The 144,179-nt window shown below is 34.7% G+C and overlaps 8 protein-coding genes and 1 non-coding gene across 10 annotated transcripts; 4 read left to right on the top strand and 5 right to left on the bottom strand.

Moving 5' to 3' along the window:
- Positions 1 to 4,677: 4,677 nt before the first annotated feature.
- LOC125058991 lies at positions 4,678 to 4,796 on the top strand. The gene has a single exon (XR_007118591.1). It is a non-coding gene; the product is annotated as a 5S ribosomal RNA (ribosomal RNA).
- Positions 4,797 to 6,900: 2,104 nt separating this feature from the next.
- LOC125058559 (glutenin, high molecular weight subunit 12-like) lies at positions 6,901 to 17,199 on the top strand. The gene is made up of 6 exons (XM_047662656.1): positions 6,901 to 7,023; positions 7,874 to 8,189; positions 10,425 to 10,495; positions 11,576 to 11,708; positions 13,901 to 13,989; positions 17,013 to 17,199. Exons 1-6 carry the CDS (start codon positions 7,009 to 7,011, stop codon positions 17,124 to 17,126), a joined length of 738 nt encoding a protein of 245 aa, XP_047518612.1. The 5' UTR covers positions 6,901 to 7,008; the 3' UTR covers positions 17,127 to 17,199.
- A 4,432-nt stretch (positions 17,200 to 21,631) lies between these two features.
- LOC125058817 lies at positions 21,632 to 25,709 on the top strand. 2 transcript variants are annotated; one of them, XM_047662966.1, is made up of 2 exons: positions 21,632 to 21,966; positions 23,142 to 24,322. In XM_047662966.1, exons 1-2 carry the CDS (start codon positions 21,855 to 21,857, stop codon positions 24,173 to 24,175), a joined length of 1,146 nt encoding a protein of 381 aa, XP_047518922.1. In that variant the 5' UTR covers positions 21,632 to 21,854; the 3' UTR covers positions 24,176 to 24,322. The 2 variants fall into 2 exon arrangements, with proteins under 2 accessions (XP_047518922.1, XP_047518921.1); XM_047662965.1 differs by lacking the exon at positions 23,142 to 24,322 and adding an exon at positions 24,390 to 25,709 and having other exon boundaries at positions 21,659 to 21,966.
- Positions 25,710 to 28,319: 2,610 nt separating this feature from the next.
- Positions 28,320 to 58,277, bottom strand: LOC125058816 (transcription elongation regulator 1-like). The gene is made up of 13 exons (XM_047662964.1): positions 58,131 to 58,277; positions 57,183 to 57,312; positions 56,332 to 56,564; positions 55,301 to 55,419; positions 54,363 to 54,513; positions 48,575 to 48,767; positions 46,848 to 46,963; positions 34,252 to 34,461; positions 33,311 to 33,433; positions 32,344 to 32,508; positions 31,013 to 31,182; positions 29,862 to 29,995; positions 28,320 to 28,407 (listed from the first exon to the last, which is right to left on the bottom strand). Exons 3-12 carry the CDS (start codon positions 56,500 to 56,502, stop codon positions 29,866 to 29,868), a joined length of 1,548 nt encoding a protein of 515 aa, XP_047518920.1. The 5' UTR covers positions 56,503 to 56,564; positions 57,183 to 57,312; positions 58,131 to 58,277; the 3' UTR covers positions 28,320 to 28,407; positions 29,862 to 29,865.
- A 2,172-nt stretch (positions 58,278 to 60,449) lies between these two features.
- On the bottom strand, positions 60,450 to 74,780 carry LOC125058815 (basic salivary proline-rich protein 2-like). The gene is made up of 10 exons (XM_047662963.1): positions 74,463 to 74,780; positions 73,046 to 73,382; positions 72,624 to 72,777; positions 71,963 to 72,160; positions 65,155 to 65,253; positions 64,537 to 64,731; positions 63,599 to 63,705; positions 62,553 to 62,688; positions 61,634 to 61,708; positions 60,450 to 60,670 (listed from the first exon to the last, which is right to left on the bottom strand). Exons 1-10 carry the CDS (start codon positions 74,633 to 74,635, stop codon positions 60,450 to 60,452), a joined length of 1,695 nt encoding a protein of 564 aa, XP_047518919.1. The 5' UTR covers positions 74,636 to 74,780.
- A 13,961-nt stretch (positions 74,781 to 88,741) lies between these two features.
- Positions 88,742 to 90,852, bottom strand: LOC125058876. The gene is made up of 3 exons (XM_047663019.1): positions 90,827 to 90,852; positions 89,896 to 90,726; positions 88,742 to 89,789 (listed from the first exon to the last, which is right to left on the bottom strand). Exons 2-3 carry the CDS (start codon positions 90,069 to 90,071, stop codon positions 88,742 to 88,744), a joined length of 1,224 nt encoding a protein of 407 aa, XP_047518975.1. The 5' UTR covers positions 90,072 to 90,726; positions 90,827 to 90,852.
- Positions 90,853 to 92,985: 2,133 nt separating this feature from the next.
- LOC125058928 (cytoplasmic dynein 2 intermediate chain 2-like) lies at positions 92,986 to 104,177 on the bottom strand. Its single transcript, XM_047663070.1, has 6 exons — positions 103,662 to 104,177; positions 101,562 to 101,736; positions 99,250 to 99,389; positions 96,685 to 97,074; positions 95,426 to 95,607; positions 92,986 to 93,125 (listed from the first exon to the last, which is right to left on the bottom strand). Exons 1-6 carry the CDS (start codon positions 104,115 to 104,117, stop codon positions 93,026 to 93,028), a joined length of 1,443 nt encoding a protein of 480 aa, XP_047519026.1. The 5' UTR covers positions 104,118 to 104,177; the 3' UTR covers positions 92,986 to 93,025.
- A 4,668-nt stretch (positions 104,178 to 108,845) lies between these two features.
- Positions 108,846 to 128,478, bottom strand: LOC125058327 (galectin-5-like). The gene is made up of 8 exons (XM_047662394.1): positions 128,241 to 128,478; positions 126,813 to 126,901; positions 125,803 to 126,010; positions 121,828 to 121,968; positions 120,820 to 120,895; positions 112,268 to 112,299; positions 110,498 to 110,647; positions 108,846 to 109,782 (listed from the first exon to the last, which is right to left on the bottom strand). Exons 1-8 carry the CDS (start codon positions 128,265 to 128,267, stop codon positions 109,726 to 109,728), a joined length of 780 nt encoding a protein of 259 aa, XP_047518350.1. The 5' UTR covers positions 128,268 to 128,478; the 3' UTR covers positions 108,846 to 109,725.
- A 270-nt stretch (positions 128,479 to 128,748) lies between these two features.
- On the top strand, positions 128,749 to 136,112 carry LOC125058556 (dnaJ homolog subfamily B member 12). Its single transcript, XM_047662654.1, has 6 exons — positions 128,749 to 129,224; positions 129,961 to 130,070; positions 131,772 to 131,946; positions 132,908 to 133,110; positions 133,866 to 133,953; positions 134,928 to 136,112. Exons 1-6 carry the CDS (start codon positions 128,894 to 128,896, stop codon positions 135,074 to 135,076), a joined length of 1,056 nt encoding a protein of 351 aa, XP_047518610.1. The 5' UTR covers positions 128,749 to 128,893; the 3' UTR covers positions 135,077 to 136,112.
- The last annotated feature ends 8,067 nt before the right edge of the window (positions 136,113 to 144,179 follow it).

Raw genomic sequence — 144,179 nt, 5'->3', positions numbered from 1 at the left:
GTTTTTCAATCAATAATTGATTGTGAAACCAAATCATTTAGTATTCAACAAACATATAAAAATATTTAAATGATTTCTGTTAATATTTAAGAACAATATAATCATGTTTTACAAAGGTAAAGGTAAAACAGCGAAAAAGAAATCAAACGAAACTTTACTAGTGTTTACAAGTCGGAATTTAAACCGAATGCTCTATAATGGGGGCCCCAAGACTGTAGCCCTGGTTGCCCTCCCCTAAATCCGGCCCTGAACACATACTAAAAACCGATAAAAACAAAAATCAATCGCTTATTGTTAACCTAAGTGCCTTACTCACGTGAAATAATGAGTTTAGGACTTATCTTTCCGGCATGTTAAGATAAAACAAGCTCAGAGTGTATATTTAAATACAAAAGATACAATATCGCTACTGTGACCTCACTCACACTAAAGATGTCGATAGTGTCGGAGACAGTGTTTTTTTTATTTTTTTAATTAATAGGAGGCAAACGGGCAGGAGGCTCACCTGATGTTAACATCATCATGGTGAGCCATCACTTAAGTGATACCGCCGCCCATGGACACTCACTGCCTCGCTCGGCTCGCAAGTGCGTTGCCGGCCTTTCAATAATTGGTACGCTCTTTCTCCTTGGTCCGGACACATTGTACTTTAATAATTAAAAAAATATTTTAAAGCATTGTTTTGTTAGGAGAATAATGCTTTAATTTAATTTTTAAATTTCCTTAAAGAAGTATGTAAATAAAATATGCCAATAAAAGTCTGTATTTCATTTCATAATTAGAATATTAACGAATGTGATTATATAAATGATTTTATTTAATCGCTATAAACTGTTTAAATCCAATCCTCGGCATTGAATGTAAAAAATTGCGTAAAATGTACCTTTATTACACTCAAAAGAACGTTCATTGTTATCAGTAACATGTTTTAAAAACGTTCTCATTTAAAATGTAATCAACGAAAAAATCGCATTACTTTTGTTGCCATGTAAACGTGTCTTTATCTAACCTTGAGGAAGGGTGGAAAGTTATAGCGACATTAAGTCAATGCGTGTACGCATATGGAAGCCGTAATTTATTTTTATGACTTTGTACTGAGATATTCAGACAACAACACAAACGGCTGATAAAAGTATAAGCCGGCTGCACAAATATTGCATGTTCTCGGACATTTTCAGCAGCTTCATAGAGACCTTGCATAAGTCGTTTTAACAACCTTCCATTGTTTACTATTTATTACGCTTTGTAATATTCCTACCTAAGACTAAGCGCACACGGGTTACTTTTGTTACAATAAAGTTTTTGTTATTGTCACGTCATGTTTCTAAAGTGGAGTGCGCTTACGAAGGGTGACAGTGGCAAAAATTTTGTTGAAGTTATACTTCTTTTTAGTTAGGGAAAAATGATGACAGTAAATTTTTACGATGCGCGTTACACCGTCACAAAAAACCGACACCCTGAATGCATAGTCAACATTCTAAAATAAAAACTGTTGATTACTTTAATTATGTAGAAATATTTTTTATGTGATATTGAAATAAATTTTAATTCACTAGATAATGCGTTATAATAAAACTTTCAATGTACCTTTACCTCAAACATACCTTTTTTCTATAAGTAGATATGATATGTACGATACAGATAATTAAAGAATTGACTTTGACTAATAATGTAAAATTTCTTAAGACAAATTTGCGCGCCATTATGTGTGGCAGAATATGCGAACTAACGATTGTACCACTTTACACATTTTTGTACCATATTCTTGCAATAAATAAAATTATTAATTATTATTCTATTGTTAGTGTCGATTTTTCTATAAACGTATAATAATTCGAAAGATAAATTTTTTGAAAGATTTTTAGCTTGTTACGCCATAGAAGTATAACTTCTAACGCGTGTACATAAGTACACACACATGTTTTTTAATCGAAGCGTCATTTGCCGATATAGATTTCGAAGAGACGGTCGTTGTCTGTTGAGTCATCAGTCTCAGAAGGAAAAAAAAATGCAAAAAGAATACTGGTGCACCCCTCTTTGGAGGAACAACTTATCTCTTCCCTTGCTTTAATTTTCAAATTATATCAAGAGTCGCTCAGTTCTTTATCATAGAGTCGAAAAGAGACCAGCACCTCTTTTCTACTACTTCAATAATGATGTCATTAACAATATCGTCTTCTCGGATATTTTTTTTTTGTGTAGACGATGACGTCATTTTGCGTGCACCAAAGTCAAGAATCGGAAGGGAAATTCGAACGAACGACGCTGAGAGACAAAGCACTGCTATGAAAAGCGTATTTCGTGGTGTAAGTTACGTCATGGGCTTGTTAGCTGGTCGGCGTACATAAATGCCACCCAGTTGTCACGTCGTAACAGGCGCGCATATCCATACATATTCGCAGACTTGTTATGAAGAAACAGTCACGGTGACAAAAGTAACCCGTGCGCGCTAGCCCTAATTGCTATTTATGTATTTACTATTCTATGTTAGCGGACGCTTGGCGGACCAATGCGACGTCATCGATACAAAAGTATCGTTATTTCATACAGAAATCTTACTTTTTCGAAAATATTGTTAGTCCGGTCAATTTAGACCAAAAAATGAGAGTGAAGTTACATAAAGTCCCAACAAGCTGAATTTCAGTAAAATTGTTCAAAACATAATTATAAACAATGTCTAGAAGTTCCCCGTCATTCCCGTGTAAGGAAAAAAAATAATTCAAGGGCAAAGGTCAAAAAAAGAGCTTTTCGCGATTTTCAGCAAAACGGTAAGTTTTATCATAAAATTACCTCCGACTAACATTGTAGATCATACAATTATCTATAAAAATGTTTCAATAGGTACTTTTTTTCTTACGAGCCACCGTTTCTGAGATATAACGATTCAAAAAGTTATAAAAGTTGTTATCGTCATAATATGCACACGTTTTCACGCCACCTATGAGGTAGTGTTCTTAGCGCGTTTTTTTTAACGTGGTTTCCCTAGCTGATAACCAAGCCACAATATGTATCGTTCAAGGATATATATTTTTTGCATTTCCTGAGAATATTTACTATATATATATATATATATATATATATAACATCGGAAAGTAGAGATTTAAACATTCAGAAAGCACACCAACTTGAAAATTAGGGTTCTTTTTCGATATCAATTCAAAATAAGGTGAAAAAATAAAAATTTCAAATCAAATAAATTACATCGTATTTAGGACATAAAAAGGTAACTTTTCACCAAATTCAGTGGATTTTTTTAAAGATTTTCTTGATAATAATCACATAAATTTTGAGGTTATGTGAAAAAAGTGTAAACACAAAAGTTTTAGATCTTTTTATTATCTAAAACTATGCCATTTGACTTTTTTCCATAGGACTTTTAGTATTGCGGGAAATCGAGATAAACCGTTTTATACCCTTAAACCTCCCCCCTCCCCCTACCCCTTCCCGACCTCAGATCGCCCGTAAATTATTTTTCCTTTCATTTTTATAATATTCGCCTCCTTTTCCAATGGTTTTCATCCTACTATTTGCTTTTTATTTATTTGCTATATTATTTGCTATTTATTTTTTTGCTTTTTATTATTTTTAACCTTTATCCTGGTATATAATAATAATAATAATAATAATAATTTTATTAATCAGACAAATACAGTCCATTGATAATGTAGGGTTCTAATGGCGAATGAATTTTCGAAATCGGTCCAGTTGTTTTGGAGTTTTCAAAGAAACAATCAAATATTTCCTGTTTGTAATATTTGTATACCAGTACATACGTGAAGGACGCGCCGATTCCGTAACTTTCCACGACATGTTCGCCAAATTGTCGCATCGTCACAATCATTTTAAATTACTTCCTCTGAAATTATTCTGTTCTTAAACGAAAACAAAATGATTACTATTGTTATTTTATACATTAAATGAATTAACAATATCAATTCAACATCTCTTGGTCCTTAAAGGAAATAGCAAAAAGGTTAGTTGACATCACAGGAGACCGAAGAGCTGGCAGCTACCTCGGATAAAGAAGTCTTCGGAACCTTTTAATAATATATTGGACTCTTTTTAATAATATATGTTAGTTATTGTGTTTTATTTTTGTTATTTTTTTCGTATTTATAAGCTAGTTTAAATTATAAATTATATGATTTTTAATAGTTAATGTTATGGAGACTTAAAAAATTAAAAAAATTATGTTAAATTTATGATGTCTTATTTTGCTTGTATTTTTTTAGGCGTACACATTGTTTTCAGTTCGGACGTCGAGGTGATACGGATGGTATTTTGTATTCTGCCTCGACGTCCGATGATGAAACTATGCAGAACATCCGAACATCACCTCTGAACTCTCCATGGTAAATGTGGTAGAAGATTCAGAGTGACCCCACATCTTTACGCAACGCCAAGGGATCAAGCCGCTCGGAAAGGGCAAAGAAAGGGCGTTGAAAGAATAGGGTGGAAAAATTTGCATATTTAGTAAGTCTGAGAATCGGCTACTAACTATCTTTCAAATCCCTAAGTGATAAGGGATGTCCACCCCAAATTTGTATTTTATTTTTGGAACGAAGTTCCTTATCGCGCGTTGCGAAAGTGGGCTAGACGGAAAAAAATTAAGACAGAAAGTTGTAACGACACTTTTTTGCTATAGTTGTTCTATTTTATATTTTCGACATAACTATCGCCAACGTCCATACCACGTTGAATACACCGGTTCTCGTCCGATCACCGAAGTTAAGCAACGTCGGGCGAGGTCAGTACTTGGATGGGTGACCGCCTGGGAACACCTCGTGATGTTGGCTTTTTTTCGTAGCGATAAGAAATGAAAATTATTTTTGGAATCACTTAACTAAATTAGTCCTAGTAAACGTACACCAGAATCTCTGGACGATAATAATTGCGGGGTCACTAGTTTCCTTGCAAAATACAATACCTTTAAAGAATATTCATTATAATAAATTAAAAAATAATACATTTTCTTCGTTATATAACAAGTTTTTCTTATAAATAGCTGTATTTCAAAAACCGTAATTTGTAATAATAAAAGCTGTATTCACTTGGCTTAGGCCCGTGTGAATTCAATTAATCCTGAGTTGAGTTGATCCTGAGTAAACAGTTACTAAACTTAATCATAATTAATAAATAATAATTAAAATTTGATAAAAAGTTTGGTTCCTGGTGTCTAATGTTGGGAGCATTCCCTCGGTGTATTGCGATAGTTGTTCGTTGAGCGAGAAAAGCACCAGCTCTGCGGTCACCGGTACTATCTATCAGGCGCAAACTTTTAGAGCCTTTTATATCCAAAATGTAGAAGGAAGGAGATTGATACAAGAATTGGGAAGCATGGAAATGTTACTGGGGGCTTAGCGAAATCATGAAAAACACAGAAATAAAAATAAATGTCAAATCAAAGGTGTATAACACTTGCATACTTCCAGTATTAACATACGGCTGCCAAACTTGGGCACTCACTACAATGCAAACCAGGCAACTGAAGACATGCCAGACGGCGATGGAAAGAAGCATGCTAAATATCAGGAAGTCCGATAGAATCAATAATAAAATCATAAGAAACCACACGAAGATTGAAGACGTCACAACGAGGATACGAAGATTGAAATGGAAATGGGCTGGTCACATAATAAGAGGTATAGAAAAGTGGAACAAAAAGATCATATATTGGTACCCATGAAATAAGAAAAGAAAACGAGGTAGACAGTTTCGAAGGTGGGAAGACGAAATATAATCCGTAACTGGGAAAATTTGGACCAGGAAAGCTCAGAACAGGTCAGAGTGGAAAGAAATGGAGGAGGCCTTTGCCAAAGTTGGGCAAACAGATGGGTTGCCGGTGTGGTCGGGTGACTCACTAGTGATAATAGTTTAAGTTTAAAATTATGTAAAATTTTCTATCTGAATAAAGGCTTTTATTATTATTATCATTTCCAAAATGTACAATTAAATTATATTAATACAATAGTTTTTATGAACCCCATATTTGTTTTTTTTTTGGTGGGGAAATACGTTACGCATTCCCTCCCACGGCGTGGTTGTCTCGTGGTGAAGCATTTTGTGGGACTCGCTGCTGTGCCTACCCACTAAAACCCCACGGCGCCACCAGCAACCCGAGGCAGGTACCAACGTAGCCTTGGCTGCAACCCTCCACGCGATCAACCGTTGAAATCACGGTCCTCTATGTATGAATGATGTGGAATGGACCTTGGCACAGCAAGGGCCAATCACAACGGCCGATTCGCCCTGATTTGTATAGATCCCCCTCCAGGGATACAATGCTTGCAGGGATGCGTCAGTATCATAGCAAAACCTCTTCCAAAGTTCCCTTTCTTCAGCTTGCGCCACATTTATTTAATTAAATTTCTTTCTTCAATTTCAATACGAATTAATATTAGAAAATAATAATAAATATAATATTAATAAACATTTATTTATTTAATTATTCAAATGTAAACTGAACTTTATTGACTGTAATGACTTCTTTTCCAGTCTTTGATTATTTAATTGTAATTAATTATTTGTAAGAAATTAGAAAACTATTTTTAATAATGCCAAAGAAGTATAACTTCTTACGAGCGTACATAAGTACACGCACCCTTTTTTTATAGAACAGGGGGCCGTTTGACCCAGGAGGCTCACCTGATGTTAAGTGATACCGCCGCCCATGGACACCCTCAATGCCAGAGGGCTCGCGAGTGCGTTGCCGGCCTTTTAAGAATTGGTACGCTCTTTTCTTGAAGGTACCCTGCAATTTTTATAGTATGGTGATAACTGAGAAACCAGCAGGTATTCAAAAAATCTATTTTTCTTTATCAAAGAAGAAACATTATAAAACAGACACAAATAATTCTACCTGTCCAGGAATTATTTCGACCGAATTTATTTTGTTATCATTGGAATATTCTTCTGTCTGTGACTGTCAATCAGATATTTCAATTTTGACATCTGTACAGTAATGTAAATAAAAAATTGTAAATTTTTTGTTTAAAATGGAATTGTATAATGGGTAATGCATTAGTAAGTTAATAATTTCTTTAACAGTAACTTCATAAGTTCCACAAGATTACGGGAAACATTTCTGTTTCGAACATAAAAACGGTCTTTATTATGAGTTAATTAAACAACCCGTCGGACGCTTTAAAAGCTAATAAAAATATTATATATTCATAATTTAGATAAACAAACAAACACTAATTCACTACTTCAAATGGTTCATATATAACCTAACAAATAACACTAAGAAGGGATGACCAATGTCAATGTTGTGTGGTTGGCTTGCAGTATAAATCAAATAGAGATTGTAGCCACCTGTCTATCTATGGCTCAAATCACTGCGATACCGTACTAGGGCGGACATCGACAAGTATGGTCAGAGCCCTGCTGGCGGTGTGTTCGCACCCTGCTGATGCAGGACGGCACTGGGGCGAGCGTAAAGCCCTTGGTGAGGTGGCGGCTTCGGGCGCGACTGGTCTCAATCGTTATCTTGCTTCATACGTTGTGAGGGGCGTCGTGCAGATTCGTGGCTCGCAGTCCAGGTCCTCCGTCGGCGAGATGACCTGCTGATGAGCTGCGTTATCTGTCTATGCCTCGGTGTCTCATCCGGTGGTGTGTCCCCTAAGTTATTCCAACGAAGAATACAGCTTATTAGCCACGGGGGGTCCGGCCGAGCTACACTCCCCATAACAGCCCGGGCTGAGCTGTCAAGGCCCTCAATAGCGAGATTCCATAAAAAAAGCCCTTGGGGTTTCAGGTCAGTCAGTGGTACGGGTCCCTCGCTTTAGGTTGGAGGAATGGTTTAGCATCCTTCCTCTACATGATGTTTGAAGTATCGGTACAGAATAATTATGGATAATGTTTTTTTTTACAGCCACGACCGCCACAGGGCCACCCGCGTTTTGGTGGACAGGAACAAAGCCCGTTTGGACAGTCTCCATTTGGGCAAGGACAGTCTCCATTCGGGCAGAGTCCATTTGGGCAAGGACAGTCTCCATTTGGGCAGAGTCCATTTGGGCAAGGACAGTCTCCATTCGGGCAGAGTCCATTCGGGCAAGGACAGACTCCATTCGGGCAAGGACAGTCTCCATTCGAGCAGACTCCATTCGGGCAAGGACAGACTCCATTCGGGCAGGGGCAGACTCCATTTGGCTCACCAGATGCGAGACAGCAATCGCCTGTTGGGCAAGGTAGGAAAATTAAAAAGGTCCCGTTAGTTATTTATCACCTCGTACCTAGTCTTGCCATAAATACTGAAACAAAGAAAAAAAATTGCATGCAATCAAAAACTACTTTTAATAATGCCAAATAAGTATAACTTCTTCCGCGCGTACATAAGTACACGCACCCTTTTTTTTAAATTATCAGTAAAGAAATGAGCACTACGTCTCTTATAGGCTACAAGTCCTAAGTCATCATTTAAAATACGCGACATGGATCTAGGTACAATCTTTTTCTCCCGAGATAAATCCTGTCCCAAGGCAGATCTTTTTCTGTCACAAACAGAGAAAGTCTCATATTAATAATCCGGTACACAAATTTTTGATTAATACCAAGCGTATGGAGAGTTTTAAAAATTGCATTTGGCTCCATACCTCGCTGTGATTGCATACTTTGTGTAATGCAATCATCACAGCGATTCGGTTCTCTTTATCATCCCACTCCATTTTAAAATTGCAAAACTACACTGTATTGGCGCCAAAATGAGAAAACTCAATGAGCAATCATATAAAAAATATGATAGATATTAAAAAAATTAAAAATAAATTAAAATGTAGTATTTTGTTTATTTTTAATTGTAACAGTATTTATGGCCGGACTAAGTATAGACATAACATTTTTTAGTAACGAAACACACAAAATAATAGTAATGATAATCAAAAATGTGTGCGTGTACTAGGTGTACACACGTAAGAAGTGGAACTTCTTTATGACCTTATTTTTCGAAAAATTATCTACTATAAGCAACTTTACAGAAATTGGTTAATTAAAGTTAAATTACTTAGATAAAGTTTAACAAAAGGCTTTTATTATTACAGACACGAATACAAATACAATTATTTAATTTTAACTTATTGCTGTACTACTATGTAGTACTAAGATTATTACAGAATTTCATTAATTGTAATAGAATTAATTAGTATTACTATCATTGTTACCGTTATTATATTTTTTTGTTACTAATGGCTTCGAATCTCTTCGGATCAACCGTGGTAGGGACAAGAAAAAGATGGCGCGTAACCGAAAAATGTGACAAATGTGTGTAAATTTTTTTCCAACGCCGATAAAGAAGTTTGACTTCAAAAAGCAACATGGCGCGTAACCTGCTACAAAATTTCTCCCATACGTCGATAAAGAAGTTTCATTTCAAAAGATGGCGCGTAACGGAAAAATGTTACAATAAATTTTTTTCCAACCCCGATAAAGAAGTTTCACTTCAAAAAGAAAAATAACAAAAGTATGGAAAAAAAGATAGAGCAAGTCTGTAATTATTATCAATAATTAACACAATTATAATGGATATGTCATACGTGTTTTCTCGTTGATTCGTAATATAAATAACTATTAATAATGTATGTATAAATTACAAAAACGTATAAATTATTATTTTTAATCGTAATTCTTTGATAAAGATCAAACGCGAAAATAACCTGATGTTTAATCGTGACTTTGGTAATTATATTTACTATTTATTTTTTTGTTATTGTATATATGTCACAGCCTACAAGCTTAATAAGCCGTTCAATTAACAGCCTAGCCTGTTAACTAAAAAGCGCAGTTTAACTAGTGGCCTGAAAGATATTGTTAAATAAATGTTAATTGATATGTAACATTGCAATGTTGTTGAGAGTGCCTGCGTCTGGCTATACTCTCGGGGCGTAACTGTTTATACGCCACGCTTATAAATCTAAGAAAGTCTGAGTGACCAAAATTTACAGCCTTGGCCCATCAAATGTACATGTCAACGTAAAATTGTAAAAACCGTTAGATTGTAATCTATCTCGCGAGATTGTAAACTGTCGAAAAATTGTGAACTCAACGTACTGCTTACAATTTAACGTATTAGATTAGGTAGATTATAATCTATCGAAGTGAAATCGTCAAATTGTGAAACGGTACGCACCTCGCGCGCTGATTGGTCGGGTTTATAGTAGACCGTTATATGTCCATAGAGTTAGGAATGAAACAAGGGTATCGGTCAAATAAAATGAATGCACTTCAAAAATTAGTATTTATAGTATACGTTAGTACTTATACGTTAAATTGTAAGCAGTACCTTTAGTTCACAATCTTTCGACAGTTTATAATCTCGCGAGATAGATTACAATCTAACGTTATTTACAATTTTACGTTAACATACACATGGATCATCCCGTTTGCCTATATAAAAAAAGTAATTTGACGAAATTTTTTTTTTCGTACAGATCCTCAAGGACAAATCACCGGTCCACAAAACATTGCAAATGTATCTCCACCGCCATATCAACAGGGGATGGTAAGGAATGTTATCTTAAGCTTAGGTTTCCTAGAAAAGCGGTGCCGTTATCTAACGGCCGTAATGTAACGTTGGGTGACGTCACCCATACGTTGTCTATAAATAACATCGGAGTAGGTTTTCTAGAGAACGTTGAGTGTCACCGTAACGTCAAATAGCGGTGCTGTCATTCGCATGACGGTGATAAACATTAGTTCAACGTTTTTCGCGTGTAGCGGTGCCCATATTTAATTAATACAATGAGTGGAAACGTGACTTAGACGAGCGAAAATGATTGTTTTTTGCATTATGTTAAAAAGTAAAGACGGCCGTTATTAACAACCGTAACATGACGGGCGTTAGTTAACGGCACCGCTTTTCTAGGAAACCTAAGCTTTACTAATATTTTTAAGGCGAAAGTTTGTAAGTATGGATGGATGTTACTCTTTTACCTAAAAACTACTCCATGGATTTTAATGAAACTTTTCAATAATATAGTATATACATCAGAATAACACATAGACAATTTATAAAGATATTGTGTGAATTGTCCAAACTAAAGTAAAAAAATCTACCATCTGCAAGCTACTCTGGCGTGCGCTGTCAAAACTGCTAGAGGTACACATATGTAATGTATGATGGAAATGTTTATCTTAAATATATATATATATATATCTTTTGTGTAAGCCATTATAACCAAAATAGTGGTAAATCACTTCGGGTATTTAAAATATGTTTTTCACGCTACATCATTTGGACAAATATTATTTTACGCGCAGACGAAGTCGCGGGCACCAGGTATATTATAAATGATTATTTAAATGATGTTGTTTTTTTAATATCTTTTATAAATCTAGCTTCTTTGTACAGTATTTACAATATTCCTATCACTATCACCGGTGGTTAGATTATTTACTATTATTTTGATTAAAATGAAAGTTTCCATTGATTGATCTAGATCAATAAGTTTTTTATTCTATTATTATTTTGTCATCTTAAAGGAATAAGAAAATTTAAATACATATGATATTTTTGCTAGCGTTGCGCTGCGAAATAAAAAAAAAGTTTTAAGGCAAGAATTAATTTTTATTTGTCTTGCAGTACCCACCGAACTATCAACAAGCACCTCCTGGTTACCAGTATCCTATGCAGGGACAGCCCGGGTACCCAGGGGCACCAGGATATCCGGCCCAGGGTTACCCCGGACATCCTGGACATGGATCGGGATATCCAGGTAACTCGCTCAGTTAGAGTTGAGAATCGGTTAGCCCTTAGTACATTTGTAGATCGATTTTTAAGCATGTTCATTCTTAAGCGAAATTAGACATAGACATTACATTTATCACTAACAAAACACACATATAAAATAACAATAATATAAAAAGGAATGAAAGATAATATTTTTTTTCTTTTAAAGAACAAGATTTGTGTAATTTTTTTTTTATATAATAGGGGGGCAAGCGAGCCAAAAAGGGCAGTCTACGCAGCCCATAGACACCCATTTTTAGTGGGTGCGTTGCCGGCCTTTAGGGAAGAGTAAACTCGTGTGTGTGCTGTGGTTGTAATTGGCCCTGGCTCAGCATTATGCTAAGGAGCAGATTGTTCCTCAAGTATGTTGTAGAGAGCAATTGATGTGTATGTGTGTAAAATTTGTGAAGTCATATATTCTTGTATATTTTAAGCATACATGTTGATTTAGGATTAATTAAATATTAATTACTTAAAAGTATCAGATTATGTGTTTACGAGTTGTAAAAGAGGTAAAAAGTAAGTTAAATGTTACACGCGGCGTACTTTTTGTTTTCTTGGCTGGACACGTATTTTTTTTTAAAGACAATTCACACCAATTGACCTAGTCCCATGCTAAGCTGGTGAAGCTTGTGTTATGGGTACTAGGCAACGGATATAAATACATATTATAGATAGATAGACATATAAATACATATTTAAACACCCAAGACCTAAGCACAACACCAAATGCTCATCACATCGATGTTCGTCTCAGCCGGGGATCGAACCCGGGACCCATGGATTCGCAGTCAGGGGTACTAACCACTAGACAAATGAGTCGTCGTATTTACATGAAATCTGACCTAAACCTTGAAAAATTATACACTTAAACCTTCATTGGGAATCATACTATCTATTAGTAAAAACTGTACAAAAATCCGTTCGGTAATTTTTGAGTAAATCGCGTTAATATCAGATATGCATTCGCACGAGTAGAAGTGACCCGTAAACACTTTTCTATTGGTGACTGCAATATATTCCGTGAACAATAAACAACTACATACCTAAACCTTCCTTAGGAATCAGATCTATTGATGTTAACTATATAAAAATCCGTTCAATAGTTGTTGAGTAAAGTGCGTTCATAGCATAGCACCGGTAACAGCGATCCAACCTTGAACAATTATATACCTTTCTTATGAATCATCATGAGGCGAAGTACTTGTTTTTATATAATACTAGCGGACCCGACAGTGTTCTGTACACAGGTATTAAATAATAAAAAAAACATCGTATTGACTTCTAAACGATTCTCGATTCCACTTGAACACCAACAAGAAAAATCTTCAGAATCATTTTTAGTGCTTCAATTAAAAACATACAGTCAATTACAACCTCTGTATCTATATAATATATTTGATAGAAAAACATTATATTAATAGGTTTATGTTTTAATTTTTTTTTGTATATTATAAATGTTTCTTACCGTTTAAACCTTCTTCTAACTTTCACAAATATTTCAAGATCATAATGAGCCAAATCCAGCCATTCTCGAGTTTTAGCGAGACAAAAACATTTCATTTTAATAATTATATATAGATAGGCATGTAAAATTAGCATTTGGTTGTATACGGAAATGCGATGATTTCGTATTTCACGGCCGCGTAATGGTACTAAGTAACAAACAACCTTGATTAAATGAAATAACATCTTTTTTTTTTTAATTTATTCATATAGGTAACCAAGTACACTAATAAACAGGAAAGATGTTAAATTGATTCTAAATTTACTTTGTCTGGGCCTCACGTTTCTGTTTCATCATCATTTGTCAATCTAATAGGCCAGCCCTGCGATTCTGTAACTCACTTTTCGAACTCACACAGCGGTTTTCACATCGGCGGTCGCTCTGAAAAGTGAGTTACAGAATCGCAGGGCTGTAGGTGATCAGTCTCCTGTGTCCACGCCGTCGACTTTTTGGGTCTAAGGCAAGCGGTTTCCTCACTTCCTTCCAGCGGTTCGAGCATATGTTAAATGCGCATATAGAAAGAAAGTCCATTGGTGCACAGCCGGGGCTCGAAACTACGACCTCAGGGATGTCGCACGTTGGAGCCTTTACGCCAACGATCACCTCTTTATAATATTAGTATTATAATATATTTTACTACGAAAAATGATACATAGTTCGTTTCTCCACAGCATCACCACCAACACCTGGTATCGCAGATATGGCGTGCTGTGCATCATGCATGGCTTGTCTCAGCTGTCTCCTCTGTTCGTGCTGTCAGGTACACGCAATTTTTGGAGATTATTGACCCCCCCCCCAGCCCCGTGTAACGCGCCGTAACGTTTTTCTGAACCCAATAGTAAAACGTTTTGTGACCACCCAGTGACTCTTTATACCTAACAGTCACCATTACGTGGTGTAAAGTACTGGAAAGTTGAAATTAATATTAAGAATAACGCGTAATTCAATGCCCGCCCCGCATCGTAACGTTTTACAAAAGGACCCCCCCCCCAAAATTCGTTACGTAATAGTTGAACGCTTCCTAATTGGTTACTAGTATGATGATGTTCACAAATGTATTGAAACTAAAATATCTCTAAAGTCCAAGTTTCAGCAAAATCGGCACAGTATGAAATATCCACGAATTTCTGGTCTAATAAAAAAACAGACGTGATACAACTCACATAGACGCAGATTTCTGTATGTTTTTCTTCAGATTTTTGTTGTTAATAGGCAAGTGGGTGATCTGTGTCTAACAAGGTTTCAGATTGTTCCTTCACAGTACAGATATCGGCAAACTTCTTGAGCATTAAACAAGGGAGTGAGGGAAAGTCGGGACACAAACGACAATTGATTCCCCCTCCCAGTGATACCTAAAAATCGCTTCTTCGCATGTTCAAGATGTTTGCCGGTATCTGTACAGTTGAGTATTGTGCGTACAGTTCAAATACGCACAACACTCAAATCAGCTCATTTGCACGCAAGTTGGAAGCGCAAGCGCATGCGCTTGTCTATAGAGGGGAGTGTGAAGTATTATCTTGTAAAAATGAGTGCTAAGTTGGATACAGAGAAAACAATAGTATAATATTAAAAGAACTTTATTTCTCATTATAAAAAGAATTTATTTCTTTACATGAGAAACTTAATATATACGAACGAGATTCACGTCGCCATCAGCCGTCCCAATTATAGTCTAGGCTCATTCTAATATATATGTTAACGTAAAATTGTAAAAACCGTTAGATTGTAATCTATCGGTTATCGGTTATCGGTATTCGGTAGATTGTACTACACTAACTTAGTTATCATTCAAACTTCTTTGGTCAATTACAGATTATTTTTACTTCCCAACAATTTCATATAACTACCGAATAATAATACGTTAAATTGCAAGCAGTATGTTGAGTTGACAATCTTTCGACAGTTTACAATCTCGCGAGATAGATTATAATCTAACGGTTTTTACAATTTTACGGTGACATATATATTTAATGCCCTTTTGAATTGGTTAAACGCGCTACTATTACAAATTTTAGACGGTAATTGATTAAATAATTGCACACCATAATATACTTCTTCAAATAATTTGTACGCTGCTTCGGCAAGATAAGCAAACTCGCTCGTGTGTTTAATTTTTTAAATTTACGTATATATTTTATTTAATACTAGCGACCCGCCCCGTCCCTTCGTAAGGATGCAATGCTGATACTAAATTCAAAGTGCTATAGAGTATAGGGAGAACCGCGGCCTCCGACGCGCTGCGTCCTGCAATTATTAAATTTGTAATATCTTCGAAAATATTCATTTAAATCATATGCTGTAAAGGGATATATAGAATCTATATTAAATCAATAATGTATTGAAGGTATTTAATTGGATAAGGACTAATGCTGTATTGGTTAAAATCACTTCGAAAATTAGCCATTATTTGTCGTAAAAAGTGAATGACAAAAAATTTTTATTGTGGGATATCCATGAGAGATAGACATATACCATCGCTGAGTTTTCTGTAGACCTTTTCAATGTACACATTGAAAAGGTCTACAGAAAACTCAGTCTTACAAGACTTAGAACATTATTTTGATAAATCTCGTAGGGTTCGCAATGTAAGCGGAAAAAATGTAATTATTTACGATTTACGATATCACATTAGAAACCTCAAAAATAACAGTATTTCTCCACTATTTAATGGATGTTATTATACATATAAACCTTCCTCTTCAATCACTCTATCTATTAAAAAAACCGCATCAAAATCCGTTGCGTAGTTTTAAAGATTTAAGCATACACAGGGACAGAGAAAGCGACTTTGTTTTATACTATGTAGTGATTTACCACAGTACGTCTTCTACTCATGATAAACATTGTATCATGAGTAGAAGTAAGTGAAGTGACTTGCATGCAAGCTGCATGTTGAACAAAATCGTGTTTCCAATTCAAGTCACTTGCACACAAGTGTGACGTCATGCATGCAAGTATAGGTCGGTTATCGAAAGCTGGCGCGTTCACAGTACTCACACTAATGCAATTATATGTTAAATATACAGTATGTTTAAAAATATTACTATTTTGTCAAGCTATATATTTTAGTCTACTCTGGTTTTAGTAAGGTTGGGTGGGTTGTAAATAAATAAAAATGTGTCAAATACATATAAATATTATGTGCATACGAGGGTGGATCCAAAAGTTCTAAGCCCGACCAAGAACGTATAAGAGTAGTTTGTGTAAATAATTATTCATTTTTCGACATAAGCTCCATCTAGCTCAACACACTTCACTTTTACTTCACTAACTATTCTTTCAATACTCCTCTTAGAAACCCCAGTCGCATCTGGTGTCAAATTAAATATAAAATTTTTTCATTAAACTGTTTTTATTAAGATGCTTAAAATAATTAAAAACATTGTGCATCATTTCACGAGCTTGCCCTGGTAATGTTTGAAAAAAGATCAACATGTATAAAATAATAATAATATCAAACAGTAAATATCAACATAAACAGTAGCAAAAGAAAAACAATAACTGTCTCTTTTATACTCATAAGCTTGACCGAGCGCGAGAGAGACGGACAGTCTTTTCATGATGTATTTGTGATTGTATTTCAGTTTGACATCACGTCTCGCCCTTATTCACAGACACTACACAAGCACAAAGTGTAAATGTGTTGAAGCCGCCAGCTTTAGATAACATACCTATACTTGCATAATGAAAACGCGGCTTTACATACTTTCCTTTCAAATTGAACGGCGCGATACCGTGAAGTAGGAGATTTTCATACACCTGAAAGAATTTTTATTTTTTCAGAATCTGATGGGGGGTGGTATGGGTCACAATGGCGACCACTATAACGATGAAAATCAAGGTGAAGAACACGCTGATGTGGAGCCACCACATACAACGCATGATGATGAGAGATGAAACGCAGAAATTCAAGACTTAAACTGTTTTTTTTATTGTGTGTTTGAAAAGTATTTTCTTGATTTGGCGTTTTCTTTACTTCGCTGACGGCCATATTGGTGATGCTTTGACGCATGTCTGACACGAACTGTCAAATTAAAAACGTTTCCGTGATACGGCTGTCATAATTCACACCAACGTAAGCAAACTCTCTGGCACGGTTTGTGCATTAGCCAGCGTCAAGTATGAGATTTTTATCATTCGTGCTTTTTGCCTTAGAAATTCGATCATGTCCTTCATGTACGGGTTAGGCACTCGCCCGGTACCGCACAACCCTCCCAAAGGCCGAGAACAAATTTAAATTAAATTAAAACTTGCCCTCGAACCGGGAATCGAACCCGGTACCCCTCACCTAGCTGCCACTTAATAAGACCGCTAGGCTATGAGGCCCCTCATAATCAAACTTGGCAAAACAAGACATGTAATTTTTTTTTTTAATAGAAAAGCAATACGTCACTGTAGAATGATAACCTCGAATGTCAAAAAAACATTTATTTTTTATTATTAGACTCTTATAGCATTTAACTAGTGAAATAATGAATTAATGACTTATTTATGTTATTAATAAATTAGTCCTTTTTGACATCCAAAACTATGGACAAAAACACCATGATATTTTAACGAACATTGACGATATTAAACATATTTTTCGTTTCCTGTAATGTTTGGTTCTCTAGACTGGTTCTCTTGCTGTGGCTAAGATTTTTGTTAAGTAAACTATTCAAGGGGGACGGCAGGAGAACATGCGTTTTGGTGGTTATGTCATTAAATTGTAGCTTATGTGAAACGTTGGTACTTTCAACACAGCGCCATCTGTTAGAATTGTGACTATCAAATAATAAACAAATAATTTGCAATAGAATAATATTGCGGGTATAACTTAAGATGTAAGCTATCCTATCTTTTAAGTTAGATCAAACTGCACACAGTGTGCAAATTTGATTGAAATCGGTTAAGTTTAGGAGTCCATAGCGGACAAACAACGTGACACTTAATTTATATATATTAAGATTATTATTTTTAATTAAGACATATTATAAGATTGCAATATCTTAAACATTACTTTCATCATCTAGCACTGAAGATGATATCAACTGAAACTCAAAATAACTTTATTCATATATTTAGCCAAGTACACTTATACTTATACGTCAACAGTCATGTTAAATTGATTCTAAATTTACATTTACTATCAAGTCGCATCGCATTTACATTTACTATCTGTTCGCAAGTCAAGGGCGTAGACAGTGCAAGAAACTCTCCGACACACTTTTTAATCGCCAAGTTTTGAGTCATACAAATTGTTGTTGACTCAAATCAATCCCAAGGATTAGGATCATTTAATTAATCAAATTTATAAAAAGCGTTATTGATTAATTTTCGTTTAACGAGGGCTTTGAATTTATTTAGTGATAATTCTCTAATTTCGCTTGGGAGTTTGTTGTAAAACGAATACAATTTCCATATAAGGAGTGGTTTATCTTCTGAAACCTGGTTGGTCGTACGCTTAGATTAATGCTGTTTCGAGTATTATACAGGTGAAAGTAACTAAGTGGGCACATTTCGGTTTAAAGAAGTTTATTCTCATTCAAAACATACATCTATACTTATACTTATATACTTATAATATTATAAAGAGGAAAGGTTTGATTTTTTGTTTGTTTGAAATGAATAGGCTCCGAAACTACTGGACCGATTTCAAAATTTCTTTCACCGTTGTCAAGCTACACTATTCCCGAGTGACATAGGCTATGTTTCATTTTCAAAAAATTAGGGATGCTTACTAAAACTTGAATAATCTAACCCAAGGTGTAAAGAAATAAACAAAAAACTTCCTTCAATCGTGTGCGCTGCGAAAACTATTAATGATAGAACAAAATGATGTATTACAATTTTTCAGGACACATCACTATCTATAAAAAATGTCGCGACAGCATGTGTCTATCTTTTATAGTTACGTCACAATAAGCGTCCTTTTATTAATTTTTTTAAAAATTAAGACTCCGTTTGCAATGTTTTCTTTTAGCACTTAATACTTATTTTCTTCTATTGTATCTTATGACAATGACCTGATTGTACGTGTTCCGGTCCAGTGGTGGAGAGGCTGGTTATCTGTCACTCAGGACTCCTGTTAGAGAGACCAGTCTCTCACATACACTTCTCATGTTATCATCTTAGTTTAATCATAATAACCTTGTATATGTGAGAGAAGAAATAAAGATTATTATTATTATCGTTTACAATGCTGAAAATTGAGCGTACCTAACGTGCCATTCTTTAGATAGTGTACCTTAAGGACCGATCTGGTCGCCAAACTCCAAAAAAGTACATTTTTTTTTCCATATTTCGTCATCGTTTTTTCAAATGGAATGAAAAAAATATATGGTGGAGTTGAGTAGTTTATGTATCCATTTTGAAAGATCGATACAAGATTTAAATAACTTCGCTTGATACAAAAAAAATCCAAACATAGCCAAATTTTGACACTATGAATTCATTTTATGAGGAAAATGTATATAGAACATGATTTTGAAATTTACACGATATATTTTATAGCAAGCCAGGTAATCCATTTCAGAAATATTGATAAAATTACATTAATTTAATGTTTTACATTACTAATTGTTATTACGGGCTGCGCCTCAGTGCTCCAGCTCTCCACTGCGCCCCGCAGTCCATCCCGAGACACTGACACAGCAATTCGTGCTGGGATAGAGCCTTAAGGAAACCTTTTCGGTACTCTTTTTCAAAATTAAAATATTTTTGGAAACAAACGCCGACCACACCACATCGTACACAACGCAAACTCCAAGCAACCAAAAAGACGCACTTTCTTCGCCCAACGCTTTTTCTCTTTCCGAGGTCCTTTCATTGTTCATAAAAACAAAATTTTCACGAACATTTCAAAACTCACATTACAAACATTCATAAAAATCTCAAAAAACATCTTGTCAACCTGTCCTATGCTGATACAGAAAATATTCTTAAGCCGGCTACACACGTAACGATATATCGCAGATAAAGCGATCGTTCCTAGTGTCTCCTTACGCCTCCAATATCAGCGTCAATTGTCAGTTCTCCGCAGAAGCTTACGCAAGAAACATATCATCCAGGATGGAAAAAGATGACGTATAGCGATATTTATTTTAATTATTTTAATATAATAATATATTAGGCTACTAACTAAGCTATTGCATAGTTTTTTCGCGGCGACCGAATCAAGAAATTCCATAACGAAAAGTAAAACCTTACACACCAACCTAATATAGGTGCGGCCAACACGCGTTAGAGCAGGACAGAACGCAAACTGCATCTCACATCCTTCTGGCGTTATCGGTGATGTAGCACAAGTGCGTTAGAGTGGGACAGAGCGCATACTGCGTATTCAAATCTCCCAGGCGAGATCGGTGACGTAGCGTAAGCGCGGCCGGTGCAGCTGGTACGCGTTAGAGTGAGACAGACTATTTAGGCGTGTAACTCTAAGTCTGGTAGATTGAATTACTATCAAAGAAAAAAAAATATTGGTTGTTTGTAAAGTAGGTTTACGATCGAGATGTTTACGTGATAACGTCTTATTGGTGATATAAGTTTTTGGGAAGTAAGGAATTAATGAAGATAACAATTTTTTCAAATTTTAAATTACATCTATCGTTTTATTCACACTTTTGATGATACATTTCGGGTGTAAAATGACAAGTTTACTTATTCGACTATGATATACATTTTTCTTCATACATTCACGGAATGACTGGCAGCGCTCGAGATGAGACGGGAGATCGGTCCGTCTCTCTCTCGTTATACCTGCGATCGCGCTCGTGAGGTTTTGGTGTGACACAAGTTTCTGAACATGTCACCCGACTAAAACGATTTTAAAGACGTTATCATGTCAAAAATACTGCATAAATAAAAAAATGCTATGCAATAGCTTTACCGCGGCAGTCCCCAAGTGCCACACGTTTTTTGTAATTTATTAATCTCTTTTTTATAGGTAGTTTTAATATTATTGAATGAGCGAGCGTTATCCACTCGCTATTTATCACGCGACGATACAACTGTACAAACGTAATCGACAATGATTTATCTAATAGAAATTGCAACAGCCATCAATGAACGATAATCTACAAGGATTTTTCATAAACACGATCGCTAAATCTGCGTAAATCGGTTTCCACAGATAAATCGTTACGTGTTTAGCCGGCATTATTGTGCAAAAGTTATAAATTAAAAAAATATAAATTGTGTCACGTAGAGTTAAGATGTCAAAAGAAGAGACTGGCTGCCCACAACACAGGGAATATAAATAAAATATATATTCTTTTTTATCTGTAAAATATTTTAAGTAAAATAAAACCTTTAAAATTGAAATATATTAAAACGCAATTTAGTTAAAACGTAGCAATTAATTTATGTAATCCTTTTAAAAGACAATAAATCACTAGAATGTTCCTTGATTATGTACACCGCGCTTAAATACGGCCACATAACAAACCTCCTTGCATGTGGGCAAATCGAATATTCGAAAAAGAAAATCAAAAAGAAGAATATGAAAAAAAATAGAATTCGATTTTCTCACAACTGCTTCTGTTCCGACACGGCTAGCTTGACCCTCTACCATGGCCTAAATCTTCAAGTACTACAATAGCAATATTTTCTAAATTCTCAAGTAAATAATTTAAATAACCGGAAACAATGGCTCTAATGCTTAGAAAATCAGTTTTACCCAAAAACATTTCTTTACTGAAATGTATGAAGGGGCGGCCCATTGCATCGGCCAGCTTCAAGAAAAACCCAGCTGTTCTATGTGAGTATAATATATAAGTAATTAGATGCGTCATTCACTAAATTTATGTAATTTAATTCATTATTTTAGTATAACAAATTTTGAATCATTTCAATCATATACGTAGGTATAAATTAGATTAAGATTAAATATTGCAGCTTTATTTTAATTTCGAGCAGAGGAATTAGCTAGAAAATTTGTGCTGTCAGTTTTGACAAGTAACGTTTTTCATTTTTTCTGGGCGTTTCTGGTAGTTGCCGCTGGTGACTTTCGTGTTATTTCGGAGAACGGTGGCCACTGTCTAGGACTTCCAGGCTATAATACTCGACTGAAGCCGTTCGTTCTTCGAATAGCACTGATCACCAGCGGTTGTAGTCGATGAGTATTATATTCTGGATGTCTTTTCAGCGGCGGCTCGCGGCGCGAAAACAAACCGGGCGTGTGATGCGAGGTTGTGGCTATGCAATGGCGATCAGATGTCCATACGATACTTCAGTGATAAGAAGGATAAAGATGCACCAGCTTGTGGCTGCCCTTGTCCGTGCGGGCCGTGTGGACCCTGCGGACCGTGTGGACCCTGCGGGCCGTGTGGACCCTGCGGACCTTGTGGACCCTGCGGACCCTGTCGCTGCCCCTGTCCCTGTGGACCGTGTGGGCCGTGTGGACCTTGTGGACCTTGTGGACCGTGTGGGCCGTGCGGGCCGTGTGGACCTTGCGGGCCATGTGGACCATGTCGCTGCCCAGGACCCTGTGGACCCTGCGGCCCTTGCGGACCTTGCGGACCTTGCGGACCCTGCGGTCCTTGTGGGCCCTGCGGACCCTGCTGCCCCTGCCCATGTCCAAGGCCTGGCCCAGTCAAGAAATGTGAAGGTGGAGTGTGCCCTATGTGTGGGTCTCAAGCCATAGCTGTCGCAGCTTCGACACCACCAGTCCAGCCGGTCACTCCCAGTCAAACGCCACAGGGCCAAGCTAAAGATGACAAAAAAGTGTGCCAACCAAGAATGCCAACTTCTATTAAAGTGAACTGATTATAAATATTTCATAACATCTATGTATTTTTTGTTACACCTATTAAATTCTATATCTAATAGTGATTCGTTTTCTTTGTAATTACTTTCATTATCATAGTATTTGATTATTAAAAGAAATTCATTTTTCGCGTTAAGCCAATAGGTACAAGATAAAATACGTTACAGCCGCAGCACTAAAGTTACCACGGAGATTACGGCACAAGTCCTATACTATGGGTCAAGCTAAGGTGAAGAGGTATAGCAGGTTTCCTTCGCTGCAGAGCATCGCCGCTGGTAGGAAGACGAGGACTATTCGACATACCTTATCCAGCCCTACTCTTGCGTTTAGCCCTAACAAGATATTCGTGCCCATTAGGGGTTTCAGTACCTCTCATATAAGTTCCCTGAAACCCAATAGTTCTCTAAATACGTTGCCTGTTTGCCGTCAACAATTAAATGGCACGTACACTTCGCTTCGGTCGTATGCAGCCAATGCCGGGTGCCCCTGTCCATTCCCATGTGGACCCTGTGGTTGTAAAGGTGGCTGCAGTTGTCTACCTCCACCATGCAACACCCCACCCAAGTGCATCCAATACATGACGGGTTATTACTACTATCCTTATGGTACATGGTTTTGCGGACCTTACCACGTTAGTGGAACATGTGTACCGGTTCCAAAGCCTGGCTGTGTGCCTTGCGGTAAATGCTGCCCTTGCGCATGCATCTGCCCTGCAGGGGCCGTCTTTAACCCTTCTGGAATGGGTCAGCAGTCCAACCAAAACCCGGGCTCGCTTAGAGAAGCACCGAAACGAGGTGGTGTGTCTAGATTGTTCCCCACCATCCAAAAACCTTCAGGCTACAATCCTAGAAATCCCATCCCACCAATCGTGTCTTCTATAGTTTATAGCCCCTGTACGTCGCCAGAGGCAAATATGAAAGTAAGCCCCATCCCACAGGAAGATATTTGTATCCCCGATATTTATGTTCCGCCTGAAACATCACAGTGGAGTATAACATCATTCGGAAATAAGCGATCGCTAAGTTCCATTTTTCATAGAAGATTCCGCCAGAAACAGCCAAGCCCTCAGCTCGATAGACCAAGGTTTCTTTCTAGTAAAGAGACTAGGGACAGACCGAACATAAAACCTCATGCGTTTAACTATTCGTCTATACCTCAATATAAAAATCCATTCCCACGCCCATACGAAGATATTGTCTAACAAGAAAGCAATACATAATTGAGATTTACACATTAGAAAAATATTTGACATGTAAACACCAAATATTTCCCGTATTTTTTGAATATTCCCACCCCTTTAGGCCTACGTTGTGATTAAAGTTTATGCCAAATAAATAAATATACACAATTCTTCGTTTTATTTATATGAAAACTCCTGTAGGCGTACAACACTACAAATAAAATCATCCTTTCAGCTAACAACGCTTGGAAGAAAGTCATCCGAGGATACTCCCGGAAACAATTTGAACGCCCAGAGCCAAGTGTAAGGAACATGAAGCTAAACCCGAATACCACGAGGCCGTCCTTTGTACCGCGCAGAAGTATATCATCACCATGCATATCAACTAGAATTCCGGAACGCTTTTCGACCTTAAGACATTCCCGATCCATGACGATCCAAGCCAGGTTGTTCCAATACCGATGCTATTCTCGGTTCTGCGGTGTGCAGGCCTTAAACGCTGCTGGAACGTGCAGCTGCCTCCCACCACCTTGCGATTGCCCACCCAAGTGCATCCAATACATGACTGGCTATTACTACTATCCGTACGGCACTTGGTTTTGCGGGCCTTATCATGTGACTGGGACCTGCGCTCCATGTGGCGGCCCCGTGACACCTGGTGGGCCGTGTGGACCCGGTGGTCCATGTCCCGGAACTCCGTGTGGCCTTCCCGGCATCACTCCTTGTAAATGCGGCCCATGTCTACCGTGCTGCGGGTGCGTTTTAGAAAGTGGTACAAGTAATTACACAATGTCGCATCCGCACTGCGTACCATTTGCGTCTGGCGTTCCTGGACCATTTCAAGGAACAGTAGACATGTATGGACAGTTTGGGTCCGGCTTGAGCAGTGGTGGATCGTCAGGTTATAATACCAGTGGTTTCCATGATCCAATGAATGTATTTGCATCACACGGAGTACCTGGTGGTTTCCACAACGGGCCGATGGATTTTTCAGGACAATACAACCCTTACTCTCCGTATCAGGGGTCTTACCCACAGCAGACGTTTGATCCTAACATGCCGTTTTATCCATCGCAACATAACGCTAACCAGAGCTGTGGGCCGTGCTACAATGTTCCAATTCAGCCAGTTGAAGTAGAGCCGTTCATGATGCCCGAAAACATACCTAAGCCTGAATTTTACACGCAACAGCAACCGCAACCAGCACCAGAAGTGAAGCAGAAGACGAAATGCAATGCTTTTCCATTATACCCTAAACCAGAGGAGAGAAAAGACTCGAAAGGAACCTCGCCCGCTGCTGAATGTCTGACATCAGCAGCCTACTCTTATCGGACTAATCCTTTGCCAAAATCGCCCAAGTTTCAAATCCCAACACCGTATAGGACTAGATTTGAAAAACCCAGACCATAAGTCGATATTTAAACTTAGGATAAAATATTTAAAATTCTAGTAACGTAAATATTGACTTTATATGGTGAACGACTAAGTGAAATTAGTACACAACTTAGTTGTAAAATTGACCATATTAATATTAAAATAAAACGTTCAACATTTATTACTTTTAATGAGTTAACCAATCCTCCAGCATGAAATAAAATAATATATATGGAATGTAAGATACAGGTATTACTTATTAAATTTGAATCGATAGACATCTACTCATCGGCAAAGACAGAGGGTGTAGGCCGAGAGAAAAAGCCGGAGTAAAAAACTCTCGGTACTCTTTTAAAATAGCAAAACATCAAACACTTATTTTAAAACAAATATCGCAAATATAAGTAGCCTGTCTAGCACTAGTCCCAGGCCCTTAAATCAACTAGATAATTGTTAACTTTATAGTAAGCCTTTTTACACAGCTTTTCTTTAAGGTATTTCTTAAATTTATTAATAGGCAGAGATAAGAACCTCTGGGGTTTTATTAAAGAAAACTTTAGATAGTCTAGTACGGGGAAATTACAGCATGCGTTATAAGATCTTGAAGCTGTTATTCTAAATACTGGTACAAAACATCTTTTGAACATCTACAGAATGTCTCGTTGCAAATACGATAGGTATACTATTTTTTTAAAAAGTCAAACACTCCAAATATCTTTATTTATATAGGTAAACAAGTACACTTATGAACGTCAGAAAAGAAGTATAATTATTGTAAATTTACATTTACTACAGGTCAAGGGTGTAGAGCGGGCAAGAAGAACTGGCAAGAAATTTTCCGCCACTTTTAATCGCCAAGTTTTGAGTCATACAAATTGTTTGAACTGGAGCAAATCAAACCCAAGGATTAGAACAATTTAAAAATTTATCAATATTATAAAAAGCTTTATTGATTAATTTACGTTTAACGAGAGCTTTGAATTTATTTAGTGATAATTATCTAATTTCGATTGGGAGTTTGTTGTAAAAAGGTTTTAGACGACTCATTGGTCTAGTGGTTAGTACCCCTGACAGCGAATCCATGGGTCCCGACTCCCGGGTTCGATCCCCGGCTGAGACTAACATCGATATGATGAGCATTTGGTGTTGTGCTTAGGTCTTGGGTGTTTAAAATATGTATTTATATCTATAATATGCATGTATATCCGTTGCCTAGTACCCATAACACAAGCTTCACTAGCTTAGCATGGGACTAGGTCAATTGGTGTGAATTGTCTTTAAAAAAAAAATCTTCTGGAGCCTGGTTGGTCGTACACTCAAATTAGTGGTGAAAGTCACCATTTGTTTTAAAATCATTAATATTTTTTTGGACATACAAGAAGGCTTCAAGAATATATTGACCAGATAGTGTCATAATATTTAATTCTTTAAACTTATTACGCCCCTTGGGGAAACACAACAAATACCCCGAACAGCCCGCTTCTGCAGCACAAATATGGATTGAACCTCTGCAGCAGCACCCCATAGTAGAATACCGTACCGTGCTGTGCGGCACCACATGCAAATTTTTTTATATTTTTGCTCTGAAACCACCGCAATATCTGTATCAAATCTAAATTTATAAAACAAAGTCGTGTTAGTTACACCACTTATAACTCAAGATCAGCTGGACCGATGATCTCTTTTTTGGTGGATCTTCTCCGCTCCGAAAAGCAGAATAAGTAATAAAATATTGGATAAGTTATCCAATTGAAATAAATTAAATAATTTTACGAATGCAAACAGCATGTGGTGCCATCTGTTGACAAAATTACGCATATAAAAGAAACCTACCACTGTTCTTGCGTGGGATTGCAAAACAAAAAATGTATATCAGAAAGTGCTTTAACATGCAGTATAATATTGGCGCTAGAGAGAAGAGGCCTATTGTGTAAAACTGTCATTCTTTCGCAATGGCAAGCAATAAAACATTTCTGTATTTGCAAAAAAGTTGTATAAATGATACCTTAGTGAAATCCTAAATTAAGTTTAACTAAAGTTAACATGATATTAGACTGTTAGGCGGAACGTTAGTAAGTCATCATTCTCAATTATGTAGGAATATAAAAAGGCAAATGAAAATAATAATAGCAAATAATTGACATTGCGAGGATGCTAAAACAACTCGGCGAGAGATCGCTTTGGTGTGCTGAAAATGTCCACCGAGTCAATCATCTATAATTTACCTATTCTTTTATTGATAATTGTCTTTAATGCTCGTGCATATGCACACAAAATTTCAGTACTAAGCTCGTGCATATGCACACAAAATGACAGTAATATGCTCATGCATATGCACATAAAATTTCAGTTTTTTTTTTTTCACACCAATTGACCTAGTCCCATGCTAAGCTGGTGAAGTTTGTGTTATGGGTACTAGGCAACGGATATACATACATATTATATATAGATATACATATAAATACATATTTAAACACCCAAGACCTAAGAACAACACCAAATGCTCATCACATCGATGTTCGCCTCAGCCGGGGATCGAACCCGGGACCCATGGATTCGCAGTCAGTGGTACTAACCACTAGACCAATGAGTCGTCTAATATGCTCGTGCATATGCACACAAAATTTCAGTAAAATCGGTTGAGCCGTTTCGGAGGAGTATGGGAACGAACATTGTGACACGATAATTTTATATATTAGATACAAATCTAAGGGCGTGTCTTGTAACACCAGTTTTACCAATCAAATGCTGCGATTATTATAAGGAATTCGGGATAAATAAAAAACAAATAAACCACAAAATTCATTTATTCAATACAGTCATTACATTCACTAGCGACATCTATTCACAGCAACTATGTTCACCGCCGCGAGATGGCGCTGAAACAAAAAATATAATCTTGCTTTAATTAAATGGAATAGAAGCCTGGTTATCCATATTATAGGTACACACACACACACACACATACAGTCACACCTAGCTTGGAAATTAGTTTTCCAATACCAACTTAATTGTAATAAAAAAAAACAAATTAATAAATATAGTATTAAAAAACACGCTTTTAAAGCACATCAAACTAAAAAGTGAGGAATAATTCCTAATTTAGGCTGAAAATGGTAATGAACAAAAAATACTGGTATTATTGTGAAAAAGCGTGGGTTGCTCGATAGACGAAAAATATGGCACAGAGAGTTTTTTAAACTATATTAATTTTTTTCATTTTTTTTTCGGATTATTGCATTGTCATCGATCTTTGACAGGTGCGCAAAGTTTGAATTAAATCTGTCCGTTAAAAGAAGGAGTCGGTTACATACATACATACAGGTGAAGCTAATATAAAGCGTGTATACCAAGTCATTAGATATTTTCAGCTTTTCATTATTTATATAAACTTCGTGACGTTAAAATAAAAGCAAATAGCATGGATGCATCGGGCGGCCTTATCGCTAGTAAGGGATCTCTTCCAGGCAAACAAAAAATAAACTAAAAAAAGTGCGTGCATACAAAGTACACATGTCAGAAGTGAAACTTGAAAATTAATTATTACTAAGGTAAAAGCCCCAATAGATGATCATGTACCAGTATATGATCACTCCATGTATTTGTATATCTATATTCACACTGTTTACACACTGTATACGTGCTAATTATAATATAAATAAATAAATAATCTGCGATTACTGCACAAGACGTTATGCGACAGAATTGCCATCTAAAGTTCTAATATGTAACTAAACGAATACATCAACCAATAGCGTGTATTTTTTCTCGATCTCCCTTACTCTCTCTCTCAATCTTTGGGAGCGTTCAAGTATTACGTAACGTATTTTTTCCTTTTGTAAAACGTTACGATGCGGGGCGGGTTTAAATTATGCGTTATTGTTAATATTTTTTTCGACTTTACACCACATAATGGTTAACTTTTAGGTATAAAGAGTCACTAGGTGGTCACGAAACGTTTTACGAACCCACGAAACCTGGGTACTGAATAACGTTACGGCGAGTTACATGGGGGGGGGGGGGGGTCCCAATAATCTCCAAAAATAGCGTTACGTAATACTTGAACGCTCCCTTTCTCACTATAGCTCTCTCCCACCTCTCGCTCCATGGCTATTTGCTTCATGCTACGTTCGCCCTTCTCACACTCCCTTTTCTTCGACAAAAACGCTGCACATCTTCGTGACGCTAATGTTATTAATGCTTTTCATCCGTAAAAATTTTACTCTCATGCGTCTAAAGAAGTTTCACTTCAAAAATAGTCTTAGGTTCAAATCTCGGTAGAATTTTTTTTAAGAAGTTTTTAATAAGAATATTTTTTTTTTAAGAAATTTACCAGGTCAGGGCTTAGCTCTCCGCGTAGGCTCAGTGGCTGTCGGCGGCGGCGGCGGACCTTTCTTCTCAAGTTCTTCTAAATAACTCATTATAATTTGGTCCCTTTCATCTGGTATGTGCTCCAATGCCGAATACCTGGAAATAAAATTGTTAGTCAGGTCTTAAATACAAATCTAGATCCATAAATAATATTAAAACTTATCACTTTAATATATTTATTAAAAAAACATTATTTTACATTAAAGCTATGATATATCGGAAATCTATACTAATATTATGAAAGATTTGATTTTTTGTTTGTTTGAAATGAATAGGCTCCGAAACTACTGGACCGATTTCAAAAATTCTTTCACCGTTGGCAAGCTACACTATTCCCGAGTGACATAGGCTGTTTTATTTTCAATAAAATTAAAATACACAGTTTTCTAGAAAAATCACGTTTCTATCAAATCCGTCACTTTACCGACTGATTTATTTTAAATTTAAAACGCATGGATTTTTTTTTATAGAACAGGGGGCAAAGGGCCATCTGATGTTAAGTGATATATGCACATGGACACTCTTAAAACCAGAGGGCTCGCGAGTGCGTTACCAGCCTTTTAAGAATTGGTAAAAATGTAGCCGTAATATTTAGTCAATGTAGTATCCAAATATGATAAAAAGTGGATTTTGTTTTTTTTTACACGCTTTATATTAGCTTCACCTGTATGTATGTATGTAACCGACTCCTTCGGACTCGATTTTGACCCACTTTAAACGGACAGATTTAATTAAAACTTTGTACACTTATAAAGAATCAGCGACAATATAATAATTTCATAGGTTTATCTCGGAAAAAACGATGATTTTTTTTTTAAGTCCACAAAGCAATACGATTAAATTGAGACAACACGTATTGCTGCTTTAGTTTAAAAAATAAATAATAGTTTAAAAAAACTAAAAAACACGGTTTTAAGGCACATCAAACTAAAAAGTGAAAAATAATTCCTAATTAAGGTATTATTGTGAAAAAGGGTGGGTTGCCCGAGCATAGAGCGCCCCACGCTTTTGATTGATGTGCTTTAAAAGCGTGTTTTATAGTTTTTTTAAACTATATTTATTTAAAATTCGACATTGTTCTACGATCATGAGTTTTCTGGTATCAAATATTACCTGGCGTCGATTTTAAGCGACTCATGTATCTGGGCCATGGCAGCCTGACTCTCTTTGGTCGCGGCCAGACTCCGGTGCGTAATCGATCTGGTCTCTTGGAGCAACTGGCGGAGGGCAGTTTTGGCCGCGATCTGCTTGTCGCGTTGGAAATCGCGGAATTCGCGCTCCATCTGGAAAAATTACAATATTTTCGATATTTTAGGGGCTGTTCAAGTATTACATAAGCAGATTCTGCAATTTATCCCTCCCTTCCTCTTGTCAGCAAAAGTAAGCAAAGTTCTCAAAAGTAATAGTACATAAACGTATCAATTTTTTGTAGGAATCCTCGAATTTCAGTTTAAGCATAGACAATGTGTGGGTATTATTTGTAAAAAAGTAAATAATTACTGTTGACGTAATCACCAAATATAAAAATCAAAGACCACCTATAGTGTATACGTAATATTACTAACTGCTAACTTCAAAGAATTTAAATAAATCGTAAAGAAATTAATTCATACAATTTTTACAAAAAATATATATGTCAGGGAATGAATTTTTGGATATTATTGACACCCCCCCCATGTAACGCGCCGTAACGTTTTTCGGTATTCCAATAGTAAAACGTTTCGTGACCACCTAGTGACTCTTTATACCTAAAAGTTACCATTATGTGGTGTAGTACTGGAAAGTCGAAAATAATATTAACAATAACGCGTAATTCAATCCCCGCCCCTCATCGTAACGTTTCACAAAAGGACCCCCCGTAACAATCGTTACGTAATACTTTAACGCTCCCCTATCAGGAGATGTTCTGATCGAGTCAATTGATCGTTGATTTTAATAGTTGCTTTGGTTAATAATTGAGATTTCTTCTATTACTTTTAAGAATCATAACTGTGTTTTGTTATTATTTAATTGTTTCATACTTTGGAATCATTACTATTAGTTTATTATTATTTAACGAAATAAAAGTACGAATATTGTTAGAGCATTGAATTGTTAAGCTATATTGGCCTAGTGGCTTCAGCGTGCGACTCTTATACCTGAGGTCGTAGGCTCGATCCCCGGCTGTGCACCAATGGACTTTCTTTCTATGTGCGCATTTAACATTCTCTCTAGGAAAAACATCCTGGGGAAACCGGTTTGCCTTATGCAAGTAGATCAGCCACACGCCGTCGACTTTGGGTCTAAGGCAACCCGTTTTCCTCACGATGTTTTCCTTCAACGTTCAAGCGAGCCAACACTGCTCAATCAAATTTTTATCAAAAATCAAAGCTAAAATATTTCATATTGAGGGTAGTTTCAAAATGTGGGTACTTCGACAATTCACAATAAAGAAAATGTAATACCTGTGCAGCATTCCTATAAGTAGGAGCGGCCGTTTGCTGTGCAATGAGTTTCCGTACATCCCTCCAGTGGGCGGTGCAACCCACACCCAACTCCTCCAAAAGCGATCGCAATTTGTCGCGCCGTTTCAGAGACACGGCCGTCGTGTGCTGATTGAAAAGACGTTCCTGTAACAGTACATAATTATGACACTTTAACGATAGAACTTAGTGACTAAATACGACTCCGGAATGTCAAAAATGTATTGGATTGGATAGAGCTTAGTGGCTAAGTTCGATTCTGGAATGTCAAAAATGTATTGGATTGGAGAGAGCTTAGTGGCTAAGTTCGATTCCGGAATGTCAAAAATGTATTGGATTGGAGAGAGCTAAGTGGCTAAGTTCGATTCCGGAATGTCAAAAATGTATTGGATTGGATAGAGCTTAGTGGCTAAGTACGACTCTGGAATGTCAAAAATATATTGCATATCAAAGTCATACTTAGCGCTAAGTAGTCTGAAACGTAGGATAAGAGTTCTTAGTTCGGATGTAGTGGGTACCCCCGACTATGAACTAAACTATTATATGTGATTTTTTTACCTTTTTGAGGGTACTGTAGGCTCGTTTTCCCCTTATACTATAAAAAAATGCGGTGACGGATAAAAGACTGAATGTCTTGCATCTCACTCTGTCAGGCACATGAGACTGATGACCTACTCGTATCAAGAAAAAATTAAAAAAAATGACGCAAGCACACTTTATTTTAATTAAACAACATAATATATTAATAGCAATAAAACATAAAAAGACCATAAACAGAGCAATGGCGTGACTTTTAGCTGCCATTTTCATTATGCCACTTAGAAATCGGATACGCCAAAGTCAAATCACTTGAAAACCGTTAATGTAAAAGACATTATTTAAAAATATAGACTGAAAAAATAAATACAAATTCAATTATTTGTAGAATACATTAAATAAAATATTTTACCTTATCCTCCTTCGAGAGGTCGTCGGCTAAACTATATCTGTGGTCTTTCTTCAACTGTTTCTTCGCTTCCCGCCACGTCAGGTCCGCGTTTCTTACCAAATCCGCTAACAGGGCGTTGAAATGCTGAAATTCATTTCAACATTTATATATTATTTAGCCAAACAATAATACTACGTAACGAAAGTGACTTTTACAATACATATACGATAGTACAATCTCTGCATTTCCTGTCAATTTATCAGTTGTCAAAGTGACAACTGACATTGACAATGTCATTATACCACTGACAATTATCTTTCGTAATCATTTATGTAGATTATTAGTACACGTTAACATTGTCAGCTGTCAAATTTGAAGCACATCTCGCAGCGCAGGCGCACATTATGCCAAGTTCAATAACCTCTAAGCCAAGAAGTTTATATATGCGTTTTAAACTACGTATGTGAGAATTTCAATAATATAGTATTATAAATAAAATAAACAAAAAATATTTCACAGAAATTAATGTGGGTGATATTATACGTTTTTTCTACATAAGTAGGCATGAGGAAAATTTTTTTTCGGAACGTCACAAAGATGTGCAGAGTTTTTGTCGAAGAAAAGGGAGAGACCGATTGAGAGAGAGAGTGAGAAGGAATTACCTTATAGAAATGCTATTTTTAAAATTAAAATTTCGTAAAGAGAATTTATGAAATAGTATTAGCATTTTATATTTTATGCAAAATCATTTATTGAAATCTCAAATGACGAATTGTTAATTAAAATGCCACGTGTTTCATCATCGAAGAAATAAATTTAAAAAATTAAATACAATTTGTATTAATTTTCGACACATAATATTTTGAGGACAATTAAATTCATTAAACTCCTAACATATCTACCTTTTTCCCCATGTTACATAAAAACTCTACCCTCACCATGCATTGACCTCAGTGACATACCTGCATAGCTTCGTCTCTCTTGTGGTACTCCCTCTCCTTGTCCCGATCGCGGAGACTGGTGGCAAGCGCCTTCTGCACCTGCTTCTCTCTCTCCTTGATGGACGCCTGCGCTCTCGCCTCTCTCTCCCTCTCCTTGGCCTCGTCGTCCTCCTTCTTCTCCTCTTCTACCGGCTCACTCTCCTGCTTTGGTTCTTCTAGACTGGAATCTTGCTGTTAAGTGGGGAAGCCATTTAAAATGTGTTTAACTGTAAATCATTTTTGAATCTTGCGACGTTAGGGGCCTCATAACCTCTATCGGTCTTATGTGGCAGCTAGGTGAGGGGTACCGGGGTTCGATTCCCGGTTCGAGGGCAAGTTTTAATTTAATTTAAATTTGTTCTCGGCCATTGGGAGGGTTGTGCGGTACCGGGCGAGTGCCTAAACCGTACATGGAGGACACGGTCGAATTTCTAAAGATAAGCACGAATTATAAAAAAATCCTATACTTGACGCTGGCTAATGCACAAATCGTGCCAGAGCCATAAAAAAAAAATAATCTATAAGATACAATGAAAATACATTGTAAATGTTTTATAGTCTGTGACGGCACAATCTACATATTAAACCTACTTGTGTGGACACGTTAGCATCGTCTCACCTCACTTGGTCAAGCAAAAAAGCTGGCGCGGCCGTAGAGTAGGCGGAAAATAATAAATCGCTCAAATATAAGAGTATTTCATTCAACTTCCATTTGGAGTAGATGTTAACGTAAAATTGTAAACACCGTTCGATTGTAATGTATCTCGCGAGATTATAAACTGTCGAAAGATTGTGAACCTCAGCGTACTGCTTACAATTTAACGTATTATTATTCGGTAGATTGTACTACACTAACTTAGTTATCATTCAAAGTTCTTTGGTCAATTACAGATTAATTTTACTTTCCAACAATTTCATATAACTACCGAATAATAATACGTTAATTTGTAAGCAGTTCGTTGAGGTTCACAATCTTTCGACAGTTTACAATCTCGCGAGATAGATTACAATCTAACGGTTTTTACAATTTTACGGTGACATAGAGACTGTTGGGCCGTGGGATTGGGTGTTGGCACCTGGTAGATAGTACCGGTGAGCCCAGAGCTGGTGCTTTCCTAGCTCAACGAATAAGTATTACAACAGCGAGGAAATGCAGCCAGCGTTAAAGGAACACTGCCACAGGGAATTTTAAATTTGTTTTAACTGTATATTTATTAATTTTAAATTATTACTATATAGTTTAAGAAAATTTTAAATACTGTATATTTTTGTGTGATGAAAATAAAAACATGGTACCGTGTTTGTTAACATAATTCTCTACCCCACATTTAGTGTCAGTAAACTTAATGTTCCTGTGGACAAAACTCTTATTTAAACCTAGAAAGAATCGTTTCCCGCGCTTATGCTTTTTTTTAAAAAAAAAAAGAGTAAAATTGTAAAAAAAATCAATTAAAAAAACCCAAATAAATTCTTATCCTTTATTACCAAATACAAATAGACTTATAATACAGAAAATATTGAAAAACTGCTCAATCAATCAATTATTTACACGAATCTATTTTAATTACCTCCAGTCCCAGTAACCGTGTCCCGCCCCCCCCCCCGTCCCCCGTCAAAAAGACGTTGCGCTTACTGAATGCTGTCTATCGACTATCTACCGACACCATCGACATCTTTATATGTTCACAGTAGCGATATTGTATATCTTATGTATTTAATACAATATATATATTTCTTCCATTTCTTTTTCTCGACATCATATTAATACTGTAAAGATAGTGTACCTATTTATATTTTGTGAATAAATAAACATTACATTACAAATTGGAGATGACTTAGTGGATGAAGCTTAACATTCTATACCGCTGAAAGGAAACATCGTGAGTAGAGGAATTGATTGACAGCAGTTTTTCATTATTCAATACAACCGAATAAGCTCAATTTTAGTAAGATTATATATACACGAAATCGGTTACATAAGTCCGTTAAAAACTCTTGAACAGGACATTCTCGTCTGTTTCATAGAACAGCCTCCTGTGCCTGACATGCCAATATGCCAACGACATCAAGAGTAGTGTTGCCCAAAATCGGTCTTGGTCTTGCAGTCTTGTCTTGTTCTTGCGTTTTTGCAAGACCAAGACCAATAACGCCTTATTATAGCAAGACCAATACCAAGACTGAACCCCGCAAGACTTGAGCAAGACAATACTTAAGCCTGCAAGACTCTTGCGTCTTGCAGTTAAGACAAAATGAGATTTGGGCGTTAATAAGTAGGTATTTTACGGTAGGTTTCAATCCCGATTTTGAGAAACGTTCCCCAGTATCAAAACCGTAGGTATCACATATCATAACACTAAACTAAGGGCTGCAGTTGTATTTGCAGTTGGCAACGTGCCGCTCGTCTGAAAGCACCCTGAAACGTATTGTATTGATTAGGTAGGTAAGTACTTATTATATTTCAACAATTTATTAAGTAGGTAGTGTGTTAATACTCACAAATCTGTTCCCACCATCCCATGTGATAAAATTTACCTAGAATAACTTTCTAGCAAAGTTCATACCTTGTATCTACCTATAATAATATGTTATGCTTGTTTATGTCTAATGTGCAGATCTAACGTTAGTACTCGTAGGTTGGTATGTGCTAACAAAATTAAATAAAAATCATGTAGGTGTGAAACTTATGTTTCAAAGTTTATATTATTCTTCTATTTAGCAAAATTTAAAAGTAACAGCGAGTTGAGTAGGTCTAGTAACAGTTTCTACGGCAACCAATATTATGGTACAGACGCCAGCACATCAAGCTACTACAATCTATCAAATTTCTTCAACAGATTTTCAAGTTTATCGCTAAAGAATTAAGGTTCAAAGTTGATTGGGGAAATGTGACGTTCTGCGAATAAACTGTTGGTCGGTCGGTGTATTATATACCTACTTATTTGATAATTTACCGACAAAGACGCCGCGGTTTGCAACAAGTGTATCACAGCATTTGACACTGTTTGAGCGCCGCATTCGCCGACAAAGAGTACGGACAGAGGCACACAAATTTTTACCTATTTTGGTAGGGTTGGTACAGGAGTATAAAATTAAATGACCTTGAACATGTCCCAGCAGTAGGTAGGTATAAATTGAATGCTCTGAGTTTCTTTTATTTAAATACATTCTCACACTGGTTTGAATTCGAACACTACAGCGTTAAAAGCTGTCGGGCGAGATGATAATTAATAACTAAGTAGGTATTGCATTTATTGAATTGCGAATATTTTGATTTCGAAATAATCATTGTTAATATCGGTAAATGATAGATAGTAAGTGATACCTAGGTACTAAAATGTGAGCAGCAAGATTGAAAAGTGTATATGCCATATCAGTGCTTTCAATAAGTTTATTTTAAAAAAGCTCTCTAGTAAGATTTAGAGTTTACCCTTCAATTACACACAACAAATTATTGAAAAACAAAAATATATTTAGACTGAGTACTTCGGAAATTAGTAGAAAAAATATTCTATCGTGGATACCTAGTTATTAAAAAGTGGATAAACATTGTGTTTACTTAATTTTATTTTTCTGTGCTAATGCCAACATTGACAACCCCACCAAAATAGGTAAAAATTTAGTCCGCTTCTAGACTTTGTGTTGCCGCCGCGCCGTCGCTTTCATGTCAAAGGTCGCCGCCACTGCCCATGTTCTAAAGAATAAAATAAGTTTCCGGGTGCTCAGAACGGACGCAAATAGATTATTTTGTCCTCGCAAGGAAGAATGTAGTCGTAAGGATTTTATAAAAAATTTAAGTAATAAAATATATGTACCTAGTTTATATTATTATTACCTATTATACCTTTTTAAAGGACATTGCACTGCAAAATTGGAATTGGGTGATTTTAACAAACTTGAAACGTGGAAAAGCTCCAAATATGAGCGATGTCATATTGCTTTACGCATTTTGTTTTAAAATCACACACTTCCAAAAATCGAGATTTGCAGTGTCGGTTTATCAACTTCTATCGTACCTACTCTAGTAGCGACTATTGTCTTCAGCGATGATTTACTAAATAAATAAAAATAATCGTCGTGTAGGTACGACGATTATTTTTCTAAGGAATACAATTTTGTTGTAGTAGGTACCTACATCGTTTCTTACTTACACATACTTTAACGACAGTACCTACGTAGCAAAGCGCGCCAGTCACGAGTACGACAAATTGCCTACAAAATGTACCTACGCACACTGTAATGAAATCTGCTAATCACAACACACTGCCTGTAGCCTGCCTGCTATTATTGGTTGATGAACATTGTACATTGGCGAATGCTCCAGGATAGCCCGCAAGCCCCCACAAATAGCAATAGTCTAATAGGTATTTGTAAGTCTCGCGAGACTTGCGAGACTCTTGCTGCAAGATCAAGACCAAGACCAAGACCAGGTGTATTGACGCAAGACAATACCAAGACTGGCCTAAGTCTCGTCTTGGTCTTGCATTTGGGCAACACTAATCAAGAGAATCACACCCCAATTGCAGCTTCTTTACTCTGTTAGAACACGTCTAAACTAAATTACTTGTATTACTATGTAATCATCCAGTTCAAACAATTTGTATGACTCAATACTTGGCGATTAAAAAGAGTGATGGAAAATTTCTTGTCAGTTCTTCTTGCCCGCTCTACGCCCTTGACTTAACTGGTAGTAAATGTAAATTTACAATTAATTTAACTTCTTTCTGACGATTCATAAGTGTACTTGTTTACCTACATGAATAAATATATTTTGAGTTTGAGTTTATGAAATACCATATCTTTGGCGGCTGTTGGCTGGACTTTGCCTGTGCATTATATAATTATTATTTAATATACTTTAAAGCTACTAATATAATATTACGACAATATTGTAATACAACAATAATCATATGATATCTGCTTGCATAAATTATTATTAAGGAGGAATATATGAATTTTATTTATATTTAAAAAGTGATTAGTCATTTCTACGCCAATTTGGGCCATCGCTTGCGAATCGGCAGCATATATTATTTCTGTGTTTATCGATGACTGAAATAGATACTAGAATAATAGATTATAATCGTTATTGAAGTTGCAGAGTTACGGCGCCGACCCATGACTCTAGATAGATAGAAATTAAATTTGATGGAAACTATTCAACCGAGTCTAACGAACTTATTAATATCTATATATCGATGTCTATGTAACACATACCTCAAGGCGTAGATAGAGTATAGAACTAGATGAGCTTCTAAAATAACAATAATAACTAAAGAGAGGCATTAACGTGAAATACTTCAGTGCGAGCGGAACAGAGTATCAGTTTTTCTGTCTTTATTTGTTTACCACCGAGCCCTTGGTGGTAAACAAGTTTTCACCGCTTACTGATAAATCTGTGAAACACATGTCAAACCCATATTTTAAGACTTTATCCTTATAAGAGGTGTATTTAAAGTGTCAGTCATTGTGAATTGTTGCATAATTGGCTGTAAGTAGCTTATTTTGTCACGACTCAGTAACTTTGTTCAAGAATTATTCATTTGAATGTGTATTTTGGTCAATAATAAGCAATCTTCAATGAATTAAAACTGTAAATACGACATATGTCGATCATTCGCTATCTCACACGCTGTACGCTGATGCCTGGTCTATACCATAGTCTGTCTACGCCACAAGGCCTTGAATTCAATGTCAACTGTCAAAACCATAATTAGTTTATGGCACACGAAGCTTGCCTTATAAAACCGACAAGACATGTCTGTAAATTTCTTCGGTTAAGGGACTTAAAATATAAAAAAATTAAAACAATTTTTCGACTTATATTTAATAAGCAAAGTATATATAATAAATCATATTTTAAATATGTTTACCAAATAATAAAATACTTAATTGTGCAAACTTTTAAAGTCAAATCCAACAAAATAAATAACCAATCTTACACAGCAAACCGTATTTCGCTTAATTGCGATTTGCCAACGATCACGTCATGACCCGTTAGACCAATCACAGACATTCGAAACGCAACATCGTCTTCACGGATCGCAGTTCATTTTTCCATACAAATTTCTCGATAATTTTCGTATAATTCAATTCGATTTGAATGTAAGATTGGTAAGTCTTTTATAACGTAGACTAAAGATGTTTTTTATCTTAGGGAGCGTTCAAGTATTACGTAACGCAATTTTTTGATATTATTGACCCCCCCCCCCATGTAACTCGCCGTAACGTTTTTCAGTACCCAAGTACAGTAATGTACCCAAGTATAATAAAACGTTTTGTGACCACCTAGTGACTCTTTAGTTACTATTAAGTATTATGTGGTGTAAGTCGAAAAAAATATTAACAATAACGCGTAATTTAATCCCCGCCCCGCATCGTAACGTTTCACAAAGGGAGCCCCCCCCCCCCCCCCCCCCAAATACGTTACGTAATACTTGAACGCTCCCTTATAATGTGCTTACGAAATTATAAATACCAATAAAAATATTCAATAAAAAAACATGGTAACATCTTCAGTCCACGCTGTACAAGGCCGTTACAATGAGAGACTCCAAGGTTCGGAAACGAGACTTAATTCGAACTGTCACTCTCGACTGTCAAAAATATATTGAATTTTGACATTTATTTATTTACAGCAAGTATGCCCAAATTGTAACTAAAAATATTATAAAACTATTATACAATTAAGTGATTTTATAATTACCCGAAAACTTTGACATAGTGGAGTTCAGTTCCCGCTCGTTTCTGAATATCACCTTGATGTTAATCCAACTCTTTCATCTGTCAAATAGGATGACAGATGAGAGAATTGGTTCGCACCGAGTCTTGTGTTTGAATATAAAAAAAAACCGTAATATTCTAGAATAAACAAATCTAAAAAGTGGCTTCAACATTTGACATCTGACGTTAGCGCGTTATTAGGTTAACTTATTCTGTGGATAGCTGCCATACTCCAATAGCGACTTAGGGAGCGTTCAAGTATTACGTAACGAATTTTGGGAGGGGGGGGGTCCTTTTATCAAACGTTACGATGCGGGGCGGGGATTAAATTACGCGTTATTGTTAATATTTTTTTCGACTTACAGCACATAATAGTAACTAAATAGTCACTAGGTGGTCACGAAACGTTTTACTATACTTGGGTACATTACTGTACTTGGGTACTGAAAAACGTTACGGCGAGTTACATGGGGGGGGGTCAATAATCTCCAAAAATTGCGTTACGTAATGCTTGAACGCTCCCTTATACGGGTCTTTTACCGATACTGATAATTGCATACAAAAACATCTGTATCGTTTTTTAACCGGCGTTGAACCATGAACCCTTGCATATATAAGTAACAAATACCTCATCTTCTTCAGTTATTCCAACTTTCGACAACTCCTAACTCACTATTTGGCTTCCAAGTTACAAGTTTTCCATACAAAAATTAAAAGTACAGTGGAATCTCTATACCTCGAATGTCAAGGGAAATGCAAAAAAAAACAAAACTTAACAATAAGATACATATGATTAAAGTGCGCGATTTTTAAGTGTCTTAAGTTTGGTAGTAATATTTTTTGAAATTATTCTTTAGGCGCGTTATGAAAAATTTATGAAAGTGAAATTTTACGATGCGCGCGCACCGTGACACAAAATTAACAGAATGAAGTTGCCCACGCAAGATGCTACGGCATTGGACATAATTTAAAAACAACATTCGAATAATTATGTAAGAGAATAATAATAAATATTTATTTATTTAATTTTTCAAATGTAAACTGAACTTTATTGATTACTGACTCCTTTTCCAGTCTTTGATTATTTAATTGTAATTAATTTTTTGCATGCAATCAAAAACTATTTTTAATAATGCCAAAGAAGTATAACTTCTTACGCGCATACATAAGTACACGCACTCTTTTTACATATTAATGAAGTAAACTGTACACTACAAAATGAAAAGCTGTGTTACTTAGAAAGTTTAATGAATGTATTCATACATTGCACGAGTGTAATACCAAAACAATAGATTAGAAGACCCGAAACCGAGCAGTTTGGATTTCAATGCTATTATTTAGGGGAATTCCAAGTAAGACGTCACTATTTTATTCGACTGATGACTTCTACTTAAAGTAGTTCGTGTTATAGAGATTCTACTGTACTGGTAGTCAACCTCTCAGAATAAAAAGGCGGACAGTTCTTAACAATACACACCTTAATACTTAACTAAATTCTTATGTAGAAATTCTACTAAGATATAAAGAACATGTCGAATTTTTAGTAGATAAAAAATATTGCACCCTTTTACCTGAAGCACTTTTTCGTCTGTATTATTATTAAACCAGTGTATTAATAGTTAAAATATGTAGTATTAATATATTAAGGTAAAAAATACTCTTTGAATATTGCAACACCTTTAATAATTGTTAATTAAATTTACGTATTCACACGTTTTTGATATTATTCGTTTCATAGGAATTTATTTTCCTAAATTCAACGTGTATATACCACGACAGAATTTAACATTTAATTTGAACTATACTATACTCCGACGATGGCAACACTGCCAAAAAAATTTTTTACTTATCTTAATACAACTTCTACATAAAAGTACTTATAATCTATATTTATATACAAAAAGACATTTTGGTCGAACGCTAATGTGTTTTATTTACAATTGTACACATGTATTGTCCAATTAACTGTCACTATCACTGTAAACTGTCATTTCTTTTAATTGTCAATCAAAGTCATCAAAGGATTTTGATCCTTGAAAGGTATCATCATTACTATTATTGCGACTTTAGGCCAAGCGCACAAGGTCTAAAATCAGTATTCTTATTTCAAAGTGTTCCACGGATCAAGTATATCGATCCTATCTTTTTAAATATTATTGCAACCATGGCGTAAATATAAAGCATATAACATAAGGGTAAATAACTAAGCACCAGGCATATAACATTTCAGATAAAATTATTGAGTTGTAACTTTTATTGGGAACAGAATTCGAAGGACCAAATAATTGCAATAACGCCAAAATTATAAATTTTCACAAACCATGCATATTAATGGCATGCAGAATTATAATTTTTACGATATGTGGCCGAGACAATTCTTTCGAAAACCTTCACACAATTTTGAAGAGAAATTTCACAATAACTATAAAATCACTTCACTGATTCGCACTTATGCGTTCTTGTTTAAGCGTCCATCGCGTCAGCGTTTTTCAAACGAGCGTTTGAACACATTGAGCAAACACTATTCTTTCTCCGACTTCCGTTTCCTCTTATCAGTCTTCTCTTTCTTCTTCCCCTTCTCCGGTTCCGGCGACTTGAAGTCAGCTCGTCTCTTTTTCGGGGGCGAAAGTATTTTCGTGGGTGACTTTTGTGGGGTGTCCGTCGTCTTTTTCGAGGACCTGAGCACTTTCGGCGAGACATTGTCGGAGGATGTTTCGCTGTTATCCGACAGTTTGCACGTATTGGACGACGGCTCAGATTTGGTGTCATCCTCGCCGGGGATGCCGAGAATTTCCGCCCATTGGTCGGGTGGTGGCGTGGGCTGTTTCTTTTCGTCTTCGGTCGGTGGGTCGGATTTCTGTGGGACAAACGGAGCGAGTGAGTGCAGAGAACATAGGAGCGAGCCTGCATCGGACACTTGACGGGAATCGTACGTTCGAAGCTAGTGGCGAGCCATTTAAGTTATTTAAAATTTTTCAAATAAAACGGTATGATATTGCCTTCGGTCACATCAAGCAAGTTGGCCACATGTGTCCGACGAACACGCACAAACGCCTGTCATATTCTGCGGGTGTCCGATACGCTTATTGGCTGAACGGCGAAAATTGTTTGCCACGGTTTTACCCCGAAAACTAGAACTTAAACGAACATTGCACCAAACATGGTAAACAATTTTCGAAACCGTAGCCGTCCGTCCTAGTCTCTCACCATCGCTCCATTTGTCCGTTCGTCTGCAATATCGCAGGCCTACTGTCCACAACCGTAGCTGCCATTAAGTTTTCCAGGAATGTTTCGGGTCCGCGTTGTTTCAATTCCGGATTCAGTTCAGTACGAAATCCGAAATGAATATGGACAGTAGACTACACTGTGTGCGCAGGGGCCTGCAACCCCCGCAGATTATGACAGCCAACAAACACTAAACCGGTTCGCGTACAAGTGTCCGTGACGGAATCGCTGATACCACTTATAAATAGAATTTGAAGAGCATTTGATGAAATTCAGAACTAGACCCATTGAGGTATGGTCCCCAAACATTTACGCTTTTTATTACATGCCATAACCCTTCCAGCTCTACCTAGTTTATGAATCTATAACTAACTAGCTGATCCGGCAAACGTCGTTTTGCCATGTTTATCATGTATAATAAAAAATAGGGGTTGATCGTAGAGGGGTGAAAATTAGGGGTTGTATGTATTTTTTAATGCTGTATCATAAAAAAATTTTTTATCTAAAACTTAAAAAAAAAATTAGGGGTGGACTACCCTTAACATTTAGGGGGATGAAAAATAGATGTTGTCCGATTCTCAGTTATACCCAATATGCACACAAAATTTCATGAGAATCGGTCAAGCCGTTTCGGAGGAGTTCAACCACAAACACCGCGACACGAGAATTTTATATATTAGATATAGATTAAGTTGTATTGGTACATCATATCAAACATGATTTGTATAACAGTTTATCGACAGATAGGATATCTCCATCTCTGTTTTATAGGTAATAAAAAAAGAGACTCGTCAAGAAGAATCACTTTCGTTTTTTATTTTCGTTCGTTGGAGTTTAATTTTCATTACCGATCATCAAAGCGAAAGATTTTTTATTAAATTTTAATTTAATAGGGCCTCCCGTGATTCTTGTATTACGTGCAAGAAAGTGTACAAAGTAGTTTAAACCTGACACAAACAAATAATATAATTAAAAAATAATACTTGTGTTGTGTTTTGCAAAAAAAAAAACTGAATTCTTATTAAGTCTTTTGTTTCATGCCTGTTGTACTTTTTTATTGTAATATGCAATTAATTAATAAGCGTAATATATTATATTTTCTTGTGTAAGTGAATGTTGTAATGTTCTTAATGAGAAAGAAATCGTAAACCGTAATATGCATAGTAGTATACAATACTGCAACTTAGTAAACAGTCAAAATTTCATCAAAAAAGGTCCACATTTCTGGATATATTTCTGTATAATATAGCCAAATAAATAATATAGTTCACTTTAGTTTGTTTCCGTTAAGTTTTTAATATTTTTGAAGTGAAAACTTCTTTAGCGTCGTTGGGATTTGAAAGTCAGTGAAACGAAAAAAGAGACAGACACATAAATTCATAAGAGTTAACGTAGGAAAAAATGAGATAGAAAGCACTGTATACACTTTAAATTTGTATGTATTTAAATCATTCTGAATTGAAACAAAACATAGATGTGCAAAAAAATTAAATAAGAGATTAATTTAAATTAGTTATAAAATTAGATGAAATTTATCAATTTGATTTAGATATTATTAATTATATAAAAAAATTTAATCATTGTACTACATTACATTTCTCTCATTATCTTGTGAATTGCACACATGTTTTTTTTATTGTGTGTTTAGAAGCAGGACTTAGCTATCGTAAAAATCCACACATTTTACGAAAGTCCGGTTTTAAAGTGTTTCTGGTTCTTACCCTTATTCTATCTATGTTGAACATATATATATATAGGGTATGTTTGTTAAATCTCCGGTATTCCAATAATAAAGCCACTTAGTTGTTCACCGATCGTTAAAACAATTTAACATAATTGAACAAAAACAACTAGCTACTAGTTAGTTTTATAGAAATACTAGCCGTTTCGCGCCCGCTTTGCTGGACGAATTAAAATAAATTTTATGTTTCATTATTTATATTTTTTTTCATATTTTTATTATTCTTCTTTTTAACTTCCCGCTAAGAAAATTGTAAAAAAATATTTCGAAAATCGAGTTTTTAACAGATGTTGACGTTTAGAGGTTCTAGGAAGCCTCTTTTGTTTTTATTAGCGGGAAAAATTTTCATAAAAGTAAAACAGAAATAAAAAAATGGAATTAAAAAAATAAATAGCCATAAACCATCTAGGAAAAATTTCGCATCGAATGGTGGTAGTTTCATGTCGATACGATCAGTGGTTTAGGCGTGAAAGAGCCTCAAAAGAACACCATTTTCTTTTTATATATATAGATTAATCAAAATCTAATCTGTCAAACGCTTTGTTTCACATATTTGACAACAAAAAAGGCACACAGCCTTGAGTGTCAATAAATTAAAAAAAAATATGCCTCATTAGACAAATAACAACAAATTAAATTTCGCTTTAAAAACAATGAAAAGTAGCAAAAACGATTTTTAAACCAATTTTTAACCAAGTTCAAAGATAACATAAGTGTCACTATAGCTATTATACTTTAATATGTTTAATAAAGTAATTTAATTTAATTTTTTTTAATAATCTTTATCAAATTAAATTATACAACTATCGTATTGGCCATTAGCTGTTAGGATAACATAAATAATAGTATAGGAGTGTTTTTATAAATAAATAACTAAAAAACTTCCACTCACCTCTCCCTTATCCTTCTTCTTCTCTTTCTTGGAGTCCTTGTCCTTATCCTTCTCTTTCTCCTTCTCCTTGTCGCGATCTTTGTCCTTCTTGTCCTTTCGGCTGCCGCGTTCGCGTTCTGAAATAATATATTTATACTAACTGCTGATTCCACGATACGTTTTTCTGGCTTATATATTTTATAAGACGTATTAAGACATAATTTTTTTAGGATAAAAAAAATATAATAATGTAAAAGTATATGGCGACTAATCGTAGAATTGTATATTATATATGCCAAAGAATGGATTGTTTATTGTGATATATTTTTTAGTTCCTCGTAATTATGCATATTTTAAAATATTTTTCAAGCCATGTTTCATAACGTTTTTTAGATTAAAATACTCAAAAAAATACTGAAATAATATCGTTTTTGCCTCGCATTATTAAATTTGTATTTGCATTTTTGACATATTTTGAAAAAAAAAAAGGTAAAAACATGATAACTCAAAAATGGTTTTATGCAGTTAGGTCGTTGAAATTATTGTCACCACCATCACCTCTAATCGGAATAATAGCAAAATATAATACCTATACTCTGATTTTTAATTCCGTAGAATTCCGACATTTCATAAGTGTTGCTACTAAAAAAGTTCTCCACCGAAAAAGGGACATATTTTACTTATTTGAGGGCATTAAAAAAATGCTCTGTATTTTTTGGTTTACCTACAAAAAGGTAAATCTAAATATCACGATATATCGAATTAACTTTAATTTATTTATTTTATTACTTAGCTGGCATCACTGCCTACTAATTCCAGGTTTAGTAAACCTTTTTAAAAATAAATGTTATCTTTACTAGTGCGTTTTTACTGTTTGTGATAAAAAGGGAATCACTTGCCGCTAAACCACTTTTATGTGGAGCATTAACTATCAATAAAATGTATATATAGACTCAGATGTTCAGACTCGTATTGAAATTAGAAAATGTGCCCGGCCAAAAAGGTTTGCCATCACTGACATGTCAAAAAATGATAGCTGTCAGAATTCTACGGAATTAAAAATCAGAGTAATATATGTAAGGAAAACATAATATACATATTTTCCTATACAAACTCTTTTTATATTTTATTTTTCTTCTTTGCCGTCTGATCGACGATGTTTAATTTGTCACTTTACATAATTAAGATGTGAGATGTTTTAATTTTTTTCATTATATTATTTTATTTTATAAAACCTAGAATATAGGCTTTAAATGTTGTTTCTTTTGTATTCACAGAGAAACGCAGTTGCGGTTTATTTATTCCCAGTACTCGTACAAGCAATTGATACCATTATATATATATAATACATACTAGCAGACTCGGCCAAGCGTTGCTGTGGCTAAGGTTTTTGTTATATTACATAGTAGTAAACTATTCAAGGGAAACGGTAGGAGAACGTATGTGAAAGGTAGATAGCTTATGTGAAACGTTGATACTTATAACACAGCGCCATCTGTTAGAATTGTATCAAATAATAAACAAATATTTTGCAATAAAATAATATTGCGACTATAATTTGAGATTTAAACTACCCTATCTTTTAAGTTGGATCAAACTACACACGGTGTGCAAATTTGATTGATATCGGTTCGGTAGTTTAGGAGTCCATTGAGGACAAACATTGTGACACGAGATTTATATATATTAAGATGGTTTATATGCCATTGATATTTCTCGCGTTATTATATGCTGAAAAGAAGACTCACCTTTCTCCTTTCCATCCTTCTTCCTCTCGTCCTTAATCATCTTGCAGTACTCCCTAAAGTGATCCTCTCTCAAGGAGCTACTCTCAACCGCTTTATACCGGACGTCCACATCGATTTTCTTCTTCACTTCGACCCAACGGGCGTGACGGTCCACATTTTTGTCTTTGAGGAGCTGTATGAAATCTTGTTTGGCCTATAATGAGAGAGTTGCTCGATTATTCACTGGCATTCCTCTATATTACGTTCAATGGTTGTGTCTGGTTCATTGGTAGATGGAAATCTTTGTAGCTTGGAATTGGAAACATTTAATATTCAAGGAAATTGGGCAAGGAGGATAAAAATTTTAAAGACCTTTAATGTGAGAGAGTATTTAGGCCATAAGTTTAGTCAAAAATTATAAATAATTTAATTGTTTATTATTATGACATCGTTATAATTTGACATCATGCTTTCTTAGCAAATAAACGATTTATTATTGTTATTATTTATTAAATATGTATTATTTAATTAATTCTTGTCAGCTATATTACTTGTTTGAGAAATTGTTTGTTTTTAAATAACTTGTGTCGACATTCTGTATGTTTAAGCTACATTTAAATACTTTTAAAATTTTATTTGAGTTACAACAGCGAGCCTAATTCCACCAGTTTTATTAAGTATTGTTTAATTAGCGTTTATGTGACAAAAAATGATTTTCAATTGTTTTATCTTGTATATGTCAAGGTATTTTTGTAACATACACTCAAAAACTGGATCAATTTCATTATTTCACCATTAGAATAAGTAAAATATGTGTTTATTCATTATAAGTACATATGTGTAAGATTTTGGAACCTTTTTAAGTAAAAAATACTTGTGTCAGGGGTCCCAGCTCTGCCATTACAAATTAAAGATATTTATATAATATATATATATTAATTTAAGATATATACAAAATATATGACCACCAGTAACCGCCTATCCTATATATTTGGTAAAATTGATCAAATTTGTCATATATTTCACATAAGATAGCTTGTAACATACCGTAGATATATTATGTATGATGTGGTAAACTTGAATAAATAAATAAATACACGAATTATTTTTGTTTTTTTTTGGTTTATAATTTTATTAAAAAACGCACTGCTGTAACAAAAAAGTTACAATTTAATTTTTAGTTCGCTGTCCGGTCAATGCTCGAGTCAAAACTGCATTATATCTACAATATAGTGATTAATTTGCCTATTTTCTTTTTATATAACATTTTTATGCCACACTCTCAATGCCAGAGGGTTCGCGAGTGCGTTGCCGGCCTATTATTGTTGGGTTTAAGGAATTATTAATTAACTATTTAACGTATTTAATTCATATGTACATTACTTAACTGGAATCATTAAACCTCGATATTGACAGAAAACGAGTATATTTCAAATCTGAGGCAATTTTTATGAGAATGTAAAGAAAAGTTTGAAGCCCAATTTTTAAACAATTAAATAAAAATATAATGATTAGGACGTGGGGGATGAAAATAAAATCGCATAGCGCCATCTACCGATAAACCACACACTGTATAAAATACCCTGAAAGAACTTGGATTAGAAGCTGAAAAGAAGATATATATTTTAGTGCCCTGTGGATGAAAATTTTATTAATTTCTGAAAGAAAAATTTCATTAGTTACACAAAAGTAAAGGCTTTTTTCATACACTTTGTTCGTTGACAATTCGACAATACTTATTGAAAATTATTACTATAGAAGCTTAGCGAGACGTGCATACTGTCTTGCGTCAGTAGAGCGACTGACAATTTTGTATGGCATCTTTTAGTTTATGCAAAACAATTAACACGTCTACCCTCTTTTTCACTCTTCAATCCAATGTGTCAAATTTTGACAGAGGAGAGTTTATGTTATTCTTTAAATAATTTTAGTTTTATACTGAGAAAACTTAATTTCTAAAATAATCAAATTAAAACGTTTCTGTACAGCCTTTTAACTCAGACATGTATTGCCATCCAAACGAAACACAATTTCCCCGAAATTCGAACCTTTGAAATGCCACTTGAAAAATGAGGGTACACCATATTTCATAAAAAAATTGAGGGTAATACACATTTTCAGAAAAATATACTAAAATGAGCTTTAGTATTTCGACATCATTTAATCTCTTGGCTAATCTTCTAAGTCAATATTGTGTAGACAGAAGGCAATATAGAAACAACTTCTGTTTCGCCAGATTTCGAACCCAGCACCCTTAGGTAGAGTACACATTATTTTAGGTCCATCAAAATCTATATTAAATTATATTAAACATTTAAATGCCTTCCAAAACGATATAGTAAGAATATTATTACTAAAAGTAATAATATTACAAAGTAAAACAGGTTTTTAACCAAAAATTTAAATACTAGCTAGTTCCAACGATTTCGCCTGCGCTATTTGACCCAAATTCATGTAGTTTTTGATCAGTAACCGACAGTTTCCTTAAAATATACGTATTGTATGTGTATGTGTATATATATATTGAACAAAGTTAAAGCCTTGACTTTTGCACATCTTAAACTACCTAATAACTTAAAACAGCCTTATGGATCATAATTTAACTTAGATTTTAATAATTCTTTATTAAAATCATACAAAGTTAATTTACCAAGAATTACAAATGTTTTCTTAATTATTAAATGCATTTTTAATAGACAATTTTAACCACCATATTCCTAGTAGGTACTGTGTTCGATTCGAGAGAAAAAATTGTCACAAAAAAAGACACGTGAAGTCTGTACTTTATGGGAGGTTAACATTCGTAACAGATATTAATTTGAGCCTATGTTGTTTATATCTGCATGCATTATATATCCCAGAAACAGAACCAAACTTCAACTTCCAATCTAAACCTACAAATTTTCTGCGCTATATTAATAACATTAAAAAACATAACAGAAATGAAATCAAAATTTCGATTAAAATTAATCCACTGGGAATCGAACCCAATTTAAAAATCCATAAAACTGTTTCTACATTTAATTTACAACATCCTTACAAACAATAACTTTGATATAAAACAAAATTCAAAATACACTCCAATCGGTTCAGTAGTTAAAACTATTCGAAAACGAAACGATTTAAACTACACGTTAATATCACCCATCACCGTTCTCTTCGGTTTTGTTTAACAACGAAAACGCGTCGCTTTCCGATAATAAATTATGGGCTTAAAACTATTTCTAACCTTATAAAAGTTTGGTGCAAACCGAGGTGACCACTTGACGTCAAATTTAATACTCATTGATTTAAATACTTGCCACACTACAGTAAATTTGCCCCACTGCGGTAAACTTGCCCCACTACAGTAAATTTTCCCTACTACAATAAACTTGCCCCACTCCAGTAAATTTTCCCCACTACAGTAAACTTGCCCCACTACAGTAAATTTTCCCCACTGCGGTAAACTTGCCACACTACAGTAAACTTGCCCCACTGCAGTAAACTTGCCACACTACAGTAAATTTGCCCCACTGCGGTAAACTTGCCACACTACAGTAAACATGTCGCACTACGGGTATACATGCCCTTCCGTAGACGCATTAAATTGCCCCCTTAACAAAAACATGTAGACTTTCTCTTTATGCTAGTTATTTATGTATTGGACAAAATTCTGTACAGGTAACTAATAAGATAACGTGCGGCCTTATCGCTTTCGAGCGATCTCTTCCAGGCAACAACTAGATTAAGTGCCAACTCAACTAATGAAAAGTAAACAACATTAACCTCAATGGAGTATACTATGACCAACTATACCGTATATAAAATTTCCCGTCTAACACTGTGTTTAAAAATGTACTGTTGGCGCTAATTTAGTAGACTATATATCTATATCTATCTTCATTTGGCCCCACGACAGCAACCTTGCCGCAATATCGCAAGATATTTAAAAATACGTACTAATTTTATTTCGATTTATTTAGTCATCTTAATCATCCCCATTACGGTAAACTTAAACGTGTCAAATTACCTTTCTCACAAAATCCATAGCTAATTATTGCTATGAAAATCTTTGATTAATGCCTATGAAAAACTTAACAAAAAATCTAGTGTTCCACTAGTGCAATCTATATTGAAATCACTATTATTAAAAACATTAATTAACTTGTCCCTCTATTACCAAGTCTATCAATATCGCCACCGTAACGTATACATATTAGCGCGCCACGCTATCTCATACTATAAATATAAATGAATTGCCCCCCTATCTCGACCTCTAATAATAACATCGCTACGATTTGTATGTAACTTGAACTTTGAATATTATCGAAGTCAACTTTCCCCCACTATCACAAACTAACATCTTGCCCCTCTAACATAAACTCTATAGACAAGATGCCCCACCGTCCCTATCAACATCAAATGGCCACCACCGGCACGCGCCGCGCGTCCTCCTTCCGCAGTCAGCCACGCGCCCTCTACAAAAGAATTGTCGCTCGTATTGGATTCGGTGCCAACTGGACCTAGGTGCCAAGTCAACCACGAGGTGCCAACTCGACTGCTACTATCGCCTTACGACTGTGTTATCGTGACGATGCCGTCTTATTTATTATTTCGATGGGCAATATCACGAAACACGACCGTGTGTATAATAAATAGGACATTACAAGTGAAAATTAAATTTTAAAAGCGATTTGGAAATTACTCTTTTTACGTTTTTCCAAACCACAGAGGACAAAAAATATCTACAATATAGTTTCGTAATTTAAAAACAAAATTAAAAATTGTATAAAAACTATATTATAGACGGTAAAAATGCAGTCTTAAAAAATATTTCAAAAATTTCATAATCATACATAAATTTAAATAATAACAATTGAATAAAAAGAAACATTCGCATAGCAGACTTGTAGGTGGGATTCGAACCCACTACAGCTGAATTACACGGGAGTCGAACCCACGATCTTTCGAACGTATCCAAAAATGCCTGAAAATAAATGTTTAAATCTGAAAAAAATGGATCACAATTGAAATTCGCAAAATTCCGGCGAAAATTCCAATAATTAAAACAAATTTATAAGTAGCAATATGTATGAAAAGCAATAGAAGAATAGTAAAATTCAACAAGAAGACTTCAGAGAGTGTTAGAACTAAGAAACGTTCCACATGCCCGGGTTCTATACCCACAAAGTAATCGTAGTTTCTACGAGGCGTTTTTTGAAGACAGTATAATATCTACGATTCGTTTCCTTGGCTACAAGTCTCACCGGATATTGAGTGATACCGCCCATGGACAGTGTTCTCGCGAGTGCGTCACCGTTGCTAGCATCTTATCCAATTTATCTTTGAAATCCTAACCTCCAAATGGGGCAAACATATATACTTTTATAAATTTGTGTACAAAAAAAGTATTGTTTCGACGGAAATCAAACTCAGAACTAATCTATAATAGGTATGAAATTATTTTGTCAAAATTTCTTATCTACTATTATAAATGTTACACTTTCCCCTTCCCAGGGGGGGGGGCTGTTAAGCCTCGCGAGGGGGGGGGGGATTAAGCCCCATCCGGGGCATATGCCCCCTTCGTGATTTGTATGATGAATGATCGCACCCTGCTAATACACTGCAGTACAGGGGCTGCAGCATACGAGAAATATTATCGTGGTCGCATTAATAGTATAATTACATTCAAACGTCAGCGCGTTTTAGAACACACACAGCGCCATCTACATTAGAATTGAGTAAACACTGGCTTAAAAGATCTCTCTAAAGCCTTCAAACAGCACTTCAAGTGACAGGTCGCAATTCATCCGTCCCGCTCACTCACCTGTTCCCTGCGTTTCTCTTTCTCTTCCTTCTCTTTCTTGCGCAGTTCAGCAATGTGCTCGTTGAAGTAGGTCTCACGCTCGCGCAGTTTCTCGATAGCGCGGAACCGTTCATCCCGACAGTACTTCGTTGAGAACTCGGTGAATGATGACCTGCAAATTATGATTATACATTTTTTTAAATTGCCGAATAAAAAAAAGTTTCCACATATTTTTAATGAAAAATTATACGTAAAAATTATATCTCAAAAACTACTGAATCAATGTTGATGAAACCTGGACTGACCTAATTTGCAAAATACTTAATTAAAATAAATTACAATATCCGAAAAGTTCTAGTCATTAAAAACTTTAGGACACGTGTTTAGAAACTCAGAGTTCAAGTATTACGTCACGCAATTTTTGGAGAATATTGGACCCCCCCCCCCCCCCCCGTGTAACGCGCCGTAACGTTTTTCTGTACCCAAGTGTAGTAAAACGTTTTGTGTCACCTAGTGACTCTTTATACCTAACATTCACCATTATGTGGTGTAAAGTACTGGAAAGTCGAAAATAATATTAACAATAACGCGTAATTTAATCCCCGCCCCGCATCGTAACGTTTTACAAAAGTAACCCCCCCTCCCCAAATTCGTTACGTAATACTTGAACGCTCCCATAGACATACACAAAAATCTAATACCAACAATTTCACATACATACAGAACAAACTGTTAATTGTAAAGTCTCTCTCAAACGACTGGACCGATTTTGATGAAATTTTTTGTGTGTGTTCAAGGGGATCTGGGAATGGTTTAGATTCACAAATCAGCCCGCCAGATGGCGCTGCAGTCGGTACTTTCATACTTTGCTTCACTAATCGCTTGAAATATCATGCAGGACAACGTCTGTCGGGTCCACTAGTAAACTAATAAAGGTTTTTAGGACGTTTTTTACTTACTTTGAGTGTAATTTGGCCTCTTCCATGAGAAGTTTGAAAGTCTGCTTTTTCAGCAGTAGTTTGTTGCGTTTCTCTTTTCTTTCTTCTTCAGCTCTATCGCGCACGTACTTGTTGAACACCTGCAAAAATTACAGTTTATAAATCCTTCTAAATAAGCCTTGTCGAAAAAATATTTTATCATATTTAAATAGTCAGTTGCAAGGTATGTTTTCCGTACGTATGCGTACCAATACTTGAAAGGCCGGCAACGCACTTGTGAGCCTTCTGGCATTGTGAGTGTCCATGGGCGACGGTATCACTTAACATCAGGTGAGCCTCCTGCCCGTTTGCCTCCTATTACATAAAAATGTAATCAGTGCTCAAAACCTCTACTAGCACTATTTTTTGCGTTAAATAATGAAGTGTTCATAGTAGTTATCAAGTGAAATTGTCATCAAAAGTTCCTTTACATTTTTTATTGATAATATTTAAAAAAGGTTAATTAAAAAAAAAAATTTTGAACACTACTGTGTAGTGAAGATACGAAAAGAAATGAATGCAACTCTTTTCATCTCTTTCTTTTTTTTTTAATAGAGTATGTATAATTAATATTTAAAAATATTTTTTTTTTTAATAATTTGCATGTAGTACATTTTTTTTATTTTTTTCAATGAATATTTTTAATCAGGGTAGTATTATATATGTATCACTATAACCTTCTTTTTTACTAAAGATACTTTAGTGTCACATAAATAATTATTGATTAAAAACAACCTAACGTTTGCATATTCTATGGGCTTCATACTTTCGATTGGTATAGAATTTATCTAATAATCATACCGGTGAAATGTTTAAAAAATTTTTTTTTTTAAATATTAATTAAACATACTCTGGACTGAAATTTGCTAGGCAACCCATATGGATTATATTTATTGACATATTAAATTAAATATAAAATACGTATCATTAAATAAGCATCTCATCGCCAAGCTGTGAAGCCGCTCGGAAAGTGACCGGTCGTCGGCTGATGAAAAGAGACAGAAGACACACACCTGTCGCCTCTCCTTAGACTCGAGCAGCAGGTAGCGGTCGTCGAAGACGATCTTGTGAAGCTCCTTCTCCCAGGGGCTGAAGGCCGACACGTCCGACTCCCGCAGCAGCTGCAGGAAGGAGGCCACTCGATCCTCGAACGGCAACACCACCCGCTTCCTGGCCGCAAGCATCTCCGCCTCCACCGCTGCGTCCGCGTTCGCGTCGATGGCCTTTTTCGTCGTCACGCCCACCACTGTCACAACACAATATTAATATGTTTTCTACTACTACAGGTAAATCACAGAACAGATTTTTATATTTTTTTTACTTATGTCACTTTAATGACGTTGTGGTTTATGACATTTTCCTTTGAATAATTGTAATGTAAAGGGAGGGCAAAACTTGCTGAGTTTCTTGCCCGTTCTTCTCAGAACAAGGCCTCCTGGTAGTTTTGCGAACGGATGGCGTAGTCTTGCTCTTTCGTGAATTTTGTAAACGTTGTTGACATTCATAAGCATGCTCTAAGAAGCATCTAAATTGAATAAACGTATTTTGATTTTGATTTTTTGACAGGATTTCGTGCTTTTAAACCGATTTCAAAAAAGGTGGTTTCGTACTTTTAAACAGTTTCATCTGTATACATAATTGTGATTGATCTTAATTAATTAATTAAAATTATATATAAATAAAGATTTTTAATCAATTTAAATTCCATTTAGGTAACAAGTATCATCAAAATCGGTTTAGTAGTTTTTGACATATCCACGCGTCAATGGCAAATGCTCAATTATAGTCAGTTGGTTAAATTTTCTTTTAATTATTTACTTCGCCTGACTACTTAACCTGTGTATTTAATAAGCCAACAACTCACAATCGACTTTCTTGACCCGTTTCGGGCCGTCGCTCTCAGAGTCGCTGTCCGAGTCGATTCCACGTTTGAGATCGCCGTTAGAACCTTTCGAGGGAGTCGTTTCCTTCTTCTGTTGTTGCTGTTGTTGTTGCTAAAGACATACATACAAATGAGCTAGCTGACAATGGGGGTTGCTATAAATGAGGGTTGCTATAAATGGGGATTGCTATAAATGGGGGTTGCTATAAATTGGGGTGCGATAAATGGGGGTTGCTATAAATGGGGCATGCTATAAATGGGGGTTGCTATAAATGGTGGTTGCTATAAATGGGGATTGCTATAAATGGGGATTGCTATAAATGGGGGTTGCTATAAATGGGAGTTGCTATAAATTGAGTTTGCTATAAATTGGGGTTTGAAACAGCAAAGGTACGCAAAACTAATTTATATGGACTTGACAAAACATTATTTCACACTACAGAAATAAATCTAGAGAAATTTCTGCGTTATAGGGGGATTTCCCGCGTTACATGGGGGACGGAAATCGCGTTAAGCTTAGGTTTCCTAGAAAAGCGGTGCCGTTATCTAACGGCCGTAATGTAGCGTTGGGTGACGTCACCCATACGTTGTCTATAAATATCTACATCGGAGTAGGTTTTCTAGAGAACGTTGAGTGTCACCGCAACGTCAAATGCTGTCATTTGCATGACGGTGATAAACATTAGTTCGACGTTTACCGCGTGTAGCGGTGCCCATATGTTAAAAAGCAAAGAACGGCCGTTATTATCAACCATAAAATAACGGCCGTTAGTTAACGGCACCGCTTTTCTAGGAAACCTAAGCTTTATAGGGGTGATTACGTATATTATTTTGTATGCCTTTTTTATAATAAAAATGTCATATTGAGAAAATATTATTATTTTTTTTTTAAATAATGGCAACCCACTAGAGAATTGAATATCATCAAACCTGTTGTACAAGATGCGGAGGCTGGGCAACTGCAGCATCAACGTCCTTCCTGCCAAGCAGTTGAGCTGGGCGTTCCCATACAGAGAGACGGGCCGTTGGATTGTAGAAGAAAACGCGACCATCGCCAGTCCATACAACGCACCTGCAAAATTCATTTACAAAACATTATTTATTGATCACATTGAAGAACCAATTCATTTGCCGACTCTCAATCTCGATCTTCTTGGGAGCATTCAAGTATTACGTCACGCAATTTTTGGAGATGATTGACAAAAAGAACCTCTTAGGGGGCCTCATAGCCTAGCGGTCTTATTAAGTGGCAGCTAGGTGAGGGGTACCGGGTTCGATTCCCGGTTCGAGGGCAAGTTTTAATTTAATTTAAATTTGTTCTCGGCCTTTGGGATGGTTGTGCGGTACCGGGCGAGTTCCTACACTGTACATGGAGGACATAAAAAATCCTATACTTCACGCTGGCTACTGGACAAATCGTGCCAGAGCCATTAAAAAAAAATAAAGGGTGCGTGTACTTATGTACGCGCTTAAGAAGTTATACTTCTTTGGCATTATTAAAAAGTTTTTGATTGCATGCAAATAATTAATTACAATTAAATAATCAAAGACTGAAAAAGGAGTCATTATAGTCAATTAAGTTCAGTTTATTTGAAAAATTAAATAAATAATTATTTATTATTATTCTCTTACATTAAGTGTAACATAAATTCTATTTAGTTAAAAGTATATATTATTATATATTTAGAACATCTCTACCAAACACTAAGATGTATGTTGTAGCTTTGGCAGTATTGCACAATATAAAATTAATAAATTTCTTTGAAAAAATAATTAAAACTCCTTTATTTGTTTAAAAGGTAAATGACAAATGTCATTATGGTCATTGAAAATTCTTGGCATAGCTGCTAACTTCACGCATATTCTATTTCTTTTTACTTGTAGATTGTCTTATTCCTATCTCGCTCACGCACGCTATAATCACACTCCCAATTTTGTGTCACAGGTGCGCGCGCATTGTAAAATTTCATTCTCATAAATTTTTCATAACGCGCCTAAAGAAGTATAACTTCAAAAAGAACCTCTTAGGTAAAAATTGCGTGACGTAATACTTTTCCAACACAATGTACACTTATGATCGTCAATAGAAATACATATGAAATGCTTCTAATTTTACATTTACTGCCAGTTCTCAAATCAAGGACGTAGAACGGAAGGGAAGAACTGGCAACAAGCTCTGCCACTCTTTTTAATCGCCAACTTTATTGTTTTACACAATGTTTGTAAGGAGCTGCAACCATTGCACCATGTTCCACTTGACATCTTAAGTAATTAACAATAATAAAATAAATAAAAACAAAGATTTTTCCTCTATCAGCAATAGGCATGGTGAAATAGGAGCACTTACGCCATTCAAAGACATTCCAAATTCAAACTGCTCTATAGGACAATCATAGAGCCTGGACAAAATCAAATTAGTAATAGAATTTGTTACACTTAATGTAAGAGAATAATAATAAATATTTATTTATTTAATTTTTCAAATGTAAACTGAACTTTATTGACTATAATAACTCCTTTTCCAGTCTTTGATTATTTAATTGTAATTAATTATTTGCATGCAATCAAAAACTATTTTTAATAATGCCAAAGAAGTATAACTTCTTACGCGCGTACATAAGTACACGCACCCTTTTTTTTTAAATTATTATACTACAATAAGTAATTATTATATTTTATGTCTCACACTGTTTTATTGTGTTTTTTCTATTATTATTACTCTTTAAGGTAAATATTCTACGGTTTCGATATTTGTAAATATGTGAGGAACATGTATGCTAACTTTTTTAGTATAGTAGTTTATTCTAAGAGTACATTGTCGTCACATATAATTATTTTACTAATTAAAACAAAATATTGTGCACCTAATTTAAAAAGAGTAAGCTTGGAGTTTCTTGCCCATTCTTCTCCACACGAAACTACCTTTTGGAAGGGGCAACTAGAATCTTTTTTTTTTTTATGGCTCTGGCACGGTTTGTGCATTAGCCAGCGTCAAGTATAGGATTTTTTATAATTCGTGCTTGTCTTTAAAAGTTCGACCGTGTTTTCCATGTACGGTTTTTAGGCACTTTCCCGGTACCGCACAACCCTCCCAAAGGGAATCGAACCCGGTACCCCTCACCTAGCTGCCACTTAATAAGACCGCTAGGCTATGAGGCCCCCCAACTAGAATCTTCTTTATATTTTATTTGACGTTCAAAGGTGCCATTTTAGGTGGTCTAATTGAAATAAATGATTTGACTTTGAAACTTACCAAGGAGTCCCCGTGATAGGCGTGCTAGTAACCGGCCTGGTCTTATCCGGTTTCGCCTTCTCCTTCTCCACCTTCTCTTTTTCCGCCTTCTCCCTCTCTTCTCTCTCCCTCTCCGCTTTTTCCCGGTCTATCCGCTCGCGTTCTGTTCTCTCCTTCTCCTCTACGACGGTCGCTTCGGCCGCTGCGGCCGCGTCCGCATGTTCGTCAACATCTATAACTGATATTATTAAATATTCTTTATTAGAAGAAATATATGACAGTATCAATGATCAAGTTTTATTATAGAACAGGGGGCAAACGGGCAGGAGGCTCACCTGATGGTAAGTGATAGCACTGCTCATTCACACTCTCAATGCCAGAGGGCTCGCGAGTGCGTTGCCGGCTTTAAATACACTCACACGAGTGATACACTCGCCCATTGACACACACTACCAGAGAGTTTATTGAATGCTCTTTCTTGAAGGACTTACTAAGGACTACTTTAATAGATCTTTGATTAATATAATGATTAGTAATTATTAACTTTTTACACATACTACCCCCACATTGTCTATGCTTGAAAACGAAATGCATTTTCGAGGATTGGTACAAAAAATTAATGTTTATGTACTATTATTTTTGAGAGCTTTGCTTACTTTTGCTGACAATAGGAGAGGGGGGGGGAGAGGCAGTAAATTTACTTACGTAATACTTTTGTTTTATTTTGTGGTTGTATGTTTAATTATTTCCTTTGATAGATTTCTTATGTTCTAATGTAATTGATGTGTATGCGTGATAAATTTGTGATGTCATATTTTCTTATATGTTTTAGGCATACACATTGTTTTTAAAATGTATAAATAAATAAATAAAAGATGGATGGATGTTTCAAGGAATAAATTAGACTCAATTATTATTAATTAAAATAAACAAATTAATAACTAATTAGTATTTTTACTATAGTAATATTCAATAGACAGTATGTGAGTCGACTAAAACCATATTCTAGAGCCAGAAGACCGGCAGTAGCTCTAGACAGAAGATGAGTAGATGCTTCCAATGGGAAGACACTCTACATGACAGCACCACAGAAAAAATTCGCTCATAGCCTTAGGGCTGATTGCAAATAACCACAGAAAAAAAATTCCCAAAGTAAGATGGCTAGCAGTTCCTTGTTTTAAAAAGTATAAAGACCACTCACCACCATCCAAAATGATTGGTTCATTTAGGTTTTCCAATCTTTCCCCTTTTTCGACTGCAATTTTCGCCTTTAACTCTGTAACAAACAAGGTCTAAAATCATTTAAAGCTCCGGCTTACTATATTTTTTTATTGTCTTTTATTTCATAGATCTAGTTTTGATTTTATTCCTTATACTCTCAAAAATTATAATGCAAATAAATCAGTTTAAAGGTACAAAACGGTTTATCTCGAGTAATATATATATATATGTAAGGAAAACATATTTTCCTATACAAACTCTTTTTATAATTTATTTTTCTTCTTTGCCGTCTGATCGACGTTTTAATTTTTTTATTTTATTATTTTATTTTATAAAACCTAGAATATAGGCTTTAAATGTTGTTTTATAATGGTATTAATCACTTATACGAGTACTGGGAATTAATAAGGCGCAACTGCGTTTCTCTGTGAATACAAAAGATTTATTTACAAAAGAAATATCTATTAATTTACATTTAAAACAAAAATATATATTTACAAATTATTCACTCACCTGTGAATATAAAAGAAACAACATTTAAAGCCTATATTTTAGGTTTTATAAAATAATGTAATGAATAAAAATTAAAACATCTTACATCTATTATGTCAAGTGACAAATTAAACATCGTCGATCAGACAGCAAAGAAGAAAAATAAAATATAAAAAGAGTTTGTATAGAAAAATATATTATGTTTTCCTTACATATATATATTACAATAGTAAGTAGTAGTGTTGAAAATGAAGCTTTGTTCATCCAATGAAGAGCTTAGGAAAGTTCAAAAAAATGCAACAGAATATACCCAATTTTTTTTAAATTAACTATTATTCCAAACAAATATCCAGGATATAATAAAAATTAAACCTAATTAAACATCCTGTATAAGACCAAAAACTCACCGTCTAGCCTCTGCAAGGGCTCCGGCTTGATCCAAACACTATGAGCTCTGCCGGCGTGGTGGTAATACATTCTGCCATCAGGAGCCACGTGGGACGTCCATTCCGCGGCAGCTGCTTCCAATTCCGGAGGTATCACCTGGAAGATATTTACACATAATTACTTTCTGGCAGCTTTTTAAAAGAAAAAGACAATTGTAATATAGTGGAATCTCGATAACTCGAATGTCGACTCGACGAGTTTTCGACTTAACAACTGCGAGATAGATTTAACTACTGAAGTTTACTAACGCCCGAACCCAATAATTGAAATCAATCTGGGATCAGAACGTGACAGTCGATCGATCTCCTATCTGCATTCCAATAACCAAACCCTACGAAGACAATCCATTTTTGGCGACGGATAAATTGCTCTTTGTCGATCCATTTTACCGAGTTTTCACTCATAAACCAAATAAAGTAAATAAAACCGTACAAATAACATTAAAAAATACATGTGTGTGTTTAAAACATAACAAACAGTTTATTTAATTATTTAAAAAACTGGTGTAAGTTAAAATAATTAACTATTGAATTCAAGCTTTCGTCAACTGTCATTTTCATACAAAGGTCTATCCACAGACACCGATACGATCTCCCATGGATAGCTTGTATCGACAGATGGCTATTACAATCCGTCGATTGTTTATTGGCACACATGGTGGTGATTATGATGGTGGATTATGGATTGAGATAGGTTATTAGGTTCGGGCGTAAGTGTAATATTCGATTTGTAGACTCAACTGTGGAGTAAACTACACATTTTTTTTAATACTTTATATAATAATATAGACAATTTGCTTTATAGTACAAAAAAAAATGAAAATATTTAATTTTAAAAGTATTTTTTACAATAACCAACTTGAAAACATAATTAACCTAAATATAGGTATTTAGGTAAAAATACCCCTCCAGAATCGTATGGATACCTAACAAACTACTGAACCGCTTTTGATGAAACTTGGACTGTTCTAAGCTGGAATGTACTCATCAGCTCATGCAATACTTACAGTAGCCTCTTTCTTGGGAGGTGGAGTGGATCCATCCAGCATTATTGGTGATTCATTGTCTCCAGACATTGAATTACTCATTTGGTTTGCTCCCATTGGAGTTTGTCCTGGAAACATTTATTAAACTTTAAAAAATACCAATTAAGGTTATTCAATATGTTTTTGAAGTGAAGCTTCTTTATGAGGGTAAATTTTTACGGAACGTCACGAAGACGTGCAGCGTTTTTGTCGAAGAAAAGAGAGAGAGCGATTGAGTGAGTGAGAGAGAGTGAGAAGGGCGAATTACCTTATAGAAATTCTATTTTTAAAATTAAAATTTCGTAAAGAGAATTTATTAAATATTAGTATTTTATAATTTATGCAAAATAATTTATTGAAATCTCAAATGACGAATTGTTAATTAAAATTCCACGTGTTTTAATGATCGAAGGAATTAAATTTAATTTATAAATTGTATTACTTTCGACACTTAATACATATTTTAATGACAATTAAATATATTAAATTCCTAACACATCTTCTTTTTTCCCTCGCTCAAAGTCTCGGAAAATTATTTGTACTTCTTGTTTTTATAGAACAGGGCAAACGGGCAGGAGGCTCTACTGATGTAAAGTGATACCGCCGCCCATGGACACTCTCAATGCCAAAGAGCTCGCAAGTGCGTTGTCGGCCTTTTAAAAATTGGTACACTCTCTTCTTGAAATACCCTAAGTTAGATGTACTACTATGTATTTTACAATAAAAGCTATTATTATTATTTATATTTTACCCCAAAACAAAGAGGTATGTTAGAAGTTTGCGGCGTGTGTCTATGGTTTCAATATGTTATTTTGGACGTATTCTGTAGTCTTTGTACATTTTGTCTACTATATTTTTTGTCCAGCCATTCTTCATACAACCAAATAAACTATAATAAATAAGTCTTTGAATAATATTACCATTATTATCGGGACCCGGGAAGCCCGGTTGTGCCACCATTGGCGGTGGACCCCATCCCCAAGGATTCCAAGTCCCACCACCAGGCCCTCCCATATTAGGTGGAGGACCCATATTGGGTCCGCCCATAGGCGGGCCTGACCCCATATTCGCTCCCATTGAAGGCCCACTGGAGGATGTGGTCACAGGAGCTATGGCTGAAAAGCATGAATAATTTTTTTTTTTTAATTTAATGATATGTTGCAATTGTTTTAGTTCAGAGTAGGATAAATAACAAAAAATTAATTATCTAATTCAAATCAATAATATAAAATCAAATTTTTGTTGCAGTTAGAAAAAACATCAATTTACTCAAGAAAAATTCCACGAAATCTAGTTTTTAATCCGTTCAAAAATATTTATTTATCTATTTCTTAACAATTATTTTTAATTTTATTTACTATATACTTTTACACATGACTTCATTATTAACACTGCTAATAATAACTTTGACTAATACACATTTAAAACATACTTTGTTCTTTAAAAAAAAAATTATCTCTCATTCTTTTCTTTTTTTTTATTATTGTTATTTTGTATATTTCTGTGAAATTGTGTTTAAAATACTTTAAAATCTTTACCATTAGGCATCTGGTTATTTTGAAGGGATTCACCGGGTGGTAGTTCGTCCATATCCATTGTAGACTGGTCAGACTGATCCATCTTCATTTGGTTGTTACCTTGAATAATATTTAGTAATAGTTATTAAACAGCAGTGTTGGACATCCTTGAGATCATAGGTTCGATCCCCGGCTGTGCACCAACGGACTTTCTAAGTGCGCATTTAACATTCGCTCGATCGTTGACGGAAAGCTTAGTGAGCTTGCCTTAGACTCAAAAAGTCGACGGCGTGTGTCAGGCACAGGAGGCTGATCACCTAGTTGCCTATTAAATTGAAAAATGATCACGAAACAGATACAGAAATCTGAGGCCCAGACCTAAAAAGGTTGCAGTGCCACCGATTTTTTTTTAAACCGTCTACGAAATCATTTAAAACAACATACCGGTTATATTGATCACAATCAAATGTCCCGGCTGAATTCTATTGTATTAAGTACTATAAGCAGAAATTGCAGTAGGTAGTTTCGATACCCAGCCGCCTTTTATAAAAGAAAGGCCTCAATGTGCGGGGGGCTCATTTGTTGCTCGGACGTAAACGAGTAAGGTGGTTGGTATCGAGGCCGCATACTGTGAGTTCGTTTTATGTTATTTTTATTCGGTGGTTTCTGTGTACTAGTTTTAAGGTTAACGGTTGTTTTTAAAATACCCAAAGTCGTGTTGTATTGATTGTATAAGATTAATTTTAAGGTAGATTTAGTGTGATTTCGAATATACCGTGTTTTGTTCTTTAATGAAGTTATTTTTGGTTAAATCACTTCCTAGGTTATTTCGAATTGTTTTTTTTTATATTTGATTATTACTCCTGGTTGCTAAAATCAGAAGTGGGATAGGATTTCGCTCACAAATAAGCCTTGTAAACAACCGTTAATTTTAGAATAAGTTGCCATGTGCTTCCCGTGAACGGTCAATTAGGACGAAGCCGCCTCGCTCTGATATTAAGCGTAGCCGTCGAAAGCGGTCTGTGCGAAACAATAGACAGTGTTCAAGTCATGATGGAGTGTGTTCATATTCGCGTCGCAGCAGGACTCGTTCTCATTCGTGTCACAATAGTGTCGTGACGGGTCGCATTCACATCGCGTCAGGTTACGTTCGCGTCGTGTTAGGTCGCATTCGCGCCATGGTAGGTTAACCATTGGGACGACTATGATTGCTTCTCTCGTGTGACTAATTGCCTAAGAAGTGACGCAAAAGCCTGGTTAAACGAGTGGGCTACTAACGAGCGTTCATGGCCAAATTTCGTTAAAGAGTTTAGGTTCTTGTGTCCGCAAAAGGTGAACTACGCGCAAATTCTCCACGAAGTTATTAACTCGACGTCAGAAAAGTTTTTGTCATACGCAGAATACGCGCGTTGTTCGTTGTTGCGTTTACGCCTTGTAAAAGGATTAAGTGAAGAGCTTATGGTTCAAATCGTGATTTTTGGTATTAGTGATGTACAAGTGCGCGCGAGCAACTAACGCCGACTTAACGACAGAAAATCTGGTCTCATTTTTAGCCACGTATGTTAAGTCTATCCGCAAATTCGATAATCGTTACCCTGATAGCCTGAAATTGTTCAATTCTAGCTAAGCACTTAATGTTTTTATTTTTTAATATCATCTGCGGTAGTAAACTACTTTCCTGGTCCACGCAGACCGATTAACTGTTCTTTGAAGGGAATAGGTGACAAAGAGTTTGTCGCTCGACAAATATATGACTTTGACTATCGAACTACGTAATATCTCGCTTGAAGTTGATTTTCTCATTGTACCCGCGTTGTATATGAATTCGCCGTTCATAATAGGGACAGACGTTCTCAATCGTGATGGCGTCACGTTTATTCGCACGAAACGTGAACAATACCTAACTCACACACCAGATAGGGTACTAGTAGTGAATGCTGTGAATGCCAACCAATTTGACAGCATAAATACGCCTCTCGAAGGTGCGGAGTTTGCTCCGGTACAGCAACTACAGCGGTGACTACGGAGGCTGGTAGTGTGCTTATGTACATTGACGACGTTCTTATTGTAAGTATGTCTAATGACGACGGTATTTCTCTATTACGCGATGTTTTGAAGACTGACAGAAGCTGGATTCTCTGTCAATTTGCGAAAGTGTTCTTTCCTCACAACTAAAATAGAGAACTTGGGTCGTGTTATCAGTTATGGTCAGGTTAGGCCGAGTCTGCATAAAATTAAAGCGTTGGTTAATTCACCTACTCCAACTAACGTTAAGCAGGTACGTCAATTTTAAGGTTTAGCTGGATACTTCCGGCGTTAAATTGAAGGCTACGGGACAAAAACCGCATGTATATCGCGTCTCACTAAGAAAGACGTCAAATTTGAATGGGAACCCGAACAAGATCAAGTCAAACAAGAGCTCTTAAAGCAATTAACCAGCGAGCCTATAGGTACTTGCGATTTTTGACCCGAGCCTTCCCACTGAACTAAACACCTAGCGTCTAGCAGTGCAGGATATGGTGCCGAGCTTATGCAGGCCCACACTGATGGTAATAAACGGGTAATAGCCTATTTTAGTAGGGTTACCCAGGGTTTGGAGCCCAAGTACCATTCATATGAATTAGAAACGTTGGCGGTCGTCGAGGCTCTGCAACATTTTCGGCATTACCTGGTTGGTATAAATTTTAAGATAATCACCGATTGCAATGCCTTGAAGGCCACCGAACGTAAGAAGGATCTTCTTCCACGAGTTGCCCGCTGGTGGGTATATTTACCAGATTGTAATTTTACTTTTGATTATAGAAAGGGGGCTTTAATGCAACAAGCTACGTGTTGAAGTAGGCAACAAAGGTTCCCAGTGGTCCGACGTGCTGTGGAGGATACCTACAGCTCACTTTGGAGGAACATCTCCACGCAAAGTACCATGCAGACTTCACCACTGCAGTTACTGGTCGGTATCGATATGTGATCTGTGGAGTTACTGGTCATCAGATCGTTAGTGTGAGATGTGGCAATTACTAACTCTAATCCCAATCGGGAGGCTCTCTTAACTCTTCGCAGGTGGCGAGCTTCCGAACTGCTTGCAACCGGTCGATGGTGCCGGGATGCCTGCGTTAGCGGGAGTGGACGGTGGCCTCACGCCTTTGCTGTCGGAGACTTTGTGTTTGTGAGCAAGACTGCACAAATCACCGGTGAACTGGACCCCAGCATGCGTGGGCCTTACAAGGTTATTCGCGCGCTACCGTGCCACCGCTACGAGTTAGAGCTACTACCTGGTTCCTGATGTTGTGGCAAGGCGAGTGGACGCCGGATGCGTGCACAGTTTCCTTCGAGACTTTACTTTGTGGTGCTAATATGTTTAGACCACTTTGAGAACATGCAAAGGTATGGGTCTCTGTTTCATATTTTTGTGGTGCTAATGTGTTTAGGCCACATAGAGAACATGTAAAGGTATGGGTCTCTGTTTCAAATTTTTGTGGTGGTAATGTGTTTAGGCCACTTAGAGAACATGCAAAATGTATGGGTCTCTGTTTTAACAAATTGTCGCTTAGGAGAGCACTAGGAGCCACTGTCGTTGCGACAGTGTATTGCAAATATACTGAGTTTTATCTTTATTCGTGTTAAGTCTGAAGCTATATAATTCTGTAATATTTGCTTTTTGATAGACCTTATCTATGTGCGCTTGAGTGCACGCATGCGCGCATGGTACTGGTAATGGAGAAATAGAGAAATATGTCATTTTTCGTCCCTACAATCCAAGATATACGCTTCAGGCTATGACACGAAGCTATGTAGATTACTACAAGTTCCCTTACAGAGACTGCGCTAGACAATTATGAGCAGGTTGCAAGTGATGCTGCGGTCGAGGACGCTGCACTGTCAGGACCGGCCATCTTAGCAAAAAATTCCCAACCAGCAAACCGGACGGAGTGTCAGGTTATAAAAGAGGAGTGGAACAGCGGATTGGGGGTATTCTACGTTTGGCTCAGATGTGACGGACGTTTCGGTTGTGTATAGCGGTTATTTTCTGTATTAGTTTCGGTCTTTAGTTGTGTTAATTATTATTTTTGGTCAATTATTATTTTAGTGTTGTAGTTAGTTAAATCATTTTGTAAGGAATGGAACTTCAATCAAATCAATAACATAGAACGGCCCTTGAACTGGGCGCAGATGGCTAAATCAGCTGACTCCGAGACCGCCGATCTCATACGTAAGCTCGGAGAAGGTAATTTAGACCCTAGACGATACGTATGTCAAAACGATGTGCTCTATTATCGTTGATCACCCGTTGGTGAGGAGCCGCGTTTGCTTTGTTATATACGTAATAGTCACAGGCTTAGCTTACTGAGGGTATTCCATAACGAGCATGAACATATCGGGGTTCACAACACTTATGACCTAATTTTAAAACACTTTTGGTTTCCCGGTTTAATGCAATTTGTTCGTAAATATACGACCCACTGGGTCTGGGTGCATTTCTAAGAAACGTATCCCAAGAGCCCCACGTCAACCCATTACATCATGGGAAAAGTATGGTGCCCTGAGAGTTGTGCCGCATTTTTCGAAAGCAAGTTTCAACCCTGTTACTAATATGTTATTTCCTTATGTTAAAGATGCGCGCGTGATATGTTGCCTTGCGTGCGAGTGTGAGGCAACTGTGTGCCTTGCTGGTTGAAACGGACTGCCAATGTGGTGCGGTCATGGTGTGTTCCTGAGGCCAGCAACCTTGAGAAGCGGGCCTCGGCAGACGTGCATCCTGTGCGCGTGGCGGGCGCTGTCCCGGAAGATGTGTTCTTTGAATACATATCAGGCGCAGTCCTGGCAGCCTTAGGGCTGGTGCTCTTTTGAGAGTGTTACGGGCGCTGTCCCGGTTGGTGTGTTCTTTGAACGCACTTCAGGCGCAGTCCTGGCAGCCTTAGTGCTGGTGCTCTTTTGAGAGTGTTACGGGCGCTGTCCCGGGTGGTGTGTTCTTTGAACTCACTTCAGGCGCAGTCCTGGTTTACGTTGCTAACGGGGGAACTTGTACAAGTTCAAGTATGAGAATGTGTGAGATGTCTAGCGAGATGATGTATGCATACTTTTGAAAGTGAAGTGTTTTAGCTAAAGTTGTGGAAGTGTGCTTTTGTATCAGGGCCTTGAATGAGTGATGAATGACAGACTAGGCACAACGTAATGTTGATGTTAATTAACTAACAGAATAATTGTTGCACAGATTGCGATGACGAATACCTCGATGACTTAGCCTTCAGCTGCGTGTGCTAGTCCTGCTGTTTCCTCAAGAACACTCGAACCACATATGGGTGAACATGGTGACCAAGATACCGTCATGCCTTCCACCAGTTCTTCCAAAGAAGAGATCAACAGTGCATCCGAGGACGGTGCACAGTCAGGAGAGGCCGTATAAGCAGAAATTGCAGTAGGTAGTTTCGATACCCAGCCGCCTTTTATAAAAGAAAGGCCTCAATGTGCGGGGGGCTCATTTGTTGCTCGGACGTAAACGAGTAAGGTGGTTGGTATCGAGGCCGCATACTGTGAGTTCGTTTTATGTTATTTTTATTCGGTGGTTTCTGTGTACTAGTTTTAAGGTTAACGGTTGTTTTTAAAATACCCAAAGTCGTGTTGTATTGATTGTATAAGATTAATTTTAAGGTAGATTTAGTGTGATTTCGAATATACCGTGTTTTGTTCTTTAATGAAGTTATTTTTGGTTAAATCACTTCCTAGGTTATTTCGAATTGTTTTTTTTTATATTTGATTATTACTCCTGGTTGCTAAAAGTACCATATAACAACGAAATCAACAACTATTGGTTTTTATAACCAAATATGAGTAGTCCCTTCGATGTACAGATTTTGACTGTAGTTATATTTCATTAGGATCCAGGTTTTGAGTTCATAATACGAACAGTTACATTTGTAGCAGAGCAGTATTAGACTAGTAGCTAATGTCTTTCAACACATAGATCAAGCATTTGAATTATGGCTGTATATATAAAAATAAGTCGGGTTTTCCTTCCTGACGCTATAACTCCAGAACGCACGAACCGATTTCCACGGTTTTGCATTCGTTGGAAAGGTCTCGGGCTCCGTGAGGTTTATAGCAAAGAAAATTCAGGAAAAATTTCAACAGAAAAGCGGGATCACCAAACTAAATGTTACATAAAACGAAGCCATCTGTTGGCGAAACGGAGTTCGCCGAGTTTGCTAGTGGCTGTATATATATGCACAACTAACACCATTAAAACAGTAGAAAACCGACCTGTGTAAGACATCTATGTGTCAGGCACTGCAGGCTGATCACCCACCATTACAGCACCACCAATTATTATTATTAAGATAGACCAGTCAAAGTATGAGCATCACTCGGCAAGTAAAATTTCCATTACACTTTCAAAGTCAACATTTGTTCATTATTTATTTATGTAGGTAACATATTTAACAGTTAAGAGTGTAACATATAATTAAATAACTCAAATTGTTAACAAAACTATTCCTAAATCAATGAACATATTTTTAGGACCTCTGGTAACTTAATAACAAAATAATCGGAAACTTCACTTATATGATGACAAACAAACTTACATCGCTGTATATTATTAAAGGTTAGTGATATTATTAATAAAGACAACATTTTAAATTCTTTCTTGGGTATAATCAATTTTAAGTACCTAGTTTAAAAACAAAAAGAATAAACAGGGGCCTTAGTCAAGACGCCTTAACGGTATTGAACATGGGAGTTCCTGTCGAAAAGATTTCAAACAAATTTAGTTTTTGACTTTCTACATACACTGTCAAGGCACCTTGACTAAGGACCCTGGCATGAAACTTACCATCTTTTGCCCATGGTGGTGGATGTGTCATATACGGTGGGGCAGAATTGGGTGTGGAAGCACCTCCTTGGGGCCCCATTCCAGGGGGCATCATGCCTCCCATCATGCCATTGGGCATCATTCCCATAGGTCCACCCATTGGTCCTCCCATTGGGTTATTCATGCCCATGGTTTGTTGGTTCATGCCTGGCATTTGGCCTAAAATATGTTTAAAAAAATGGTCTCAGTGTATATATTTTAGTTTGGTGTTATGTTATATTACTTTGAATTTGATTCTTTCAATTAGATTTGCTTAGTAAACTACTGTCATATTAGACTAATTTCAAATTTAAATACCATTTAAATCAACAGCTAGTTAATGTATATTACACCATATTATTATGTTAATGAATATTTAAATGATGCGCTTCTTTCATGTAAATATTCATTAACATAATAATATGGTGTATGTAAAACAGGAATGAAACACAGTTTCATAAACAGCAGAAACAAAAATTTTATAAATGATTTGAAATAAATAAATCTGTTTGGTTAAGATAAGCTCCATGTACTGCAATCATAAACTATGATTTAATTGAACCTTCTAGATTACACATATTGAATGACCCACAACAACATTTATTAAAAAAAAAAATTAACTATTGATTGATTAAACACTCACCTGCTGAGACCATAGCTTCCATTTCAGCCTGTGTTATGACCTTGCAAGTCGGACTCTCTTGTGGCCTTGTCCAAGTTGTTTCTCTAGTGCGTTGGTGATAGTAATATGATTTGCCCTCATCGGACTTAGTTTCTACCCATATTTCTGGTGGAGGCTATGAAAAATTACAATTCAATTTCATGAGATGATTTTGTATAACCTAGAGAGTAAATGAGTTTTCAAGCATTATCCAATTTTAATGAGGCCAATAAGTTGACATAGTCTTTTTGTATGATATAATGTTAAATAATAGAATCTTGATCTTGAGAATAAAAAACAATCATTGCTTAAAAAATCATGAAAAATTAACAAATATAAAGAAAAGTGCAACTTCATAAACTTTACTTAATTAATGTATAGTAAACAAATTTAAACTAGCTCACCATATTTGGTGGTGGCATTCCTGGAGGTCCAAAAGGTGGTGGTTGTCCCATCATATTAGGTGGAGGACCCATTGGCCCACCTGGTGGCATCATTCCAGGTGGGGGTGGGCCAAATGGAGGTGGTCCCATCATTCCAGGTGGTGGTGGTCCCATAGGCCCCCAGTTATTATCAAAATTAGGCCCTCCATTAGGACCAAATCTGGGACCACCACGGCCACGGAAAAATCCACGGCCTCTCATTGGAGGTCCACCAGGTCCATAACCCCTACCTCTAAAGCGCATGGGAGGAGGTCCATTCATCCAGCCCGGTGGTGGCATGCCGCGACCACCACGGCCTCTGTAATAAATAGTTTGCTGATGATCTAGACCTTATTGGCTTAAAAATTTAAAAGACAAACAAATAAATTCATTGTATATTTAAGAAAAATCTAAACAGTGTTATATAGCTAAAGGGTTACAGAGTAGTTGTTATATGCCATATGGAAAGAAACAATTTTTTTTAAATAAGGCAAACCATAATAATAATATTCCAGTTGGTGTCAAAATTGAATGACACCATTTTCTGCACATCATTTTTGACTATACATACATCAGATACAATGGAAAAGTTTAATTCGCAGTGCCAAAGCAGTATCATTATATTAAATTCTGTGTGCAGTCACTATGCTGTATGTCAGTTGCCTTGCAATTATTAAACTATTTTTGGGTATTATTGATGCTATAAGAATTTGTCCATGATCTTTATAAATATGTTTTGTAATTTTGGAAATTCAACATTTTTTGTATAGAAAAATCTATCTATGGCATCTTGAGTGCAATTAAGTATTGAACCCAGAAAATCTTTTCAAAATGCTACTAGAAACATCATACTTCTAATTTTTAAGTGTAATGAAAATAAAATATAATTTAAATCATAACAATATTATATTAGTTTTGTGGATCCCTAAAATGTCAATATTAGGTAATAAAAGGAAGCAGAATACCAAAGAATTCTATTATAAACTTAATAATAATTATGCTACTACTGGAATGGGGGCATAATTATTAATAAGTTATTGAGAACAATGAAGAGTAGTAGCCAATGTAAAAAACAAAAGATTTGCAATGTATTTGAGGTATGTTTTACTAAATTTAAATGGGAATATAATATAAATATTGATACTAGATTAGTTCCATGCTGTAAATGCGACTTAGCCTTATAATTTTAAAGTATATACTTGTATAAATAATTCTATGCTGGACGGAAATAGTCGGCAAAATTGTCCTTCCTCGTATTGATTTAACAATTTATATACACACAGACGCCTAAAATGTTTGTTCATGTTCTCAAGGCTACGGAGAGCATTGACATTTTGTATATAATTTCATTATGGCATTTATTATATGCCGTGTAGAGGGTTGAAGTTTAAAAAAATACCTGAAATTGCCGCGGCCACGAGGACCTCCACGAAATCCCCCATCTTCTTCTTCGTAAGATTCATCATAACCAAACTCATAATCACTTTTCACAGTATCACTATCATTTCCATCGTTTCTATTAGTGTCACTCGCGACTGAGTCCTGTGTGTCCATATTATACTCCTCTTCCATCTTTATAAATTATTGTTCCTAAACTAAACTACACAGCATATTACACGAATTTCGCGTTATTAAATAATAAACCGCACTTTTGCATTTGCAATGGCGGAAACAACATTGGATCAAAATGGCGGTGGCTTCTACGACTAGTGATGTGCGCAATACTTTTTTGAAAACCATAGATCAGTGTAGAGTACAGTTTTACTGGCATTTTCCAAATTTGGGTCAAATGTTTTAAATGAGATATAATAATAAAGATATACATTTATATAATTATAAATGAATAAATTTATAAAATTTAATGTCAAGATATAGGTAATACGTAATTTTTTAGCAGCCAGCGAAGCTACAAAAATGTACTCACTGCTCGAGATAGATCATAGACCATCCATGATCCATTCCATGTGCGCGACCGTAATTTATATATACGTGTATTACAGAGAGGTAGGCATATATAGAAAACACAATATTACGTTAAATTTGTAAATATGTATTGTCAAAAACATTTTGTTCTAAACGTTAATAGTTGTAAGTAATATTTTGATTTTTATATTTGTGTAACTCAATACGTTAATATAGTACTCTCGTATCATTTAATTTTATATGTTTTTTGATAGTACGCCCAATTTTAACCAAGAAGATGTGTCATAAAAAGTAGGTGTCATCAAAAATTAAAGATTTTCAACTTTTTAATTATTTTATTGATGCTAGTGAACAGTTGTTTACGATATCTGTGGTATGGTGTTTTAAATGATATATTTGAACCTGTGGAGCCTCTGTTTTGGCGCGTGCGCGATGACGTTTGAATTCTAGCGCCATTCTTACATTACTGATTGTAATTTGTACTGACCACGGAATTAACTATATCCCGGGTGTTTTTAGTGATGCATAAACATGTCGAAAATCAAGAATAGTAAATGACAACTAAATAATAATAAAACTTTATTCATGGTAGAAATATCGTTGTTACTACATTTGATCTAACGCTAGTCCCCACACTAGGGAGCCCGTGTTGTGGGTAACTAGATTTCAATTATTCCGTTGTAAATTGTGCATGTTTATTTCACGTGATTGGAGTTTATAGGATTTTATAGGTTGTGTACTATGCGCCTAGGTATTTTCATTTAAACATTCGAATAATTATTTTTAAATACACACACCAAAGAGTTACCAAATAACGTATTCTTAAATCGTATTGGAATTATAATAAATCGATATATGTATTTAGATTTAATATTAAATGTTTTTGATATTTGACTAAACTGGTCCTAGATGATGTTTGGCTCTCAAAAACTACAGTGTAAACTCTTTATAACGAATTTTAAGAAACCAAGCACTTTTTTTTCGTTATAGAGGAGTTTCGTTATAGGAAGAAAAGAGAAAAAACACCAAATTTAACCAATTACAATAATTTATATATATACATATATATATATAATAGATAGGTGACAATGGTGCGTTTAGTAACTGAGACCAAAATTTCTTAGAGACAATTTAATCTAAGAATAATGGGTTAACACGTGTTAATGCAATTAACAATAACAAAGGCGAGACGGCTGTTTATGACCTCAGGTGCCTTTTAGAAATTCCGGCACTACTATAGGTTGGTTTTGTAATCCGATTATAAAAACAATTACACTTAAGTTTGTTATTGATGTCTAAATATGAAAATATTTCTTCGTAATAGAGGCTATTGCGTGATAAAGAATGGGTTTTGTGTTAAACCAACCAAATTATATATTTATTACGTTATAGAGAGCGCCTGGTTAGAGCGACGTTATAAAGAGTTTACACTGTATGTTGTAAGCTCTATCTGTTTACGAGTGGGTTATATGACTATATACCTAGATAAATATTAAATAAGGATATCTATATATAGCGATTGTATGTTGACGAGATTGTCCATAAATAAATCAGAAAGACATTAGACATTTTCGTAGTACATAAATATTGTTTATTATCTATTTCATGGCTCTCTTATTCCAAACAGTACCATTCCCAATAAACATTATTATAACTTCAAATAAAAAATACTCCTTAGTTTATTAGTAGTATGGATTCCCGGGCACTGCCTCACCCACTGCTTCGGTAAAAAAAGCTGTTTCGGAGGCAGCGCCCGCCTAAAAAAAAAAAAAAAAAAAAAAAGTTTGTACTCTAACCCCACTAAACAGGACGTGCGGAGTCGAATGCACTCACTCCTGAACTGATAGCTCTAACCGTTCCAGAGATAGCTTTCCCAAAACCTTGCTAATTACTTACTAATCACCACCTTATCAGTTACTATTTCCTGCACGAAATCCCCACTCATTATCTAATTACTTAATGACTCAGTACGAATGCATCGTTATCTACTTTCCTACATTCACTAACCCGATCTATGGCTCTAAAAGAAAAATAGAATAATATAATATAATAAACTATATCTAACCTAACCTAACCTACGGGTCTAAGCAAACAACAATAAATATACCTACATTAACACCATTATCTATAATAAAATTAGATGTAAGGGTTACATATTTAAATAAAACATTTTTATTCCAGGTATTATTCTTTTATTTATATGTCCATTATATTTCTATACAAATTTACTAGCACCGTATCATTGTTCTCTGAGTCACACGTAAAATTTCTAAGGAAGTCTTCTAATCTCATCCCTCTGAACTTGTAATATATGTATACCAAACAGTACTCTCCGCACACCGCCGATAGGTAATCCTGAACCGTAAGGTTATTGTATCTCCACATGCAACAATTCCTCCTTAAAAATCCTTCTATTGCTTCAATAGGTTTACGTCCAAACGAATCAAAGTATTCCCCAACTCTTTCGACGTTTATATGAATAGCCACCCAATGAGACCCCGGCTGTGAATCAGGGTCAAGATTGCATATGATAAGTGCTGGCACCTGAGCATACATCGGCAATCGATTTGAAGGATATACGTTGCTCTGGAGGCTGGGATGTATTCTACGAAGACTCATTTGCACTTCTAGTGTGTTCATACTTTAATACGCGTTTACTCCCCTACTCTTTCACTCTTTTACTGACTACATTTATTACTATCAATTCATATTTATACCAATGTATTTAAACACACATAATATGATCTCAACATAAGTAATGAGTCTCTTTGTAAAAAAAGTAATGAAGGTAAATAAAAACCATGTCATATTCGATTACATTATATTTTATTATTCTTAATATCATAATAATTACATAAGTGATTGCTTAACTACTATAATCCACACATACATTTCTGTTCTTATCTATTTCTATAATATTTGAAAACTCTGCGTAAACTACACAGTTAATTGTTTCAGTCAATGCGCTCTCGAATCTTACTTCCATTCTTACACTACCATGGCGTACAAGATTCCAATGCACATTAGAGTTAGCCGACAAGTCAGGTGTTAAATCAAAAGCTAGTAAACAGTATCCATTTGAATATTGTTCCCTCGATATTCCATTACCTTCGTTAAGAAAATGTATACCGGTGCCTGAGTACAGGGTGTGGTATGCGCTAGTAAATACATCGTTTGGAAATGATGGTTGTAACGATTTTGAAGGTATCTGTTGACCATCTATATATAGGCTAAATGAGCAAATACCAAAATTTTCAAAGTTGAAAGGATTTTTAACATAACTACCGTTGAATGCTGTATTATTCACAAAACCTATAATACATCTCTTAGGAACCTGTCCTAAAAATATATTGTCCAGTGTTTTACCCTGCACACCAGCTGGTATGGTCAGGACTTTCACTTCACCTCTTGTAATAGGATATTTAGCCGTAGTAGTGGCAAGAACCTTTTGATGAGCTATTAGTATTGATGGATTAATTTTTGCTCTGCGTATTATTAAAGTTGCATCTGTTATACAGACTTTGTACTTATTATCTGCATTCTGTGACATGAGGTTAAATGTTTCTCTCGATCTAACTAATTTTATAGATAATTCGACCCCGTTCATGAGGAATTTATCTTGATTGAATATATCCCCATGTAAATGCCCAATCATTTCAACATCCTTTCCATCCTTTGAAAGTAGTTGTCTTTTGTAAAAGCCCTTGTTTGCCTCATTAGTTTCATTCATTTTACCAGCTGTATCCTCGTACCACAAACCACATGTCAAATGTGATTGTTTGGCGGATGATGAATAATTTAATAGAGTTTCTATGAAAGCGCGATATGCATAAGTATTATTTGGGGGTGACACAAGTTTTTGGTTTAGGTAAACATCCAATTGGTTAAATAAAGAATGTAACCAATTATTGACTGGTGCCACTACATTAGCTGCATTAACTGCAGAACCGTCTTGATTTTTAATTTGAGCCTTGAGATGGAGTAGTGTATGCGAAAGGTCTATGTAGTCATCTCCTGTACCAGGTACTTGGAATTCGATAGGTCCATCATCACTTAATGAAGAAATTGGTTTGTAATGTATCCAGTGTCCATATTCGATACTTGTTTGTGTGGAAGGAAGAGCAAACAGATCCAATTCAGATTTAACGCACTCACATGAATGATTATGAATAAATGACATTATGATTAGTTTGAAAATATATCCTTGGAAATATTAATATTTTTGTTCCTTGTTTTCTTTGAAGCGCCTTTCACTTTGAGGGGTGAAACTCGAATGAGCTCATTACAATATTTTCGTCTCTTATTAACACCCGATCCAGTCATAAGTTTATCAATTTTGGTATCAACTTTGCGTTTAAGGTTAGAACTAGCCTCTTTCAATCGATTTTTAATGGATTCTTTAATAGGACGACTAGCTACAACATCTGACAAAAGCCCAATACCGCTGTTAAGTGCTTCTTTTCCAATCACCTTAGCACCACTAGTGAGTAAAGGTAGCACACTTCGAAATAACCCCCCAAGAAAACTTCCGATACCATGACCACGTTGATGTAAGGCTCCTTTGTAGATTACATTTATACCAGACCCAGCTTGTTGCGAATAATAATGTTCATAAGGACATATAAAAGTTTCTTGAGGTGTATACATTTTAAAAAGGAAATATAGATTATATTTTTTTAAAATGAAGTTTCACACACGATGTACCGTATTGAAATGGTACCGCATTTCCCGTGGTTGTTCTTATATCTATCTCAATAACATCAAATTCTCTTCTCATTACCGGTAAATAATGTGGTGGTGAAAATATATGCATTTTATTTGAACCATATATGTATTTAGCAGGATCTAAGGGTATAATTCTCAATAGGGGTGTCATGACATCACCAACAATTTGTGGTTCTATAATATCGCAATACACAAATAATTGTGATGGTAACCCCAAATGTAGATTAGCAGGGCGTTTACCGATATTATGATTTACTAAATTGGTATCTGGCTCAAATCCAAGTTGAAAGCTCAAATTAGGTGATAGAGATAGTGAAATTATTGATGGATCCTTTACTGCAACAGAGACAAACTTTGACACGGTGTCCTGACGAAAACTAACTTTCTCTTTCGAATTTAAAGCAATAAGAATATTTTGTATATTATCATAGTTGGTGGCTGGTATATGGTTCTTATACATTAGTGTGGTCTCTTCATTATTGATGGTAGTTTTTTTACTTATGTATATGATATTTTCATGTTCTTGCACGGAGAACATAGTAGAGGGATATTGAAACTCAACTATACCTACCATCCATTCTCCTTCTAATGTAATGGCTTTAGGTAGTTTTGTAGAAAAATTTGATGTCATATTTCCCGGGAAATATTGTGTGGAACTATTGCTGAGTAAAGTTAAATAGAAACTTTCCTTCATTGTAGATTTTTAATATTCGACAGTAAGACCCAAGAATTAAATTTGTTAGGATATCCTTTCCATTTAACTAATACTTCCTTTCTAATACCGCTTTTACGTGATCTGATGATTTTATCAATTTTATATTCGGAAGTGGGGGAAAAAGTTATTTTTTGTAATTCTTTTTCATAAAAAGTTCCTGTTATTGATTCATTTTCTAAGTCGTTTAAAGTGTATACAACCCACGGGGAACGATCTATAATCGAAGTAATGATAAAAATTTCATTACTCCAATTACTTTCATAACCTTTTTGAAAAACATGTTTGTATTTTGTAATTCTTACATAGTCACCAACGTTAAACTTAGGTACTTTGTTTAAACTTGAAATATAAGTCTTTTCATCATAATATAAATTCCGCCAAACTTCCATAATGTTTTCCATTTTAACATCACATGGTCTCATCTTGATACTAGAGTGCACACTGTGATTATAAGAACTAACCAAATCTTGTAAAATATCTATATAGCGATAAGTATTCTTATGTGTAAAATAACGCCACATTTTCATTTTCAATGTTCTCTGAAATCGTTCTACTATACTTGCCTTTATATCTGGATTATTTGTAGTGTAATAATTTATATTTTTACGTTTTAAATAAGTTTGGACATCCTTAGATACAAATTCCGTACCCTTGTCTGATTGAATATGTCTAGGAACAGTTTTAGCTTCATCAAAGATGCTAGTAAAACACGTTTTTATTGTGCATGAATCCTTCTTTTTCATTGCTCTAACATAAGCATACTTACTAAAGGCGTCAATAACACACAAAATATATTTGGGTCATACACAAAACGAGTCAGAATTTTGTGAAAAAAAAACATAGTCAGAACTTTTACGAAATCAGTCTTATTTATTACCTTATAATCATAGCATTTAAATGACAATATAAAACAAGATCGTTTTTCAGTTTTGACTGAAATATTAAACTTTTAATTTTTTTTGTGACCACTGAAGGGACATACTTCCACAGAATAGAACAAAAACAAAAACAATCGTTACGTTAGTCTTAAAAAGTTATTCATATAAACAATACAAAGTAAAAAAAGGATTTTAAAAGATATCATCATCACTCGAATCAAAAAATGAACGGCCTTTACATTTCTTTTGTGGTGCATTTGAGTCGTCAGAGTCACTGTATTCTGGGAATGCACGGACTCTGGATTTTTTGGGTGTTACTTTTGGTGGTGTAATTGAGTTTTCCAAGTCACTTACATCAAGGGTTGGACAGAACCTGAATTTATTAGCAGTTACTGAGTCATCAGAGTGTGTATTAATTAAATTTGGCTTTTGTGGGGTTAATGGTTGACGGGTTGGGCTTGGTGATGATTCCAATGATGGTGTATTAAACAAGGGTTCAAGCAGAGTTGGGGTTGTCGGTCCAGTGGCTGTAGAGGCTGATGTAGTGTTATTAGTGGTTGCTGGACTGGGGGTTGAAGAAGATGTAAAATTCTGTAGAAGTTGTGTTTCTATAAAATTACACGAAATGCCCTCAACCTCTATTTGTCCAATTTCAAAATGGGTACATTCAATATGGGCTGCACATAATAAGCAGCTCAATCGTCTGCAACGTATAATGTTAGGTGCTTTTGCACTCCATGCAACCTGATGAATCTTGAAGGTCCCTTTAAAAGGACGAAGTTTGACGTTTGCAATTTCTTGTATATTAGATTAGATACTTCATTATCAATACGAATAATTTCAATGCCTTTACAGTTACCTTTTAAACATGAAATAAAACTATCAATGTTCGATATATCTTGGCCATTTGTAACTGCATTATCGCATGTCCGTTTTATGCATCCACCTACCCCATCAGGAGCACCTTTGCCATGTCCTGCCTCGCTGAAATGCCAGTTAATGATTTCTGCTTTTGAAATTTTGCTAAGATAGTTTGCTATTAAATGAAACATTGTTTTATTACGATACTGGGTAGTAGGCCCATCACTGAGTACATGCAGCTGCTTCAAATCTGGTGTAAGTAACTTTATTCTTTGAATAACAGGTTTTAAATGTGCACAAATGAACACGGGATCGTGTCTTAAGTTTTCTAATACAGTGCAAAGACATGTGGTTTGTGTAAGGTTTGTTGGTGGCTGATTATTTGACGAGTAGTACACACATGTATGAAGTGAAAGTTGTGCTTTTAGATCCGCCAAAATGGGCTGATTGAATTTCTGATCCATATTTGCAGCAATAATTTTCTGAAAAATCAATATGAAGTAAGCCATCTGTTGGCGTTAAGTTTTGTTTGATTGATCGAATAACTCTGTGTTGGTTTTATTTGCAAGATGTTGAAAATATGTAGGTAATTTTGTCTTAAATATATTAACGAGTAATTGATGAGTAGTTTTAACGGATTCTTTAATAGTTTTTTGGCATAGCTTATCTTTTCCTTTAATGACTTCTAACACTTTTTAGTGATCCATCTTTGGTAAATAATTGTATCATTGCCATTGATCACATTAAAATTTACTGTATTCTCAGAGCATTGCAAACACGTCCTTTCCAGGCAAGAAACACTGAGAGTGTTGTTACAGCAGAAAGCCCTGGCAACATCAGTAGCGGTAGAATAACGTATTATCTTAGCTTGGCTTAAAGCACGAGCAATAAAATCATTATTTTACAAATTAAGAATACACTATCGTTACTTTCCAAATAAATATTGCTCTTTTCTGTGGACAATGTCTCTCGTGTGGACTTCTCAGTCCACAGAAAAGATGTCCACAGGAAGGACTTTTATTAAAAAAGTAAGCATTGCTCGATCAGTTTTGACGTTATACAAACAATTTAAAACATTTCGAAACCACTCCTAATAAGAAACGATGGCTGCATGCTAATCGGTAAATTCATTAATTACTTACTAATATACACCAGGAACAGGAAAGACTCACTGATCTTTGATGAAAACTCAGTAAAATTTATAAAAACTGTTGTAATAAACTACGAGCGCTCAGTCACTCAATCCAAACTGGCAAACGCCAGCCGTGTATTGTGGCCAGTACAAAAAAATAATTGTGAAATAGTATTTTGAGTTAGCTCGATAAAATCGATTGAATTTTAGGTCTACAGAAAAGACGTGATTTTGCATAACCAACTGTTTATTGCTAATTGTGTAGGTTTAGCTAGATATATATTTAATAACTTGGTAACATTTTAACATTCAGTATACATATTATCGATAATTAATATTTATTATGAGATAACACTTGTTAATTCAGAACAGCATTTGTCAAAATGTGCTTACCACGTTCACGAACAGTCCACAGAAGGGGACATTTTAATACTTTTCTTTTTTTTTCAACAAATTAGTAACTAAATAATTCCATATTTAGCAAACGTAAATGAAGGAATATTTGTGAATAATATATCAAAATATATATCAGCATAAAAAAAGTATTATTTTTAAACAATCCTCAACCTGAACTAGCCCATGAGTTTGACCCATTTATATCCATCATTATATTCTATGTAAGTTCTTAAATCACTTAAATCAGCTTGCCACAATTCATTAATATTTGATAAAATATATTTATTACGTGGGAATTTTTTTATAACCGGTTTATGTAATGTATATGTTTCTTGAGACTGCAACCATTTTGAAACGTCACTTTTTGAGATTTTTCCATTCATTGCCTTTGTTAACTTATTGACACTGCTGTAACCAGCTGGATGTGAAATATCATAATAGATGCGATGTAACTCTAATACGGGGTCCATTTCTCCCAATCACTTTTGTTTCTCAATTTATTGATGTGTTTAGATTGTGTTGGAGTTGGGGAAACCTCAGTTTGTGATTCTTGAATCAATGTTTTATCTTTACTATTAAGGTCAGATATATATTTGATTCTTTTCAGATTACCAATGTATGTTAGCGGTGTATTTATATCATTTAAAAACTTGGCGAATATTTCCCAACCGATTGGATCAGATCTCTTCGAGGGTCGTAAGATGTCATTCACTAAATCTATAATATTACTCCCTGGTATTTCTTGTCCACTAATAAAAACTGTTCCATTTTTATTCCATTGCAATTGATCTGTTTTATTTACTATTGTATCCATCAATAATTCACCCCTCCTCATATAAGTTTTAGGAATTAATTTTAATATTTCTTTTGGTTGTAACCCATATGCGATGTCTTCACCCGTTGGGAGTTGTTTAACATTTAGCATTTTTTCATTTTCACTAGTAGTTATATTATTGATGTTCCGGTTTTCATTAGTATTATCATTTATTACCTTTTCAGTTATTGTTATTTCTTGAGGTTGACGTTCTTCCATGGAGTAATGTAAGTATCTTTGTAAAATTTGTAGATAAAGCGCCCATTTTTCGCGATCATCCAATTTACTTGATATAATTTTTTCCATTTCTAAATCCAATCTACTTTGCGGTGTTGCTTTATTTTCATTCTGATGTTTAAGTTTATCAATAAAGTCTTGCTCAACAAGAAGCATTTTTTTTGTGTTCATTGTGATTTATTAAAACAACTTACAAGGGTACTTAGAATTGTACCTAAAATTATGGGAAGAAAGGACCCTCCTTTTTGTATTAATATATTTTTCCTGAATTCAAAACTTTTTCCTTTACTGATCAGATTACGTAAGAGATTTTTAATTTTTTTTAATTTTGTTTTTGTATTCTCTTTTAAAGGTACTTTTCCTTGTAAAACATTGTGAATACATTCACATATACAGTTAATTTCTTGATTATTACAAGACTTCAGTAATATCCTACGATGTTTGGGTTTTAATTTATGTAAAGCTGATAACAATTCCTTATGCGTTGTTATTCGTTGATACATGGTTCATTACTGACTTAGAGTGGCTGATTACAAAGATACTTATACCTTTTCATAGGAACATATATTGTACAAAAATTACTAGATTCAAATATTTTAGATTTTATGCGGCGAGCATCATCAGTGTTTTGTTTCAAATCAATCATTAAATAACCATGAGCTTCTTTAGTAGCATCGGTATATGAATCTTCAATAAACTTCGTGTCTTCCGGTGAAACTTGTCTAGCTAGAAATCGTATTTGAGTTTTGTCACGGGGATTTTTAAAATAAATAATATAACTTGAATTAAGTGAAATGTCGCGCTGTCCTCTTCCTTGATGAAATAAGTTTTGGGTTATGTAAAAAACACTCAAATTTCTATGGTGACTACCTTTTGTAAATATATCAACAACTCGACCATCAGATTCCCTCATTAAGTCATCTATTATAATCAAATGTGGATTTTTACCATCAAACATATGCAATTCCGGTAGTCCTTGGTGGTAATTTACTCCAGGTATATTATATAGCGGCTGCATTTCATCATAACACCATGTTATTTCTAAAAAAATCTCATTACATATACTACTTTTATGCTTAATGAAATTTGCAACAAAGTTAGATTTTCCACATCCACTAGGTCCTGCTACGATGGCAGCAAAGGGATGAATAAAATGAATCATTATTTTTTGACTTCTGTCTTCTTCAGGGAAAGGAATAAAACTAAGTTGATATTTTAAAAACAATTTATTTATATGAAATATACAAAAAATGTAAGTGTTATATCACAATATTAATGTACAGTACACGTTTATACATTATACATGTACAAAACAAATTTATTTTACATAAAAATTTACAATTTGTTATATTTACAATACTTAATTACATACTATTGATTTGGTAATGACCTATAGGTAACGTATCGATTTTGTTTGGTAAAATGTACCGCTTTGTGTCATTAAAAGATAAACACACCTTATTTATTTCCTGTGTAAAAATTGTATGTTTTAATGATCTAAACCGATACATTTTACAATGCTGTACGTTTTTATTAAACAAACATGACTTATAATTATCCAACGTTAATTTTTTAGTGACACATTTGTTAACACCCTTCGCCTTAGTAATAATTTTATCATCTACCTGTAATGCATACATTTTTGATCGCAAACCCACAAATTCTGTAAAGATTTTACCACAATTTTCATCTTTGAAATAACCTAATTTTTTCTTATTTACTTGAGGAAAATTAAAAACATTGTTTGGATTATAATCTGATGTATCGAAATGTGTACAAATGTCTGGCTTTATATCATTATAAAAGTTACTAGTAAATATTTGATAAATGAGACTGTCAGTATCTGTATACAGTAGTTTCAGATTTGAAGTAAATTTCTCTTTCATGTAATTATAGTGGAAATCATACATCAGCGTTTTAGATATATCTAATATACAAAATCCGAGATAAATAGGTTTATTATAAATTAATTTAATTTTGTTTAATTGAATTGCAACAAGACTATCAGAAAATATTGAAACACTGTGAAAATGTGGTTGAGCAATTAGATCCCCAGCCCCCAATACTTTGCCCCTATTTTCCCAGTGGGTTAACAGTTTAACGTTAACTCGTTTCTCAATATTTTCCATAGTCTTACCAAAAACTGCGTTGTTCATGAGTTTATAGAAATCTTTCTCAAAATCAGAATTAGCTCGAGTTCTTAATTGTGTATTAAGGTCTATATAGTTCTTTAACCATGGACTCTGCTTAAATTTTAATATTCTATAAACTTTTAATAATTTTAAACCCATTTTCAAACATTGAATTAAATTTCGATAATGAATAATATATTTGGATTTATTTTTTAAGTTTGGAATCAATCTAATTTCCTTAGCGTCCCCAACTGGTATATTTTCTGGACAAAGAGGTAAATCTGAATGTTTATCATGTAAATCCACCGGATACTCCAGATCTACCTCTAAGATAAAACCTATATCTGATGAACAACTAACATTAAAATCCGTATCAGCACTAACCCACTCAAAACCACCTGTAGGTAGATATTGTGACATTGCCCAACCATATAGATTATTGGCATCGAAATACATTAAGAATGACTCTTTATCCTTCGCATTATAGTCAGACATGTAAACATTATTTGCTTTTGCATAGCGAGTGCTACATTGCGAAACACCACCACGAATTCCTGATTTAATAAAAGCAATCATATCTATATCAGAAAGTAATTCAATCTCTGTTTTAGTATGTTTTAACATAGCATCCCAACTTAATCCAGGTGCTGTATAGTAATGAGCCGGGTCTAAATCGTACGTTTTAATGCAAACACGCCTAAAATTTTCAAAAATATCTGCTAACAATAAAACATCAGTTTTTAAATAAAGATTTGAATAATCCAACATATTTTTACAATTGAAATGATTCCAAACATCTTTGGCATGGTTGTAATCTTCATTAGAAATAATGGAATCTGTGAGACTACTGTAAAAGTGTGGAAGATCTGGAAGTTGATTGTAGTTTAATGTATCAAAATCTTTAATAAATTCATATGGAAATACACCTTTTTTAGTCAGCCGTTTAAAGTCTTCTGAATTGGGAAAGCATTTTGATAATTCATTAAAATTATTTTTTGTTAAATTTTTTGCTAAAGTATCTAAGCTACTGGGTAAAAATTTTAGGGAATCCACAAAACGTAAAGTTACATTACTGTTATTGATTTTAAGAACCTTTGAAAATGATATGTATTTTTCTTTGTTTTGTGGGAGAACTTCTACCTGACCTTCATCAAAGTTTAAGGCATGTACGATAAAATGTGCATCATAATGGCTTAAATTGTGCAAGAAGACTGGTATAGTGTAAGGTACTCTAAATTTTTCTGAACAAACTTTATGTATGACCCCAACAAATTCCCCAGTAAACCAATCGTGGTAAATCATTGAATTCCCACACAAAATTTTATTACAAATATAACAATGAATAGATTTGCTAACTATATCTTGCTGAATTGGTGATATTTTATTAGCAACTTTTTGGAAACCAATTTTTTTAACAATTGTTGTCAAATTATCTTTCAGGGTTTCCATAAATTTTAAAGCACAGTTTTCACCAGTATATGTTACATATTTAGACAATTTATCATCGTATGAGCATTTAATGTAGTATCCAAAACTATACACATTATGTTTTTGTACATTTATTGTATGTGATTTTGAAGGATCGTTTGAACATGATGCTAAGGGACTTAAAAAAGCCTCAAAATCCGCATATATAACAAAAGGTAACAACAATTTACGTTGAAATTTATCAAAACTTAATTTATTTTCAGATACAATATCGCCCCACCAATTTTTTTTATTTTTATCTACGCTTGGTATTTGTGTACAAATATGTCTGCAATCATTTTTTTGATGGTTATTTAAACGTTCAGATGTTGAAAAATATTGTAAACAAAAGTCACATAGATATATAGCTTCCTTGGATTTCGAAACTTGACTACTTATTAATCGTGACATATTTTACCCTGTGTCAAATATAGTAAATTTATATGAGTCTGCATTTTATTCTTTGTAAAATACAATGGCCCAACAATACAATGCTTTTTTCTTTGTTCATTATATTCTAACCCAAAAACATTAATGCTTATATTATTAAGACTTTCAATTTTGTGTATATCCTTTAATTTGACTGGAAATTTAATATTACCGAACTTTAATTTATGACTGTATTTGGTGTATGATGATACTCTATCCGAATTTTTATGAATTGGAAATAAAGCAGATAACAGTGCCCACTTAAAACAGGCGTCATCAGTGTTTTTAACATTTATCACAGCTTTTTTTATTTTTATATCATGTGGTAACTCAATAAAGGATTTTCCTCTTAAAGGGTTAAATTGATTTAAATTCATATCCAAATGTAAAATTTTTTTCAGACTCCACCCACTATCCTTTCTCTCGAATGAATTTATATAGTTTATTAGAGATTTCGTGAGAGTTGTATAAAATATATTTAAATCATCACCAATACAAACAATAAAATTCATTGATTGGAAATCAAAAGTGTTGTTAATGTTTTTTGTCTCCTGAACAAAGTCACCATATAAAATGAAATTTATTTTTAAAATTGTATGATCTTCTATAGATTTATTTATTATTGTAAATATTGTATCTTTGACAGATGCAAGAAATAACTCTGGTGTCTCAAACTGTAAATCATTTTGATTTTCTGAAGTTACTCTATAGGTTATTATTCTATTACCGAACGCAGTCTCAATTATCTTAACATTGGGTTTTATTGAATGTTGTTTTTTATTTACATTATTTTTATGTGCATTGCTCCTTAGATGATTAGCGAAATATTTTTTGGAAACATTTCTATTACAAATACAGCAAAATTTCATGTTAAAATTATTACCTTCATTCGATGTTGATTGCTCTTGTGAAGACCGTGAAAGATCCATGTTCGATCCAGATTTTATTCTTTTGATGTCAGCAGAGTTAATATCAACAGCTGCTTTCCTTTTAGTTCCACGACCCATTTGATCAACCCTGTCGAATAAAATTTTATTATATTTAACTGTTAGAATTGCGAATAGAGAAATAAAAAAAAAAAAATTAAATATATATAGAAAATATGATTATTAAATATACTCACAGTTTCCCATCGAATTCATCACATAGCACCATCATTCTTTGATCATAAAATGGGTGATTTAAATCATTTCTTTCTATTTCATCACAAACGTTGAAAAGTTCAATTGTATCAATGGATAAGCTTTCAAATTCATGATCCATTTCATCAAAAAAAACACTAACACATTCTTGAGACATTGTATATATGTATTCGTTTCACAACTGTTTTTTGTCTCACACTTTTAACCTTAATGCGCAAAGGTCTTCAACAAAAAGCACAATGATTGACTTTGTACAATGCAACATAGTATTTATACTAGTGGAAAACTGAAACATTACTTAATTATATAAACATATGGTATTAAAATCTGAAGCATGAAGAAACTAAATGAAACTAATTTTTAAAACTGTAACGTTTTACACTATCTTCCTCGGATATCCCCTTTGTTATATTGTATACAATATCCTTTATCTGAACATCAATGTTGGAATCGTTTTTCATATAATATTTAACACGAATATCTGCATTTTTCCAATGTTGTGCCACTGGGATTTCTTTCAACTTTTTTAAACTATATAATTCCATTTTCACAAGTATGTCAGCGTCCATTCCATCATCTTTATCAGTCGATATATATGAAATGCTTCCCTCCTTCCCTGCACGGCCAACACTTGAAGAAAGTTTAGTTTTTTTCTTCTTCCGGTCAGGTTCTTGAAGAAAAAAGTCATCTAAACGATTGGTCTTCTTATTTTTATTTTCTGTTATGTTTAAAACCTCTTCTTCATCATCAGATAAATTATAATAATTATATGGTCTGAAACATTTATCCACATCTTTCAGGTTGTATGAAGACTGAAATATAACATAAACAAATCAAAATGCGTTTCAAAAAATAAATAGGAATTATTAAAGAATTTACTGAAACCAAATTTATAAAATTTAAATAACTTACCTCCATTGTTGTTTATTATTTCAAACTTTTAACCACTTCACTTTTGTCGAACTTAGAGCACAATACTAAATCTTTCTACAAGTATCGGGTTATATAGACTGGTAATGGATATCATTATCTAGTTACGATATTCAACTCGACTGCATGTTTGAACAAGTATCCATACCTATCAGTAAAATGTGGATAAGAAAAACAAAGGGCACTCTAAATACCCTTTGCAATCTTAATAGTCATTGCATTTTTAAAATATTTTTGAAATAGATAATAACAGAAATGTGTGTATCTAGTAGTTTAGCAACCACATATACGTATAATTATTATAATATTAAGAACAATAAAATATATTTACGAATATGAAAATATAAACGAATAACCTTATCAGGTTTTTATTAACCTTCATTACTTTTGAAGTATATTTTAGGACAGGTTCCTAAGAGATGTATTATAGGTTTTGTGAATAATACAGCATTCAACGGTAGTTATGTTAAAAATCCTTTCAACTTTGAAAATTTTGGTATTTGCTCATTTAGCCTATATATAGATGGTCAACAGATACCTTCAAAATCGTTACAACCATCATTTCCAAACGATGTATTTACTAGCGCATACCACACCCTGTACTCAGGCACCGGTATACATTTTCTTAACGAAGGTAATGGAATATCGAGGGAACAATATTCAAATGGATACTGTTTACTAGCTTTTGATTTAACACCTGACTTGTCGGCTAACTCTAATGTGCATTGGAATCTTGTACGCCATGGTAGTGTAAGAATGGAAGTAAGATTCGAGAGCGCATTGACTGAAACAATTAACTGTGTAGTTTACGCAGAGTTTTCAAATATTATAGAAATAGATAAGAACAGAAATGTATGTGTGGATTATAGTAGTTAAGCAATCACTTATGTAATTATTATGATATTAAGAATAATAAAATATAATGTAATCGAATATGACATGGTTTTTATTTACCTTCATTACTTTTTTTACAAAGAGACTCATTACTTATGTTGAGATCATATTATGTGTGTTTAAATACATTGGTATAAATATGAATTGATAGTAATAAATGTAGTCAGTAAAAGAGTGAAAGAGTAGGGGAGTAAACGCGTATTAAAGTATGAACACACTAGAAGTGCAAATGAGTCTTCGTAGAATACATCCCAGCCTCCAGAGCAACGTATATCCTTCAAATCGATTGCCGATGTATGCTCAGGTGCCAGCACTTATCATATGCAATCTTGACCCTGATTCACAGCCGGGGTCTCATTGGGTGGCTATTCATATAAACGTCGAAAGAGTTGGGGAATACTTTGATTCGTTTGGACGTAAACCTATTGAAGCAATAGAAGGATTTTTAAGGAGGAATTGTTGCATGTGGAGATACAATAACCTTACGGTTCAGGATTACCTATCGGCGGTGTGCGGAGAGTACTGTTTGGTATACATATATTACAAGTTCAGAGGGATGAGATTAGAAGACTTCCTTAGAAATTTTACGTGTGACTCAGAGAACAATGATACGGTGCTAGTAAATTTGTATAGAAATATAATGGACATATAAATAAAAGAATAATACCTGGAATAAAAATGTTTTATTTAAATATGTAACCCTTACATCTAATTTTATTATAGATAATGGTGTTAATGTAGGTATATTTATTGTTGTTTGCTTAGACCCGTAGGTTAGGTTAGGTTAGATATAGTTTATTATATTATATTATTCTATTTTTCTTTTATAGCCATAGATCGGGTTAGTGAATGTAGGAAAGTAGATAACGATGCATTCGTACTGAGTCATTAAGTAATTAGATAATGAGTGGGGATTTCGTGCAGGAAATAGTAACTGATAAGGTGGTGATTAGTAAGTAATTAGCAAGGTTTTGGGAAAGCTATCTCTGGAACGGTTAGAGCTATCAGTTCAGGAGTGAGTGCATTCGACTCCGCACGTCCTGTTTAGTGGGGTTAGAGTACAAACTTTTTTTTTTTTTTTTTTAGGCGGGCGCTGCCTCCGAAACAGCTTTTTTTACCGAAGCAGTGGGTGAGGCAGTGCCCGGGAATCCATACTACTTTTATTTAAGATTCGATTCCAGTTGATGAAAGAGACACAGAAATACCGTCCCTATTTTAGATTACGGAGGGAAATAAAACAATAAAAAGTATAAAAAATAAAATTTATTAAATAACAATAGTATTAAATTAAAAGTCTAGATCATCTCCCGTCAGCCGAATGCGTCGTGTTGGGAGTTCCCAAATGCGCAAGCGACCTTCCGCGTCTCCTGAAGCAATGCGACAAGTCCTGAAAATTCGAAAATACAAAAATATTGAAACACTAGTAGACTCGGCCAAGCGTTGCTGTGGCTAAGATTTTTGTTATATTACATAGTAGTAAACTATTCAAGAGAAACGGCAGGAGAACACCAATCCACCATGCTTTTGGTGGTTATGCCATTAAATTGTAGCTTATGTGAAACGTTGGTAATTATTTTGATAAGGATCAATACCTAGGTACGAATAAAGAGCCTTTTCCAGTGGTATTTTAATAAAAAAAATTAATAAAAGGACGATGGTTGTGACGTAACTATAAAAGATAGAGACATGCTGTCGCGACATTTTTTATAGAAAGTGATGTGTCCTGAAAAATTAAAATACATAATAGTTTTCGCACGCGATTGAAAGAAGTTTTAGTAGTAGTGTTGTTTATTTTTTTACACCTTGGGTTAGATTATTCAAGTTTTAGTAAGCATCCCTATTTTTTTTGAAAATGAAACATAGCCTATGTCACTCGGGAATAGTGGAGCTTGCCAACGGTGAAAGAATTTGAATTGAAATCGGTCCAGTAGTTTCGGAGCCTATTCATTTCAAACAAACAAAAAATCAAATCTTTCCTCTTTATAATATTATTAGTATTAGTCTAGATAGATATCTTATAATTAGCGTTTGAAAGCACTTGACCATACTGATTTAGGAAGTAGGAGATTAAGAGGAAATCTCATTGAAATCTATAAAATCCTCACTGGCCACTATAATGTTCCAGGAATTGAGAAGCTCTTTATTTTAAGTGAAAATACACATTTAGGGGTAGTTCTTTAAAACTTAAGACAATTTCCCTAAAGAACTTTCTCCCTAACCGAGTAGTGGCTGACTGGAATAGGCTTCCGGAAAGTGTAATCAGTGCACCACCTTTGAACTCCTTTAAAAATAGATTGGATAGTTACTCCAAATCTCAAAATACACGCGCATCAGCTTATTAAGCTGCTAGTCTGTTTCTATACATAATAATAATATCAAAATCATCGTCGCGTTCAGAATAATCTTTAGACAAACATACATAAACTTTCAAAATGAAGCCTAGAACCTTTTAAGTCTGGACCTAACATTTCTGTATCTATATCTATAATAGGCAAATGTGTCGACTTTTTACGATGTTTTCTTTCACCGTACGAGCGTGTGTTAAGCCTTTTTGAAGTAGGTAAAATATATTGTATAGTATTGAAATTACACCATTCTTTCGCCATAATATCATAGTCATTTAAGTCGGTTTCCTCATGATGTTTTCCTTCATCCGAGCTAATGTTAAATGCCCACATAGAAAGAAAGTCCATTGGTGCACAGCCGGGGATCGACCTCAAGGATGCGCAGGGAGTCGCACGCTGAAGCCACTAGGCCAACACTGCTCTTAATATTAGTAAAATATCTATTATCTAGTCTTAATATTAAAAAAAATATTGGTTGTTTGTAAAGTAGGTTTACGATCGAGATGTTTACGTGATAACGTCTTATTGGTGATATAAGTTTTTGGGAAGTAAGGAATTAATGAAGATAACAATTTTTTCAAATTTTAAATTACATCTATCGTTTTATTCACACTTTTGATGATAAATTTCGGGTGTAAAATGACAAGTTTACTTATTCGACTATGATATACATTTTTCTTCATACATTCACGAAATGACTGGCAGCGCTCGAGATGAGACGGGAGATCGGTCCGTCTCTCTCTCGTTATACCTGCGATCGCGCTCGTGAGGTTTTGGTGTGACACAAGTTTCTGAACATGTCACCCGACTAAAACGATTTTAAAGACGTTATCACGTCAAATATAAAAACTGTGCATTGATTATTGAAGTGAAACTTCTTTAGAATCGTTGTGATTTCAAACCGGATGCAATGGAAAAAGCGACAGTAAAAAGAGACAGACACAAATTAATAGGATTTGGCGTGGGAGAGAGTGAGAAAGCGACAGTAAAAAGAGACAGACGCATAAATTCGTAGGATTTGGCATGGGAGAGAATGAGATGGGAAGCATTGTGCAGTGTATAAACTTTAAATTAACGTGTCATTGATTATTTCTGAATTAAAAAACATAGATGTGCAAAAAATTCAACAAGTAATAATCATCGAATTTCAATTTTTATTTTAGTTTTTACCAAATTATCAATATTAATAATATCAATATTTGATATTAAACTTATAAATTAAAATTTAACATAATCCTGCATTTAATTAGTGAAAAGTCTAATTTACATATTATTAATTATAAAAACTATGTGTTTGAAGGTTTCACTTCTACCACGTTTTTTTTTGTTGCAATGTTCTTACCCAATCTGACTAACAGCCACGCAAGTGACGCACGTGTTACCGGTAAATCCCTCAACCGGTACCGGTTTTCCAGCTGACACATTGTACACTTTGATCTCCCCCTCTTCGGCTTGACCAAGCACCACACATGGTATTGTGGGGAGCCAGGCCATACACGAGATTGGCCAGTCCAGGCACAGAACCTTCAAAGTTCAATTGTTTCTGAATATCATATGTTTATAACCTGACACTTATCGACAAGACATATATACACATATCTGACAAAGGGGGGGGGAGATAAACTGCAGTAAATAAACTAACAAAATGTACGTCATTAGTATAATTTGTTAGTATGTTATGTATAAACATGTATTTTAGTAAAAAAAAAAAAATTGGAATTATTATTAACCATGCCATGACCAAGACTGTCGAATCTTTCCCGACAAAGCCGGAATGCAATAAATCGGTTGACCGATTTTGATGAGTTTTTAAGTGGAATCCAGAATAGTTCCGATTATTTACAATTAGATGAATTTTTGACTGTTTTTTAAGTTTGAAATTTTGTATTAAATATATCTATACAGGACGTATGTCCGGTCTGTTAGTTGCTATTTAAAAATAGTTGAAATAAATAATATAATAGAAAAAAAAGTTTTAAGTATCACACGCTGAACCATAAGGGCTCATGCCCACGAGACGGTTTTAACACGCCCCGATTTTTTGCCGGCGCCGGGTAGAAACCGTCCGAGCTTGCACACAAGACGGTTTCACCGCACAGAGCGGAGACGCAGCGAGCACCGTGCCCGGTTGCGGAGTTAGCCAGCGCCGTGTGGTTGGCGTCATAGTGTCCCATACAAGACTTACGATGGTACGTCGACCCGGCTTAGGTGCGAAACACACAGAAAAGGCATAAGGTGAAGGCGAGGCGCAGGCATCTTGCCGCTTCAAAACGCGTCAATACAAAATGTACGTAAGCTGCACGTTGTTAATTATACGCAAGCGGCGTGGCACAGGCACGTCGTTTCGTCGCCTGTTGCGCAAAGCGAGCGCAACTTCGTCATCTGAAGAGGAAGACGTGCTATCACGATAAAGTCAGCCTGCGTAATGACTCTTTGTGCCGTCTCTTCGCCTCTATGATATAATTTAAGTCGCATCCGTGCCTTATCTATTCCACGCCGGCTCTGCGCCTGCGCCGCACCTTCACCTTACGCCTTTTCTGTATGTTTCGCGCCTAAGCCCGGCGAAAAACCGTCTCGTGGGCATGAGCCGTAATTATATACCTTTATCGGAGCATTCTGCATCACATCATACACCCTCAACTCGGAATCAATAGCTATAGAGACAAAAATATTCGGCTTCTGGACACCAAACGCGACGTCCAGCACACAGGTGCCGTGCCCCTCCAACACTTCATATACAGGATCAATATGTTCATGGATTTTGCATAGAAACAGCCTCCCACACTTTGCCCCAACGACGAAAATATCGTCGGGTACTTTGTCAGAACTCGCGCGCAGCGGGTAGAACTTCACAAAGTCGAAGCACGTGATGTCAGGGACGACTTTTCGTGTTGAATTGATTTGGTAGGATGTTATATTTTCGAATACTTTCTGATTTGCGTTCACCTGCCACACGTTCAACGTTCCGTCGCTTCCAGATGAGAATAGCACCTGGAATGGAAGATGATAAACCACTCCTTATATGGAAATTGTATTCGTTTTTACAACAATAATTCTCTAATTTCGCTTGGGAGCGAAATTAGAGAATTATCAGTAAATAAATTCAAAGCTCTCGTTAAACGTAAATTAATCAATAAAGCTTTTTATACTATTGACGAATATTTAAATGATCCTAATTCTTGGGATTGATTTGCTCCAGTTCAAACTATTTGTATGACTCAAAACTTGGCGATTAAAAAGAACGGCGGAAAGTTTTTTGCCCGCTATACGCTCTTGACTTGCGAACTGGTAGGAAATGTTAATTTACAATTTTAATTAAACTTATTTTCTGACGTTCATAGTTCTACTTATTACCTATATGAATATAGTTATTTTGAGTTTGAGTTTGAAATACTAATTTACTCTATAGGGATATTTTTATTTGCACCACCTATTATTATTATTAGTACGTATTATATAATAAAGTAGTGCTATAACCTTATATAATATAATCCTGAGGTCTGGGCCTCAGATTTCTGTATCCGTTGCCTAATTTATTTTTCTTAATAAACAAGTAGGTGATCAGCTTTCTGTGCCTGACACATGCTGTCGACTTTTTGGCTTCAATACCGATGTTCTCTCTTCACCGTGCGAGGGTTAAATTCGCACATAGACAGAAAGACAATGGTGCACAGCTGGGATTGAACCTATGACCTCAGGGATAAGAGTTGCACGCTGAATTGTTACGCTCTTTTCTTGAAGGACATACTTCAGTAGACAGCTTCCACATAATGGTTGTGGAAACTGTTGTGGAACGGATGTCGATTGACACGGCTAGAATTTCGTATTCTGCCTCTTGGTTCGACGATGAAACTCAGCTGCTTTTTTTTGCTGCACATCCGAATAACTTCTCTGAACTCTTATGCCCACCTTTCACTGCGAGCGGAACGGACCTATTACGGACTCCGCTATATTCGTAACGAATCATCGTATGTATAAAAAAAGAAAAAAAAAAGTGTGTGTGTACAAAGTACACATGTCAGAAGTGAAACTTCAGTGGCAAACTAATCTTGAGTGTTGTTCATATTTATACAAATCTAAAAGTTTAGATTTCCGATACTTAGAGGGACGGAAAAAGGAAGATATGTTAGGAATTTAATGAATTTTATTGTCATTAAAATATTAAGTGTCGAATAATAAATAATAAATAATAGATAATAAATAATAAATAATAAATAATAAATAATAAATAATAAATAATAAATAATAAATAATAAATAATAAATAATAAATAATAAATAATAAATAATAAATAATAAATAATAAATAATAAATAATAAATAATAAATAATAAATAATAAATAATAAATAATAAATAATAAATAATAAATAATAAATAATAAATAATAAATAATAAATAATAAATAATAAATAATAAATAATAAATAATAAATAATAAATAATAAATAATAAATAATAAATAATAAATAATAAATAATAAATAATAAATAATAAATAATAAATAATAAATAATAAATAATAAATAATAAATAATAAATAATAAATAATAAATAATAAATAATAAATAATAAATAATAAATAATAAATAATAAATAATAAATAATAAATAATAAATAATAAATAATAAATAATAAATAATAAATAATAAATAATAAATAATAAATAATAAATAATAAATAATAAATAATAAATAATAAATAATAAATAATAAATAATAAATAATAAATAATAAATAATAAATAATAAATAATAAATAATAAATAATAAATAATAAATAATAATAAATAATAAATAATAAATAAAAAAAATCCAACGCCGATAAAGAAGTTGTTTAAAGAAGTTGAAGTGACTTCAAAAAGGAACATGGCGCGTAACCGAAAAACGTGACGCGTAACGAAAAAATGTTACACTAAATTTTTTTCCAACCCCGATAAAGAAGTTTCACTTCAATTATTTATTTTCATTTCCGTGGGAAACTCACTCAACTCGCTAACCTCGTGTGTGACTCTTTCTCTTTCTTCCGCTCCGCTTTGGTGGAAGCACATGTATGAAAACGATAAATCAATCATAGGAGAGTCCGTAATGGGTCCGTTCTGCTCGCAGTGAAAGGCGGGCATTAATAAGCCTAGCACTGCTCATAGTTAAATAATATAATGAATAAAAAACCTGATCAGCTGCCCCTCGTCTCTTCCCCTTATTGTGGATCTGCATGATGAGGTATACGTTTGCGAGTGGAGCGTCTGCCCACTGCAAAGCCGACACACGTCGGGATCCATGGCAACCAGATGGTGAAGCAAGTTGGGTACCTGTGTTTATTTTTATATGTTCCTCATTTTGGATATATAGTATGTATATTACGAAGACAGGTGGTATGAAATGTTTCCTTGATCTTTCTAATTTATGTTTTAGGGTCGATTCAACAGGGGCTCTAGAGTCTGCTAATGAACGTAGATACTGGATTTTTTTGCAAACTTTTTATATGACAACACTAAAGTTAGTACGGTCAAAATGTCTTGATATTTTTTTATTTTAAATAAGTTCATATTAGTTTTAGTAATTTAGATAATGTTATTGTTCTTTTACAGATAGTCTTGAGATTATTAGCCAACGGTTATGAATTTAAGAAAAACAAAAACGAACGTTCATTATTAATTGAACGTTATGATATAGCTGCATGGAGACATCGCTTTTTGCGTACCATTGCATCGAAACGTGCAGAAGGCAAGCCAATAATCTACTTAGATGAAACTTATGTCCACAAAACCGTAATGATTGCAAGCATCCACTAGTAAAATAAAAATGAATGTCAAAGTATCAAAGTGAGTTGTTCTAACTTTCCTTTTTACTTTAGGGCTGCCATGCTGATATTTTTTAAATTTGCCGCGCTTTTTCAGTATCAACTTTCAATAGCCAGACTCTATCACATACTAGAAATTTATTGCCCTAACAGGCGACTCTAGATTGACAAGAGTGCACAATAAGTGAATATAATTTACAGACGAAACAAAAAAGTTTTTTCTAATAACAATAATACAACATTCTTTGCAAATACAGAAATGTTTTATTGCTTGCCATTGCGAAAGAAGAATGACACTTTTACACATTAGGCCTCTTCTCTCTAGCGCCAAAATTGCGATACTGCATGTCAAAGCACTTTCTGATATACAACATTTTTTGATGAGGTAACACATGTCTTCGATTAAGATCAAAGCTTGGTTATGCATCTCCTCACTTTCACATTCACTTCAAAATCTTAATTTCTTGAACTGACACGAATTCGATATAAAATGATATGTGATTTTAGAAAAAAATATTTTACACCCGCTACTATAATATTGTTACGAATTCGCTTTGCGTTGACTAAAATGTTTCCACAAGTTAGAGACATTTTCAGCAAGCTGAAATATAAGAGTCGTTTTATGACAGGCTCTATTACATATTAGAATATTGTAATAAGCTTATTTACCATTGTATAGTTACCCTCGTTTTCAGGCAGTTTCAGAACATGTAGTCGAGCGATACAGTTTTCAGGAAGAAAAGTGCAGTGTGTGTGATGTGCGCGTAATTGAACTAGTGACCGTATTTTGTGTGTGATAATTAGTGTGTTTCTGTGCGTAATTTGTGGCTTTTCAGTGTAAACAAATTCCTCGTAGATTTATTTAAAAATAAACCCTTGAAGAGATCTACGGCGTTTTCTATCCGATCCCCTAGCTCGTAACAATATTTGACGACTCATTGGTCTAGTGGTTAGTACAGTACCCCTGACTGCGAATCCATGGGTCCCGGGTTCGATCCCCGGCTGAGACGAACATCGATGTGATGAGCATTTGGTGTTGTGCTTAGGTCTTCGGTGTTCAATTATGTATATTTTATATGTCTATCTATCTATAATATGTACGTATATCCGTTGCCTAGTACCCATAACACAAGCTTCACTAGCTTAGTATGGGACTAGGTCAATTGGTGAGAATTGTCTTTAAAAAAAAATGTCTGCGTGTACTAGGTGTACACACGTAAGAAGTGAAACTTCTTTATGACCTTATTTTTCGAAAAATGATCTACTATATGCAACTTTACAGAAATTCGTTAAATAAAGTTAAATTAGATAAAGTTTAACAAAAGGCTTTTATTATCATAGACATGATTACAAATAATATACAATTATTTCATTTTAACTTATTACTGTACTACTATGTAGTACTAAGATTATTACAGAATTTCATTAATTGTAATAGAATTATTAGTATACTATCATTGTTATCGTTATTATATATTTTTGTTACAAATGGCTTCGAATCTCTTCGGATCAACCGTGGTAGGGACAAGAAAAAGATGGCGCGTAACCGAAAAATGTGACAAATGTGTGTAAATTTTTTTCCAACGTCGATAAAGAAGTTTGACTTCAAAAAATTGTATTACAGTAATAAACAAATGAACTTATTATAATTTTTTGATTGATTGTGTGCTTAAATAAATACCTTCCTCCATGTTTCCATTCATTAAATTGCATAATACAACTTCGCCAGACGTAGTCCCATACGCGAGCAACGCGGCGACAGATGGGTGATATTTGACAATTGTCACGCAGTTCTTTTCAGATATATCTAAGCTGTGCACAAATTTCTCTCCGCCAGCTCTCTTCAATGTGAAAACCTATAACCATTTAAAAACCTTAAAATACTTCTTTTTTTTTTTTAATTATTAATCATACAATCAGTCTTTGCGACTATAAGTAGATACGTTGAGAGCTTATTAACGTGTAAGGGCCGATTTACATTATCTTAGTGTTTAGGAGAGTGCTTTAGTACAACTTGAAAGGCAAGTTCTTTAGTGCTTTAGTGCGTTGCGAGTGAACGTTTACATTTCTTCCAGTAGAGGATCATTACAGCGCCACAATGAACGCGCAACGACGTCGGCAAATACGCTCTATTCTACGCAAAATACTAACTGTAGTTATGGAACAAATAGAAGACGAGATTTTATTCGAAATAAATAAACTAAATATAAATAATAAACAAAATAGCTTCTTTTAAGGCAGTGTATGCCGTATGCTTAGCCGGTTTGTTTTTGTATAAATTGTTTTTAACGTTCCACAAACATTCGTGAACAACATATTCAGACACAAATTTGATAGTTGTATCTTCCGACCATTTAGTCATCTATAAAAATCAAAAAACACGCACGCGTTTCACGGCACTTATGCACTCTCCTAAAGATTTGACTAAATTACGTGTTTACACACAACGAGGGAAGATCTCGGGGGGTGCGCGGGCGCGGAAGGGGTATCACTTGAAACAAAAATAAAAAGCGATTCTATTTTGATTCAACTTGAAAGTCAAGTAGAACCGTACTATAGCAAGTAGCGTTTACTAAAGCAAGTAGCGTTTACATGTTTCAACTAAAGTACTATCCTAAAGCACTCTCCTAAACACTAAGATAATGTAAATCGGCCTTTAGGCCGCTACTCTCAGCGGAGCCTGCCTGTTCTTATTTAAACTCAGTGTGTTGGGTTGTCCTGATCAAAAATGTCTCGCCGCTTTTTTTGTCGTCGAGTAGTTTCTGGTATAGTTAGCTGTCCTGCTAGCTGATTGGGGTGCTTTTGAAGTCTTAGTTTGTAGTTATACCCATGTGTGATTAAATACTAGTTTTGGAAAAAAAATCATACATTTTTGATGTGAAACATCTATAGCCGCACGTAAAACCGATTTCTGGCGTGGCGACGCATGCCGTGGCGACGCGTCGCCACGCTTTATGATGGTAGGTATATATATACAGTCTATATGCAGTAGTGTGTACGGTGTGTGTATTTCGAAGTCACTGATTAAACGAATTAAGTAGTCACGATTTGAAATAAATTCGTAAACTTTTGTATTTAATGAAAATAAATGTTTATTCAATAAATAAATAAATAAATTTATTTATTTATTTTATTATTATGACATATTTAGCTCCTATCACAATCTGTTCTTTTCTGCATATTACTTTTACAAAATAATGTCGATGTTTCACATCTGCCAGGCGTCCCGTGACGGCTCACATTTTTTAATTTTTATGTAATAATGTATGGAGGCAAACGAGCAGGAGGCTAACCTGATGTAAAGTGATACCACAGGGCTTGCGAGTGCGTTGCCGGCCTTTCAGGAATTGGTACGTTCTTTTTTTGAAGGACCCTAAGTCGAATTGGTTCGGAACTACTTCAGCTTGCAAGCAGCGCGGCATGAAACATAATTAATATTAATTTGATAATGTATTTTAATAATAATTTGTGTAAAATAAAAGTAAATAAATCCGTGGCACTACAACCTTTTTAGTTCTGGGCCTTACATTTTTGTATATGTTTCATGATCATTTGTCAATCTTATAGGCAAGTAGGTTATCAGCCACCTGTGCCTGACACCGTTGACTTTTTGGGTCTAACACAATCCGATTTACTCACATAGTTTTCCTTCAGTATTCGAGCGATTGATAAATACGCACATAGAAATAAAGTCCATTGGTCGAACCTACGACCTAAGGGATGAGAGTCGCATGCTGAAGCCACTAGGCCAACACTGCTCAAGTAAGTCAAGATGGTTTACCTTAATCAAACCTGTATTCTGACACCAAGTCTCATGCTGCAACTTTCCGATGGAAACGGCCAACGAATTCCCGGCACTGCTCCAGGTTACACCTAAAACTGCTGTCTGATGATCGCCAGCTCCAATGCCATCGAGGAGCTTCAGTTCTTGGAACAACTTGGCGTTAAGGACCTCCTCATCATCGGAATCTGAGGAGAAGTCCCTCTCTGTCTGGTCAAGCTGATCCATCATAGCTGGTACCACCTTTCGAAGGAATTCGTTAAGACCGGCCGGTTCTTTTATTGGGGTTACCACTTCGGAGGCAGTACATCCAATGTCGTGATTGAGGGTTGTTTGACAACCGACACCAGACGCGGAAAAATTTGTTTGGGTCCCGCTTTGAGTTCCTGAACGTTTCGCTTGAGGTATGCTGTCAAAGCCAACAGCTTCGCTGTCATAACCACTTAATCCAGACATTTTCTTAACGAAATAATGGAACTGCGAAATCTATGCGTCGTTGTTTTGTTATTAGTGACTGGCGTTGCCATAGCAACGGTCAAAATAGTGACATAGACAGCCTTAATGACCATCCACACACTCTACGCGCAAGCACGAGAGTGTGGACGGCGCCTCGCCGTCTCTCCGCTTTTGGGGTGCGAGTCAAAGTCATTTATTCATATAGGTAACACATTAAGAACGTTAAAAAATTATATATATATGAAATACTTTCTGCCAGTTCTCAAATCAAGGGCGTACAACGGAAGAGAAGAACTGGCAATAAACTCTCCGCCACTCTTTTTAATCGCCAAGTTTTTTATTTTACACAACGTTTGTAACGAGCTGCAACCATTACACCATGTTCCTCATGACATCTTAAGTAATAAATAATAAAATAAATTAAAAACAAAGATTTGTCCTCTATCCGTAGGAGGCATGGTGAATTAGGGGCACGCACTTACATTATCATGGGAACAACACGCAAACACATAGTCGAAATAACTAACATCACCGCATACACGAATTCAAGTACGACCAGTCACCACAAGTAGCACCCGTTCACGAGTATGACGCATGGCCAGCCATCGGCTCTCAGTTAAAGGACGCGAGCGGGCGAGGCGAGAGCATCAACCACAATCTCAATCTTGCTTACTTTGTTGTTAACTACTGTTGGGACACGCGCGTTTTCTTATCATGATGGAGTGGAGTAATCATTAGTGTATGGCTTTTATAGAATTTTATCAATGAATAAAAGAAGACAGAACAGAAGTTCAAAACTAAAAATGGTTGTCTGTGAAGTCAGTTTACAGACGACAGTTTAACGTGACAAATCATTGATGAAATTATTGCATACTTAAGTCTTCTAACGGAAGATAGCGCATGGATGCGGCGCAAGCGTACAATGAGCGTAACAGGACAATGAGTCATGCTTTATCGTGCAGCCGGCGTTCATCGATTAATTACCTAGACGTTTATACGTCGAAATACATCATTAATGCCGACTATTAGCCTCTAAAAAACTTAAATTGTTATACCGGCATGTTATGATATTTATTTTTTGTATTTGTTATATAAACGCAAGACATTCAAATTAAGGACATCTTGTCGTACACGTTGCGAGGAACTAAATAAAGCGTGAGTGTGGTGCATTCGTGGCGAAGGCGTCTAGCGAGAGTCTGGACCCAGCTTTAGGTAGAAAAGTCTAATCCTTAACCATAAACAGCCCTCTCCGGCTTCGCACGTGTATAAAGGATTTTTTTTTAAACACCTAAGTCTGCTTTTGAACAACATAACAAACAGTTTGGCATGTTTGATGCCGCAACCAACAGTGCCACATATTGGTATGTTATCTAAAGCTGGCGGCTTCAACACATTTACACTTTGTGCTTGTGTAGTGTCTGTGAATAAGCGCGAGGCGTGATGTCACACTGAATATGCATCATGAAAAGACTATCCGTCTCTCTCGCGCTCGGTCAAGCTTATGAGTATAAAAGAGACAGTTATTGTTTTGCAACTGTTTATGTTGATCTTTACTGTACCGACCTATACTAGTCTTGGCCGGTAAGAGCGTCGCTGTCATGGATATTAGTATTGCCAGTAAAGTTTTACGAGAGGATAAAAATTCGTTACTATAATACAAAAAGGATGGTAAAATAAAACACTTATCGAACAAATAATATATATTAAAATACAATAAACGACATTTTATCAATTATTTATACATAAGCTAGTGCTAAAGATAACCGCACACGTGATTCATATATTTTAAATTCTTTTTAAATAAAACCTCCTTAGCTTATGCTTATTTATTACACTAACTCGACATTTATAGTGCTTTCGAATGTGTACAGTATTTAAAATTATGATGAGGGTCTTAATCCAACTTCTTTAGGGAGCGTTCAAGTATTGAATTACGCGTTATCTACTATATAAAAATAAGTCGGGTTTTCCTTCCTGACGCTATAACTCAAGAACCGATTTCCACGGTTTTGCATTCGTTGGAAAGGTCTCGGGCTCCGTGAGGTTTATAGCAAAGAAAAATTTCAACAGAAAAGCGGGATCACCAAACCAAATGTTACATAAAACGAAGCCATCTGGTGGCGAAACGGAGTTCGCCGAGTTTTCTAGTTGTTAATATTATTTTCGACTTTTCAGTACTTTACACCACATAATGGTAACTTTTAGTTATAAAAAGTCACTAGGTGGTCACGAAACGTTTTACTATACTATACAGAAAAACGTTACGGCGCGTTACATGGGGGGGGGGTCAATAATCTCCAAAAATTGCGTGAAGTAATACTTGAACGCTCCCTTAGTTACTGTGTAAGATTAAAACGTTTTGAAAAGAAATCACGATTTAAAATCATTTTGTGCTTATTTTAATATATAGGTTAATAAAACAATATTTCTAGTTAAACCTAAAATACAATAAGAAAAAAAAACGTGTGCAAAAAGTTCGATAAGTTGAGGAAGGGAGGGGAAAGGGGGCAATTCTTATGCCCCCAATGAAACATTCATAATAAAAATTGAATTGTTCACTTAAGAATCTTAAATGATAGGTTATAGGAAGAAATCACTAGGATACAGTAAGTAAATTTTTTTAAAAATAATGAAAAACTGAATATCAAATTACAAATAATTTTATCGCCCCCCTTAGCAATCTAATTGCCCACCTGTGGGGCAATTAGATTGCTAAGGGGGGCCGCATTACACCGTCGCGCGTCGACGCCCTTGCCATGTCAAAAATGTATTGTATTGGAAACTTTTTGAAGTTATACTTCTTTAGGCGCGTTATGAAAGATTGATGAGAATGAAATTTTACGATACGCGCGCACCGTGACACTTAATTATCAGTATGAAAATCGATGATAACTATGTTCAAATTGTATATTCTAGTATTTTTATATTTAGAACACGTGTTTCGTAACAGTACAATTAAACAGTGTGAATAAATAAATATTATTTTGGTGTTTTTATTAAATCAATTTCATATACGACGGTGATAGTATTTACTAATAATAATTTTATTGATTAATTTTAATATTTATCGTTAGTCACTACTGCATTTTAGTTATTTTTTTCCATATGCCAAAGAAGTATAACTTCTAACGCGTGTACATAAGTACACACACTCTTTTTTTTTCCACCTTTATTATAAGTATCGTCTTATATGTCGGAAAATCGAACTTGCACACAACATAAACTTAATGAAAAATATTGAATGAAATCTACAATAGTGCCTATGACCGATTTTTATTAAAATATATTTTTTATAATATCTAAGGCATAATTTAGAATCGTTTTGTCACCCACATATACGATTACCATGGTAACAACTTAACAAAAAACCGTTACCATGGCAACTCTTAATTACACAAAGCCAATATAGTCTGTCTCTCGAATAGGTCGAAATTAACGAAATGGCATTAAAATTAGCTAAGGAGCTGGGTAGCTATCTATATGATTTTCTCATGGCTTTTTTAATATCGATAATTATAAGTCAATTGAAATCCCCTTAAAAATTAAAAAAAAAAAACAGATTTATCATTTGCTCGCATTTTCGTTCTATATTGACTTCTAAGCTCTAAGAATCATACCGGGTAGCTGATCTTGATTTACCCATTAAAATATCACGAGAATTTCGTCATATTGTTTCTTTTTTACCACAAACTAACTTGATCAACCATAGTATTCGTGAGACAAACTCATATTCAAGTGTTACTGGACTATACATTTCTAAAAAGCATATACTTTTTTAATATAATAATGCCCTTAATAAAGCCCCTTCGAAGCATGCTTATTAGTTTTTGACATTCGTCTGTTACGGGGTTAGATTTATAATCACAAGAATAATTTTGTTCATCATCTATTGACAATCAAGCTCTCGGCCTATAAGTTGGCAAGACTTAAAACCACTACTCACGAAGCTTTCACAAACCAGTCAACGTTGTCAACTAAAGTCTAAATTGGTATGTTTCAAGAACTTTATTGGTCATTACAAAAAATGTATTTTTATTTACATGAGAAACTTAATATGTATATACGAACGAGATACACGTCGCCATCAGCCTTCCCAATTTTAGTCTACCAGACTCATTCTTATATCTTTAATGCCCTTTTAAATTGGTTAAACGCGCTAATATGTATTACGAATTTTAGATGGTAATTGATTAAATAATTGCACACCCTCAGTAAGTAACTAGGTTCATCAATTATCCTTCGTATTTGACATGGGAAGTCGAAGTGTTGTACGAAGTGGCTAGAAGTACTAACTTCGGTGTACTTCGTGAGGCTCTTGCCAACTTATTTGCCTGCACTATACATAAATTTGGGGAGTCACAAATACAGAATATTGCTTCAAATTAAAATATAGGAATTGATGGCTCATAAAATTTTTGCGAACTACGAAACTCTCGTGCCACGCATTGCGTAATTTGACAGATAAATGAAAAATAAATAATTTCAATCATAATCTATTTAAATATTTTCTAAATGTTTAGTATATTTGTTTTTAAAATAATAAATTTTCATTTTGTACTTACATGTTGAATCTATATAATAACAATGTTGTATCCATTATCTGTGTACAACAGTAAGCTGTCAAAGTGACAACTGACAAGCTCTGCGCGCCACAAAATAAAGACATTTGACATATCGCAATTCCGTCCCACGCAATTACTACAGTAATAGTCTAAATTAGACTATTACTATAGTACTGTGTTTTTTATAAAATAGTCAAAGATATCATCTATAGACTATTGTTTCTTAATTTATCAAAGCTTTTTTATAATACAATTATTATCTCATATATATCTGAATCTGTAGACTCCCAAATTAAAAAAAACACACTATAAGCCTTAGTTAAATCTGTGCTATGATATTTGAGGTTCCTGCAGTACTAAATTACCTTTTTATTGCTGGCAACACTGTTACGTCATTATAGTTTGAAAAATCCCTTGATATTTAGAAAAGTGAACTATTTTTATTATATGAATCTTGATACTTTAAAAAATTAAAAGTATTTTTGTTAAATCAGAATTATATTGGTGACGCCGGTTCTCATTTCACATAAACTCTAAACAAAATTTGCCAGAAAGAAACGAAAGAGTACTTTAGTTAAAAGCGAGAAATGGGTTATACTTATATGAGGTACAATAACTAATCAATAATTTATCAAAAAATCCATAATCAAAAATATAGATTTTATACTTCAGCCACGTGACACAATTGTCACAGACCAGTTGTAAATGTCTTCGCCTGTCTAATCCTATAGTGATCTAGAGTTTCTTTTAGTCCCTTTGATAAGTTAAAAATGACAATTAACACTTAATCAACTTGACATTTGTTTACGTGTGTACAAAATACTGATGCGACGCCATCTTGCACTTAGAAGCGTTTTGGTGGGTTCTTAAAATTATGAATCTTTTAAAGGCAATGACATAATTAAAAACAATTATTTGTATAGTCACTAATATTGAAATATTTTTTTAAATCTTATCAAGAGAATTTTCGCGTGTTACATATCGAAGGCATTATGTAAGGCTTATAGTACATTGATCAAATTAAATTAACACTATGGCCTCTTGTATTACTCTGCCCAATCGTCGCCGCCGAAACTTTCAGAGAATCCAACCACTTGCGGTTCCTGTGGGAGCAAAGAGATCTCATTTTAACACATTAAACTTATTGGACAGTAAACATAAAGTCAATTGTCGTATCTAATATGTCAAAAGCATGATTACTGCACAATGCGATGACAGACATTTGACAGCTGACAAACTTGTCAAAATTACAAAAACGTGTAAAAAAAATAGTTTCAGAAACGAATAAACAAAGAATTTAACGATTCAATGCTTAACGGAAATTGCAAATTTTATTTTAGCCTAGTCTGTCCAAGATTCTACGTTATTTTCATTCTATTAAACGATTTCTCCAGTTCTTTTTTATTTAACTAATAATGCGCCATGTTCCCACTAGAGTGCTCTTATTTCACCATGCCTACTGCTGATAGAGAACAAATCCTTGTTTTTAATTTTATGATTAATTAACTATTAATTACTTAAAGACGTCATGTGGAACATGGTGAAATGGTTGCAGCTCCTTACAAACGTTGTGTAAAACAAAAACTTGGCGATTAAAAAGAGTGGCGGAGAGTTTATTGCTAATTCTCATCCGTTCTACGCCCTTGATCTGAGTACTGGCAGTAAATGTAACATTAGAAGCATTTAATGTATATTTCTTTATTGACGTTCATAAGTGTACATTGTGTTACCTAAATGATTAAATGATTTTGTTTTTTTTTTAAATTTAACATACTAGGATGAAATATTAAAGTATTAAAATCCAAATTATTTATGTACCTCACGCGTAGGGCTGTCACTGCTGAATCCACCGCCCAGGGCGTAACCAGCGAGACCTCCTGCCGCCAAGGCACCAACTCCCAACCCTACAGCTGCGCCCGTACCGAGCCCTTGTCGCTGTTGCGGTGCGGCATATGTTGTAGCGTACCCCTAAAGTTATTCATTATTACATAAATCCGATAGCAGTGTAATAAACACTATTTCATTATCTTAAACTAGCTGGCCTGGCGAACATCGTACCGCCTAACAGTCGATTCTTTATTTTTTTTTAATACTTATTCTGCTATTCGGGACACCGGTCTAGCTAAGATAAAAAAAAGAAAGTTGATAAGACAACAAATACATTATGTCAAAAAATAAAAATTTACCTTCCCGGAACCCCTCCACTAACACTTGAACTTTATGATATGGTATTAAAGTTCAAATTGACTTATAAGTATTATTACGAATATTATGTATGGGAATATAAAAAAGTGTTGTTTTTAGACTTTTTCACTCAATTTTTTTAATTTTTCTCTCCGTAAGAACCATTCTCGTACTTCAAAGAATATTATAAAAAAAGAATCAGACAAATCGGTCAAGCCGTTTTCATGTTATGTCGTGACAACGGAAAACGGGTTTCATTATTATGTATATAGATTATATGTTAAAGGAAAAATCATGGGTTCGTAACGTTTGAGAGTGGACGGGATTTGCGACTGCAGATTGCTGCATCTTGCACTGGACGTTTCGACGACCAACCACCAGTAATGAAGAGGCACCAACAGAAGAAGCTTATAAATTATGCCCGTTTTTAATTATAATGCAGCGGCGTAACGTGGTGGAAGCAATTTTGCGCCTACTTATTTAGGTATTTCAATGTATACTATACATATATAAATTAAAAAAAAACACGAGTTAGAAGTTATACTTCTTTAGCGTTACAAGATAAAAATCTTTTCAAAAATTGTAGAAAAACGACACAAAAGAAAAAAAAAAGGGTGCGTGTACTTATGTACGCGCGTAAGAAGTTATACTTCTTTGGCCTTCTTTATTTTTTTTAAATATAATTCAATTATTTATTAATATTTATTTATTATTTTATTATATTTTTAATTCAATTTAATAACTAGGTATGTTTCATAACCTTTTAACTAATAAGTAACAATAGGTCTTTGTGAAAAAGCATTGCTAAATTTCGTTGAAAAAATAATTAAAACTCCTTTATTTGTTTAAAAGGTACTAAAAATGTCATTATGGTCATTCAAAATTCTTCGTCACGTCACGCATATTCTATTTCTTTTTACTTTTAGATTGTCTTATTCCCATCTCGCTCGCGCACGCTCGGCGCCCATACTGATAATTTTGTGTCACGGTGCGCGCGCATCGTTAAATTTCACTCTTATAAATTTTTCATAACGCGCCTAAAGAAGTATAACTGCAAAAAATTTACTCTCATAATTTTTCCCTAACGCACCAAATGAAAAGGGTCACTTGATTCGTTGTATTAGATTAGTTAGATGATTAATAACGGTCAATTTTTATTGTCCGTTGTGCGAATTGAGTTTTACCATTTATTAGTGTCTCTAAAAACAATTAACTTTGCCTAATTAATTTCTTATATTTATTTTGTGTGTAAATCTTTATAGGTTATGTATTCTTGTCTATGGTCACCTGTTAGGAGAGGATTGTTTTTTGTTAATAAAATAAATTATTTATTGTGAAATTTTGCCGCCACGCTACGCCATTGTTTGAACGATAATTGTAATGTATAGTTAAAAAAATACTTACGCCTGAACTGGGAGGAATACCCGCTTGGAAACCTGTAAAAATAGAATATATTCTCATACAGAAGTTATGATTTAAAAAAATATATTTATTCATAATAATGTGTAAGATTTTGGAACCTTTTTAAGTAAAAAATATCTGTGTTAGTTAGTATGTTAACAAACTTAATAGTTTATTCTTAAACAATTTTTGTTAGTGTTTTTCTATTACAATTTTGTTTTATTTTAAACTGTTTACAACATGCGTGAAAGCACGAGGGAGTGTGTGGGTGCATGTCAGTAAATGAGTAAGTGTGTGGGTACATGTGAGTGAATTAGTTAGTGTGTGGGTGCATGTGAGTGAATGAGTAAGTGTGTGGGTGCATGTGAGTGAATGAGTAAGTGTGTGGGTGCATGTGAGCGAATGAGTAAGTGTGTGGGTGCATGTGAGCGAATGAGTGTGTGTGTGCATGTGAGAGAATGAGTAAGTGTGTGGGTGCATGTGAGTGAATGAGTAAGTGTGTGGGTGCATGTGAGCGAATGAGTGTGTGTGTGCATGTGAGAGAATGAGTAAGTGTGTGGGTGCATGTGAGTGATGAAGTAAGTGTGTGGGGTATGTGAGTGAATGAGTGGGTGCATGTAATCGAATGAGTAAGTGTGAGGGTGCATGTGAGTGAATGTGTGGGTGCATGTAATCGAATGAGTAAGTGTGTGGGTGCATGTGAGTGAATAAGGGTGTGTGACATACATATTTACCGACTTTTCTTTAATGTAGTAGGAGGCAAACGGGCAGGAGGCTCATCTGATGTTAAGTGATACCGCCGCTCATGGACACTCACATTGACAGAAGGCAATTAGTTCACCCTTTTCTTCGAATTGTAAGTCTAATTGGTTCGGAAATCATTCAGAGGGCAGCACACTCCACATAGTGGTGGTGCGCGGCAAAAATTGCCTTAAGAAACGCTTGATTGTGGAACGACGGACGTCAAGGTGATACGGGTGGAATTACATATTGTCTCAACGTCCGACAATGAAACTCATTTGGCGTATTGGATTTTGACTAAGTATAATAAAGTATATATTTACTTATTTATCCTATACTATATCTAGACCCTATGGTTGGTTTATTTAGTAATTTTACTTTCAAAAATTATTCGATCGTTTTTATAAAAATTATTTATTAATTTACACTTAGTTACCTCATACAAAAAATACATATGAGAAAGCAGGTTACATAAGTTATTAGGAAACGAGTGGCTCGCTAACAAGCGATATCTTCCAGGCGATCTTATGGAAAATAAAAGAGAAACACCTACAGAGGGTAAAGTACAGGAAGTGCATAAAAAATGGCGATAGTTTAGTGTGACGTCATAACAAAACATTGATGAAATAATTGTATACTTAAGTATTCGAGTGGAAGAGAGATAGATGCGGCGCATGCGTACATAGAGCGTACCGGGACAATGAGCGTAACGGGACAAAGAGTCATGCTTTTTCGTGCGTTCATCGATTTATTAGTTGTTGTCACGTCAAAATTAACGACATTTATGTAGGCTAAACTAAATTTTAGATTAAAACTAGCTGACCCGGCAAACGTTGTTTTGCCATGTATATTATTTCTAAGAAACATTGTTTTAGTTAAATAAAAAATAAGGGTTGATCGTAGAGGGGTGAAAATTAAGGGTTGTATGTATTTTTGTATGCTGTATCATAAAAAAATTAAAAAAAAATCTAAAAATAAAAAAAAAAAATTGGGGTAGACACCCCTTAACACTTAGGGGTTTGAAAGATATATGCATAAAAAATTAAATATGCATAAAGAATTTCATAAGAGTCGGTCAAGCCGTTTCGGACGAGTATGGGAACAAACATTGTGACACGAGAATTTTATATACCTACTAGCTGGCCTGGCGAACATCGTACCGCCTGACAGTCGTATCTTTATTTTTTTTAAATACTTATTTTGCTATTCGGGACACCGGTCTAGCTAGTAAGATAAAAAAAAGAAAGTTGATAAGACATACATTATGTCAAAAAATAAAAATTTACCTTCCCGGAACCCCTCCACTAACATTTGAACTTTATGATATGGTATTAAAGTTCAAATTGACTTTTAAGTATTATTACGAATATTTTGTATGGGAATATAGAAAAGTGTTATTTTTAGACTTTTCACTCATTTTTTTTTAAATTTTTCTCTCCGTAAGAACCATCCTCCTACTTCAAGGAATATTATTTAAAAAAAATCAGACAAATCGGTCAAGCCGTTTTCATGTTATGTCGTGACAACGGAAAACGGGTTTCATTTTTATACATAAGATTAAATAAAAACTCAATATTAATTTATATTTTTTTATTAACCATTATACTTTATAAGCATAACAAGAAAGCAATAGATAACAAATAATTAAAAACTTCGCCCAAACACACAGAAAAGCTGCTGCATCAAAAAAACTTTCGGGTCGAACCTAAATTTTACCTCTGAGCTTTAGATTTTTTTTAATGTAAAATTTACTAACAAAATATCTGGAACTCTTGAATAGCGCTCCCTAGACGCATTAGAAACAATATCATACATTATATGTATAGTAAGTTAGTTAAACATTCAACTTTAAAAAAAAACCAATTTTACCTTTTTTTTTAAATTTATTACAAAATTTTGACAAAACTTTTGTATTCGGGCTTAGATTGTGATAGAATTTTTAGGAAACAAGACAACTTTGTTAACAATTTAAACTGTCAACATAAACTCAAAACTGACACTATTTTGATGAAACTTGGGGCTGTTCCCCGTTGGAAACCACCACATAACCAGTGGCGTAGCTACCTAGGGGCTAGGCGGGGCAGTGCCCCGGGGCCCTCAAGCTAAGGGGGCCCTCAAATCCTTACCAGAAATCTCGATCGAACTGAAATTTTGGAAGTTTCTCCCATTTTCAAAATAAATATGACAGGTTGCAACCCCACTTTAATCATGACAACTCAGTTGAGAGAAATTCAATAGTTATGCCTAGGGAATTCCCCTAAATTCTTTCTGTAGGTTGGCAGTGTTGAATTTGACGGATATAGTGCGTTTTGTAATTCGAGATTGGAAGCATTTATAAGAAAGAATTAAACAACACAGTTGTTCGAGTGCCCTGCAGTGCACAAAATAGCTTAAGTAGCTTAGCATTTTTAAAGTATTTGTATATTTTTATTTGATAAAACCTAATCAGTTTACACAGCAGGGGGCCCCATTTTTCAATTTGCCCCAGGGCCCTTGGTTGCCTAGCTACGCCACTGCACATAACATTCGAAGACTGTAAACAATATAAAATATATAGGAATTTAAAAAAATAAGACAGAAAGACTCTTCATAATGATTTCAATTAAGCTCTATATCGTAAAAATATATGTTTAGTATATCTTAATTTATCCAACCGTTATTAAAAAGCATAAAGGCAATACGCAATACTTAAAACTATATCTTTGCTTCTTCTATGGGGCACCTGAAAAACAAATCCCGTATTTATTTCACATCACGAAAGAAAGTACAAATTTAATACAAATTTTAATCAAGAAAGAATTGAAAACATTTGGGCTGGGCAATGGATATTTATTTCTGTGCATAAACACTAGACTAATCTTGGACTGTTTCGTCTCTTTCTGACAAACACGTTTACAGTGTGATGAAAAGAGACAGGCCTAGTGAATACTGTACAATAAATACTGAATGTCTGTTAAGACTAGATCAATGTTGGACTCTTTCGTCCCTTTCTGACAAACGCATTTACAGTGCGATGAAAAGAGACAGGCCTAGTGCACTGTGCAATACTAAATTTCTGTTATGACTAAACTAGACCAATCTGGGATTATTCGTCTCTTTCTGACAAGCGTGTTTACACCGAGATAAAGTGAGACAGTAATCACACTGTACAACAATACTGAAGGGAATAACAATCATAGTGGAATTAGACTTCAAAAAAGGTTATATTCGATTTTTCATCCGAGTGCTTGCGTCAAATGTCATTGCTGTGACAGGTCATAGCTGTCATTTAGATTCCCAGAGATGGATGTCAAGTCCCAAATGTTTTCAACGGTCTGAGGTAAACAAACATATGCTATAAAATCGGTCCATAAATCAACGACAACTTGAAGACGGGTGATAGGAAAATAAATAAAAAAAACGACGGGTTGCACTCCGGGAGTGCCCGCAGAAGTGTAAACTTGAATATTAACGTTGTTTTTGATATTTTGGAATGGTTAGGGAATAATTTTGCACGAATTGCTTTAATTATCAGTATAAAACTACTATTATTTATGTGGTAGAATACAATATTTATTTATTGCGCTATCGTACACAATATGACAATTTATATTTAAATACGCCGCGCCAGCTGTCTACTCTCCATCCGTCTTATGAATTTTCGATCAGGTCACGTGTCCTGACGCGAGTTTAACATTTTTTACTCATTCCAAAAAAAGTGTACAACGCCGCTAAACAAGTTTTCACTTCAAAATCTTTTTACATTTCAGACTGAACACGCCATCTTTATGTCACAGTTGGCATTGCACATTTTTTCAACACGGTCGTATAGTTTTTGGATATGAAAACAAAACAGGGTGCGTAAATTTACTAATTAAAAGATATTCATTAAGATTAAAAAAATGTGTGCGTGTACTAGGTGTACACACGTAAGAAGTGAAACTTCTTTATGACCTTATTTTTCGAAAAATGATCTACTATATGCAACTTTACAGAAATTGGTTAAATAAAGTTAAATTAGATAAAGTTTAACAAAAGGCTTTTATTATCATAGACATGAATACAAATACAATTATTTCATTTTAACTTATTACTGTACTACTATGTAGTACTAAGATTATTACAGAATTTCATAAATTGTAATAGAATTATTAGTATTACTATCATTGTTATCGTTATTATATATTTTTGTTACTAATGGCTTCGAATCTCTTCGGATCAACCGTGGTACGGACAAGAAAAAGATGGCGCGTAACCGAAAAATGTGACAAATGTGTGTAAATTTTTTTCCAACGCCGATAAAGAAGTTTGACTTCAAAAATTAATTAAAAGAGTTAAGCATCTATCACTTGCCTTCGATTTGTCGTATATATTAATTTTAATTACAAAAAAAATACCTTTTTTCAACAGCTACTACATTTTCTCAGTAGAATCCTGCAAAGAAAAAAAAGCTAAAAACTACGAACAAAAAAAAAGGCCAACTAAAGAACGAAATCTAAAATGAGTTTGACAAAGTTGTAAACTCTAGATCCGTTTAACATATGTACGCGGCGTTACAACCCTTGGTTCTTTATTGCTAGACTAGAACACCAGCCTTTTATTCCTGACACTATCAAAGTCGTAGGTTCGAACCCAGGCTCTACACCAATGGACTTTCCATGTACGCTTGGCTTTCAAGTATTACGTCACGCAATTTTTGGAGATAATTGACCCCCCCCCCCATGTAACGCGCCGTAACGTTTTTCTGTACCCAAGTATAGTAAAACGTTTCGTGACCATCTAGTGACTCTTTATACGTAAAAGTTACCATTATGTGGTGTAAAGTACTGGAAAGTCAAAAATAATATTAACAATAACGCGTAATTCAATCCCCGCGCCGTATCGTAACGTTTTACAAAAAGAACCCCCCCCCATAAATTCGTTACGTAATACTTGAACGCTCCCTTAGATCCAGTCGAAGTGTGTCAGGCGCAGAAGACCGATCGCCTATTAAAAAATTATATCATGAAACAGATATAGAACACTAAGTCCTAGACCTAAAACCGTTTTTAATCGGCGCACGTTTTCATTGCGTGTCGGGATTTTAACGATTGAGAATCGTTTGGATACTGCTAGTTCTGATCTAAAATTTACACATTCACAAACTCATATAAAACTGGTTAATATATGTTAGTAGTCCCACAACCATATATAATAGTATATGCTTACCTTATATAAGTAACACTCGCGATATATAAAAAAATAGATTACATAATATTTTCAAAGCGTTGCGGGTAGTTGCAAAAAAAACTCAACAATACATTTAAGAGCACAAAATTTTAGATTTAAAGAAGACACACGTTAAGGTTAATGTTAAGGCAATTTATATATAATCAAATTTTTAAAGTCGTCAAATAAAAATTTCGAAATACCCTAATTTTTTCCAAAATAACATCAACAGATTCTAATTCTTGGCACATCGCTAAATCTTCTCCGATTTTAATGCGGAATTTTTTGGCTGTTATCGGCGTATATTAATAAGAATTTTCTTAATAAGTCCAGACGATTTCAAGTAACGTATCAATTTTCATTTTGAATTGGATTAGTAAAATTACGATAGTAAATCATATAAAGTTTTATTAAAACGCTAGTTATATAAAGTTTAAACTATAGTTAAATAAAGTTTATCTAAATATCCAAAAAAATATTACTACTTAATTAAAGATATGGACATTTTTTAAATTTTGACTATGCTAACTTCAGGGTGTCGGTTTTTTGTGACGGTGTGGCGCGCATCGTAAAAATAATTTCAATCATAATCAAACGGAGCGTATAATCGTTTCATTTCTCGCAATACATTATCACGATCCCGTATATTCAATTTTCTTTTGATAGGACGTTATATGACGTATCCTGCAAAACCTAAAAAACAGGTTCTATTTCTATAACGCAAAGTTTACTGGTTGGGCCTGACCGTGCAAATCGCGGCTTGTTTGTTTTTTTTTTGGCTCTGGCACGGTTTGTGCATTAGCCAGCGTCAAGTATAAGATTTTTATAATTCGCACTTGTAATTTAGCCATCCTCGGCCTAGATTGTATTGCTACGTTCTAAACCTTCACAGTCTCCTTTCTTAGGTAGCATACTCACTGCTTGCCTTAGAAATTCGACCGTGTCCTCCATGTACGGTTAAGGCACTCGCCCGGTACCGCACAACCCTCCCAAAGGCCGAGGACAAATTTAAATTAAATTAAAACTTGCCCTCGAACCGGGAATCGAACCCGGTACCCCTCACCTAGCTGCCACTTAATAAGACCGCTAGGCTATGAGTCCCCAAATTTTTATTTTAGATTGTTAATTATCAGTAATTGACACATGACGTTTAAATTAATTTTAAGATTGTTAATCTGTGGAAAGAGGCGAATTTTGTCTTGTCACTTGAATTATTACAAGCAGTTTACGTTAGAATATTATCAGTTTAAATTGGGTGTTATATTAAAATAATTATTTTGAAGGACTTTTATGAAATAACAATAAAAATCGTTCTATCATTATTTCAGCAACACATTTTAGTTTCTCTCATTCACACCATCACAACACACCCGATTTAAGTATTACTTAGTTAAATGTATTTAATAATTTTAGATTTTTTCCTTTCGTAATCTTTGGATGTTTAGAATAATTTCTTTTTCTTATATATATCATGTCAGCTGTAGCATTACAAAATAAACATACATATATATATATATATATATATATGATAACCTTATCGAACACTAAATGACTCCACCCGTCCGAAGATGTAACATTGCTTATATAATATCAAAACGATCGAATAAGTTATGCTTAGTCTAAATAATACATGCGGTTAGCAAGAGTTAATCAAAATGCACTACATATTTACAAGCCTCGATCGCCTAAACACTTCCATAGTATCACTTAGGGAACGTAAAAGTATTACGTAACGTATTTTGGGGGGGGGGGGTCCTTTTGTAAAACGTTACGATGCGGGGCGGGGATTAAATTACGCGTTATTGTTAATATTTTTTTCGACTTACACCACATAATAGTAACTGAAGAGTCACTAGGCGGTCACGAAACGTTTTACTATACTTGGGTACTGAAAAACGTTACGGCGAGTTACTTGGGGGGGGGGGGGGGGAGAGAGTCCAATAATCTCCAAAAATAGCGTTACGTAATACTTGAACGCTCCCTTAGGGCTAAATTATTGTTTGTATATACATTTAGGTGAAATGCCTTGGCGTACCACAAGGGCCCATATAAGGTGCGTGGTGGGTTTTAGCTAGGTGAGTGACGTGTGACATTGAGGGCATTTTCCTCCTTTTCCAATATGTCTATACCAAATAAATTCCTTATATTTTAAAAAGTGCTTAGGCGAATCGAGATACGATTCTCCATATTTAACATTAAAAAAAACTTAATTAACTTACAAACATATTTTATATATAATATAGAACGCATTGTTAAACTACGAGAATCGAGCTTAGCGCATACTCACGTATGTCAAAATGAGCATTTGACATACGGGAGAACTCAAGACAAGAGTATGCACACCTTAATATGCAATAAAAGCGTTTTGTAGTACATGCGTGAAACGTAAAACGAAATGTTCCGTCATTGGTCAATCGGACAAAATATGACGTATCATGTCAACGCGTACGACGTACTATGTCAACACGTACGACGTATTATGTCAACGCATACGACGTATTATGCCAACGTGTACGACGTACTATGTCAACGCATACGATTTTCTTTCTTTTTGGGTGCTTTCATTACGCGCTGATGACCAATGGAGAGTTTCGTTTTACAATCCCATTGGAGCTCATTCAACTTACCTTGAGGACCACCATACCCCGGGGCTCCGTAGGCGGGGGGCGGAGCTCCATATGCCCCATATGCTGGTGGTTCAGACTGAAAGATTATATGAATTTTTCGTTACAATACTTAAATTTTAGAGTAAGATTTAGATAAGTAAACATTTAATATTAATTTGAATCCAAACTTAGGTAACAGACCAAGTTCCTTACAAGGTTTTCGGACATGTGTACATGTGTATACATTATAGACATAACATCTATTACTAAGGAAACACACACACAGAAACACACTAAATAATAATAATGATAATCAAAAAAGAAAGAAAAATAATAAAAAAAAACAATGTACACTTATGAACGTCAAAAAAGAAATATACATTAAATGCTTCTAATTTTACATTTACTGCCAGTTCTCAAATGGTTGTAACTGGCCCTGGATCAGCATTATGCTGTGGAGCAGACTGTTCCACAGCGCTGTTCATTCTGCCAGAGACCACAATAGCTTGCGCCCACGCAAAAAGAGAATTTTTTTTTAATAATAATAATAATAGTAAAACTAAACAGTGTAAGTAATGAAGTCTTGAAGATTTGTGTGTAAAAAAAACTTTAGAGGTGTCAAGGGACACCCGGATGGAACGAAATTCCTTTCGATTAATTTATATGTTAATTGGTATCATAACAGTATGATAGATTTTCTCGACACCAATCTTACGACGAAAAAAAAAGCCAACATCACGAGGTGTTCCCAGGCGGTCACCCATCCAAGTACTGACCTCGCCCGACGTTGCTTAACTTCGGTGATCGGACGAGAACCGGTGTATTACGATAGCAAATAGCAAAAAAGTGTCGTGACAACTTTTCGTAAGAATTTTTTCCGTCTAGCCCCCTTTCACAACGCGCGATAAGGAACTTCGTTCCAAAAGTATAAAGTAAATATAAAATAAGAAAATAGTGATTTTTCCTTTGAGTTGAGAGCAATTTGACTTTTCTTTATTACTTTTATTATTCCCAAAAAGGTATCCTTACCATATACATCTGGGTAGGCGGCTGCGCGCCCTCGAATCCGATAAAATTGACCATGACGTCACCGTCAATAGTTAAATGCGAGATACGTTGGAACGGTGTACGGTGAGGGAACTCGCAAAAGTGAACACCATTGATTGCCACCTGGAATCACCAAAATAATACAATTTACCCAGACCAAAAGGAAATATGTCCACAGTTACATAAGACTAAGTGTGTAATATATATAAAACTAGCTGATCCGGCAAACGTCGTTTTGCCATGTCTATCATTTATAATAAAAAAGGGGTTGATCGTGGTCGGGTGAAAATTAGGGGTTGTATGTATTTTTTAATGCTGTATCCATTGTTATACAAAAAACCCAAGATGCACAGTCTCGAATAAAAGTAACGCTAGAAAGTGTCCCGAAACACTATTTCTGTCCCTTTCTATAACAGTATGTCTATAACAGTATATGTTACAAGCATATATTATTGCAAAATCAACCTTACGCGAATTGCTTAAAGTTGTTATTACAACGCAATGTATACGTACATAAAGAAATAAAATTTTACGACCGACCGTGGTCGGTAGGACAAGGTATTGAGTGGAGTCGAACATGACTTTTTTATTTACAACTACATATTTAACATAAATTTATCCGACTTTTCGGGTGCTTTACAGCGTGCGTGGTCACGGTGACTGAAGACAAAAGGTGTTGGATGTTAAATAGTTGTAAATTTATAATAATACATAACTTTAATCCGGTTAAAAAGTTTTTTCTTTAAATTAAAAAAAAATGTTAAATTGGCTACCTCCTGACCTACACTTTATATAGCGTAAATACATTTGTCAAAAACTACACACAAAAAAGTTCAAAAGTACATAAATTTATTTATAAAAAAAACACAAATAAATAACATCGACTCCACTTATTAGACGCGAGACTATTTGAAATGAGCGAACAATTTAGAATGTTGCGCTCATTTTTTGAGGACGTTTTTTTGACGTTGAGTGTGCATCTTGGTTTTTTTGTATATCAATGGCTGTATCATAAAAAAATTAAAAATTATCTAAAAATTAAAAAAAAAAATTTAAGGGTGGACTACCCTTAACATTAACGCACACAAAATTTCATGAGAACGGTGGAGCCGTTTCGGAGGAGTTTAACTACAAACACCGTGACACGAGAATTTTATATATTAAATATATATTTTGAAGTTATACTTCTTTTGGCGCGTGAGGGAAAAATGATGAGAGATTTTTACGATGCCCGCGCACACCATCACAAAAAACCGACACCCTGAAGTTAGCTATAGTCAACATTTTAGTTTTTTTTATACAACTATTGATGCTGTATTTGTACTATATTCAGACAATGTTTCTACAAGAATATTTGCATCATACTTTCGCAATCATAAGCCTCTTGTAACTCACATGTCTACTGAACTCCAATCAATAGTCGTGAATTAAATAGTAAATATCAATACGTATATGTATATTTCTTTAATTATTTAGAAATATATTTTTTTGTGATATTTAAGTAAACTATTTAGATAATGCGTCATTAACTTTCAAATTAAATACCTTTTTCCATTTTTAGTGTCGTATTTTCTACAAACATATAATAAAATTTTTGAAAACATTTTTATCTTGTTACTGAGGCCCACAAGAGGCCCCCACAATAGACTTCGGGAAAAAAATGTTTTACATTCCGACTATTCACTAGTAAACAACTTTTCTTTTTATATATTTTTATGTTTGTTAAATACTAATCTACTTGGTTTCACAATAAACTGAAAAAAATATTTGGAAAATAATTTGGGGCCTTCAGACTTCTAAATATTACCCTGGATATCATTTAACATCAGGTCAGCCTCCTGCTGTTTGCCCCCTGTTAAAAAAAACCCAAAACAAATAGGGTCGGGATACAGAGTATACACTCCCTATTATAAGAATTATAAGGGATGCAACGGGCGGCCTTATCGCTAATAAGCGATCTCTTCCAGGCAACCCTAGTTAAAGAGAAAAACTAAATAAATAATAGTTAAAAAAAATAAAAAACTTGGGTTGCTCGATAGACGAAAAGAGCGCCCCACGCTTTTTCACAATAATACCAGTATTTTTTGTTCATTACCATTTTCAGCCTAAATTAGAAATTATTTTTCACGTTATTTTCATTTGATGTGCTTTAAAAGCGTGTTTTTTAGTTTTTTTTTACCTATTATTTATTTTTTAGTTTATTTTTTTCATTTTCTTTCGGATTATAGCATTGTCATCGATCTTTGACAGGTGCGCAAAGTTTGAATTAAATCTGTCCGTTAAAAGTGGGTCAAAATCGAGTCCGAAGGAGTCGGTTACATACATACATACAGGTGAAGCTAATATAAAGCGTGTAAAAAAAAGGAAACATGATGAGTGCGAGAAGTGCAGAACCAAATGTTATAAAAAAAATATAGAACCTTAATCTAAAGTAATACAAAAAAAAAATTAATAACAAACCAAAAAGCTAATCTTACAGATTCATGAACAGCGAATAGTGATGCAATGGAAAAGAAAAGGAAATACAAGAATTACACAAGTCATGATTGATCAGGATAGGATAAGGTTAACAGAAGAGTTTTAAAAGATGATAGAGAGGTAGCCAATTGAATAGAGTCGGGCAGCCTATTCCACAACTATTTAGCTTCATATGGCACATCTGTATAGGTCGGTTATCGAAAGCTGGCGTGTTCACAGTACTCACACTAATGCAATTTCACTATACAGTATGTTTAAAAATATTACTTTTTTGCCAAGCTATACATTTTAGTCTACTCTGGTTTTAGTAAGGTTGGGTGGGTTGTAAATAAATAAAAATGTGTCAAATACATATAAATATTATGTGCATACGAGGGTGGATCCAAAAGTTCTAAGCCCGACCAAGAACGTATAAGAGTAGTTTGTGTAAATAATTTTTCATTTTTCGACATAAGCTCCATCTAGCTCAACGCACTTCACTTTTACTTCACTAACTATTCTTTCAATATTCCTCTTAGAAACCCCAGTCGCATCTGATGTCAAATTAAATATAACATTTTTTCACGAAACTGTTTTTATTAAGATGCTAAAAATAATTAAAAACATTGTGCACCATTACACGAGATTGCCCTGGTAATGTTTAAAATAATAATAATATAATACAGTAAAGATCAACATAACCAGTAGCAAAAGAAAAACAATAACTGTCTCTTTTATACTCATAAGCTTGACCAAGCGCGAGAGAGACGGACAGTCTTTTCATGATGTATTTGTGATTGTATTTCAGTTTGACATCACGTCTCGCGCTTATTCACAGACACTACACAAGCAAAAAGTGTTGAAGCCGCCAGCTTTAGATAACATACCTATTAGGGATGCATCCGATACCGATACCGATATATCGGCGATACTTTGAATTTGCCGATATATCGGTATCGGCGATATTTTAATTGCCGATACAACGATACTTTTCAAATTTCGCGCTTTAAAAAAAGTAATATAAAAGCGCATCTTGTTTGATCTGGGGCGTGGGAAACGAGGCACGGACTATCTATGCCCCTCACACCCGCTTAGTCTCCGCGTATTGCATTTCGCTAGACACTTTAGTTGGTTTTTAAGTGCTATCGCGCGGAGTATTTTTTCAATACCAAATTAAATAGAATACAGAATTACAAAAATCTTATCAATGTTAATTTTAATTATTAACAGTTATTTATTTTAATTTAACTATTACTCTTAATTTTATTTACTAAACCTTTAATCTTATTCAAAGTTTGTAACTGTTTATATTTTATAATAAATATTAAAAACGTTAACCAGACTTGATATATTTTACCTTAATTTAATTTGAATTCAATAAGCATTAGTATCGGTATCGGAATCGGCGATAATTCTATAAGAGTATCGGTATCGGTATCGTATCGGCAAAAAGGCGTATCGATGCATCCCTAATACCTATACACTCCAAGTTATACATACCTTCAATGACTGAGGTTCGCAGAGTATCAGGGCCTCGAAGGATTCCCCTCTTACAAGGGGCATACCACCGCTGGTCTCCTCCATTCCCCAGTTCATCGCAGTCAAGTGGTTCCTCACTATACACATCTCAATGAAGCGAAAGTTGAGATGCAGTGCAATATCATCACGTGGATCGGTGTTTGGACCACATTGGAAGTTTATCGCGAACCTGGAAAAGAGTAAGCGTATGCTGTACTGGTGTTCGCATTGATGGCTGGATGTTCGCTCTATGGGTACAAGCGTTCAAGTATTACGTAACGAATTTTGGGAGGGGGGGGGTCCTTTTGTAAAACGTTACGATACGGGGCGGGGATTGATTAACGCGTTATTGTTAATAATATTTTCGACTTTTGAGTACTTTACACCACATAATGGTAACTTTTAGGTATAAAGAGTCACTAGGTGGTCACGAAACATTTTACTATACTTGGGTACAGAAAAACGTTACGGCGCGTTACATGGGGGGGGGGGGGGGGTGTTCAATAATCTCCAAAAATTGCTTGACGTAATACTAGAACGATCCCTCATTTGACATTTGTGACCTACACAAAGTGTAGTTTAAATCTTTTTAAGTTGACTTTGACAGTGTCTTCAGCGTGCGACTCTCATCCCTGAGGTGGAGATACACGGCTGTGCACCAATGGACTTACTTTCTATGTGCGCATTCGCTCGAACGGTTAAGGAAAACATCGCGAGGAAAACGGCTTGCCTTAGAGTCTAAGACTCTATGGTCATTTCTTTGTACCCAACAGCAGTATTCTTAGATTCAGAATAGCAATTTAAGATTTGTAACCAAGATACATTCACATAAATTATACAAACAATTTTGTCCAATAAGATGTCCAAGTCCATGTCATATAATGCTCACTGTTAATAGACATTATCATACATTTTGAGAATTCCTAATCAAAAGAATAACTATTTGATATATGTATTAACTAAACAGGAATGTTGATGAATGTTTTATCTACCTTTGGGCACCAGGAGGAACAGTTCCTTGAAAGCGGATCATACGGCCTGGGTACATACCCCCGGGAATTGTATGCACACATGGTATTACCTGCAACAAAATGTTATTAATCACATTGGAGATATATTACAATCAAGGAATAGAAGTAAAGCAATTTCTTATTGTATTATAGACAGTTTAGTCTCAAATATTTAATAGCTACATATATCAGTTTTACTAGCATCCAGTTTAAAAATGATACTTATATACTTTGCCAGGTGAATCATATGATGACGTATAATTTAAATGAAATTGACCTTTAAATTTATTCTTGAATAATGATGTCACACCATACAAGATAATTATGTTTTTAAAATTAGTTATTATTAGACTTGAAAAAAGATAACTTGTTTATATTTAAACAATTGACCAGTTGAAAAATAAAATTGCTATTGACCGGCTTTGCACAATTTAATTTATTCACTCCTAGCAATGTACTTTATTAGAGCTAATAAATTAAACTCTCTAAAAATTCTAGTTCAAACGCAGTAAAGCTCTCATTGAACCAGCTGGGAATACAGTTTAATACATTACATAATTAATAATGCATTATACAATTAATAATTTAGACTTATTTAAAGATACCTGATAAGTTATATTTGATGATGATTATTGTTAATATTTTTTTAATTATTGTTTATTACACATTGGCTACATATCTTGCTATACATCCTGTTTCTTGTACCTTATTTTTAGACTAAATAGAGGCCAGTGTACTTATAGACAACTCCAAATAACTAGCAATGTCCTAAAGGAATCTTAAGTTAACTTCATTTTTACAAATCTTGTTTATTTAGACATATTCAGGACCTATTTAGATGCTAATATAATAATAACAGTAATTGAGTAAAAGCTATATTGCTATAATTCATTTAAATTTTTCTCCATGACTTTGTGGTATAGATTACTAATTCATACTTTTACTTTAAAATTTTGGCCATTGTAAAATACACCTTTACTTATAGGAATAAAGACATAATTACAATTGACAAGAATTCAAATTAATAATAAAAAGATTATTGATTAAAGTGATATAGGCCCTGAACACCTGTTTAATTTCCTAAAGATAATATACATATGTACTATCCATTCAATTCAATCATAAGGAAAATTGTAAAAAAAAGAATATAAGGTAAAATAAAATTATGCCCATGCTGTGACAAACCTAAAAGAAAAATATTTAGCAATATACTGACATCCTTCACGAATAAATTTCCCTAAATGGTGATGATAAGTAGTATTACGTTATCAAAGAGTATTTACATAGCAAATAAATTACAAAAGGCGCCGGTATCTAGTTGAAAAGCCTTGAAAATGACAAAAGATGTTTCTGAAACGTTTTTCTAAAGGCTCCATTGCAATAAATAAGAATAAAACGCATTTTACTTACCGGATTGTAAATTGGCGGAACGGACATTTCTACACTTTATTTAACGTTGAATAAAAAGGAAATAATAAAACGATGTCTCTTACAACTGTTTAAAGTCACACCTTTATTGTGGACCGTGATATAACTAAGTTAAATAAAGATTTTCTTAGAATAGCGTTTAATTCTAATAAACATTAGACTACAAAATGGCAAAGGAATAGGAATTTAGAATGCGTCATACTCACGTCATACGTCATATGACGTGAGTATGACGCAAAATGACAAAACTGACAGATTATAAAGTAACAACTAACAATAGAGAAATATACTACGTCTTACAGAATCGATGCAATTTAATTGCAAATTATTTTTATCCAATTTTTAATTTGGTTTTAAGGTTACTGAAAATAGAAAATCTATTCTATCTAATATACGTAAATTATTTATAATTCTGAGTTTTTTAGTGTGATTGTAAATATGTCAATTGCCAACACGGCCGAAACTTCAATCTTAGAAAATTAGTTTTCAATCTGTGTATTTTTCATTTCTATTTTCTGACGTAAATTAGAGGAAATAGTAATTAATCGTAACTATATGAAATTCCTACAATTTATTAATCCAAATACTTTCTTGGCTTGTTGGGGAATTAATCTTTATTGTTGTTGACGTGAAAAATGACGATTGAAGGAAACAAGGATGAAGCTGAGCGCTGCATAGAAATTGCGCAAAGTGCCTTCACTGCTGGGAATTATGAGAAGGCCGAGCGTTTTTTAGTGAAGGCGGAACGTCTTTATCCTACAGCAAGAGCTAAGGACCTCTTGACCGTGGTTAGAGCTGCAATACCCACCGGGACCTCAAAGCGAACGCCTCCCAGCAGCCCTAGTGATGATGTTAGGCGACGTAAGACTGCAGCACATCAACCTGAAAAGAGGGAATACACTGCTGATCAACTGGACGCCGTAAAAAGAATCAATACCAAATGCAAGGATTATTACGAAATTCTAAGTATGTATATTATAGTATTGTAGTGATGACCTTGATATAATTTACGCAGATATATTTCAAAGAGCTGTTTACTAATTATATTAATAAGGCCGTTGACAGGTTTGGTAAGTTACTTGAACACTATTGTTTTTGCGTAAATGGTATAATAAATTATACTTAATTGAACACAATCAAACATTTTATCATCCTTGATCTGCCCACAATTAAGTCACTCATTAAAAGCAGCTTCCATATCAACATATTTCTTGATAAATACAACTTAACTGAGTACCAAATCTTAGAAGGTTGACTATCCCGTATAAGAGATATTTAGCATGGTTAGTCTACCTAAACCTACCACCTTTCATTTGTTTATCCCAAAATATATTAATTACTCTTTATTGCATTGTCTATGATAATTGAAGTAAATATTTTCTATTCTTGTCAATTTAATAAATTTTGCTGTAATTGTATATAATAGTATCAATCGCTTATACTGGGAATAAATAAGGCGCAACTGCGTTTCTCTGTGAATACAAAAGAAACAACATTTAAAGCCTATATTCTAGGTTTTATAAAGTAAAATAATTAATTTAAAAAATTAAAATATCTTACATATATTATGTCAAGTGACATAAATTAAACATTGTCGATCAGATGGCTAAGACAACATTACAAAAGAGTTTATATAAAATACAATATAGACAAGAGTTTGTATAGGAAAATGTATTATGTTTTCCTTACATGTATTTTACAGGTGTAACAAAAGAAGCTACAGATTCTGACATCAAGAAAGCGTACAAGAAGTTGGCGCTCCAACTTCATCCGGATAAGAATCATGCACCAGGAGCCGCTGAGGCATTCAAGGTTTGTATTTTAGTTATTGTTTGGAGCACCATAACCAATGGGTTTTGGGGCAGAGACACTTATACACTACTTGAATTTTATCATAAAAATTACCAAACTACTGATTCCAAAAACTATTTCACCATTAGAATGTTACGTTAGAATAATATAGGCTATATTTATTTTCTTAATATGTATTATATGTTAGTATGTATATTATGAGAAGATAGGTAAAATTTTCACATAGTGGGACATACATAAATGCATTGCCCACTGCAAACTGTTATTGATTGTATTTAAAAATACTCTTCTTAAGCCTTTAATTCTATACAAAGGGCTTCATAATAATGTTGTTCTTTGTGTATAGTGTAATGTTATGTATTCAGTGTAGTTGTAGAAAGTGAGGAATTAGCATATTCACTTTAAAATAATGCCTGATTAATTTCTCATAAATACAAGTTGCTTGACGCCATATTAATAAAATAATTTAGTTACAACACGTTAATAGGCTATTATCAAGAATAGGCACGTATACAAATGTTTTTAATTCTCCATTAAATCTTTAAAAAAAATCTGTACTAGAAAAACACTTTTTTAACTGATTTGAAGTTATGTTTTATTATAAATTTACAATTATATTACATAATTTTAAATTTAACCGACGTTTCGCGTGCTTTACAGCGCGCGTGGTCACATTAGCTGACGCTGACCGTTTTATGTGACAAACATGTAAAAATAATGGATTTTTTGATCAATTAATGATTATTTACAAGTTATCTTTAACTCTATAAGGTTTTTTCAAACCATGTTTTATAAAGAGTCCTTTCAATATTATTGAGCCTATAAATTTTTTTTATAATATCTATTCAGGAATCATGTTGACATAAGTGTGCTTAAACCTGGGGACATGCTTTTGGAAGACGACTGTGTACTTTTCTGTGTGTGAATGTAACTCTCGCTCGTACGATCAACGATGACGGAAAACATAGTGAAACCATTATGACATAGACTCAATAATCAACAGCTTGTGTCAGGCACAGAAAACCTATTAATAACCCTCATACTTTTCTATTAATGTATGAAAATGTTTTTTATCATTTATTTATTTATTTTCTATTTTTACAGTAACTTAATACTAATACAGTAAAAAACTTATAAATATAAAAATTAAACTCAGAACATAATATAAACACAACAAGAAAACATAAAACCTAAACCTCTTGATAATTAATTATAATTAATGCAATTCTTATGAATTCAGCCAGTGCAACTAAATATATCCGTCACACTTGCAATAATATTCAGGGTAATGAAACACATACAAAAACCTGAGGATGTATTTGATTTTACTTGTTGTTGCGACATTGTTTCTTTTTGTTAGATTTATCTTCTGTATTACAATAAATAACTTTAATGTATTCATGATAATTATATCTTGACTATCAGCTTCAATTCGTTTGTGAGCGTTCAAATATTACGTAACGAATTTTGGGAGGGGGGGGGTCATTTTGTAAAACGTTACGATGCGGGGCGGGGATTGAATTACACGTTATTGTTAATATTATTTTCGACTTACACCACATAATAGTAACTGAAGAGTCACTAGGTGGTCACGAAACGTTTTACTATACTTGGGTACTGAAAAACGTTACGGCGAGTTACATGGTGTGTCAATAATCACCAAAAGTTGCGTTACGTAATACTTGAACGCTCCCTTTCCAGGCTATTGGAAATGCAGCTGGAGTACTAACAGACCCAGAGAAGCGCAAACAATATGATCTCCGTTCTGATGAAGCACCAGTTCATACACAGCACACCCATCACCAATATTATGCGAGGGGCTTTGAATCTGATCTCACCGCTGAAGAATTGTTTAACATGTTCTTTGGACATACTGGTATGCTATCTATGTTTATTCTCTATGATTTGAATGTACATTAGTATAGCCACTTAAAACTAGTCAGTTGAATCGGGCAGACAGATCTATGACAATTGACAAGCCATGTTTATATAATTGTGACAATTCATATTGTCAATGACATTGATCTTGTCAATCTTGCTAAGTTTGACGTCTGGATTTAAAAATCATTAGCGTACTTTTAACTATACATACTTTTTTTTTCTATACCGATTTTATGATTGCACAGCACAAGCTAAAAAGGTAGAAAATGTCGCGCGCTTTCATAATACAAATGAGATGATCCTAAATCCTGGTATTGATGGTAAACATTTGTTTAGCGACAATGTTGAATCAACATGTTGCGGAGTTGCCAACGGCATTTTGACGAGTTCTCGCCCGACGAGGGGCAACATCTGATTATCAACAATAAATCTCTATATATATAAAATTCTCATGTCACAATGTTCGTTCCCATACTCCTCAGAAACGGCCGATTCTTATGTATTTTTTTATGCATAGTCAGAAAGTCTGAGAATCGGCTACTATCTATCTTTCAAACCCCTATGTGATAAGGAGTGTCCACCCCAAAAAAAATTATTTTTATTTTTTTATGATACATACAAAAATTGCACGCATCATGTTTCTTTTTATTTTTTAGTTTTTCTCTTTAACTAGAGGGTTGCCTGGAAGAGATCGCTTATTAGCGATAAGGCCGCCCGTTGCATCCCTTATAATTTTTATGTATTGTGTTTCTTTTTTTTGCAACGAAGTGTAAATAAATAAATAAAAATAAAAAATACATACAACCCCTACTTTTCACCCCTCTACGTTCAACACCCTATTTTTATCATAGTTGATAGCTATTTTTATTGAACTAAAAAAATGTTTCCTAGAAATAAACATGGCAAAACAATGTTTGCCGGGTCAGCTAGTATTATATAATTTTTATCGGTTTCAGCATTCTCAGCGGGTGGCCCAACAGTATACCGTCGCCGTCGTGAGCCAGAACAAAGGGAGAACCACGGGGGTTTAGTCCAACTCCTTCCGATAATCGTTCTGGTCCTCCTCTCCATGATGTCAGGGTTTTTCATCAGCGAGCCGGTGTATAGCCTCACCCCGAGTTCCAAGTATCCAGTACCGAGGGAGACTGTTAATCTGAAGGTAAAATTAGATATTATATAATTGCTAGCTTAAAAATTCTTAAATGAAATTTTAATTTTTTTTTTAATTATCCGTTCCGTTCTTTCGTTTTGGACATTCTTAAAACTTTATTAGATTTCAAATAATTCAGATATGAAAAGTCATTCCATGAAATGTATTATACAAATTTGGTTGTCAAATAACTCGAGCAGGTCATGAATGGTGGCCTGTTTTTATTTCCATTTACAGAATTAGCAAGACTGTCTATTTATTTATTTATTAAAGTTAACCACATATGTAATGCTTTATCTATAGTATATATTACAAGCTATCTTTTCTAAAATATTACTATTATGGTGAAGATAATTTTTATAGAAAAACTAGCTGCCCCCACGAACTTCGTTTCTCCTTTATGTGATTTTATTTAGCCTACCTTTTTAGTACATACGGACATTGAACATTTTTCTATGCTACCCCAGAGACTGTTCGGTTTTCTAGAATTAAAACTTTTTAGGTTTTTCTGTGAATTTCTCTATATAAACCTCAGAGATCAAGTCATAAGATTTTAATTAACAAATAAAAAATAGGGGTTAATCATAGAGGGGTGAAAATTAGGGGTTGTATGTATTTTTGTATGCTGTATCATAAAATAATAAAAACAAAAAAATTGTCTAAAAAATAAAATGGATCCCCCTTATCACTTAGGTTTTTGGAAAATAGATAGTAGCCGAATCAGACATACTGTATATGCATAATTTTTTTTTTCTTCTTTTCAGATACCATACTACGTCAAAGACAATTTCCATACAGACTACCAGGGTTCGCTACGGAGACTTGAAATGGCGATAGAAGAGGAATATATTGGTATGACTATTGTTTTTTAATATACATTTTTATTTTCGAGTAATGAGCCATTTGTTACTTTTAGTCTCTAAGAACTAGGCAACAATTTTGTTATAAAATGAGGGACAACAAGACTACAGGACAGCCATAAGGGAGCGTTCAAGTATTACGTAACGAATTTGGGGGGGGGGTCCTTTTGTAAAACGTTACGATGCGGGGCGGGGATTCAATTACGCGGTATTGTTAGTATTTTCGACTTTCCAGTACTCTACACCACGTTATGGTGACTGTTAGGTATAAAGAGTCACTAGGTGGTTACGAAACGTTTTACTTGTGTACAGAAAAACGTTACGGTGCGTTACATGGGGGGGTCAATAATCTCCAAAAATTGCGTGACGTAATACTTGAACGCTCCTTAAGTCAGCCACCGTAGCCTATAGACATGGACAGAAGAGGAGAGTAGAATAAGGTCTTACATAATAATTGGAGGTCGAATCTCCCAGGTAAGACTTGCAGGAGTCGATTCCACAGTTTGCTAGTATAACATTATATGTGTTGTAACACATATGTGTTGGTAAAAATAAAAATTAAACGTATTTTTGAAGTGATTTTAGGCGCATGAAGGTAAAATTTTTACGGAACGTCACGAAGATGCGCAGCGTTTTTGTCGAAGAAAAGAGAGAGAGAGAGTGAGAAGGGCGAATTACCTTATAGAAATTCTATTTTTTAAATAGAATTTATGAAATATTAGTATTTTATATTTTATGCAAAATAATTTATTGAAATCTCAAATATTACGAATGTTTAATTTATTGAAGAAACAAATAATTTTTTTTTATTGATTGTATTAATTTTAGACACTTTTAAGTTAATATTTTAATGACAATTAAATTCCTACATCGTCTGTCGGATCCGCTAGTTTTGTGTAAAATTATTTTCGAACGCGTTATAATCAATGCAATCAATAACAAATTAAACTTTTTTTTATCCCACAGTGAACCTACGGCACGCGTGTCAGCGCGAGCGCAACTATCGGGACAGTCTGGCATGGAAAGCGCGTAACTTTGGCGACAGCGGCCAGTACGCAGAGGCGCAGCGAATGCGTATGCCTAGTTGCGAGAAGCTGAACAAGTACCAGCGGTAGATGGCGCTGTGAGCATTCTGTTTTTGTTAAGTTGTAAAAGTACCAATGGTTGAGCATAGATGGCGCTATTCAAATTTTTATTTCATCTATTTATTGTCACGATACAACGATATAATATGACGTATTGTATTCAACTATGTTAAGTTGTAAAAGAACGATTGGTTGAGGATAGATGGCGCTATTCAACATTGTATTTGACCAATTTATTGTCAAGTTTTAACCATAGATGATGCTATGAAGATTCAGTTTTGAATTGTAAAAGTACCATTGGTTGAGGATAGGTGGCGCTATTCAAAATTTTATTTGATTAATTTATTGTCAAGTTTTAACGATAGATGACGCTGTGGCTGGTTTTTTGTTAAAATTAATAGCAAGTTTAAGCCAAGATGAAGCCACACGTAATTGTTATGTTGAAAATTATTGTTTATCAGTTAAACGTACGATTGTATTGTTAGCAATATTTGATATTTAAAGGTGTGTATGCCAATATTGTATGGCGTTATTTAGAACGATTATGTTAGCAATGATATTTGGTTCTGTATTTGTGGAATTTTAAATTATTTAAAAGAATAGTACCAAAGGTTGACGGTAAATAGCGCGTTTACTAAATTCAAGGATTGAAGTTGTCTAGTTTTAACAATAGATGGCACTGTAGGTATTTGGCAGTTTGTTGGAAATGGTTTTAAAATCGTATAAAAATTACGATTTTCATTTATGTTGCAATATACCTGTACATATATAGTCAATATTCCTGAGTATAGTTAAAATTGTCAAAACTTTATATAGAAGAATGTGTTCATAGCAGTCGAAGATATAAATACTTGTGTTCAGACATTTGAGCCGTGTACTAATAAATTGCTTAAGTGAGGCGGTAGATGGCGCTGCTAGCAAATTCTTTAGACTTTTGTTTTTTTATATAATAATGGAAATATCGTTTATTATTATTTATTATTATTCGAAGTAAGTAAGATGGCGATAGAAATGTTTATAAACTTATCGTTTATTTATTATTTATAATAAAGGTATTGGGGCCCTAGATAGATAAAAAATTGCCTTCATAAAGACTACACCCTTAGCGCGAATAATACATTAAATCAAATAGTAAAGATACATTTTTGCATGAGAAATTTGAGCTCTGACGTATTTAGAGCAACCCCCTTCGAGCTTCATCATCAGAGTAGCTTAGTGGTCCTTACGTATGATCCAAATAAGCAATAAAAGTCCGTTGTATCACTAAACAATAAATTACAGCTAACAACAAAAAACGTTAATACCACAGATACACGTCAAACTTTGACAATGCATCAGGGGTTAATTAACGCGAGCTGTCAGCTGTCATTGTTTTGACGTATGACAACGGAACTATCGTAAAGTATAAAGGTGGACAGCTAGCGTTACTTAGCCTTTTGTATGTTCTATTAGCTGCCCCCGCAAACTTCTTTTCGCTTTAATATTATTTTTTACTTAGCCTAACTTTTTAATATACCAACACCTGGAACAACATTTTCCTATGCTATAGAGATTTCCATGCAATTTTTCTTTCCATAAAAGCCTTCCACAGAGTTTAAGGTTTTTTTTAATTAAATTCTCGAATTAGTCCAGCCGTCTTCGGGGTTTGCGATTCATTTTTGTTTATATAGATTATATAATAAACACTTGTTTGCATTTAATTTGACAGATTATTTCACGATTCAGGGTCGTGTATTAGCTTGAATATATATATATATATATATTTAAATTTAACCGACTTGGTGGACCTGTCAAAAAAGGGAATAGGTATAAATGATGAAAGATGGATGGAAAAACTAAACTTTGATGGAATTCTGGGCTTGAATTTAAGATTATATATCTGACTAGCGGACCTGACAGACGTGGTCCAATACACATGTTTTAAACACAAAAATATCTGATTAAATCTAAACCATTCTCGAACATGAATATAATCGATGGAAGAAGGAGTTGAATTACACGCACATAAGATTTATATAAAAAGGGATCAACTTGTTATGACGCAGTTTCCGAGTAATTTGTGAACCAACTTACGGTGCACAGCGTTGGCCAGCGGCTTCTGGGTGCGAATCTGATCCCTGAGGTTGTAGGTTCGATCCCTGGCTGTGCACCAATGGACTTTATATGCGCATTTAACACCGTACCGTGTAGGTAAACGTGAAACTATAATGCTTTAGACCCAAATGTGTGTGTAAAGGCTGATACAGATCTGAGGCCCAGAACTAAAAGTTTATAATTGATTTTAATTCATTCACTATAGGTCCCTCTTGTTAAAGTTAAAAAATCATTACTTTTCTGTTCTGCCTTGCGATTCTGTAACTCACTTTTCGAACTCTCACAGCGGTTTTCGAGGTCATTATTTGGCATTCTGATAAGGAGAGTGCTTGTTGTTTATTGTTTATCAGAATGCCAAATCGTAAAATGACTGCTTTACGACTGATTTGAGCGCGACCGCCGCCGTGAAAACCGCTGTGTGAGTTCGAAAAGTGAGTTACAGAATCGCAAGGCTGGTTATACATAACGCTAAGACACGACTCTGTATCATCCATTAAATCACTAAGTAATGATATAATGTATTAACATAGGAATGTTAAAGTGTATTTAAAATTGTGCTGTTATCGTGGTTTATGGTTTTATTTATTTTAAGTATTCGTTGAATAAAGTTTATCCCACTGTATTTGGTTTTTTTATTCATAGTTTATCATGATGTCATGAGTTCGATTACTGGGGAAAGAATAATAGTGATGGCGAGAGTGAAACAGTGCACCCAACGTGCCATTCTTAATACCAGTTTTACATTCAGCCGTAGTGAGCAGGGAAGTTGGTAGGACGAGTGTGTAAACGCGATATAATATGTATTAAAGTATCGCGTTTACACTCTCGTGTACGTGTAAGTACGTGATCAGCTTTCTGTGTACACGCCGGTGAGGTCTAAAGCCACATTCTTCCTCCTTCTTTGCTCGTAATCCGCTCCACTTCTGGGGCGGATGTTGGCCAGTTCAGGCACCGCTGGCGGTGTGATTGTTCGCGCCCTGCTTATGCAGTAGGGGCGGACGTATATCCCTTGGTTTGGTGGGCAGATTCGCGACTCGCGGTCCGGGCCGCCGACGGCAAGATGACCTGCGGATATAGCTGCGTTATCTATCCTTGCCCCGGTGTCTGTGGTGGTACCCGTGCGTAACAGTTCACGCGGGTACGGAAGTCTGGTATGGAGGCCACGGTAAGAGGTGCTGGAGGTGCGTCCGCCAGCTCAAACATGCACCTGGCTGACCGGACGACAATATCGTCGATGCCATCGTCCTGCACGAGTATGTTTATATAGAAAAGTCTACCGGTGCACAGCCGTGATTCGAACACACTACCTCGGTTGCTGGCGCTAGATCTACACTGCTCTAAGATAGATAATGTTGGAATAAAAAACAAATGAACATGCAGAAAACAAAAAAAAGTGCGTGCGTTCAAAGTACACAATAACATCAGAAGTGAAATTTCTTTGTAAATTAATTATTACTAAGGTAAAAGCCCCAATAGATGATCATGTACCAGTGTATGATCACTCCATGTATTTGTAACTACTATGTAATAAAAAGATGTTTGTTCTAATATGTAACTACTAAACGAATACATCAACCAATAGCGTGTATTTTTTCTCGATCTCCCATACTCTCTCTCAATCTTTCTCACTATAGCTCTCTCCCACCTCTCGCCCCATGGCACTCTCTCTCAATCAGTCTCAATCGCTCTCTCCCTTTTTTCGACAATAACGCTGCACATTTTCGTAACGCTAATATTATTATTATTGCGTTTCACCCGTAAAAATGTTACCCTCATGCGCATAAACAAGTCTTACTTTAAATAATATTTATCAATATCAATTAATAAGTTTTATCAATTACATAAACGGTACCTATCGAATTTACGTTGTTTAAAATGAAGACGTACCGAAATAGACACAAATCTGTGTCCCCCAGTGTCCTAAAATCCTAATTTAAATATAACACTGCACGTCAGACACTGTTTGTAAACATTTTATTAATAGTTTTCGAAAACAATCCAATTTTATCGCAATCGTGTTAAAAGGGTTACAACGATTTTTTTTTATATAATAGGGGGGCAAACGAGCTTGCGGGACGACCAAAAAGGGCAGTCTACGCAGCCCATAGACACCCATTATTAGTGGGTGCGTTGAAGGCCTTTGAGGGAGGAGTAGACTCGCTTTTTAAACATTTGGAGGTCGTATCTCTGAGGGAAGACCCCCACCGGGAGTCGATTCCACAGTTCGCTAGTTCGCAAAAGAAAATGCCTTGTGAAATGGACTGTGGAAGAACTCCAAAGAATTATGGGAATGTCTCCCAAGAAGACAGAGGGTGCAAGCCGAGAGAAAAAGCCGGCGTAAAAAACTCTCGGTACTCTTTTAAAATAGCAAATCATCAAACAACACTTATATTAAAACAAATATCGCAAATTAATTAGAAGTAGCCGGTCTAGCACTAGTCCCAGGCCCTTTCATCAACTAGATAATCGTTAACTTTATAGTTAGCCTTTTTTCACAGCTTTTCTTTTTTACATTTCTTAAATTTATTAAAAAACCTCTGGGATTTTATTAAAGAAAAGTATCCCATTTCCCATAATAGAATTACTAACTTCAGATAGTTTAGTACGGGGTAATTGCCTGCGTTTGTTCCAAGTATTAACATTATGTATGCGTATGTTCTATTCAAGTAAACTTATCACTATTTTGTTAGACACAAAGTCAGGTGGTGCACAGCCAAGAATGAACCTACGGCCAATACTCGTAGTATAAATGTAGTCTTAAAATATTTAATAAACAATTTCGATCGGATATTTGATAGAAATATAACAAACATGCCAGTAATAACGTATGGCAACATTCCAAGAATGAAATTGAAACATTCTGGTAACTAATTGCATTTTGTTTTTATTGGAGGAAGTGGCGAATTTGTATTAAAATATTTACTATAAGGAACAAAATCATGAGTCATGGGTGTATTTTTTTTTATGGCTCTGGCACGATTTGTGCATTAGCCAGCGTCAAGTATAGGATTTTTTTTATAATTCGAGCTTGATTAGAAATTCGACCGTGCCCTCCATGTACGGTTTAGGCACTCGCCCGGTACCGCACAATCCTCCCAAACGCCGAGAACAAATTTAAATTAAATTAAAACTTGCCCTCGAACCGGGAATCGAACCCGGTACCCCTCACCTAGCTGCCACTTAATAAGACCGCTAGGCAATGAGGCCCCTAAGGGTGTAATTTCGAGTAGCGAAAACATTTTCTTTAACACTAGATTAATTTTTGAAGCAACTTAGAAAATAGTTTTTCACAAATCGACTGTATTTTTTTGGTGTGTTCGCGGATAACTTTGTCGTCTATGAACCGATTTGGATAATTATTTTTTTGTTGGAAAAGTGATATCCCAAGAGTAGTAAGGAAGGATTTGATGATGGCATCCCAGATAAATCGAGGGGAGCCTTCGAAAATCTGTTCATAGAGGGATAAAATGACTCCTTCAAAATTTTCAAAATTATGATTCATTATTATTATATTAAGAGCGAGATGAACAGGGCAAGTAGCCCGCAGATAGTAGATTGACAAAAAGGTTAAGGAGAAAGAAACAAGGTCAGACCAAAAGACCGACGGGCCGAAGAGATTGAATAACTGGCAAAATTTGATGATGACGGCAATAAATTAAAAAACATAAATTTTTGCCGGGGTCACATCTTCGATCTAATAATAGAATTGTATTTATTTGGTAAATAATAAGGAAACATTGCAGATACATAACACATACAAGATATGTAGAAATATAATCAAATTGCTTTTTCATTACCCATACTTAACTTCTACACAAAAAATCTACAGTGAAACAAAACTCATGAATATAAAACAATTATTTCAATACAATACCAGCTTGTTAATCTACAAAATTTTAAAAGACTATACAGTATACATACATTAGGTACTTTCACTATAATAAGTCAAATTCAGAAGCGCAGACGACGCCCTCATAATCTAAGTCTACCTAAGTATAGAACCAATTACGGTATATTAGACTTCCACAAAATATTAAAAGTGCAAACAGCCAGACAATATTTAAATTAAGACTAAAAAAAGACCATCTCTTGAGTGATTCCAGTTCTCTACGTAAATTAAAGTCCACCCAAGTTCTACTTGGCTAATTCATCCTTGAAGCTCTTTAATGAACCACGGCGTGATAAATTGAAATCTTTAGTATATAAGTTCTCATGTCAGTGACTGTCTGTTATGAGAATAAATGTCTTTAAACCAAACCTAAAATATATAGAAATTAAAGTAATAAAACTGTTTAATTGTTTCACCCTTCCTCCTAAATTTGGCGGGAAAACGCCCAAGTTGTCATCACTGATACGACGCGACGCGACAGTTCTCTTTCGGCGCAGACTATAAAAATCTATTTCTAAATGTCAATGTTGTTTTGAAGTCATAATTTCGGATTCGAATTTATACATTTTGTAATATTTTATACAACGATTACTCATGGCGCACTTGAAACGAATCGTTAATGTGTCCAATTGAAAATAACCAGATGTAGGTAATGCAAATTAATGTAGTCTATTGAAAATGATTATTTTTCTCCCGCCTTTTCTGTGTTATTTGTAAAATTAACATTTAATATCATCGCAAGGAAAATGGCAGCTGTTAGGTCACTTTTATTAAATTTTAAATTTTTTTCCATCGAATTTTGACAGACAAAATCGAAATTCGCGTTTTACGATTATAAAAATACACATTAACATAGTTTATTGCATTGACGTTATCGATTTTCAATAAAAATTAACCATAAATTATAGAAGATTAGAGACCCTTAAGCATATAATTTTGAAGAGATTTTTAAAAAGGAAATCTTTGTTTAATAATTGTTTATCAATTTACGAAGTTAGGCAACGCAGACTGAAAAAACCCGATTTTATTTTATAACTAGCTGGTGCCCGCGGCTTTATCTGCGCAGGATTAAAATAATACTTTTCCAAATGATGTGGCGTGAAATACATATTTTATCTACTTTAAATACCAGTAGCGATAAAAGTATATATTTTCTTTGTTAGTAATCAATTTATTACATTAGAAATAAATTGTCAATTTTTATTGTAGTTATTGTTCACTATTTTAGCTATAATGGCTTACACATAAGACATAGATATATACTATGGCGGGCTTTTTTGTAGAACTATTTAAGATAAACATTTCCATCATACATTACATATGTATAACTCTAGCGGGTTTGGCAGCGCATGCCAGTTGGTAGATTTTTGCCTACTTGATATGTTGGACAATACATTTATAAATTGTAGGCTATGTGTTATTCTGATATATAAGCTATATTATTGCAAAGTTTCATTAAAATCCATTCAGTAGTTTTTAGGTGAAAGAGTATCAAACATCCATCCATACTTACAAACTTTCGCGTTTATAATATTAGTAGGATTGAAGTAGTTTCCCTTATTCATATTTAAATCAATGTAAGCGTAAACAGAATGACAGAAAAAGACAAAAAAAGAGTGTGTGTACTAATATGTACACGCGTTAGAAGTTATACTTCTTTGGAACAACATAGTTGGAATCAACAGGAGCAATAATTAAAAATTATACATACCGGCAATTAAGCTCAAACCTATAAATATACTCAAAACAGTTTATTCAAATCAGTGTTATCACTAATATTCAATATATATAGATATACTAATAAATTATTATTAGTAAATACTATCACGTATATGAAATTGATTTAATAAAAACACCAAAATAATATTTATTCTCACTGTTTAATTGCACGTGTTCTAAATATAAAAATACTAGAATATACAACTTGAACATAGTTATAATCGATTTTCATGCCACCTAGAACTAACTTTACGATGTAGATTTTTGGTGTCGGTGTAAAAATTTAACTCTCATCATTTTTCTCCATCGCGTCAACAGAAGTATAACTTCAAAAACAAATTTACTTGAGGTTTAGCGCCGACCTTTAAAGAAACGGTAGGTACGCTATTTTCTTGACGGACTTTTCTAACCTTGAGCAGCTGGTTCCACATGGTGTCGCACTACAGATCGAAATCCTTTATAAAGAACCTTTTATCCTCGATAATTTTGGATTTCTACGGCATCGAAAACCACTGGAAGGATGGAATTTCGTATAGAGAATGTTTTCATTCTAGCGTTGGGTCTTTTACTTAAAACTTTAATGTCACGGTCACGGAAACCAAGGTAAATGATGTTACTAATTACGATATGTAGAGATAGATCTGGCATAGCAATATCAAGTACTTTCTGGACTACACGCAACGCAGCTGGAAAAACTTCTCAGTTATATTTAACTATTAATTATATGGAACCCACGATTTTCCAATAATGTTTAACTAATTTTATAGCGCCAACAAAGAAATATCGATAAAACCGCATAGTAATTTCGGAATGTTTATGGCGGCCATTTTAGATTTAACGATATTCGCTATTTATATTGAAACAAGCTGGATTAAAAATACAATTTAACTAATATTGACAAAATTTTAATCGTTTATTAAAACCTACATAATCAAATATACAGTATTTACAAAGTTCTTAACCTACATAGTAATAATAAAGATGATAAAAGTGCGTGCGTACAAAGTACACATGTCAGAAGTGAAACTTCTTTGGCAAACTAATTTTTAAGTCTTGTTCATATTTATACAAATTTAAAACTTTAGATTTCCGAGACTTAGAGGAAGGGAAAAAGAAGATATGTTAGGAATTTGATGAATTTAATTGTCATTTAAATATTAAAAGTGTCGAAAATTAATACAAATAATACATTTAATTTATTTCTCCGATAATGACATGTGGCATTTTAATTTACAATTCGTCATTTAAGATTTCAATAAATTATTTGTGTTTACGTGAACAGCCTCCTGTGCCTGACACTGTCGACTTTTAGGGTCTGAGGCAAGCCGGTTTCCTCACGAAGTTTTCCTTCACCGTTCTACTGAAAGTTAAATGCGCACATAGACTGAAACTCCATTGGTGCAAAGCCGGGATCGAACCTACGACCTCAGG

The sequence above is a fragment of the Pieris napi genome, chromosome 18, assembly GCF_905475465.1.
Source record: "Pieris napi chromosome 18, ilPieNapi1.2, whole genome shotgun sequence".
Taxonomy (NCBI): Eukaryota; Metazoa; Arthropoda; class Insecta; order Lepidoptera; family Pieridae; genus Pieris; species Pieris napi.
The sequence above is the reverse complement of the archived record's forward strand: the minus strand, read 5'-3'. Positions and strand labels throughout refer to the sequence as shown.

Coding starts and splice junctions, on each gene's coding strand:
- LOC125058876 (XM_047663019.1), bottom strand. CDS start 90,071: ATGTCTCAAGAATGTGTTAGTGTTTTTTTTGATGAAATGGATCATGAA. Junction 89,790..89,895: donor GATGAATTCGATGGGAAACT/GTGAGTATATTT, acceptor TTTATTCGACAG/GGTTGATCAAATGGGTCGTG.
- LOC125058816 (XM_047662964.1), bottom strand. CDS start 56,502: ATGCTTGCGGCCAGGAAGCGGGTGGTGTTGCCGTTCGAGGATCGAGTG. Junction 32,509..33,310: donor ACCTCTCGAAGGAGGATAAG/GTAAAATATTTT, acceptor GTACTGTTACAG/GAACGTCTTTTCAATCAGCA. Junction 29,996..31,012: donor TCGCTTAAAATCGACGCCAG/GTAATATTTGAT, acceptor TTTTATTTCCAG/GTATTCGGCATTGGAGCACA.
- LOC125058327 (XM_047662394.1), bottom strand. CDS start 128,267: ATGTCCGTTCCGCCAATTTACAATCCG. Junction 126,011..126,812: donor GTTCCTCCTGGTGCCCAAAG/GTAGATAAAACA, acceptor ACTCTTTTCCAG/GTTCGCGATAAACTTCCAAT. Junction 109,783..110,497: donor GTGACAGCCCTACGCGTGAG/GTACATAAATAA, acceptor TTGCTCCCACAG/GAACCGCAAGTGGTTGGATT.
- LOC125058817 (XM_047662965.1), top strand. CDS start 21,855: ATGGCTCTAATGCTTAGAAAATCAGTTTTACCCAAAAACATTTCTTTA. Junction 21,967..24,389: donor GAAAAACCCAGCTGTTCTAT/GTGAGTATAATA, acceptor TCATCCTTTCAG/CTAACAACGCTTGGAAGAAA.
- LOC125058559 (XM_047662656.1), top strand. Junction 10,496..11,575: donor CGCCATATCAACAGGGGATG/GTAAGGAATGTT, acceptor TTTGTCTTGCAG/TACCCACCGAACTATCAACA. Junction 13,990..17,012: donor TCCTCTGTTCGTGCTGTCAG/GTACACGCAATT, acceptor TTATTTTTTCAG/AATCTGATGGGGGGTGGTAT.
- LOC125058556 (XM_047662654.1), top strand. CDS start 128,894: ATGACGATTGAAGGAAACAAGGATGAAGCTGAGCGCTGCATAGAAATT. Junction 130,071..131,771: donor GAGCCGCTGAGGCATTCAAG/GTTTGTATTTTA, acceptor CTCCCTTTCCAG/GCTATTGGAAATGCAGCTGG. Junction 131,947..132,907: donor CATGTTCTTTGGACATACTG/GTATGCTATCTA, acceptor TATCGGTTTCAG/CATTCTCAGCGGGTGGCCCA.
- LOC125058928 (XM_047663070.1), bottom strand. CDS start 104,117: ATGTCTGGATTAAGTGGTTATGACAGCGAAGCTGTTGGCTTTGACAGC. Junction 99,390..101,561: donor GAATGGAAACATGGAGGAAG/GTATTTATTTAA, acceptor AAATAAACACAG/GTACCCAACTTGCTTCACCA. Junction 95,608..96,684: donor TGCAGAATGCTCCGATAAAG/GTATATAATTAC, acceptor TGAACTTTGAAG/GTTCTGTGCCTGGACTGGCC.
- LOC125058815 (XM_047662963.1), bottom strand. CDS start 74,635: ATGGAAGAGGAGTATAATATGGACACACAGGACTCAGTCGCGAGTGAC. Junction 65,254..71,962: donor ACCACCATGGGCAAAAGATG/GTAAGTTTCATG, acceptor ATATTATTCAAG/GTAACAACCAAATGAAGATG. Junction 63,706..64,536: donor CCCGGGTCCCGATAATAATG/GTAATATTATTC, acceptor AAATGTTTCCAG/GACAAACTCCAATGGGAGCA.